This window comes from Carcharhinus amblyrhynchos, chromosome 1 (assembly GCF_965287045.1).
Source record: "Carcharhinus amblyrhynchos chromosome 1, sCarAmb.v2.hapA, whole genome shotgun sequence".
NCBI classification, from domain to species: Eukaryota; Metazoa; Chordata; class Chondrichthyes; order Carcharhiniformes; family Carcharhinidae; genus Carcharhinus; species Carcharhinus amblyrhynchos.
The window spans coordinates 155,532,772-155,676,950 of NC_137324.1; the positions used below are offsets into that span (position 1 = coordinate 155,532,772).

The 144,179-nt window shown below is 41.0% G+C and overlaps 1 protein-coding gene across 2 annotated transcripts; it reads left to right on the forward strand.

The window, feature by feature from the left end:
• The first annotated feature begins 6,110 nt into the window (after positions 1-6,110).
• rnf150a (ring finger protein 150a) lies at positions 6,111-111,333 on the forward strand. 2 transcript variants are annotated; one of them, XM_080194059.1, is made up of 8 exons: positions 6,111-9,510; positions 54,270-54,520; positions 74,349-74,420; positions 78,127-78,209; positions 85,580-85,676; positions 91,195-91,408; positions 93,428-93,620; positions 104,455-104,562. In XM_080194059.1, the coding sequence occupies exons 1-8, from the start codon at positions 9,060-9,062 to the stop codon at positions 104,456-104,458; spliced, it is 1,365 nt and encodes a 454-aa protein (XP_080050185.1). In that variant the 5' UTR covers positions 6,111-9,059; the 3' UTR covers positions 104,459-104,562. The 2 variants fall into 2 exon arrangements, with proteins under 2 accessions (XP_080050185.1, XP_080050194.1); XM_080194068.1 differs by lacking the exon at positions 93,428-93,620 and having other exon boundaries at positions 6,112-9,510; positions 104,455-111,333.
• The last annotated feature ends 32,846 nt before the right edge of the window (positions 111,334-144,179 follow it).

The window sequence follows — 144,179 nt, forward strand, 5'->3', positions numbered from 1 at the left end:
ACCAATGGACACTGTATGCTCTCGGTCCAGGTACACCCAGCTGCAAATATAGCCATGGTAGAGGGACAGACAGTTGGGTTGGATGACCCCTTGATCTCCTGTTGCCTGGACCTGTTCTGTCCATTAAAAATTTGGGCCCATTTACGAGACCTGCTGCCTATTTTCCCACTTGTGGGTGGCTCATAAAATTCAGTCCAAAGATTCTCTATTAGGTTACTTGCCCTACTTAAGAAATCTGCTGAGGCAGCTCTCACAGCTCCTTATTCTTTCTTTTGGGAAGCTTGATGTAGCTGTCTAAATAGCATACAGGTAGCTGGGTTTGCATTGCTTAACTCCCATGAGATTAATTAACTAAGAACTTTTGTATTGAAATTGCTATATTTAGAATGTGTGCAAATGTCACAAAATCAACTGCAAATAACTCATCCCTGCGCACACAGAGGGGATATCTATTAAAAATTAGAATAATGTTAATGCCTATTAATTCATTGCTTGAGAGAATTGCAATTCTACCACGTACTCAAATAGACCTTCAAGTTTTCTAAAGGCTAAAAGTTGGTACTTGCAGTGAACAATTATGTTACCAGCTCTGTTTGGATGTCTACCTGGAGGGCTTCACCACGTGACATTCTGCCTCCAAATGCTCTATCCACATTCCCGTTATGGATTATCTTAGAATTATGCAGTATAAAGGTTTGGCATATATAGGGTTAATAGAGGACTAAGTACAGCCCCTCCCATAAATTGATGTAAGAGACTTGAACCTTGGGATCAGTCTAGTGTTGAACAGAGGCATATGGGTGAACCTGTTGTAACCTGTTGAAATTGAGCCTTGGACTCAATATATGGTAAGGGGATATTAATATGTTAATATATTAAAATGTATTGAAATCAGAATGGCCATGAATCCATTTACCTGCCGTTAAATGGGGTGGCGAAAATCGGAAAGTGCGATCTTGCTGATGAGAGTTGTGACTTCTGGGTTTCACCGGATCTTGAGCCCCTGCTGCCATTCCTGCAGATGGCGAGTGTAGGCTCAACATTGTCCCCTTTTATTTTACAGCTTCCATTGCGGTGGGGGCAGGACTGGAAAATGCAGCAAGCCATTCAAAGATTGATTGATTTTGGTGAGAAAATCCCACCGGTGGAGGAGCTGTAAAATTCCACCTATAGTAACCAAAGTAGAGGTCTCTTGACTGCCAGTCAAACATTGTGTTTGCTGTCTCTAATATTCTAATAACTAATAAGTAAGAGTGCTCAAAAGAAAATTTTAACATCACACAAGTTTGAATGTCCATGCAATTTTTCATCTGAGCTGATTGCAGCAGTACCTGGAAGTTTAACTTTTAGTTTCTGTACTGTCTGGGATAATTCCAGAGGATTGACTACCCAATATACATTTCACATTGAAGTTGTTGCCCTAGTAATGGTTTCCTGCTCATTTCTGTGAAAACTTCAGTCTCCCAGCGGAAATGATGAAAACAGAAGATAACACCAGACAAGAAGAAATGGTGATTACCACGAAACAAGCACTATGTTCTAACTATAACTTCTCAATAGGGGGCTATATTGCCCTGAAATTTTAGCAGTTCAACATCAAAGTAGTAATACTTAAGGTATTTTAACCAAGTTTACGCAGTAGGCTGAGTGTGGAGAAAGTGGAGGGGAGGAAGAAGTAGGATTGAGATTAGGAAATCCTGAAGAATGGATTTCCCTCAGGTTTTGCCAAATTAAATGGCAGGTCATGACCAGGTTGTTTTTTTTTCTCTATTATATGTGAGGTGTAGCCCATTTAAGAGGAAGCGTTAGGTGACACAGGTCATGGGGTGACCTGCTGGGACAAACCACCCCTACAGTACCTGAGGGCTGGAGTACAAGAAGCACAGTTCTTCGATAAAGCCTATTGCCGCTGTGGCCTGTCTGTCCGTGTGACTCCTTTCGGAGCTACCTCCCCAGTAGTCTCAGACTTAACAATTTCTTGCCTACAGCCAGCCAGATTGAGCAGCAACCAGGCAGCAGAGAGGGTTGAATCAGAGGCTGGGAGGTGGGAATAGTCTGAGACCAGTGCCTGGGGTAGATGAGAGGCAGGGTATGTAAAGGTAAGCATGGCGGAAAATTGTAGACACAGGATGTGGGGGCATTGGGAGGTCAGAGGGGTTTGGTTGGATAATGGTGAGGGAGCACATTGAAGGAGACTGGAGATTTTGTAGCAATTGGGCAGAGTGTTGGTGAGGCCTCAACTACAATACTGCATAGTTTTGGTCCCCTTACCTATATAAAAAAATGACATTAGAGACAGTCCAAAGGAGACTCACCAGACTAATTCCTTGGGTGAGAGGATTGTTCCATCAAAAGAGACTAAGACAATTTGGGTCTGTATCCCTTGGAATTTAGAAGTGTGCGGGGTGACGTTATTCTTACATACAAGATCCTGAGGCAACTTGCTAGGATAGATGGTGAGATGTTTTCACTAGTGGGAGAGTCTCAAACAAGGGGACATTTACAAGATAAAGGGCTGGTCATTTAAAATTGAGGTGCATAGAAATTTCTTCTTGCAGGAGGTGGTGAATCTCTGGAATTTACTGCCCTAAAGGGTGGTGGAGACTGGATCATTAGAAGTTTAGAAGTATTCAAAATGGAGAGGAAAATTAATTGATATATTGAGGAATAGAGGGAAAGGCACAGAAAACTAGTTAAGGCTGGCATAGATCAGCCATGATCATATTGAACAGCAGGACACGCTTAATGGGCCTGGTGGCCTATCCTGCTTCTATTACTTGTGTGTTCCTGTGATCAAAGGCCTCGAGGATGAGATCATTGGCATTAGGGTGAGAACAGAGCCCTAATGTGGGAGATCAAAGGGTAGAAAGGGCTGTCTGGTAAGGGGGCATGCTGAGGCAGGGAAGCTGGATTCTGGAGGTAAGTACAAAAGCAATCATCTCCTCAACTAAGCAGTTCTCACCTTCTTTTAGCTGACATGTTTCCTGAGGCACAGGAAACCTGGCCAGCCAGCATTAAGTTTTAAACTGTGGATCAAAATTGTGGATCAAAATGTGCAGCCGGCTACAGAGGATTATAACATTTAAATTGTCAACATCCTGAGTGGGTTGGAGTTGGAATTTATATTTTTTAACACTTCAACCTCCCACTGTACCAAACTTCACCCATTTTCTGGGGTTAAAATTCCACCCATTCTTGTGAGTAGTAATTGAAGGCTGATGAATGTAATTTGTCAAGAAATATTGAACAAAAATAGGAATTTCTTGAAGTAGTCAGTTTGCAAAGCCTTGTGCCACAATCTACTTAATTGACCATTCAGCAACAAATCAGCAAAAACAGTTGATAATTACATATCTAATAAATAATTAAACTTCTAAAATTTGCTGCTTGCATTCAAAATATATTTTGCTGTGAATCTGCATATCAAGGCTTGTGTTTTCCTCCTGCTGTGTGCCAAGCCAAAAACAAGCAGAGAACAAAAGTGTAAATGACCTTGCGCATCTCCCTGCAGAGGGGAAATACTGATGTAACAAAAATGTAGAGCTTGAAAATGCACTTGATTATTCATTTAAGCAGTGCACGTAAGAGGAATGAATGCATGAGTCCCACATTATGGGATAAGCATCATTCTCTCGATCTATTTTTCCATGCAGCAGTTAAAATACAGGAATAGGCATCATGTATCCCTTTGCAGGCATTTAGTTAGAAAAGGTCATCCTGTCATAGTTCTATAATTCTCCTGTCACAATCTTAAAGCCTTGACACCTATGTTACACAATGTAGGAAAACTGGAAACCTCAGTAACAAGGAAGGTTGGTAACTAATTCATAGAAACCAGTTTAACAGAATGTTTATGCTTGGGTCAGGATTTTGCATTTAAATGCTTAGAGGATGAATTTCAGAAGGATATTTCACGTGGCAACTCAAGGAGCTGTCCATTCATGATCAGAACATCCATGCTTGGCATGTCAGTTTTTTATTAACTTCCATGTTAAGAATCTTGTTTTGCAATTAATTCTCATTATTCATCAAAGGCAACCCGCCAAGACTCTGGTGTAAGCGTGGGTGATGTTGCTTCTCGACTCTTGTACGTCAGCCGTGCAATCTTGACATTAGCCATAACTGTGGTGGATATCTTTGGTCTCCCATAGTTATTCCTTACCTTATAACTGCTTAAGTATGAAGAAATCAAGGGAATTGTCATTATTATGGGCTTTTCTGTACACAATTCTGTCCCTGTGGTGAAAGACCATTCACATTCAGAGGAGCAACCTCCTGCACATGATTAGCGTGGCAAGTAGGACCATGTGTGTACCACTGGATGGCCTGCTGTATAATAAAAGTGAGGGCTTTTAACTGCTTCTGGCAACTTTACAAAGGAAATTTAATGAAATTATTGACCCTGAAAAATAATGTATTGGTAACTGTGGCAGGTGGAGTTCGATCTTTGGATCTCAGTAATCAAAAAGGCTAATGCGATTTTTTTTTAATCTCAAGGGAGCTGGAGGAAGTGATGCTTGATCAGACTCCATCTAAATCACTGCATTCAGGCATACTGGTCTTAGAAGCCGTACAGCGTAGATGCACCAGAATTAAACAAGAGCTTAATGGATAAAATCTTGGGGCATAAACCTGGCTTGCATTCCCCTGAATTTAGAATTTTGAGAGGTGTTCTAATGAAATATCTGAGGGTTTCAATTGGGTAAAAAAGATAAACTGTTTTATTTGGTGTGAAATCCAGAATAAGGGCATAATCTTAAATATTACTCACAGGCTGTTTGGAAGTGAAATCAAGTAGTAGTTTCTTCACACAAAAAGCAATGGACATATGGAATACAAACAGAAAATACTCACCGTATCAGACAACATCCATGAAGAAACAAATACTTAATGTTTCAGACCAATAATCTTTCATCAGAATTATAACAGGTTTTAGTTAAGAGATAGGAAAGGGCACGGGGAAAAGTATTGAGGCATTGATTAATAATAGCAATATGACTTTACTTAGACAAATACAGCTGAGTTTATTCCTGATAAGTTATCAATTAGGCGATATTTTAAAAATTGAATTGACAACACTTGTCAGATTATGCAACCACACTAAATGAATGAGATTTGCCCTTTCAAAACCAGAGGAATGAGAGAAAATCTGCACTTTAAAGCATAGCTGTATCATCCCAAAATTGTGTATCTCATTGATGTGAAGGAGTGCAACCTGTGAAGGGGAGCATTACCCTCATTGTGATATCCTTGTACAGGGATCAGCAACCTTTTAACAATTTAGACAGGTTTTGCAACTACTTGGGAGTCAAAGGGAGGGTAGGCAGAAGAGTGGAGTTAAGGCCAAAATCAGATCTACCATGATCTCATTGGAGACAAAGAGGGTACAATTGGCCCATACTCCTGCTCTTCCATCTGATTTAAATTTCTAAAAAAGTCAAAAGTACAATTCCTTTAGGGAAGATAAAAGCAAAATACCACAGATGCTGGAATCCAACATAAACAGAAAATGCTGGGAAAAATCTCAACAGGTTTGACAGCACCTGTAGAGAGGGAACAGAGCTAACGTTTGGAGTCTGAATGACCCTTCATTAGAGTTAAGAGAAGATTATTGCTCTATCACTCAATGTTGGGCCGAAGGGGTCTCTGTGCTGCAAAACTCAATCGGGGAACACGTTAAAATCTTATTTTCTGGGCAAGAGAAAGTTGTGAATTGAATGATTACATTGCACTCTTGTGAGGAAGTAAGAAAAGGCAACACAAGCCTTTTTTTTGTTTAGTTAGCATCAAAAGGGATTGTTTGAATCCAGGAAGCTGTAGATGAATGAATAAGCCACTGTCTGCACATTCCTTTTTAAAATTTTAATACATATTTTATTGAAAACGTCATCCACTGGCCATCAGAACAATCAGCTAGATTTAAATCCACTCCAAAGATAATTTTATACAAGCATTGAAAACATTGCAAGAGTGCTCTGATAAAAGAGGAACTAGGAAATGTCTCCAAGTCACTCGACAGAGTTCCACCATAGAAGGTATGATCCTAGATTGGCTTTCCCAGGCCAGCGTACATCGAAGTGAGATTATTGAAATTACTTTAAAAATAAACCCTTCCCGCCACTTCCCCTGAATACTGTTGAGATAAAAAAAGATTTTTCTATGAAATCACATTTTCAGAAGTCCAGTGTCTTTCCAGTCACATCCTCCAAACATTCTACAGTTTGGGTGGTGGAGATAGCACATTGTTGGCACTGCTGTCTCACAGCACCAGGAATCTGGGTTCAGTTACAGCCTTGGGTGACTGTGAAGTTTGCATGTTCTCCCCATGTCTGCATGGGTTTCTTCTGGGTGCTCCAGTTTCCTCCCACAGTCCAAAGATGTGCAGCTTAGGTGGATTAATCGTGCTAAATTGCCCCTTAGTGTGTAGGTTAGGAAGATTAGTGGGGAAATACATGAGGTTATGGGAATAGGGTCTAGATGGGCTGCTGTATTTCAGAGTTGGTTCAGACTCGATGGGCCAAACAGCCTCCACTGCAGTGTAGTGATTCTATGAATTAATTAATTGGAGATTTAAAAAAAAACTTTTTCACTTTATCTTTAAAGTTACAAAATCAATCCACACTAGAATAGACCAGGTAGATCCAAAATGATTTCCTTGCTTGCTCCAAAAAATAAAATTCAAATTGAATACAATTCATGGTCCTCACAAGAGAGACAAATAAGATCCAAGCTGACGAGATAAGGCATTGTAGCACACATTGCTTTGATTTATTGTCAGATGTATTGGTATACAGTGAAAAGTATTGTTCCTTGCATACTATAAAAAGTATACTGTTCATAGAGTACATAGGGGAGAAGGAATGGAAAGGCGGCAGAATGTAGTGTTAAAGTCATAGCTAGAGTATAGAGAAAGATCAACTAACATAAGGTAGGTCCATTCAAAAATCTGATGGCAGCAACAAAAGCTGTTCTTGAGTCAGTGTTGGATTTTGTTCACTGTTGACTGCTGTTTGTGCTGTGTTGGGTTTTGTTCACTGTTGACTGATGTTGGGTTGAGTTGTGTTCACTGTTGACTGATGCAGTGTTGAGTTGCGTTCACTGTTGACTGATGCTGTGTTGAGTTGTGTTCACTGTTGACTGATGCTGTGTTGAGTTGGGTTCACTGTTGACTGATGTTGTGTTGAGTTGGGTTCACTGTTGATTGATGCTGTGTTGAGTTGGGTTCACTGTTGACTGATGTGTTGAATTGTGTTCACTGTTGACTGATGTTGTGTTGAGTTGTGTTTATTGTTGACTGATGTTGTGTTGTGTTCACTGTTGAGTGATGTTGTGTTGAGTTGGGTTCACTGACTGATGTTGTGTTGAGTTGGGTTCACTGTTGACTGATGTTGTGTTGAGTTGTGTTTACTGTTGACTGATGTTGAGTTGGGTTGTGTTTATTGTTGACTGATGTTGGGTCGTGTTCACTGTTGACTGATGTTGGGTCGTGTTCACTGTTGACTGATGTTGGGTCGAGTTCACGGTTGACTGATGTTGGGTCGTGCTCACGGTTGACTGATGTTGGGTCGTGCTCACGGTTGACTGATGTTGGGTCGTGCTCACGGTTGACTGATGTTGGATCGTGCTCACGGTTGACTGATGTTTGGCTGATATTGGGTTTTGTTCACTATTTGATGTTGTGGTGTTGGGTTGTGTTCAATGACACTTGGTTGTGTTGTTGGGCTGTATTCACTATTTGCTGTTGTGATGTTGGGTTGTGTTCACTGATGTTGGTTTGTGTTCAGTGATATTAGGTTGTTCTGGGTTGGTGTTGTGATGTTGGGTTGCGTTCAGTGACATTGTGTTATGTTTACTGTTTGATGTTGGGTTGTGTTCAGTGATAATGGGTTGTCTTCACTGGTTGATGTTGTGGTGTTGGGTTGTGTTCAGTGATATTGGGTTGTGTTCATGGTTTGATATTGGATTGTGTTCAGTAATACTGGGTTGTTCAGGGTTGTGTTCACTTTGATGTTGGATTGTGTTCAGTGATACTGGGTTGTTTTTACTGTTTGATGTTGTGGTGTTGGGTTGTGTTCACTGTTTAATGTTGGGTTGTGTTCAGTGATATTGGGTTGTGTTCAGTGTTTGATGCTGGGTTGTGTTCAATGATACTGGATTGTTTTCACAGTTTGATGTTGTGGTGTTGGGTTGTGTTCAGGGTGATATTGGGTTGTGTTCACTGTTTAATGTTGGGTTGTGTTCAGTGAGATTGGATTGCGTCCAGTGTTTGATGTTGGGTGGTGTTCAATGATACTGGGTTGTTTTTACTGTTTGATGTTGTGGTGTTGGGTTGTGTTCAGTGTTTGATGTTGGATTGTGTTCAAACGACACTGGATTGTTCTGGGTTGTTTTCACTGTTCGATGTTGCGGTGTCAGGTTGTGTTCGGTAATACTGGGTTGTTGTGTTGACTCTCACACCTTTGGGCTGGCTGCGCGAATGCGTCAAGCTCCGCGTGGAGGAGCTCAGCGCGTCCGTCTGCACAGCGGCGGGAGCCGGCTGCGCGGGGACAGACAGACACACACGGGGAGAGACAGAGGCACACACAGGCAGAGGCCTCGGTGCTGGCGGGGGTGGAAATGTCTGCTGGCCGGTGGCAGCCCGCTCCCTGCTCGTTTTTAACAGAATAATCGGCGGGGGTTGTACACTGCTATCGGAGAGGGACATCCCCCTCCTCCCCCTCCTTCTTCCCCCCTCCACTTCTTTTCCCTCTCCTCCGGCACTCAGGCGGCGGTTGGAGCGACCATGAGCCGCCTCCTGCAGCGGGGAGCCGGGCAGCAGCTGGACGGGCCCGGACAACTGTAAATATTAACCGTTTAACACACCGAGTGTGCGTCCGGGGAGTACAACAAAAGTGAGGAGGAGGAGGAGGACGTCGTTTGGTCCGGGTTGGCATCCTTCAGCGGGGAAGGGATTTTCTTTTTTTTTAAAAAAAATATATATATAATTTTGAAAGTGTATTTATGTGTGTCCCGCTGCTGTGGAAGGCGATAGTGATCGAGTGAGGGGCCGTGAGCCGCCGATGGTGTCAGTGATGCCGGTGTGTGTGGTGCAGACCTGCCGCAGTCTGGCCCTCTCAACATGGCTGCTGTCCTTCTGCTTCGTGCATCTGCTGTGCCTGGACTTCACGGTGGCGGAGAAGGAGGAATGGTACACGGCCTTCGTCAACATCACCTACGAGCGGCGCTCCGAGAGGAGCGAGTGCGGCCGCTACGGGCAGCACTCCCTCAAGCAGGACGCCCGCGGCTGGCTGGCGGCGCCCGCCCCGCACGACCGGCTGGCCTGCGACCCCCAGGCCCGCTTCCAGCTGCCCCCCGACCCCGGCGCCCGCGGCTGGATCGCCCTCATCCCCAAGGGGAACTGCAGCTACAGGGACAAGATCCTGCACGCCGCCCGCCAGAACGCATCGGCCGTGGTCATCTACAACGTGGGGGCCAGCAATGTCAACGAGACCATCACCATGCCACATCCAGGTGAGCTGGTCTTGACAGGCTTTCTCGATGATCATGCATTAAATGTAGGGATTGAGTGTAGGATTAAATGTAGGATTCAGTGATTAAAAATGTAGAAAATAGCTGCAGGAGGAAAGTCATTCGGCCCTTCGAACCTGTAGCACCATTTATAGTCATAGGACCCCCTACAGTGTAGGAACCATTCGACCCATCGAGTCTGCACCCACCACAGTCCCACCCAGGCCCTATCTCCACAACCCCTTGCATTTATGCCAGCTAGTCCCTCTGACTCTAAGGGTCAGTTTTGCATGGCCAGTCCACCTCACCTGCACATCTTTGGACTGTGGGAGGAAATCCATGCGCAACGTACAAACTCCACACAGATAGTGACCCAAGCTGGGAATTGAACCCTGGTCCCTGGCGTTGTGAGGTAGCAGTGCTAACCACTGTTCTACTAACCACCATGCAATATGATCGTGGCTGAACATGCACTTCCAGTATCGCACTCAGGCTTTCTTTGCATACCCCTTGATCCCTTCAGTCGTAAGGGCGACGTCCAGCTTCCTGTGGAACAAATCTAACGAACTGGACCCAGCAGCTTTTTGTGGGAGAAAATTCCATAGCTTCACAACTCTGAGTTGTGAAGTTTTTCCTCATCTCAGTTTGAATGGCTTACCCCTGGACTTCCCCAACATCAGGAACATTCTTTCTACATCTAGCCTGTCCAGTCCCACAATTCTATGTTTCAATGAGATTCCCTCCCATTCTTTTAAATTCCAGTGAGTACAAGCCCTGTCAATCCAGTCTTTCTTCATAAGTCAGTCCTGCCATTCTTGTTAAAAATTTGATTTATTATTGCCACATGTATTGGGATATAGTGAAAAGTATTGTTTCTTGTGCGCTATGCAGACAAAGCATACTGTTCATGGAGAAGGAAAGGAGAGGGTGCAGAATGTAGTGTTACAGTCATAATTAGGGTTCATAGAAAGATCAACTTGTTCTATTATGGTCACTTGTATTGGTATAGTGAAAAGTATTGTTTCTTGCACACTATGCAGACAAAACATACCATTCATGGAGAAGGAAAGGAGAGGGTGCAGAAGGTGGTGTTGCAGTCATAGTTAAGGTTTGGAGAAGGATCAAATTAATATAAGATAGGTCCAATCAAAAGTCTGATGTCAGCTGCAGGATTTGAGGATGGGGATGGGTTTATCTCTTGGGTACATCTAGCAGGCACACATAAGTAGCTCGCAACACTTGCTACATGCTGCTTCCCAACATTAGAGAGAATTTCAAACATCAGTTTGGAACAATTTTGTTTGATGTTGCATAATATATTCTGTCTCTCATTTCCCCATTCAATTTTGGTGATGCAGAAAAAGGAATTTGTAGTGGTGGTACTTCCATGCTTTCTATAGTTCTGGTCGTATTGCAAACCCCCTGTTGTGCCACCTCTCTAACCTTAACATTGTTTGCTGTAATCCCGTTCTGATCCTAATCCTAAAGTAAATACCATCCATAATCATTGAATTCATTTGGTTCTGTTATAATAGTATTGGAGTAATAGGATTGCAGTTAGCCTGACGTTTGTTGCTGCCGAATTTATAGTCGTAGAGCAAAATTTTTCAGTGCCATTTCAATGGAAATGTTGTATTTTAATTTTATGATCAGATTGGCACTGGTGGGTGGTGTCACTTTTAATTATGCAGTGCTTTTAGCATTAAGTTGGATTGCATAGTCATTAATTTTTTAACTGATTTAAAGACCAGATTAAATTTTGTGATTTAAAATATTGGTCAGAATGCTGTCACTGGTAATGCAAGGCATTAATTAATTTAAGATTCTCAGAACAAATTTTAATTTACCTCTTGAGATATTGTGCTCACAAAGCTTTAAATCCTTGTGTGAATAAGGGAAGTAAGGAAAATCAAATAATGTTTATGGAGTGGAATTCCCCCCGATATCTCTTCTAGAAAGTTTATGAGACAACCTTGTTTGCATTAGATTTACATGTTACACAATCCTTCTGCATTTCATTTTTGCATAATGTTTTCTTTATTCCTACTTAGTGTTCCATTATTCCTGTGTTGAGGGCAATACTGCACCCACTATTTGTATAAAACCTAAATTTGGGGACTTTCTGTCCAATTTCTGTTAGGACTAGTAGGCCCTTCCGTTTTGGTTCAGATTAGTTGTCCCACTCTAATGCATATGTATTCTTCCTGATTGGATAGTTATACTCTCATGCATTTTTGATTTTTATCATGATTGTGTTCTCTGATTTTAAATTAATATCTGTCTGTTCAGGGAACTTTATATGGCTTAATTATAATGTGGCAACAATTGTTTGCAATATTTTAGTTGCCAATTGATCCTTGGAGTCATGAATTAATGCAACATATTTGACATAATAAATCTTTTTGGTTCCTATGCATATTTTTGCTGAATGTTGTTGAAAAATGTAATCACTTGACTCTTGCCATGACACTGCAATCCATTTCCAATCAAACCATCGCTAAAATGTACCTTGATTTACCAAGCTGGAGCTTCAAAGAATATTTTGAAGGAAAAATATTAGACTTTTGGAAAGGTGTTCTGCAATAATTGAGATGTGTGCATTTGACCCTGAGGTGAATTGACTGCTTTGGGGAGCAAAATAGAACTTTTTTTTGTGCAGATATAGTTATCATAGAATCATAGAATTCCTAGAGTGCAGAAGAAACAATTTGGCCCATTGAATATGCACTGATTCTACGACACAGCATTTTACCTTAGCTCACCCACCACTTTATCGTTGTAACTGTACGCATATAATCCCACTAATCCCCTAACCTACACATTTTGGGATACTAAGGGGAGGAAACTGGAGCACCCAGAGGAAACCCACTCAGACATGGGGAGAACGTGCGAAGTCCACACAGTCATCCAAGGCTGGAATTGAACTCAAATCTGTGGCGCTGTGAGGCAGCAGTGCCAACCACTGTGCTGCCCAGTTAAACGTACTTGCAAAATAAGATCTGGTTAGGTACTGCGTAAGTAAAATCTTATATCTATGGTTCAACACAAAAAGGAGTATTATGTATTTGTTTTAAAACAATGTGTGGAGATATTGATTGACACAAAGTTAGGTGGGAAAATAAGCAGTGAGGAGGACACGGAGAGTCTGTAAAGAGATATTCACGGGATCTAGGGTGAGGTGTCTAAATGGATACAAAATTGGCTTCTTGACAGAAGCCAGAGGGTGGTTGTAGAGAGTTGTTTTTCAAACTGGAAGCTTGTGACCAGCATTTTGCACAGTAAGAAGTCTCACAACACCAGGTTAAAGTCCAACCAATTTATTTGCTAGTAAACCCACAAGCTTTCGGAAACACTGCTCCTTCGTCAGGTGTGTGGAAAGTTCTGATCAGAGAAGGGATCTGGACTTTAATCTAGTGTTGTGAGACTTCTTACTGTGTTTACCCCAGTCCAACGCCGGCATCTCCACATCATCACCAGCAGTGTGCCTCAGGGATCAGTCCTGGGTTCACTGTCATTTGTCATTTATATTAATGATTTGGTTGAGAATATAGAAGGCATGGTTAGTAAGTTTGCAGATGACACCAAGATTGGTGGCATAGTGAATATTGAAGAAAGTTATCTCCAATTGCAATGGCATCTTGGTCAATTGGGCCAGTGGGCTGACGAATGGCAGATGGAGTTTAATTTAGACAAATGCCATGTGATGCATTTTGGTAGATTGAACCAAGGCAGGACCTACTCAGTTAATGGCAGGGCTTTGGGGAGAGTTACAAAACAAAGAGATCTAGGGGTACATATTCATAGCTCTTTGAAAGTGGAGTCACAGGTAGACAAGAGTTGTGAAGAAGGCTTTTGGCATGCTTGGGTGCATCGGTCAGAACACTGAATACAGGAGTTGGAATGTTTTGTTGAAGTTGTATAAGACATTGGTAAGGCCACACTTGGAATACTGTGTGCAATCCTGGTCACCCTGTTATAGAAAGGATATTATTAAACTAGAAAGAGTGCAGAAAAGATTTATTAGGATGCTACCGGAACTTGATGGATTGAATTATAAGGAGAGACTGGATAGACTGGGACTTTTTTCTCTGGAGTGTAGGAGGCTGAGGGGTGATCTTATAGAGGCCTATAAAATAATGAGGGGCACAGATCAGCTAGATAGTCGATATCTTTTCCCAAAGGTAGGGGAATCTAAAATTAGAGGGCATAGGTTTAAGGTAAGAGGGGAGAGATACAAAAGTGTCCAGAGGGACAATTTTTTCCACACACAGGGTGGTGAGAATCTGGAACAGAGGTAGTAGTAGAGGCAGATCCAATTTTTTGTCTTTTAGAAAGCATTTAGATAGTTACAGGGGTAAAATGGGTATAGAGGGATATGGGTCAAATGCGGGCAATTCGGATTAGCTTAGGGGTTTTTTTAAAAAAAGGTGGCATGGACAAGTTGGGCCAAAGGGCCTGTTTCCATGCTGTAAACCTCTATCACTCTATATAGACAAGTTAAGTAAGTGGGCAAGAGAATGGCAGAAGCAATATAAATGTGGGAGAGTTCACCTTGGAGTATAAGAGTAAAAAAGTCTCACTACAATTTTAAAGGAGTTGCTGAGATCACACCTAGAGCTTTGGTCTCCTTCCCTATGAAAAGGTGTTTTTGCCTTGGAGGAAGTGCACCACAGTGCATCAGATAGTTCCTGGGATGAAGTAATTGATGTATGAGGAGAGATTGAGTATTCCCCAGAATTTAGAAGAATGAGAGATGATCTCATTGAAGCATCCAAGACTCTTAAGGAGCTTGCCGGTATAGATGTTGAGAGACTGTTTCCCCGGCTAGCGAATCTAGAATTAGAGGATGCAAGAATAAGGGGTCCTTAATAGGATTGCAATGAGAAGAAATTTGTTAACTCAGAGGGTTGTTTATCTTTGGAATTCTCTACTTTTAGAGATTTGTTGCTGCTCGGTTGTTGAATATTTCCTTTACGATCAGGTAAGGCAAGGTGAATGATTCTTGCTTTCCCCGCTCCTTGTCTGACCACAGCAGATTATTTTTACAAAAGGATGTTGTTGCCAATTCAGTTGAGTATTTAACTGTTCGCAATGACAGTAATGACTGTCAAATACACAAATGTACTGGGTATTTTGAAAAGGGAAAAGGATAGTACTTAACCTGATGTGAGAAAAATAATATAACGCTTCAATGTGAGTATATGCACAGATACACATTCAGATTCATACGTGCAAAAAATAGTCCACAAAGTGGAAGGATGGTTTAGAGATCATTTCAAAGTCTAAAATTGATTAAAGTGATACGATTCTCGTAGATTGATGACTTGGGTTGACCCAGGCTGTGCTTGGTGGCCCTATTGATTATTCTGTAAATATTGTATAATGCAATTCCGTTCTATTACATAATATTCTAGGATCTTAGGAACTTGAAACAATGCTAAGACTGAAAGACATAAGCAAGTGCACATGTCACCATTTGTGATGCCCTCTATTTTTTTTCCCTCTACCACTGAAGGTTGGTGGAGGTGGTGTTCTTGTCCTGTTTTCTTATCCGTTTGTCTGTAAACAATATATCTCAGAAAAACAAATAGATCAATTTCAATGAAACTTAGTATGGAAATACAGTAATTCCCAAGCTAGTCAAAATGCGAATCCAGATCCTGGAATTTTTTAAAAGAATCCATTAACATTGGGAAATAATGCAAGTTGACATTCTTTTAGAATATTGTGGGTTATTTGATTTAGAATATTGTGATTGTCACCGCTCTTGTGATGGAATTTGTCATAGTTGTCAAAATGTGAGCAGAGCTTTCAGAGCAGGTTGTTGGATGTGGATTGGCCTGAAGCCTCCTCAGTGAGATGGCAACTCTTAATAAAAATATTTTCTCAGCTTTAGTTAGAGCATCAACCGGGCAAAGAAAAGCCTCATGGGAGAGCTGCATAATGTTGAGTTATTGTAATGTGGTGCAGATATGTGCACTACCAAGTGCCTTCTTCAGTTCTTAAATCTTGTTTGTCTCCCTTTTCTAATTTCTCCAGTTCATGCAGTCCCTATAGATGACCTGCTTTCACCCTTTTAAAATCAGATGCTAGAAAACATGTGAGAACATGTATCAATGATATTGACTACACACTGTGTAAGAACAAGATATATAAAAAGAATTCCCTGATAACACAACTAAAATTGGTTGCAAATAATGGTATATTTATTCCATCAATTCTTGATTTTGTCATTTTGTTTAAAGCAACTGACCCCATCTAGCTGTGTACCAACTTGACTGATAGGCCAATATACTGTTTATCATGTATATGATTATTAATGAAACCCCTAACTGAAGTCTACTCAGCATATCCTTTTCAAAGATAGCAGCCCAGAAATGTAAGAGTAATACTCTACTGTTGGAAACGCTGTTAATCTTCAGCCTGAATAATGATGCCTATGAAAAATTATGGACTGTTATGTTCTTGGAAGGTACTAGGTTTTTGATTTGTGAGTGTCTCTGGAAAGACCAGCTTTTATTGCCCGTCTTTAATTGCACTTGAGAAAGTGATGGTGAACTCCTTGCCTGATCTGTTGCAAGCCATGTGGTGTCGATACAACCTCAGTGCTGTTCGGAACAGAGTTCTAGGCTTTTGATCCAGTGACAATGAAGGAACAATTATATAATTCCAAGTCAGGGTGGTGTGTGTAGCTTTAGGGAGGGACTGGCAGATTGAACATAAGAACTAGGAGCAGGAGTAGGCAATTCAGCCCCTTTAGCCTGTTCCACCATTCAATACGATCGTGGTTGATCTTGTCTCAGCCTCAACTCCACTTTCCTGCCCATTCTCCGTAACTGTTCAACTAATGAATAATCTGTCTATCTGCTCAAATGTACTTTAATGTCCTGGCACCCACCACACTCTGGGGTAGTGAATTCCACAGATTCACAACCCTTTGAGAGAAGTAGATTCTCCTTAAAATGTGTTTTAATTCTGCTAGCCCTAAAACTATGACCTCTTGTCCCAGATTGCCCCACAATTGAAAGCATCCATTCTATACCTACTTTGTTAATACCTTTTATCATCTTATATACCTCAGTTAGATCTGCTCTCATTCTTCGAAACTCTAGAGCCTAAACTTCTCAATCTGTTAAGTTAAACCCCTTATCTCTGGAATCAATCCAGTGAACATCCTGTAAACTGCTTTAATGCCACTACGTCCTTCCTTAAATAAGGGGACCAAAACCATACATGGTACTCCAGGTATAGTCACACCAATGCCTTGCACAGTTGCAGCAACACTTCCTTACTTTAATACTCAACTCCTTTAGTTATAAATGCCAAAATTCCATTCGCCTTCCTTATTACCTGCTGAACCTCCATACAGGTTTTCTGAGACTCATGCACGAGAACACCCAGGTCCCTGTGCACCCTAGCACCCCAAAGTCTCTCTTCGTTTAAATAATAAGTTGCCTTTCCATTTTTCTGATCAAAAAGGATAACTTCTCCTTATTTACGTTAAACTCCATCTGTCACATTTGATCCATTTGCCTAATCTATCTATATTCATTTGTAAGTTTCTTATTTCCTCATTGCAACTTACTATCCTACTGATTTTAGTGTCTTCTATTTCTGTATACAATTCATTAATATAGATTGTAAATATTTGGAACCCAAGGACCAAACCCTGGGCTCCTCACTTGTTACATTTTGCCAACCAGAAAAAGACCCATTTACCCTGACTCTGCCTTCTGTCAGTCAGCCAGTCATTCTGTCTAAGCTAATAAATTACCCAAGGTTTGTTCCCATGTGCCAATTGCCTTTGTTTATCCAGATGGTAGAAATTGCCGAGTTGGATGATGATACAAAGGAGGCTGAGTGAGTTTCTGCAGTGTAGATTGCACATGTTGCTGCCATTTTGCTGTGGTGGTAGAGGGAGTGAAGTTTAAGGGAGTGAATGAGGTGCTGAACAAACAGGCTACTTTGTCTTTAATGGTGTCAAACTTTGATTTTATTACTGCACTCATCAAGGCAAGTTGAGAACATTCTGTCACACTCCAAACTTTTGCTTTGTAGATGGTGGACAGGCTTTGCAGAATCAGAAGATGAGTTACTTGCCTCAGACTTTCTAGCTTGTGACCTGCTTTGTAACCACAGTTATGTTGGTCTTTTTCAGTTTCTAGTCAATGGTAAACACCAGGATGTTGATGATGGGGATTCAGTAATGATAATACTGTTGAATGTCAGGAGGTGGTGAGATTCTTGCTTCTTGGAGATTATCAAAGCCTGACACTTGTGTGGTGAATATGTTATTTGTCACTTTTCATCCCAAGCTTGAATATCATCCAGGTTTTTCAGCACACAAGGATGGATTGCTTCAGTACATGAGAAGTTGTGAATGGTATTGAACGCTGTGTAATCAACAGCGAACATCACTAACTAGAATCTTAGAATCATAAAGGTTTACAGCCCTTCAGCCCAACTTGTCCATGCTGCCCTTTTTTAAAAAAACCCTAAGCTAATCCCAATTGCCTGCATTTGGCCCATATCCCTGTATACCCATCGTACCCATGTAACTACCTAATTGCTTTTTAAAAGACAAAATTGGACCCGCCTCTACAGCTACCTCCAGCAGCTTGTTCCAGATACTCACCACCCTGTGTGAGAAAAAATTGCCCCTCTGGACACTTCTGACCTTATAATTGTCGGAAGGTCATTGATAATGCAGCTGAAGCTTTCAGGCCTTGGGGACTATCATGAGGAACTCCTGTAGCGATATTCTGGGGCCAAGATGATTGGACTCCAAAGAATACAATCACTTTACTCTTGTAATAGTTGTAACTCCAATCACTAGATTTTTTTTCCCCCGATACCTATTGATTTCAATTTTGCTAGGGCCCCTTGATCAAATGCTGCAGAAATGTCAAGGGCATCATCTCTGGAACTCAGCGCTTTTGCCCACATTTGAACCAAGGCTTTAAAGAGATCTGGAACTGGGTGGCTCTGGTGGCATGCAAACTGAACGTTAGTGACATACAAACTGAACATTGGTGAGCAGGTTATTACTTTGCAACTGCAGCTTGACAACACTTTGCTGATTATTGAGAATGCGGATTTTGAAAATGTTATGCTTAGAATTAACATGATTGTAAATTGTGAATGAAGTAATGCATAATGTCAAAAACTGAACAGACAAAAGAAAGCAAGGTTACAGAAGCATTGTATGTTGTGCTAAACAATAAGTATTTCCTGTTGCATATTCTTGAAGTGATCAGTGTGAATCAAGGAGTTTATTTAGCCTAAAGGCAAGCCATTTTGCTAATTGTACCCTTGTGGACTTTTGTTTACCCTTATGCCCTTTTAAATTTTATATCTATAGATATTCAACCACTTTAGCCTTCTAATTTCTAATGAAAATAGCTCAAACTTCTCTCCTCTGCTAAAGCCTCATCCACGACAACCTTTTTGTACTCCTTCTGTGGAGTTAAAGGAGACTGCAAGATGTGGATACAATATTTTAATGAGACCTAAGGCATTAACATTATTTGTTTCCTTTCGTACTACTTTATGTCCCTATTTATAGAACTTAAAATCATAAATGCTTTTTACAAGTTTATTTCTCCCACTTTTGATAATTTATGTCTGATCCCAAATCGTTCACCTTTTTTAAAATTTTAATTTTAGTGGAAATTTCCTCTCTTCCCAAAATATATCATTTTATATTTCTCATTTAAAAAAACTGAAATCTGTCTGCTTCACTTCCTAACCTATGTTGAAGACATTTATAGTGCTCTTCAGTTGTTCCCTTTTTCATTTACAAATGTTGAATTTGTGCTAATGTATCCAAATCATATTTATTGAGAAGACTAATAATCTTGATACTGATTCATAGTAAATAGCTTTCCTCCAATGTGTGCACTTCTACTAAGCGTTATTTGTATCTTGTTATTTATCCAGTTTCCTTTAGATGTTGCCACATTCCCTTCAATGCCAAATACTGTAATTTTATAAGCAGTTCTTCCTTGTGGCATCTTAATGAGCGCCTTTTAATCCGCATGCAGCAAGCTTTGGACATCATCAAGGCTTGTGCTGATAAAAAGTAAGTTAAATTTGTGCCTCACAAGTGCCAGGGTATGATTATCCCCAAGAAAGAGGCTAAGCATCCCCTTTTGACATCCAGTGGCACCAGCATCGTAAGATTCCCCCATCATTAACATTATTAATGGTCACCGTTGACCAACAACCCAACTGAGGTTGCCATGTAAATGCTGTGATGGCAAGTGTAGACCAGAGACTGTGTAGTCTTTGGCAAGCAACTCCTCAAAGCCTATCCACTACCTACAAGGCAAAAATCAGTAGTTTGGTGGAATACTATCCATCTGCCTGAGTAGGTAATGCTGCAACATTAAAGAAAGTCAGCACTATCCGGGGCTTGGCAGTGGGCTTGATTGGTACCCAGCCACCAGCTTAAAAAAACCACTCTCTCCATCACCGACATACAGTGGCTGCAATATGTACTATCCAAGCGTGCACTGCAGCAACTTGTCAAAATTAATGAAAAGCAGCCGTTACCTAGGAATACCATTAAATTCGAGTTCCTGCCAAAATTACGACTAATTTGACTTGGACATATAACAGCATTTATTTGTTAAAACTTGAACTGGCCTACCTAACAACACTATATGGATACAAGGATTGCAGTGGTTTGAGAGGAGGGCCCACCACCATCCCTCATAGGCAACAAGGGATAGGAAGTACATGCCAGCCTTGTCAGTGGTGTTCATATTCCAAAAATTAAAAAAATTTATTTCCTTTATCAATCCACACTGCAGTCCCTCACCGAGCTATACTGAATTTTTCAGTTGTGGTTGACTTTTACAAATTGATATTCTTAATTAACCCACATCTCCTTGGGGAAGTATTAGATATATACTGTGTTATTGCCTCTGGAAACTTGCTCTGATAAACTGAGTGCTTCGTAGTTCCAAAAGATCCCATTTTCTTTTGAACAAATGCTTTGGCACAACATCCTCATTTCAGCATGTTTAAAAGATTGTGGTCAGAGCAACTCCTATATCCTCTTTGACCTCTCAGCATTCTGGAAGTTCTTGCTTTTTGCACTTCCAGTTCAGTCAATCATTTTCAGTACTATTTCCTATTTACAATTATCCCAAGTAATTTCTAACCTGTCCACCTTCATCTCATAATAACAAGGTTCCGGCTTCAAGTCCTACTGCAGGGCTGAGCACAAAAATCAAGGCTGATACTCCAGTGCAGTCAGAGAGTTGTCTTTCAAATGAACCATTAAACCAAGTCATATAAGAACTAGGAATAGGAGTAGGTCATCTGGCCCCTCAAGCCTGCTCCACCGTTCAATAAGATCATGGCTGATCTTTCTGTGAACTCAGCTCCATTTACCTGCTAGCTCACCGTAACCCTTAATTCCTTTACTGTTCAAAAATTTATCTATCCTTGCCTTAAAAACATTCAATCAGGTAGCCTCAACTGCTTCACTGGGCAGGGAATTCCACAGGTTCACAACCCTTTGTGTGAAAAAGTTTCTCCTCAACTCAGTCCTAAATATCTGCCTCCTTGGGTAGACGTAAAAGATTCCATGCTGCTACTTAGTAGAAGAATAGGGGATTCGCCCCAGTGTCCTAGCCAATATTTATCCCTCAATCAACATTGCAGAAAACTGTATTTCTGGTCATTATTACATTGCTGTTTGCTGAGAGAATATTAGCTACTGCATTTCCTACGTTACAACAATGTCCAATGTATTTCATTGGCTGTAAACTGTTTCGCGCCAGATAAATGCAAGTCATTTTTTTCTGTTCTGTTTCTTTAGTACCCATATATTTCCATGACCACCTTCTTAGGTGAGAAACCAAGGCAAAGTATTCATTTAGTATCTCCCTCATTTCTTCAGCACTTTTATGAAATTTCCTTCCTTCCAAGGGAAACAACCAGGGTGGGAGAATGTAAGAGTTTCGCTGGGACCAAGGGCATGACAAATGGAGGTGAGGATCTGACTAAGCAGATCAGTAATTACAGAAGTATTGTGGTGAGCCAAAGGCTGGATAGTTGGAATCACTGTTAACATTTCTCTTAGTTTTATGAGACTATGTGATGCTACACCTCCCCCTTGGAAATTTATAGCTGTAGCTCACAAATTTCATTCACAATGCTTTGTGTACTTGTGTACATACACTCTAAACCTATCTCTGGTACTTTAATTCCATTCTCCTGTTAAGTTCTTCAAATTTTCTTTTTTACCAGTATCTTTCCTACACTCTTTGTCCCTTTGCTTTGCTTTTTGAATACTCATCTTATTTTCCTGTTCCTATACCATATTAAAGTTTAAATCTTATTTATTAGTCACAAGTAGGCTTACATTCACGCTCAATGGAGTTACTGTGAAAATCCCCTAGTTGCCACACTCAGGCATCTATTTAGGTACACTGAGGGTGAATTTAGCATGGCCAATGCACCCAAGTATCACGTCTTTGGACTGTGGGAGGAAACTGGAGCATCCAGAGGAGACCCATGCAGACAGTGACCCAAGCTGGGAATCGAATCCAGGTCCTTGGCACTGTGAGGCAGCAGTGCTAACTACTGTGCACCGTGCCGTCCATATAAGTTTAAACCCTCACCCCACAGTACCAGTTATTCTCACAGCAAGGACTGATTCTAGCTTAATTTAGATGAAATGCCCCCATCCTTTGCTTGGCACTCCAGATCCTGAGCTGGCCCTATGCCTCAGAAATATGAACTATTTCCACTAACACTACCTTCCCAGCCAAACATTTACCTTGCTTATATTGCCATTTTTCTACTAATTAGAGAGAGTGTGGCTCTGGGAATAACCCTGACATTACTGAGTAGTTCTTTAATCTATCTCCAAATTGCTGAAACTTCTTTTGCAGAATCTCAATTATATTGCTCCCTTTGAACCACGACTCCTGGGAGTTTCCCTTCCCTTTCCAAAGGCTTTTGCACCTGCTGCATAATATTCTTTATTCTGACGTTTGGGAGGCCACAAACCGTGCAGTGTTTGCTGCTACCTGTCTATTTGTTCACTGAAATCCCCAAATGTTATTGCCTTTCTACATTTCATTGCCTCCTCTTTGACAACCACCTGTTCCAACTTGCTGTAATTTAGTCAGATTGTCATTCTCACAAGTGTTCAAGTAGGATTGCCAATTCAACTGAAGGTGAATTTTCTTTCCTCTTATCAGGATTAAAACTTGAAAAATTGATGTGTCACTTTGTTCTTTGCTGTCCATTTTATTTTCTAGGCAATCTGGAACATAAGAACATAATAAGAAGTAGGAGCAGGAGTAGGCCATCTAGCCCTTCGAGCCTGCCCTGCCATTCAATAAGATCATGGCTGATCTGAAGTGGCTCAGTTCCACTTACCCGCTTTCTCCCCATAACCCTTAATTCCCTTGCCTACCAAAAACCTATCTACCCGTGACTTAAATATATTTAGCGAGGTAGCCTCCACCACATCAACGGGCAGAGAATTCCAGAGATTCACCACCCTTTGAGTGAAGAAGTTCCTCCTCAACTCTGTTCTAAACTGCACCCCCCTTATCTTGAGGCTGTGCCCTCTAGTCCTGCTGTCCTTTCTGAGTGGGAAGAATCTCTCTACCTCTACCCTATCCATCCCCTTCATTATCTTGTACGTTGTAGAAGATACATTGGAATTACTTAGTTAAAATAAAACCTTCCAATAGATTTTGCACTGTCTGCCAGATTTACTAGATTCTAGTCAGACCAATAATTCAATCATCATTTAAATAAAAAAGACTAGTTTAGACTTCACCAGGTTGATGACACAGAAGTGCGGCATCTTTTTCACAAGTGCTGTTTGGTAGTTATTTTGGAGCAATGAATTAACTTACACAACTAAAGATGTGTTGAATTTGGAAGTGATGATGGATTGCCACAGAGTTACTTTTTTGCATTACTTCAGTTTCCAACTGAGCGGGGTGTAACAGCAACCAGTGCACCTAGGGTTATTGGGCAAACTGCAATTTTTTAAGCTTAGTAGTTTTAGCATGACGATTCCAGTGACTCTTCATTAACGTTTGAGAATTGATATCCATAATTGGAACTCTGCACACATGTGCATGCATGAACAGAACTCAGTTTGCTTAACCAGAACGTAATTAATCACAAAGTCATGCAACTCATTTTTCCTTGTAATACAGCAATGCCGTCAGAGAGCCTGTTTTCTTCAATTAGACTCTGAATTCATAGAAGGAAAATGCCCTAACTTTGCACCATGCCAAATGGCAAGATCAAGTTAAACTGACACATCAATACTAAAATGGCACAAATACATTTTGTTTCCCTTAAAGTATAACTTAAATTTGAGAGGAGTTGAGTTCTTCACTGTATGTTAGTGAAAGTGGAATGTTGACTGGAAATCTCCATTGTAGTCTTTTACTTTGGAGTTAAGTTTTCCCTTTAGTGTTTAAAAAGATTTGATGCCAGTTGAATAAACAATCCCTATTTTATGGCTTCTGTGCAGTCATTTTCTCCATTCGTGGGATGTTGGCATTGCTGGGTGGCCAGCATTTAATGAACCAGGCCTAATTGCCCTTGTTCAGAGGGACAGTTGAGAGTCAACCGCATTGCTATAGCTTTTAAATCACATGTAGGCCAGACCAGGTAAAGAAGACAGATTTTCTTCCTTAACTGTATTTAAACTAGGAATTTTATTTTTGTAAGAGAATGTAGCTTATTTGGAACTGAAAAAGTGATAAGTAAGAAACTAAAATTGTTTTCTTCATTTTTTAATGATTGTTCAACCGTAAACAGTTAAGCTGCCTTGTTTGTTGGAGTTATATTTAAACTGTGTTATTAAATAATGTCTGTTTTACCATAAAAGATTCCTAATTTGTCAGTGGAATTACTCCTGGAGTGAAACATCTTATCCTCGTATTTATACCAAAATAGAAAAAGATGTTGGGATCTCATCTGGCTTCCTGATGTAATTTGCGATTCTGGACCAAGACCCTTACAGATAGAAATTTCAGTATCCCAGAACCTATGAATAGATCCCTGAATGGAAATAAAGAGAATGAAAGGGTATGTCTCCTCACAGACAAGGCAGCATCTCTGATACACAGCAGCAGCAGTTCATTTGTTGACAGGAAACAAAACATCCTTGATTGAGAATATGCAAAGGTTTTATACAAGCTTCTTAGTTCTTTCCTGTAGGCAAGCAGGATGACAGACTAGCAATACTTTAATTATAGTACTAGAAGGCTGTTTCAACTTCTTGCAACTGCCTGTAGACAAATAATTTCCAGTCACACGCACAAATGTAATTACATTCAAATCCATAATGTGCCTGCACATTAGTATGATTTAAGGTTACTTGGAACATCTCAACAATCATGTTTTCTAAATGGTGAGAAGCTAGAGGGAGCGGCGGAGCAGAAACACTTCAGTTCCAACCACAGAAAGCACTAACAGCTCGTGGACAGCTACAAAATACAGTTAGAAAGGCTAATGGAATGTTGGGCCCTATTTCAAAAGGACTGGAATGGAAAGATATGTTACAGTTGCTCCGTAACACAGTTGTGTTTAGCCTCAAACTGGAGTACCAAAACACTGGAAAAATATATGCGCTTTGGAGGGGATGCAGTGCAGATTTGTCACAGTGATTAAAAGTGTTAAATTATGAGGCAGGTTTAATAATTGAGGTTTGCGTTCACTTGAATATGAAACCAACACAGGTATATGAAGTTAAAATAAAGATCGCTCATGATCTAATTGAATGGCAGAAGAGGTTGAATGGCAGAAGAGGTTGAATGCCTCCTGTTGTTTCTATTTTCCTAAGTAGATATTAAAGAAATATATTGGCTTTATAAACTCAAAATGTGATAATATTTTCTTTTTGTTGCATTCATAATAATGTAGAAATATTGTTAAAAGTTGATGGTAAAGGATGTTAACGTTGAAAACTTATTTTGCAAAAAATGGTATTTTTAGAATCTGAGGAGAAATTAAGTTTAGCCTAAATGGGTTACTCTGGAGCAGATATCAACAATTGAATAATATTTTTCGTAAATAGTTGGAACAGCTTGCAACATATTTGCATTTCTGATGTTCCTGAAACAAAACGGGAAAGCTATTTGCTAAAAGGTGATGCATATGTTACTGAAAAATGTTAAGTAGCTCGGGTTCTATCAATATATAATGCTGAGAATTTGGATTAAAGACTAATCTTATGGCCGGTATATCATGTCAATTAACTTGTTTAGTTTGAATAAATATTTTTATATTTGTATTTTGATATATTTGAGAATATGTTGATAAATTTGGTCCTTTAACATGTGAAAAGGATTTTTAAAATCCAGTTTGATTTTTCTACTCGATCTTTGACATACAAGCTGTAGATTCATAATTGAATAGACTACTTAGAGAAAGGTCAGCTCTGTCACTGATGAAAGAATTCCATTTTTCAATGTAGTTTAAAGAAAACCGTCAATGTTTATTATAGCCAGCAAATGTCAGTACAGTAATGTGAAAGTGCCTATTGCTTACTGTTAGTAACAGAATCTTCTTGAACAAATAATGCTTTTATTTAAGCTGAATAAAAAGACAGACATTACTAATGCCCCAAAGCTGTACCTGTCTTCCCCGGGGGCAAACTGTATTGCTGACTGCTACTTGGGTAGTCTTCTGTGTTGATTTTGGCGCATCCAGCTGTGATGCCTGTGTGTGACTTCTTGATGTCCTTATTCGATGGATCTACCCCGTTTGCATGCCTCATCATTTCCTTTTTGTTTAACCATTTATCTGACCTTTCCCTAAATGTTGACAATGTTGCTAACTCACTAAAGCCAATGGACAGAGCACAGCCTAGCACCTTTATATATGAAACAAATAGTTTCTTCAGGTCTTTGTCCTGAATTTCTCATATTTGATATTTTTTCTGTAGATTTTCTGGAAGGAAGTAAAATGTGCTCAATGCTTTTTTTTCAACCTTTCTTTCCTTTACGATTTCAAATATATGAGTGGAAGGAACAAAGACATGAGGATGATGGACAATAAGGAATGTTAAGTATTGTGCGTTGTATGAATAGGGGAGTGCTTTAATACTACAAGCTGTCTAAACTATGGAGAGTGTTAATGTTTAATGCTGTCTAATTTGGGGAGTGTTTTGGTGCTATATGCTGTCTGAATGGAAGAGTGTTAGTGAGTCATTCTGTCAAATTGGGAAGAGTTTCAGTGCTGCGTGCTGTCTAAGCTGGAAGAGTTTTAGTTCACCCTGCTGTCTAAATTGGAGAAAGTGTTAGGGCTTCATGCTATCTAAACTAGGGAGGGTGTCAGTGATTCATTCTATTGCAACAGCTTCATTCTGTCAAACTGGGCTGAGTAAGATACTCTGTCAAAGAGCCAGTGCAGACTCAATGGGCCAAATGGACTCTTCTACACTGTAGCGATTCTATGAATGTTAGTGCTACATGATGTCTAAACTGGGGAGAGTGTTAGTGCCTTATGCTATCTAAACTGGGAAAATATTAATGCACATGCTGTCTCAGCAGGAGAGAGTATTAGTGTGTCATGGTCTTTAAACTAAGGAGAGTGTTAGTACTCCATTCTCTCTAAACTGGGAGACTATTAGTGCGACAAACTGGGGAGAGTGTTAGCGCCTTATGCTATCTAAACTGGGAGAATATTGGTGCTCATGCTGTCTGATCCAAAGAGTGTTAGTGCTTGCTGTCTAAACTAGGAAGTGTGTCAGTGCTTCATGTTGTCTAACCTGGGGACAGTGTTAGTGCAACACGCTGCTTGGACTGGAGAGCATGTGTGTTGTGTGTTGTGCATTGTCTTTGCTGGAGAGTGCTACTCTTTTATGCATTGCCTTTACTGGGATGTGTTACTCCTGGGCATTGTCTGGACTCAGAAATGTAAAGAGCTTCAAACATAATTGCTTGGCTGCATATGACTGAATCCAGTTTTACATTCCAGGGCAGAGTGCTGGGTGAGTGGTGTCCAATTACACCTACAACTTCTCTGCATTGTCAGTACAGTTCTTCATGAGATGAAATGTCATGGTCAGTCTAGCTACAGAAAGATAGATGTAATGGATTTAAGGTGATAGGTTGGTGTGGGAGATAGATTTTAACTGTATGGGTTTGGGCATGCATGGTCAATTAATAATAGAAAATAATAGCAAAAACTTGAGTACAGCAAGGAGCTGAGTCCAACTCACTGGCTTCTATGTTTGACTTGAACATGAAGGCTTGTTGCATATAACCCCTTTGGAAAAGACATGTTGCCAATTAACATATGGTAACTGTGCCATTGAAATGATATTGAATACAGCTTTAAATTTAATTTTGCATGTATAGATTTCCAACGTTTCTTGACTGTGGACAGTGTGGCAAGAACAAAGGAAGTTAAGGGGGCTGAGTAAAACTCATGAAAATGCTGCAATAAATATTCTATTCCTTTTTGCTATTGTGAAAGGGTTTATTCACAGTACTGTTACTGAATTAGAAAGTGTAGAAATTACAGTAATAGTATTGTGAATAAACCCTTTCACAATAGCAAGAAAACTCTTACAAGGTAAGAAAGTTTCAATTTATTGTTATAAAGATGATATTTTACTTACTGTTGAAATTAAGTTCATGTGACAGACTGATATATGATGTGACACAATGGTTTTTAGTTATGTCACAATGGTTTTTAGTTATGTCACCAGGTAGCTGGGGGTGGGGGGTGGTCCTCATCTCAAATGGCTGAAGACACTGGAATTCTACTGATCTCCAGTTTTTTTTGACTGTGTGGTGTATGGAGGACCACCTGTCTGGTTCTTTCCACTCCTTAGCTTTCTGTGCATTTTCTCTGCAACAGGGGAACTGACTAATGAGTGAAAGTAATGGCATGTGCTCACCCAAAAGATGGAGTGCATTTGATGAGGTTGATTATCTGAGAAAAGTGTAATGATGAGAGTGTGTGACAGAGTTGGGTAGATAGATGAAGATGTAAGTGCATAGAAAGAAAAAGCTGGGGGTGTTTGCAAGTTATGGTGTAGGATTGACAGGTCAGATACGAATGGGATGATGAATACAGTAGGACAAAAGGGAACATACATCTAATCTTTCCCCACCTGCTTAGGTCATTGAAGTGCTTCTTGCATTGAACCCAAGGGCATGGCCTAATGTTTTTGGAGCTGATTTTGTGAGTCACCTTTAGCTATGTCTTCTTTGTGGCAGCAGCTAAATTCTTCTGTCTATTGTTGGAAGAGTATTTCTCCCTGGCTCCACACGTTCCTAGCAGCATATCAAGGGTGATGTAATTGAATCGGAACACAATCTTTCACTCTCCTGAATCCGTTATCAAGACCTTCCTGTCTTACTGGCAATTCCAATCTTTCAAATTTCATCATTGGATTGGGCGTTTAATTACTGGAATTGTGATCATGCTGTGTGGGTCCCAAAGTAATCTCAGGTAACTGCATTAAAATATTACGCACAGACATCTGGATGTATACAGACATCTGGTAGGTTGTATTGCCTTTTACATATACAATGCTCCATAGGATCAACAAGCTAAATTCACCATAACTGCAAAGATGAACAAAGTCTGTTAAATAAATTGCATTAATATTTCGGCTATATTTTAAAGTCGTTTCTAAAATTCTGGATGTTAAATCTGATCGCAGACTTCATGCACTTAGTGCAATAGATGAACCTCTGTGTGAAATACATCGAGCTGGAAACCAAGGTGTCTGATTTGCTCATACTGAGTCTCAGTTGTGCACTGATAACAAGGGAGAGCTTCAGATCAAGCCCAAGATAGGGTTAACATAAGAAATAGGAGCAGGAGTAGGCCATCTAGCCCCTCGAACCTGCCCCGCCATTCAGTAAGATCATGGCTGATCTGAAGTGGCTCAGTTCCACTGAGCCACTTCAATGCTTTATCTTGTCAGCTTGGATCTTGTTTGAGAAACACATTGTGTAGCTGGTGGATACCAAGCCTCCCTGGTCCTCCTGACCTACTGTACTTGGCTGCCGCCAGTCCTCCATCCTCTGGCTCCTCCTCGGCCACATCATCCACTTCCTCATCAGAGCAAGTGGCATGTTCCTTCTCCTCCAGAATGTTGTCCCAGGTTGTGGAGGACACAGCAGACTAACACAATGCGGAGGACCCTTTGGCTGCCAGAGTGGTCCAAGCAGCAGAGTCGCATCTTCAGCAGCCTTATGCACACCTCAATAACTGTCTAGGTGGCTCTACGAGCCTCATTTTAACAGGACTCCACTTTGATTTTGGGCCTCAGCACTGATGTCATCAGCCATGAGTTCAACAGGCATTCCTTGTCTCTCCACAGGCATCTTGGTTGAAGTGGATGTAATCAGAGGCCTGGCCATACGAGCATCTGTGACACCTTGGATACTCTTGTGGGCTGAGGACTGAGATATGCCACTCAAGTCCCAACTGGATATCTGAAAATGATCCAGTTGTGAAAAAAGGCTGTTGTGTCTTTTATGACTACAAGGTGCCAGATCTGCAAGAAGGTGACATAGATGCCACAGTGTCTCCTTGGTTGACTGGAGTTTTGGCACAGTGTCCTGCAGCTTGTTAAAGGACAAGTGGGTCCTGTATACTTGGGGTCTCCTTCTCTGCTGTGTTATGGCCCCATATTTGGCTTGATGGGTGGAGAGCATGATCTGTGACACAAAGTCCCCTGTGGGTGGTACCCTTGTTTCCTCCCCTTACACCTCCCATGAACATTACTCTGGGTGACACGCAGCCTGCCTCTTAGGAAGGGAAGCTTCAGTCTTATTACTCCCTTCTCCCCAAATCAGGAGCCCTGATCTCCTAGGCCATTGGTGGTGAAATTGGTGGCTGCAAGATGGTCACCATTTACAAACCCATACATTCTAATGTCTGAGTGAAAAACAAAAACATTTTCCTCCCATGTAAGGCACAGAGTTCTGTTAAAATTGAGAGTGGAAAAATAATCATTGAAAAAAAACTGATTTGAGCCAGGCACCAGGTGTGCAATCGAGGAATGTTTTGAGTGAACAGGGCATGAAATATTGCGCATGCATTCAAACTCAATAGGTTCTTTGAAACAAGCAACACGCGCCTAAACTGCGGAAGCATATAAAAGGTAAAGGTGAAATAGAGTGCAAACTTGTAATCGCCAAGTCTTTCATGCTGGCAGACAGCAAGAGTTAAACTTCAGTGTCTTTTGAAACTTCAAGGGATTTGACGTATTTCTCAAAGAGACAAGCAGCTGAAAGGCTTTGTCCTTTCAGAGGATTTTAGGACAGACAGACAGCAGCTGTGCTATGGGCTGTAAAGGGTTGTTAAGCCTGAAATAATGGTGGCTTCAAGGCCCCCCCCCCAAGGGTGCCACTACCCTCAACATGTGGCCAGTGACTGCTGTGTCCTTGTGCATCTGGAGGAAAATAGAGAGGGGTACTCACCTCCTTCTTCCCTCACAGAGACCACGCTGTCTAGTCCCCACTTTTAAGGACCAGTAGTAATTGGCACCCACATGGTATCCTGCTGGTGGGTGGGAAAATTCAGTGAGGCTGGAACATCTAACTTTAAACTTGTTAATGATATTGCAATGTTTTCAAATACATGGTAATCAGATTCTTGCCCTTTCAGGGTGAGATCTGGTTCATGCCAGAGGGAAAGACCCAGGAAGATAGCAAACTGTTTTAAGTTTGACACAAACCCTGTTTTTGGCCTCCTGCCAAATTTTTCCAACGTAACCAGATTTACCCCATGTGTAACATGGTTGGAAAATCACCCCCACTGTTTTAGTAGTCCATCTGTTAGTAATGGGTGAGTTAGTAATGGAAAGTTTAAGTAGGTAGTTTTAACTAAGATTTTTGGGCAACTGAATCCAATAGCTTAAGGTGAAAAAATAATTTTGTTTATTGATACAAAAGAGAAGTTTCACATTGAAGAAATGTGATTATTCTTATAAAACTTCAATGTTTTGACAACTAATGGTTATATGTGTGCTTGATTTTAGTTGCACTTGAAAATACTAGCTGAATTACTGGACCAACCAAAAGGGCAGTTGTTACTTTGTCTTAGACGTACCACATGAAGAGGAATGCAGAACAAGTTTCCAAATCCATCATGTACACTTCTGTTCAAAAAATGTCATGGCCAGAACCCAGATTTTGGGTGTTATGAATCAGAATATAAATTTGTGATCTGTATTTGTGCCTGTGTGAGTTTTAAGGATTGAATTATGCATTCATTAATTGAACTTAAAATCATAATTTTTATGTAGGTGTTAATATTTTAAGAGTATTAGATTTTATCTTTAATTTATTATTTCTATGTTCTTGCTGGGTTCTCTCTAACGTATCTCTTTTTTTGTCTTTCTGTTTTCCATTTTTCTTTTTATCTTTTTCATATTTCTATGCACTAGATTCCAGAATAATTTTCTGCTTTTGTGACTCATTTGTCAGTATTAGATATTTAAGAGTAGGCGCAGAATGAGCCAAATGAAAATTAAAAGCTTAATCTTTTCCAATAATGTGGATTAATCCCTCTCAAAAATATTCATCATTATACTGAGTGTGATTCTCAATTCTCATGCAGGTGACTCTAGGTCATTGTGGGTGGTGCCTCCATAATTGATGGTTAACTAAAAGAGATTAGTCTATTCAATTAAAATAATTGTTTTAAAGCTTTCTCTTTGTATAGATTGACATTAATACAATACATTTTTTGAATCTCTGCAATGCATTTTATGCCTCTAGCGCAAAGTCTCCCTAACCAAAGGTCCAAAAGACAGTCTTTACATTTATGCATTGCTTTTCTCTTCCTTGATCTCTGCAGCCTTTAACACCTTTGACCAACCATCTTCCTCGAATGCTTCATCTCCACTGTCCGGCTCAGTTAGACTAATTTATCTGGCTCCTTTCTTATCTTCTAATAATAGTCAGTGTATCATCAGCAATGGCCCCTTTTCTATCCCTGCACTATTATCTCTGGAATCCCCTTCCTTTTACTCACCTCCATGCTGTCCCAACATGACATCTTCCACAAATGTAGGATCGGTTTCCAAATATACATTGATAACATATAGCTCCATCTCTCCACCATCTTTCTTGACCCTTGTCTGTGATATCAGAAAGTATGTCTAACATCAGTCTTTATCTCGAAGAACTGCAGTTTCCTCCACCTCAAGATTGGGAAGATTGAAGTCAAAATCTTTGGCCCATGTCACAAATCCTGCATGCTTGCCACTTGCTCCATCTATTTTCTCTGTTACTGACGGGCAGAATTAGACTGTTCACGAGTTCAATAACCTATCCTGAACAGAATTTTAGACCCCATATTTTTCTTGATCACAAAAACAACTTATTTCTACATGTGTAACTCAAAGCCTTGTCCATGCTTTTGTCACCTACAGACTCGACTATTCTGATGGACTCCTGGCTAGTGTCCCATCCACCATTAGTTTCAGTTCATCCAAAACTCCCGCATCCATCTTTATCATAGAGTCCTTACAGTGCAGAAGGAGGCCATTTGGCCTACTAAGTCAGCACCAACAACAATCCCACCCAGGCCCTAACCCCATAACATTGGGGTTCATATCCACAGATCTCTGAAGGTTGCCACTCAAGTGGATAGAGCCGTGAAGAAGTATAGTGTGTTAGCGTTTATTAACAGGGGATTTGAGTTTAAGAGCTGTGGAGTTATGCTGCAATTATACCAGACATTGGTGAGACCACATTTAGAATATTGTGTTCAGTTCTGGTCACCTCACTATAATAAAGATGTGGAAGCATTGGAGAGAGTGCAGAGGAGATTTACCAGGATGCTGCCTGGTTTGGAGCGTAGGTCTTATGAGGAAAGGTTGAGGGAGCTGGGGCTTTTCTCTTTGGAGTGGAGAAGGATGAGAGGCAACTTAATAGAGGTTTATGAGATGTTGAGAAGGATTGATAGAGTGGATGTGCAGAGACTGTTTCCTCAGCTGGATGCAGCTGTTACCAGGGGGCATAACTATAAGGTTCGTGGTGGGAGATATAGGAGGGATGTCCGAAGTGGATTCTTCACTCAGAGAGTGGTTGGGGTGTGGAATAGACGGCCTGCTGTGATAGTGGAGTCAGACACTTTAGGAACTTTCAGGCGGTTATTGGATAGGAACATGGAGCACACCAGAATTATAGGGAGTGGGATAGCTTAACCTTGGGATTGGACATAGCTCGGCACAACATTGAGGGCTGAAGGGCCTACTGTGCTGTAATGTTCTATGTTTCTATCACATATTTATCCCACTAATCCCTCTGACCTATGGATTCCAGGACACTAAGGGGCAATTTAGCATGGCCACTGCACCTAACCTGCATATTTTTGGACTGCGGGAAGAAACCAGAGCACCCGGAGGAAACCCACGCAGACACACAGAGAACATGCAAACTCCACAAAGGCAGTGACCCTGGTATTGTGCAACAAGATAGGATTAATTGTTGACTTCATAGTGAAGGTGGCCTTAGGTAGCAGAGATCATAATATGATTGAATTTTGCATTAAATTTGAAGGAGAGAAGAGTGCATTGAAGACTAGTATTTTAAGCTTAAGTACAGACAGATATGAGGGCATGAAAATGGAGATGGCTAAGTGAATGGGCAAATGAGATTGAGATAGATCAATGGAGGTAAAGTGGCAAACATTTAGAGGGATATTTCAGAACATGCAGAGCAAACATTCCAAGGGAAGGGCCTACTATTTATGGTTAACTAAAAATGCTAAAAATAATATTAAACTTAAAAGAAAAAGGAAATATAATTGCACAACGACAAGTCAGAAGGTTGATCAGTGCAAAGAAAAGCAAAGGAAGATAAAAACATTAGTAAGGAGGGAAATATTAGAATTTGAGAGAAAGGTGGCTAGAAATAAAAGGTCTTGTGTCAAGTGAAAGCTCATGGTGTAGGGGGTAACATATTGGCATGGATTGAAGATTGGCTAGCTAACAGGAAACAGGCATAAATTGAACTTTTTCTAGGTGGATGTGGTCTTTCTGGATTTTCAGAAGGCGTTTGACAAGGTACCTCACAAGAGGTTATTGCAGAAGGTCAGGGGACATGGAGTTGGGGGTAGGGTGTTAGCGTGGATAGAGGATTGGTTGTCAAATAGGAGGCAGAGAGTGGGGGTCAATGGGTGCTATTCGGATTGGCGGTTGGTGACTAGTGGGGTGCCCCAGGGGTCGGTGCTGGGGCCTCAGCTATTTACCATTTATATAGATGATCTGGAGGAGGGAACCGAGTGCAGGGTGTCGAAATTTGCTGATGACACCAAGATTGGGGGAAAGGCAAATTGTGCGGAGGGTGTGGAGAGTCTGCAGAAGGATCTAGATAGGCTGGGCGAATGGGCCAGGAAATGGCAAATGGAATTTAATGTTGGCAAGTGTGAGGTGGTCCACTTTGGTAGGAAGAATGGTAGGAAGGACTATTACTTACGTGGCGAAAAACTGCAGCATGCGACGGTGCAGAGGGACCTCGGGGTCCTTGTGCATGAGTCGCAAAAACCCAGCTTGCAGGTGCAGCAGGTGGTCAGGAAGGCAAATGGGATGCTGGCCTTCATAGCGAGGGGGATTGAATATAAAAGTAGGGAGGTCTTGCTGCAGCTGTATAGGGCATTGGTGAGGCCGCAGCTGGAGTACTGTGTGCAGTTTTGGGCGCCGCACCTGCGCAAGGATATTTTGGCCCTGGAGGGAGTGCAGAGGAGGTTTACTAGGCTGATACCGGAGTTGAGGGGATTGAGCTATGAGGAGAGGCTGAATAAACTAGGCTTGTACTCGTTAGAGTTTAGAAGAATGAGGGGAGATCTCATTGAGACGTATAAGATGATGAATGGGATGGATAGGATAGAGGTGGAGAGACTCTTCCCGCTCAAAAAAGACAGTAGGACTAGGGGGCACAGCCTCAAGATAAAGGGGAGGCGGTTTAGAACGGAGTTGAGGAGGAACTTCTTCACTCAAAGGGTGGTGAATCTCTGGAATTCTCTGCCCGTTGAAGTGGTGGAGGCTGCCTCGCTAAATATTTTTAAGAAGCGGGTTGATGGGTTCTTGATAAGAGAGGGGATTAAGGGTTATGGGGAGAGGGCGGGAAAGTGGAACTGAGCCACAACAGATCAGCCATGATCTTATTGAATGGCGGGGCAGGCTCGAAGGGCTAGATGGCCTACTCCTGCTCCTATTTCTTATGTTCTTATGTAATGAACAGTATGTCACAGTGATCAGTGCTTGGGTCTCAACCTTTACAATTTATATAAACGACTTGAATAAAGGGACCAACAGTATAGCTAATGACACAAAGAAAGTATATTGTGAAGATGATGGAAGGTGGCTACAAAGGTTATAAACATAGGTTATGTGAGTAGGCAAAGATCTGGCAAATGGAGCATAATGTTGGAAAATGTGAAATAGTCCTTTTCGACAGGAAGGAAAAAAACTTAATGCAGAGCTCTTGAGATTCAGCAGAATCTGGATGTCCTGGTGCATGATTCACAAGGTATGTACAGGTACATCAATTCATTGTGAAAGTTAAGAGAATGTAATAATTTATTGTGCGAAGAATTGATTACAAGCATAGGGAGGTTATTCTTAAGTTATACAGGGCATTGGTGAGACGACATTTGGATAACAGTGTATTGGGCTCCTTAATTAAAGACAGAAGCAGGTCAGAGGTATATTAGACTAATACCTGGAATGGGCAGGTTATGAGAAACAGTTGGAGAGCTTATGCTTAAATTTTTAAGAGTTAGAGGCAACTTGATTGAAATCCTTAAGATCCTGAGGGATGTTTCCATGATCTTATTGAATGGCGGGGCAGGCTCGAAGGGCTAGATGGCCTACTCCTGCTCCTATTTCTTATGTTCTTATGTTTCCTCTTGAACTAGAGGTCACTGTTATGGTTACTCATTTAGTACAAAGGTGACGAAATTTTTCACTTGGAGGGTTGCGAATCTTTGGAACACTGTTCCTCAAAAGGCGGTGGAAGCAGAGTCTTTGAATATTTTTAAGGCAGGGCTACATAGATTCTTGATTAACAAGAGACTGAAAGGTTATTGGGGTAAATAGAATGTGAGGTTGAGGTTACAGTCAGATCAGCCATGACATCATTGAGTAGCATAGAAGGCTCAATGGCCTATCCCTCCTAATTCATATGTTTGTACTTTCCAAAGTGACTTCCAGAGAGTTGGAAATCATCTGCAAGGTGATGAAAACACTTTGAAATGCTGTAAGCACAACCATTCCCACTGGCAGACCAGTAGCTATGCAGTTTCATTGTTTAAAGAATTTCACATCTGTCAATTTCTGTACTAAATGACCCCTCACTGTACACTCACCTTGTTAAAGTTGGCGAGTTCCACAGACCTCAGAAAATCTGTTTGTTGGTGCTTAAGGACTGATTTAATTGATTATTTAAATACATGACTTGACAGCTCCGCAGGCGTTTCCTGTTTCTGTCCAAATGCATCCCAGATAAACTTGGAAACTTGCAAGCTAATGTCTGCATTCCCATCCACTAGAATTTTTTAGGGATTGAATGCTCCTTCCACACCCAAACCTGCCTCCCCTTGGCAGTTAAAATTCTGCCCAATGTTTCTGTAAAAAAATGTTTATTCATTGATGCATTTTGTCTTTTATGTTTAATAAAATGAGGAAATTGAAGTAGCAGTGTGATCCTTTTATGGAGTTGGAGTTGGGCATACGTAGCAAAGCCATTGGGAATGAATCCTGACAACATGCTCCCTAACAATATTTCTCAAGCTTTTTTCCCCTCTGAATTTTACCAAACTTTTCACATTGCCCATGTATTTTTTTACTTGACTTTCAGAAGTCTAAAATAAACTCTACAGATTCTGGGAAGGTTTCCTTTCCTGCCTCAGAAGTGAAAACTCAGTATACTGAGTCACAAGTATTTTCTTCTTTTTCTCCCCGAAGGTTATTTTCAACGTAGACTGTAATGTTCTAGAATAGTTGTTTTTAAAAGAAAATGCTTCACTATGCCACTCTTTAAGATTTTATTCTCAGTGCTGTTTTCCCCAGTCTGCTCCCTCCAAACTATTTCAGTAACTTATAATTTATAGCATGTCCTGGATGTTGACTAATGGCAGTGGCAGTTGACAGATTAATGAAAAAATTGGATATTGAACAGTGGCAAAAAAGGGCAAACAGAAGAAGAAACTTATAACCAGCGATAAACTCCTGGTTGAAGAGAGAGGTTTTGGAAACATGGAAGGAGGTAGCAAGAGGAAATGCCCAAAAGCAATGAAATAGTGGCTAATGGAACAGAGGAACAGGAGGCCATTCAACCCATCTGTCTGTTCTGCTATTAGTTCATGGCTAATTTGTGGCTGAACTCCATTTGTCTGCATATCCCTTGATACCTTTACTACTGGTAGTTAAGAAGACAGTGAGGAACATAGAATAAGCAGGTATCAGAGGATGCACAGAGAGACATTTGGCTAGAGAAGATTGCAGAGGTTAGTTAAGGGCTTGGAAAGGGACTGAAAAACTAGCCTAAAGATCATTAAATCAATTTGTTAGGGAGTGGTGAGTCAGTGCAGTATGGAAAGGTTAAGAACTATGGGAACCTGGGACTATGTGGGGATGACTACTTGGCCACAGCAGCATTTTGAATCCTGATTTTTAAATTTTAATAATTTGATAACTTTTGAGAGGATTAGTATACTTAACAGATTTGGGAGCTGATGTCACTGTCACTAAGCGCACCATTAGCATAGGATCAGTAAGTTTATGAATTTGTGCAGAATTTGATTGTCATGCTGTTTGCTGAAGATACTAAACTATATAAATGACTGAAAGCCAAAAAGATGATGGCAGTATTTAAAAAGATGTATAGCCCAAAACAGGATGCACTTTGTCATATTTATGTTTGGAAATATAATATCTGTTGGAACAAGAAATGTTAAATACATTTGCAATAAAAGATATTTGCTAGTATAGGTAAGAAATGTTTTGGGTGTAATATTGATCAATTATAAAGCTGTTAAAAAAAAACTGACTAAATGCTATGATACACCTTGAGCAAATTTGGCAAGTTGAATACAGTTATTCTAACATTGTGTAGATCAACGTGCAGTTTGGGTTATCCTACAGGTAGAGCTTTAATTCTGAACAGAAAGTTGCATCACTCCTGCACCTGCTTTTTTTTAGTTTGTATGATGATGGTGAAGAGGCATATTGACATTCTTAAAGCCTGAGAACCATACATTGTGTAGATATAAGCAGCTTGCTGGAATACAATAATGAGATTAGAACTAGAGGACGCGCATTCAGAGTTAACACACCATACTCCCACATGGAGCAAGAAGAGCAGCTCACAGCTTGGAGCTTCCTTGCCATCCTTACCCCTTTAAGTTAAATTAATCCTTTTAATATCAAAGAAGATCAACTAGGGCACTTCTTCTCTACTGTATTATTATACAATATATTTCTTCCAAACAATGAATCTCACAATGATATCTTAACAATTATAACCAGTAGTAATAGTAAGTTCCTATCCAACTGTACTCACCCAGTTAGCTATTTAGATTTCCTTAGGCAATGTAAACTTACTTTTTGCTCTTTCTTATAGTCTCTTAACCATCTGGTTCTACTTTTAAATTCACTTTTTCTTTATTTCTTTATCCTCCTGCTTTGCTTCCTAACTGTTATTTTGTTCAGTTATTTAAGTTTCAGCTATTTAAAGTCAGTCCTTAATATCAGTTACTCACCAAAGCTTACCGCTTTCTTGTGATGACGCTGTTGGATTTTCTAAACTGAGTGCACTATTTGACAGCTGTTCCTTGCAGGTCCCCGAGCCTCCCAGCCTCGTGTTCCCTTTACCCTCCGCTTCCAGAAGAGTGTCCCTCGTAGGTTCGGTGCTTCATTCCAAAGGTATGTGAGGGCTGTGAGCCTCGCACTTCCTTTACTCTCCACTCCCAGAAGAATGTCCCTTGCATGTCTGGTGTATTCTTGAAGGTAAATGAGGACCCAGAGCTTGAAGCTCTCTTTATTCTCTGCGCTCAGAAGAGTGTCCCTTGTAGGTCTACTGTTCCACTCCCAAAAGTATGTGAGGGCCCTGAGCTTCACACTTCCTTTACTCTCCCAGAAGAGTGTGTCTCACAGGTCCAGTGTTACCTGCTCCCTCATGTTCCCTTTATCCTCTGCTTCCAGATTGCTCCTCTTGTGCATGTGGGAGTGTGGTGTGTAAACTTTGCGCGTCCTCTAGTTCTAATCTCGCTATTCTATTCCAGCAAGCTGCTTATATCTACACAATGTATGGTTCTCAGGATTTAAGAATGTCAACATGCCTCTTCATCATCATACAAACTAGAAAAGCAAATGCAGGAGTGATGCAACTTTCTCTTCAAAATTAAAGCTCTACCTGTAGTATAATCCAAACTACACACTGATCTACAGAATGTTAGAATAAGTGCATTCAACTTGCCAAATTTGTCCAGGATGTATCATAACATTTAATCAGTTTTGGAAGATAAGTAAAGGCCCCGAGCCTTGTGCTCCCTTTATCTTTCACTCCGTGAAAGTTTGTTTATTTATTTATTAGTGTCACAAGTAGGCTTACATTAACATTGCAATGAAGTTACTGTGAAAACTCTCTTGTCACCACACTCCAACGTCAGTTCGGGTACACTGAGAATTTAGCATGGCCAGTGCACCTAGCCAGCACATCATGAGTGAGAGGAAACCAGAGTACTTGGAGGAAACCCATGCAGACACGGGGAGAATGTACAGACTTCAAACAGACAATGACCCAAGCTGGGAATCGAACCGAGGTCCCTGGCGCTGTGAGGCTGCAGTGCTAACCACTGTGCCACCCTCGCAAGTCGAGTGCTGTTAGCTCCCTGAAGGTAGGTAAGAAATAAGAACTAAAGATGCCTAAACTGACACAAGAGATCAGGATGCCATCGTTCTATAATACTCGAATTCTTCAAATTTTCAAGAAACCAAAAAGCCCTTCCATTATAAGGAATTTGCTATGAGATTGAGAATAACACTTCAGTTTTAGTCACCTGTATGTGAGGCAATTTAAAGGACCATCTTGTGCAGGGACCAGCTGTTTATAGGAACACTGGTTACCAGTGATCCTTAGTTAGCAGCTGCTTTAGAATATGTGCTTTTCAGATGATTATTCGTGCTGTGCTCTTTAAACCTGATCAAGTTACCCCAGGGATCCTCTGTCTGTAGTTTTGTTCTTTGAAGGTGACATTGCCTTGATGTATTTGAGCAAGAGCACGTTTTGGGAGGAGATGAGATGCCCTCATGGGCTCTTCACAGCATATTGTAAAATGGTTTTGAGAATATAGACTATCATTAAAAAGTTGTTTGAGGAAAGCTAGATAAATCTCTTATGAATGTTGTATATTACTCCTGCTGAATTAGTATCAGGTAACTTTTGCAATTTCCAAAGAATAAAGATCTCTGCTATGTGCAAATATAGAAACTGTCTAATCATGTATTTGTGATATAATGAGCCGACCTTGTGCATCTCGTTATGAGATCAGTGAATAACTACCAGATTGGTGTTTTGTATGATACACCATCTTCCTTTAATGTTTTATGCAATTTTAAGTGACATGATGTGTATGTGATTTTTTTTCTGAACATAGTGCAAGAACTGTGATTAAAATAACATTTATATTGCAGAAGCCTCAGGAATAGGATGAGACTTGACTATTATATACGTCAGTATGAGTCCAGAAATTACTGTCCAATATCAACAGATGAATAAAAACAGAAGAAAGATTTGCATTTATATAATGCCTTTCTTGACCTCGGATAATGACCCAAAGCACTTTTCAGCTCTTTTTAAGTCACGATTGTCATGTTATACTTAAACCTTCATATACTTCATTGCTTATATCCATGAAACAAAAAGGTGGGTAATCTATTTAAAATAAATATATTAAATCCTTTTTTAAAATGGTGAATTAAAGTAATTTCTAATCTGTAATATACAGAGAATAATTGGTGTCCTCCCCATGGGAGAACCCAGAACCAAAATAACCAAATTTACTGAATGGCCACTTGATATTGGATTTGCCTGGATAACAGCAGGACCTAGAATTAATAAAGAGAATAGTAGACTGTAATGTAGCCAGCAACAGGAGATTATATGCCTGGCAGCAGCAGTAGTCAGTATTCAAAGGGGACAATGAGATGCATTCTTTTTCTGCAGTAATGAGTTTAACAGACATCTAGATAAGATGTTAATAGCTCTATCATCAGGAAGCAGTTAACCTAGACAACTAAGATATCAGTGGAGGCATACAGATACTAGTTTTCGAGAGTCAAGGAATTTGTGAGAGAGACAGACTCCCAACATACAGTAGGCAGAATTAAAGAGAGAACCAGGGCATGTTTGCAACTCCCGCAGAGGCGGAGGTCGGTTTCACAGCAAGCCAGCGAACAGCAGAGGACACTTTTTAAAGTCTTGCAGCCAAGTTAGCGCAGAACCCTTCATAAAGACAGTTTAAAATATCTCCACTGAACCAGGCAAAGGTGCTTCCAAGACGGGAGCATTCTCCTTGTATTGTGTGGTAATGATAAGCTGGATTTGACTTTTAGATTACCTTTGGATGTTGCGTGGGAACAGAGAAGTCTTAGAGTTTGGGTATTATAGACACGTTTTGGAACAAACGTAATTTCTAAATAAAACTGCGTGTATGTTTATTACTTCCAGTGTTTAGTTGTCTTGTATTATTATAGTCCTGTACTTGTGTATTTGTCTTTTAATTTAATAAATAGTCTTAACTAATTGTTATACTATGACTGGGCTGCTTATTCTCATGGATGGTTTCATGTGACTCCTCACACCATTCCAAATGACCCAGTGTCTCATGTTGTAACGCCTTCGCAGATAACATCAACGTGTTTCATGACATCTCTAAGAGAAGAAATTACCAACAAGATTTAACTTTTTGTAACTTTGATTCTGAATCAGATCAATGTAAATTAAAGATAAATTAACAGGTGAATGATGCTTCAAATACAAATGTACATTTAGCTTTGAATAGGCAGTACAACAAAGATGTGCCTGACAATACCACAAGCATCAGCATTACTCTCTGCAAACATGTGACATCATGTACAGCTCCAAAGTTCTCTAACCTACCCTCTGGTAAGTAGGATATCTCACTTTCCCACTGAATCAATTTTGGTCTCAAGTTGCATTTAGAACAAAGAACAGCACAGGAACAGGCCCTTTGGCCCACCAAGTCTGTGCTGACACAAATCTTGCTCTAATCTAATATTTTCTTGCCTTTATGTGGTCCATATTCCTCTATTCCCTGCCTATTCATGTATCCATCTAGCTGCTTCTTGAACATTGTTACAGAATCTACTTCCACTACCTCTAGCAGCATGTTCCAGGTGGCCACCAGCCTCTGTGTGAAAAACTTGCCCCTTACATCTTTTTTAAACTTTTCCCCTCTCACATATAACCTATGCCCCCAGTAATTGACCCTTTGACCCTGGGAAAAAGAGTCTGACTGTCCACCCTATCCAAGCCTGTCATAATCTTGTAAACCTCAATCAGGTCCCACCTCATCCTCTGATGCTCCAATGAAAACAATCCAAGTGTATTCAATCCTTCTTTGTAGTCTATATCGTTTAAACCAGGCAACATCTTGGTAAATCTCTTTAGCACTCTTTCCAATGCATCAACATCCTTCTGGTAGTGTGGTGATCAGAATGGTACAGAAAGCTCCAAATGTGGCCTAACGAAAGTCTTCTACAGCTGCAACATGATTTTCCAATTCCTACACTCAGTGCCCTGACCAATGAAGGTCAGCATGCCATATGCCTTCTTGACTACCTTGTCCACTTGCCTAGATCCCTCTGTATGCCAATATTTCTAAGAGCTCTGCCATTTACTGTGTACTTTCCTTCTGCATTAGACCTTTCAAATCACATCACCTCACGTTTGTCTGGGTTAAATCCCATGTGCCATCTTTCGGCCCAGGTCTTCAGCCAATTTATATCCTGCGAGATCCTCTGACGATCCTCCTCATTATCTGTTACTCCCCCAGTTTTTTGTATCATCTGCAAATTTACTAAACAGACCACCGACATTTCCTCCAAATTACAAACAACGGAGGTCCCAGCATTGAGCACCCTTCTACCGCTACTCTCTGCTTTCTATGCCTAAGCCAGTTTTGCATTCATTTTACCAGCTCACCTTGGTTCCCATATGACTCACCTTTGATATCAGCCTACCATGAGGAACCTTATCGAAGGTTTTACTAAAGTCCGTGTATACAACATCCACTTCCCTGCCCTAGTCAATTTTTCTTGTCACTTTCTCAAAGAACTCAATCAAGTTTGTAAGACACAATCTCCCCTTCACAAAATCATGTTGCCAATCACTGATAAGCCTATTCTGTTCCAGATGTGAGTACATTCTATCCTTACGAATCTTCTCCAATAATTACCCCACCACTGATGTAAGGCTCACAGGTCTATAATTTGCCAAATTGTCTCCTGTGCCCTTCTTAAACAGAGGAACCAATATTAGCTACTCTCCATTCCTCTGGTACTTCGCCTGTTTACCAGCAGCCATATTCCGACCATGAATGTATGACAGTCTTGATCTGTCAGATTCCCAGAGACTATTTTATCCTCACTCGTAAAGCCCAATAAATGGTCTTGTGAGCTCTGGCAAAATGGAAACCACAATAGTAAAATTGCCCAATTCACAATCCCATCTCTAACCGTCTTCAGCCTTTTCTGCTTGTAACTATCATGTATGCACATGCGCACTTCCCCCTTCCCCGGCCGTTGGTGCCGATTCTACATCTTCCAACATTGAGATATTCAAGAGCCATCATTTCTTCTTGCACCCAACTTGGCTCCTGCTGTAATTCAAAGTCAGAGGCAGGTCAACAATAATCATAGGTATGGGAGTTTCAAAATCAGCAGGTTGAGATCTGGCGGGAGCTTGTTTTGTGAAAAAGTAGCATCCTGAGGGGCAAATCAACAACTGTGCTCTGATGAAAGATCTCGGAGCTGAAGTATTCTCTCCACAAATGTTTTTGGATCTACAGAGAATTTTCAACATTTTCTGTTTTAAGTTCAAATATCCAGCACCCACAGTACTTTGCTTCTGTGCTCTTATAGTTTATGGGAAAGTACTGATTAAAATAAGGAGTAGACTTAAGGCTAGAATTTTCCAGTCATTTGCACTGGTTGGATCTTCCAATCCTGCAGGCAGTGCACCCCTGCTGCTGGTTTCCTAGTAGCGAGGGAGCCCCTGCTGACAGCAGTGGGACCAGAAGATCTCATTGCAAACCAATGGCCACCATCTGTCACAACAGGTTATGTGGAAAATCCTGCCCAAGATGTTTATGAATCCTGTTGACACAAAGCTGCGTCTTGTGGTGGATTTAAAACTTCACAGTGTTGACCCTTGTTTGTTTGTGAGGGACTTAGATTTTTGGAGCGGATTGTTTTGAACCTTGTTTGGAGTTTGAATTTTGAATGGTGGATAAACATTTTTCACCTCTGAATGGTTTTACCTTGAATAGTATTTTGTTCTCTCATGTTTGGTATCCTGTGGTGAAAGCTTTTCAACTTGATCAGCACCTCTGGTTTAACCTGGGGAAATTCTAAAATCAGTCGGGCTTTATTTCTTTTCTTCTCTTTTCCCTGTTTTCCCCTGCACTTTCCAGAGAAGTCATTGAGTGATCCCACTTGGGAAGTAAGCATAATGGGACCATTAGTCAAAGCACTGAAACAAATTACACTTTATAGATGAGTCACTGTACTGAAGGATTCATGAATCGGTATTCTGCAACTCTTGAAGTAATACAGGATGACATATGTTCTGAAGCAGAATCTCTCCTTCAGTAAGCATATGGCATATCGTTAAGACCTTTAACAAGGTCTGAGTCAGTCGAGTATAGTTAGTCTATTTCACATCGCTCCTAAGCATACACAGAACCCTTTTTCCATGATGTCTGCACTCACTGCATTTAGTAGATATACTGCTGGTGACAGGCTTCCAATCACAAAAGCAGCCCTCACCATCACCCTTTGCCTCCAATTGATAAGCCATTGTTGGATCCAATTTGCCAACTTGCCTTGGACCTCATGGGCTCTAACCTTTTGGATCGCCTTTCTATGTGGGACCTTGTCAAAGGCCTTATAAAACACCAACTGTGCATGAGTGTTCAGGGCTAATGGCTTATTCTAAGAGTGAAGAGAACTCTGGATGTCAAGGGATAAAAAAAGAAGCATATGATAGATATAGAACACTAAAAACGGTGGGGATCTTTCAGCAGTGAGAGTGTAGGGTGTGCTTAAAAAGGATTTAGGAGGGAAAAGAGGGGCCACGAAATATCATTGGCAGATAAGATTAGAGAAAACCCCAAGGCATTGTGTAAGTACATTAAGTGCAAGAGAATGACAAAGGAATGAGTGGGGCCCATTCAAGACTAAAGAGACAATCTGTGCATGGAGCCAGAGGTCATGAGCAAGGTCTTAAATGAATATTTTCATCTATATTCACTGAGAAATACATTATAGTTGGAGATTTCAGTTGGGACGGTGAAGTTCCTGAGCATGTTAAGATTAATAAGGAGAAAGCATTAGATGTCTTAGTGGGCATAAAGGTACATAAGTCTCCAGGGCTGATGAGATGTATACCAGGCTGTCATGGAAGGCAAGGGAGGAAATTGAAGGGGCCCTGACAGAGATATTTAAATCTTTGCTGGCCTCAGGTGAAGTGCCTGGATGATTGGAGGATAGCCAATGTGGTCCCTTTATTAAAGAAGAGAGGCAGGGAGGAAGGTAATTACAGGCCAGTCAGTCTGTCAGTGGTTGGGAAATCATTAGAAAAAATTCTGAGGGACAGGATTAATCAAAAGCTGGAAAGGCAAGGATTGATCAGAGGTAATCAGCATGGACCTGTTGATGGGAGATCCTGACTAACTAATTTAATTGAGTTTTGTTTTAAAAAGGTAACAAAATATATTGATGAAAGTAGCACAGTTGATGTTTGCCAGAGCCTTAGTCTTTCCCCAGTTCAGATTCTGCACTATCCTTATGCTTTTTCATAATGACTTTGAAACTTAGAGTTACAGTCACTATCCTCAAAATGCTCACCCACTAACGCTTCAACCACTTACCCAGCTTCATTCCTTAGGATTAGGTCTAACACTATCCCATCTCTAGTAGGATTATCAAGGTACTAGCACAAAAAATCTCTTCTGGATGCACTTTAAAAACTCCATCTTGTCTAATTCTTTCACACAAACAAGATTCCAGTTAATATTGGTGAAGTTGAAGTCTCTTTTACTACTTTAACCCTAATCCTCTCACCCTCTCTGTAATTGGCTTGCATATTTGCACCTCTATCTGCCTTTGACTGTTTGGAGGCCTATAGCATAATCCCAGCAAAGTGATCACGCCTTTTTTATTTGTGCACAATTATGCTAAATGTGTGCAATAATGCTACTTGAGTGAGTTTTCCAAAACACAGGATTTGTGGCTGTTGTGATTCATTTGTTTTTGCAATTTGAGCAAAAAAAAATACTGCTGTGCAAATCTCACCTGGGACAGTACTATTTTGTTGATTTACATACAATGTTAAATTTAAGTCTGTGACATGCTTTTGATATTTGTTGCATCACCAATTTGGGTAAATAACGAGTAAATTGGTCTTTGGTTCAAATTTAGTTACCTTCACCTGCCTTCAATGCTGAATTTTTACTCAGCCAGGTAAGCTCTCCTGGACCTCCATGTAGCTCAATACGAACTCTTGCATATAGAACAGTACAGCACAGGAACAGGTCATTTGGTCCACGATGTTGTGCTGAACATGACTCCAAATTAAACTAATCCCTTCTGCTTGCCTTGGGTCCACATCTTTCTATCCCTTGCATATTCATATGTTTATCTAAAAGCCCCTTAGATACCCCTATTGTATCTGCCTCTGCCTCCTTCCCTGGCAGCGTGTTTCAGGCACCCACCACTCGCTGTAGAAAAAAACTTGCCCCTCGTGTCTCCTTTGAACCTCCCCCCAATGATAAAACATACGCTTAACTGCACATAGTGTGAACAGTTGAGCAAACGTCAAATTAATGACTGAGAATGAATATACTTAATTAGTTTTCATTAAAAGCTAGTAATAGTCACAGATTTTATATTAATACCTGCATTTTGAAGTATTTTTCAATCTGGAATATTTTATCCAAATATGCCTGTCTTTTCCTCATGTTTGTACAAATGGTTTTAAGGCAACATTTTTCATTAGCTGATGAAGTGTATAGATTTGGAACTGCATGTAGGTGGTATTTAAATATTTAATATCACTATTTATATTTTTAGTCTTGAAAATCTGTGCTCTCTGCATGTTTAACTGTGCAAAGGATACAGAGTTGCATTTATTGCTGCCTACCTGTTGAGATAATGGATCACGTTGCTATTTTAGTACATCTTTTTTATACTCCCCATCTTGCACATTTTGTAAAGTAATCCACAGACCTTGTGGATTCTCTACTCCCCAGTATACACTGAATCTTTCATATTGTTTCCAAAAGCAATTTTTCTCCCACTCCTCTCCTTGTAGCTAGAACGCTTTTAGATGAATTTGGAATTGAATTTCTATCAACTATTTTGGGTGTTTCCCTTGTTCCTCCCCCAATATTTGACTACTTGCTCAAAAGAAATATTTGCAAACTAATATATCACTGAATTGGTTACTGTGCTTAGAAAAAAATGTTATTTACACATTTTGGTTGTATTTTCGCTGCCTGTAACAGGTTGAAGAGCATTCAGCTAATTTGTACTCAAGACTTGATTCAACTCCCAAGCACTGTCCACATCGGTGCAAGGATCAACCGTGATCTTGTAAAGTTTAATGGATTCATCATAATTTTGTGCTTAACTATCAATTGGTGATGTTGAACATGGATCAGAACCTTTGCAAAGCAATTAATATTTATTTATAACTTAAAAATAATGAGCAAATAATGAGTAGAGCAGCAATAAATTATTGAATTTACATCCAATGGGAATGTCTCTGATGGACCAATTATTCGTAAACATACTTTCCAAAGAAATTTAATGATGATGGTTCACACGCAATGTCCTGTTTCCTTTCTGGACAAATTCAATTGGTTTTAAGGCCTACTTAGTGTTAATATATTGTAGTTGCATGTTTTAAAGCAGAGTGAAATATTGGTGTATTTGTGTGTTTCAAACATAATCCTATCTAACCTGTTGGAAATCATGCCTTTCCTCATTACAGTTTTAAAAGATCAGTGCAATACATTCAATGGAGACAGTTCTTGGTGCAGGGCGCAATTTGTGGCTCAGATCTTCTTGGCTTTTCTTAGGAGCCACTGCAAAACCCCCTTACTATTCTTAGCATGTTTGATGCATCAGATACCGAAGGATGAAAGGTTTAATGTGAACATCAACCAGCTCCTCTTCTGATTTAGTCAGTGAGCTTTTCGGCTCGGGGAATATTAGAGAACTGAGGAGCAGCACTGTGGCCAGATTGAGAATTAACTCTGTTGATCTGATTTATTATTGTTACGTCTATTGGTATACAGTGAAAAGTATTGTTTCTTGCATGCTATACAGACAAAGCATACTGTATATAGAGAATGAAAGGAGAGGGTACTTCCTAGACATGCTCTGTTCCACCTTCTTCTGTTGGGTAAAAGATACTAAAGTCTGAGGGCAGGTACCAACTGACTCAATGACATCTTTCCTGCTGCCATCAGACTTTTGAATGGACCTACCCTGCATTAAGTTGATCGTTCTCTACACTCTAGCTATGACTATAACACTGCATTCTGCAACTTTTTCTTTCCTTCTCTGTGCATGATATGTTTTGTCTGTGTAGCACGCAAGAAACAATACTTTTTACTGTGTATCAATAAATGTGACAATAAGTCGAATCAATGGAATTGACATGAGGAACTACATTATAAAAATATGGCACTAGTTGGAATTCGCACCAAGCAGGAAATGTACTTCAGTTGGAAGCCTGAACACCATTACCAGCCCCCATCAATCAATGAAACAAACTACTTTCAATCAAAAGACACCATCTGTTGTTTGATTAAAATTGTAGTAAGCCATTCGAAAATCTGTGGAAGTTGATTGAAGTCATTCCAAGCAGGTGACTTTGTGTTTTCACTGAATAGTTAATGTAGTCTCAGTTCCGGTGAATCTAACATGAATATGTGTTAACTATCTAGCAGATGTCTATTTTTGATGATTGAATGATTTCCTTGCTTGCAATGCCTATATCCTGTTTTTGTTGCCTATCCCCTACTTGACAGACTGAGGAAACATGGTATCAAGTTGCACGCTAACTAAACAGTTTATCTTGTAGTCTATCTCTTATGAAACTTGGGTGAATGGCCCAGAATGTTCTGCAAGTTCTTGATATACAGCATGCCCCACAATTTCTGGTGAGGAAACAAAGTGCTGAGATACAAATCTTCACAAATTGCTGATCTATTTGTGCCACTCTGCTATTAGACCCTCAAATACTGGAATTTATCATTAACCTTCCCATGTGTGTCAAAAGCTTGCTTCATATGTGCTATAAAAACAAATTAGATTCACAGCAGAGGGTTACAGTTGTTATTTTGTGACTTAAGGACCTTGCCAGTACTCCAACATATGATTTCACTGACCTTTCAGTTCAAAATTGATTATCAGTAGATGATTGTTTTGCACATGCTATATAATCTCACAAATTAGATACTTTAGGGAATGCAACAAAGCGATAGAACTGAAAGAAAATAACTAGAACACAATGAAAAGTGCTTGATGGAGGTTAATGCTATGAAATGCCAGTAATTTTTTTTTAAAATGATCAGATATCCATGCTAATCAATTCAGAGCTTTGCCAACTGTTCATTGGCTAAGGAGACAAAACAACTGTCCCCGCCTGTTACCAAAGTTGTGAATCCCCAATTGGCAGTGTTAGCAATCATATTTCCAGCAATCATGGCACAAGACTAACTGCAACCCCCCACCCATTTTGGCCCATTATGTAAAAGAGCCTGACAAGCTTTACCCACAGCATTTCAGAATCAGTATACATGCAATACTGTGGTGAAGTGTGAAATATCATTGAAGCAGTGTTACTAAAAGCACAGTTCTGCTTACAACAAATTTGAACCATGACTTAATTGTCAGCACTCTGGCCTACCAATATTCTGGGTACCAGTGCCACTCCAGGACTTGAACACAAAAATCAAGACAGACATTCTAGTGCAGTACTGAGGGATTGCTACACTGATGGAGGTGTCAGCTTTCTGATGAATCCATAAACTGATGTCCCATCTACCTCCCATGGTGCTATTTTGAAGAGGAGCAGAGGAATTACCCCTATGTCTTAGCCAATATTTATCCTTCAATCAACATTACAAAAATAGATGTTCTGGTCATGATCACATTGCTTTTTGTAACAGTAATTAGTTGGCACATTTCCTACATTAGAACAGTGACTACAATTTATAAGTACTTCATTGGCTGTAAAGTGCTAATTGGCTATAAAATGCTTTGACAAGTCTAGTGGCTGTGAAAAGTACTATATTAATGCAAGTACTGGATAATATGACTTCCCAAGTATGTCTTGTGTGGTGAGCTCGATTTTGGCATATTTTGGGGGTGAACTACCATATACCTAAGCATGTGTGTCGCAGCGTTACCTGAATCATTTGGTGCACAAAACTGGGAGACATTTATAGCAGGTTGACCAAGTTGATCTCCAACAGATTAGCAGGATAAATATGTGGGGTTGTGAGAATAGTGCCTGGGTGGGATTGTGGTTGGTTCAGATTTGATGGGCCAAATGGCCGCCTTCTGAACTGTAGGGATTCTATGATGATGATGATTATAACACTGTGGACAATTTTGAACGCTGCACCATCAGCAACAAAAGGAAAAGTGGTCAGTATGGAAATTGCACAAGATGGAGGAACAATGGTGCCGATGCAGACACACAACAAGAATTTCCTTGTTTCATGAATTGATCTGCACAAGTATGATAAGGTCTGTAGAAATTCAATAATTCTTAACCAGTTGCCATTCTGAATTGGAAGGTAACATACCATGACGTGACTCTAGAAGTTATTTTCTCTTTGTCATGTGATTTAATTTATTAATACATTTTACACTATTAAGAAAGGCTATGTACATAACAGCACTCTGCCTTCTATTCAGAGCTAGTTTATTTTTATAATGCAAGAAAAATGTAGCTACAATTGCACTGATCTCAATAATTATTTTAGCAGGATTTCTGTGTTTGACATAATATTACATAATTGTGTATTTGAGTTGGATTTGTAGGCATGAACAGCTTTCAATTAAAAGCGAGTGTTTAAAGATCAATTGCAGTAAAAAATAAATAGCTTGAGAAATATTTTCTGGTTATCCATTTTCATATTTTCATGGAGTAAATATGTTAACATTGAGCAAAATATGTTTATACCATTTAAGGTGAGCACCTCTCCATTTCAACTGTTTTGGATGTTTTATTTTGGCAGATTAACATGGTAGACAATGTGTATTTTGTGGCAATGTCTCAGCTACTTTCATGTGCTTATGTGTATATTCTATATACATAACAAGGATCTGCTTTAGTCAGTTTAAGTGTGGCATATTTAACCTTTTTGCAGCACAGAAAATATGACCATCGACACTGTCAACTCAGTAGCTTTTGAACATGATAACTTGAACAGTAACAACAATTTTTATTTATGTAATGCCTTTACGTAGTCAAATATCTTGAGGCAATTTGCAGTAATGATTATCAAACAAAATTTGACATGGAGCCACTTAGCGATATTGTGGTGTCCCAAAGTTTGGGAGGTTTTAAGGAGTGTCTTAAAGGATGAAAGAGATATAGAGAGGCAGAGAATGAATTTCAAGGCTTAAGATCATTGCACTAAAAGGCATGGTTGCCAATAGTGGAGCAAAGGAAATTAGAAATATACAAGAAGCCATAATTAGAGGAGTGCAGACATCTTGGGTGGTTTTATGGCTGGTGGCATTTATGGAGATGGGAAGGATGAAGGATAAATTGAGACATTGCTGAACCAGGAACCTAATTAGGTGAGTGAATGTGGGCAGTGGGCTACTGGACTTGGCACAAGTTATGGTGCATACAGCAGAAGTTTGGATGAGCTCATGTTTACAGAGGGCAATCAAACAGTTGTGTCTAGAGGAAACAAAGACATGGCTGAAGGGCTTAGCAGTGGATGAGCTGAGGAAAGCATGGAGACGGTGATATTATGGAGAAGGAAGCAGCTGATTGCCAATTATGATCAGTTTGTTGTTGATTAGGATACTAAGGTTGAGAATAGTGAGGTTCAACCTCAGAAATTGGCCAGGGAAAGGCATGGAGTCAGTGCTAGGGAAGGAGTTTGTGGCATTGGTCTGCTCCACATTTAATGGGAGGAAATTTCTGCTGATGTTGGACAAGTCAAGATATTATTATAATCAGAGAAGAGGAATGCCATTTTCCTCAATATTTTATTTGGCTCAGTGTTGACACCCTTACCTTTTGAGTGAATAGCTTACAAGATATTCCCAACTTCAGTGATTTGCGCACATAATCTAGGCTCAAATACCAGTGTAGTACTGAGGGAGTGCCAAATGGTTGGATGCTCTGAGATTTGGTGGAGAATCTTTTTTCCCTGTTGGAACAACGTAGTGGTTTAAATGAAAGTATTTGAAGAAGAGCAGGAGAATTCTAGTGGTTAGTCAGTGTTCATCCCTAGGTCTATTTGATCATCTATCTAATGTGGAACCATGCTTACCTGTAGACTGATTTTGCTAGACACGTCTTTGGGTAATGACCAAAAAAAACTTACCTTGAATCAATCTAAATGGGATTGGAGTTGGCTCCGAGTTAACATGTCAGGGGCGGAAGATCGAAACTTGATCAACCCTCCATGATGTACTCAGTAATCCAGTCTCTGAGTCAGATAGATCTTCAATACTCCAGAGTGTTGTTGTTTTATTGGTGAGATCTTGAAGTGTAATTCAGTTACTAGGATCCGCTGTTTTACTTATTACTGATTTATGTACTCCTGTAAATCATGGTCTGTTAAGATAACCACAATTAGGGCCAACTAAAATCGGCAACAGCTTGCAGAGATATTGGTGTGGGGACAAAAAGAGAAACCAAAATCTTGCAGTTTGCCATTGCCTTATGTTAGTAAGTTGCCGAATTTTAGTTTTTAAGCTTCACCAGTACTCTGATCCATACTGGGAAAGAAGAAACATTTTTGCTAACCTGAGAGGCAAATCATGTGTGTCACAACAGAGATCGTATGTTCATTCCAGCTCTGAAAAACACGTGATTTCCCAGTAATTTGGTTTAGTGATTGGGAAGCCTATTTCTATGCATACCAGATCCCTTACTGACCAAAAAATATTGGTTTTATAACTGAAAATTGAGGAAAGCCCAATGATTACAACTTTTAGCACCATGATTATCACTTTTAAGAGCCACAGTTGCAACCTTCATAAATCCTGCTTCAAAACATGAGGATACTGACCAATTTAACAAGTAAATTGCTAGCTGTTCTAACATGTTAATGTTACAGACATTGTGGTGAATTTTGAAAATCAGAATGATAATTGCCATTATCTAGACTTCAAAATGACTGTTCATTGTGTCACCTAGAAAGAAAAAAGCAATTCTGTAAATTGCATTCGCAATTTAATTTTAGTAATTTTTTTCTCATTTTCTGTTTTGCAGATACAGGAGACATTGTAGCTATTATGATTCCTGAACTGAAAGGTCGTGAGATTATGAGCCTACTTGAAAGGAATATCACCATAATGATGTACATAACAATTGGAACACGTAATTTACAAAAATATGTCAGCCGTACCTCCGTTGTATTTGTATCGATCTCGTTCATTGTGTTAATGATCATTTCGCTGGCCTGGTTAGTTTTCTACTATATCCAGAGATTCAGATATGCAAATGCTCGCGACCGAAACCAGGTAAGACTATTTTTAATCCTTTGATTTTAACAGAATTGTTGACTATTTGTTTTATTTTGACAACTTTACATATTGAAAATTGATCTTTGAACATGTGTGTCATTTGTCCTCAGGATGATAATAGTAACAGCAGCTTGGCATTTGTAGTTGTCTGCATTTGTAGTTGTCTTTAAAAGAGATGTTGTGATCTGAATGCACTGCTTGAAAGAGTGATGGAAGTGAATTCAATAGTAACCATTCAAGAAGAATTGGATATCCATTTTAAAATAGAGGAAAAGTTCCATGTTGCAGGGAAAAAAAGCATTTATTAAAGTTCATTTATTAGTCACAAATAGGCTTACATTAACACTGCAATGAAGTTACGTGAAAATCTCCTAGTCCTCACACTCCGGTGCCTATTCGGGCATACTGAAGGGGAATTTAGCATGGCCGATCCACCTAACCTGCACTCCTTTGGACTGAGGAAACCCACGCAGACACGGGCGAAAGAGCAAGGTCATGGGATTGATCAAAGGATCCAGCATGTATGGCCCTCTATATGATTATATTAACCAAACTGGAGGCATTAAATGTGGTAGCCAAAAGTTTTGGTCAAGGAGATGGAGTTTTAAGCAAGAAATTAAGAGAAGGGAGGGAGGTAGTTTGATCTTTAAGGAAGAAATTAACAGAGCATGAAGTCCAGTAATTTGAAGTCACTGCTGTCAGTATTGAGGTAAGCAGGATGGGGGGAGGCATTGTGTTTTGTGAATACAATTTACAGATTGACTTCTCTTGAATGCAGAAACATTGAAGATACTTAAAATAGATTATAGATTTTTTTTAAATGTAGAATTCATTACGAGAAATCCTCAAAAGCACCCCAGATTAGGATTTCAAAGTCATTGATTTTCTTATAAGTTTTGGACTGCATCCAAGAGAAAGTTACTTACAATGCACGGTTTAATGTCTAATTGTAACTCGACCTATGCATATTTACCATGACTGACTGCATGGCATTACAAGGGAACCTGTTTTTCAATTCGCCATGGGAAATGTTAGTTAAAAATAGACACCTTGTGCACTATATAAATAGATGTGGAGATTACTCAGTGTGGATGAAGGAAATCACTGAATTTGCAGCTCATGAACACTAAAATAATATTACCATCTAGAGATTTTTCAGTTAGATTTTCTCAGTTTTGTTGTTTGATTGATGTTAAGATTTTTGCTGGCTCCTTCTGAATGTCTTAGCAGCTTCCTTATTACACATGGTTCCTGTATTCTAATTCAAAATGCATTGAATGCTCAACCCATCTCAGAACATTTATCATAAAGTGAGCCACCTCTATCTGCATTACGCATAATGCATGTTGGTGGTGCAATGATGTTGTTACAAGGTTATATAATGTTAAATTACAGAAGATTCTTGCTGCTGTGTGTTGGCTTTGTCAGCATGCATTGCCACATCGTAGCCACTAGACTACGTAGTATCGTGTTGTCACGGTGTGGACAATGACTTAAATTTGGGAGTGTTATAATGTATGGAATAATGAAATGGAAAGTACGGTCCAAAAAAAATCTTTCTCTTACCCGCTCCCCTCTCCCCGCTCTCCTGATGTGGAGTCTGTCTTGTATGAGCATTAGTGAAGACTTTGCCCTTCTGACTTGGTTCACCCCAAATCAGGTGTGTCTGAAATAGCCCTTTTCCTCTGAGTTTCTGCACATGTGGGAAATATTTTTCCGTCAATAGCTGTTGTGATTATTTGCAGTGGACCAGTCGGGTTAGCCTTGTGCTATCCCAGTTACACCCTCCCTGAATTGCTGCTTTGAAACCTCCTTGGTATGCCCATCATTTGCTTTTAAAAAAATCAAACAACAGGAGAATGAATAACCTTCTATTTCTCTGAACCCTGTGTGGTTGAAATATTCCAGCCATCTTCTGGCTATGGATACTTGTGTGTTCATCCACAGCTCCTAGGTGGAGGCAACTTTGTTTTATGTAATGGTAGTCTTTTATTCGGCTGTCATGCACTGTTTCTGTTGAGTAGCCAGTTTATCTCTTACCGTTTATGTGTGCCTCATTCATCTTGATTCAGTGAAGTTAATACATCAACCTATCTCTATCAGTGCTCACAGTTGAAGTGACCACCAGATTTGCACTGCAAAATTTGAAAGGAGACCAGTGGTGAATATTCTTATGGTCCACTTCACTACATTGAAAACCCATGATCTGATGGTTTTCACATTTTTTACTTTTAAGAAATGACCTCTTCGCTTGCCTTTTCAGGAGGGCTGAGTAGCTGGCTCACTGAGCAGTTTGTACATAAGACAGCATGAGGCATCAAGTCTCTTAATGGTTTGGTGGCTTGCTTGTGCTCATGAGGTTATGAAATGATCGAAGTGAGTACCTATTTGAATGTATTTCTAGGAATCTATCCATTAATTTTAAATGGCAGTGTTTGTAGTCTATTATAGCTTTGCTTTCCAGATACATTTGTTATGTGTCTTTGAGTTGGGAATCTATTTCCTAAATTATTTCATAGTCTGTGATCGTTTCAGAGTTCAGATAGTAGGCTGCAAGGGTAGTACATTTTACCATATTATCATCTTTGCGACCTACCATACTGATATGAGAAAACAGTATATATTTTTCAATGTAAAACTCAATATCATCTCCTGTTTTAAAATTTGGAACAAAAGTTGATTTAATTAAATGATGATACCCATATTCAGAAGGTTTAAGACACAGCATTAGAATTGGATATTTTTGAGGTGCCTTGGCACATTGAAAATGGTTTTGTTAAAGCACAAAAGGTAGTGCATTAGTCCCCATTTGAACCTTCATCTGTACTATTCACATTGGTTAGGCAGGGCTCAAATTGAGGCTTCTGCCTTTTATCAGAGCTGATTTATGGCACCCTGTATGCAATTGTAACATAGCAAAACATGAGGATGTGACAATTAACATTACCTGCAAATTTGATCATTGAGATTTTACCATTTTACTTTAATTTTTATAATGTTCAAAAGTTCAAATAGGCTGCAGTAATAAACTTTTATCAATTTTCAATGTCAGTAATTTAGACAGAGATTCAAGTATAAACATCTTGGGAATCTAGTTTATTAATTAATATAATCAAGGTTCTGCTATAATCTCCAGAAAGGTGGTTAACTTTTCAGGATTAACTTTTCAAAAGATTAAAAATTTTGTATCTATGCAAATTGATCAACCCTACTTCTGAACTAATGTACCATCTATAATTAGGCTTCAACAGCTCGGTGAAGTAGACTCAATTTTCTTTTCCTTTTAATGATACTGTACTTTGAAAGTTGATGATTTTTTAAATGTTCACAACACTAAAAATAATTCTGAGTCTCAACAATTAGAAATGTGAAATGTGAACATTCTGCCAAATTGCCATGCCAATCACCTTATTGAACTAATCAGGAAGGAGAGCTATAAATAATCTGCACAATTAACATGTATTATTGTCTCCAATGTAGTTTAATCAGGAATTTTAAATATTCAGCAGTTAAAACCCTGGCAGGGTTACCGTTTGACAGTGAGTTCGAAAAGTTTTTTTAAACTGCTCGTTATCAAACTGATTAGAAGTGATGATTTTTTTAAAAAAGGCCCAGAAGAGCTTCGTCTTCACATTTTTCTCTTGTGTAGCATACTCAGACTAATGACAAACTGCTGATAGATTGCATTGGGCTATTGAGCTCAACTGAAGTAAGTTGTATGTTTACATCTTGTATCTCAAGTTGTCACATGGTGCAGAGTTGGGCAAAAGGTGTGGGTTTCCAGAATCCTGCGAATTTTTGTACCACAATAACAGTTATAAATGGAGGGGACTTGTATTTTCCCAGTAAAATGGCTGAAATTATGAAATAAGATCTCAAACATGCTGGTTACATTTTTTTTATATTCTTTCATGGGAAGTGGGCATTGGTGGCAAGGCCAGCGTTTTCTGCCCATCCCCAGTTGTCCTTGAAAATGTGTTGGTGAACCTCTGCAGTCTGTGGCATAGACATGCCCACAGTGTTTTTTAATTGTTTTTATTCCAATTCAATCAAATCAAGTCCAATTCAGAGTCTCAACAAGTTGAGACATTCCCGATCCAAGTTGACAAGACAAGGCTCTCTACATGATCCAAGCCTAACTTAACTTTGACCCAGTGACAGTGAAGGAATAGTAATAAAGCTTCAAGTCAGGAAGGTGTGCAGTTGGAAAGGAACTCAAAGCTGGTGGTGTTCCCATTGCAAGTGCTGTCCTTGCCCTTCAAGGTATCTGAGGTTGTGGGTTTGGAAGATGCTGTAGAATGAGAATTGGTGAGTGTTTGCAGTGTGTTTTATATGTAGTGCACACTGCTGCCACTGTGTATTGATGTTAGAGGGAGTGAATGTTCACGTTAGTGCTGGTCAGGTGGACTGCTTTGTCTTTTGATATTGTTTGAGTGTTATAGTTGCACTCATCCAGGCAAATGGAGAATTGTCACCACACTCCTGACTTGTGTCTTGTGGCTGGTGGACAGGAGGTGAGTTATCTGCTTCAAAATTCCCAGTCAATGACCTGTTCTTGCACATGCAGTTCTTAGGTCGCTTGTTCAGTTTCTGGTTAATAGTAACCCCAGAACGATGTTAGTGGGGGATTCAACAATAGTAATGCCATTGAATGTCAAGGGGAGATGGGTTAGAATTTCTCTTGTTGGAGATGGTCATTGTGCGGCGCAAACATTATTTGCCACTTATCAGTCCAAGCTTGAATATCGCTGAGTCTTGCTGCATATGGAATGCTTCAGTATCTGGGCAGTTGCAAATGATGCCGAACATTGTGCAGTTATCTGCAGTGAGGTCCTGGGACTGAGATAATTGGCCTCCAACAACCATGAGAGATTTTTCCCCCTGACACATTGACTCTAGTTTTGCTAAGAGTGTTTGATGCCACACTCGCTCAGATGCAGCTTTGATATCAAAGACAGTCACTCACCTACCCTTTTGAGTTCAGCTCTTTTGGTCATATTGGGTCATCAGACCTAATATCTTCTACGTGGTTTTGTCATAGTCATCGAGTCATACAGCACAGAAAGAAGTTCTTTGGCCCATTGTGTCTTTGCTAGCCATTAAGCACCTATCATTTCTAATCCCATTTTTCATTTGTCCGTAGTCTTATATGCTATGGCATTTCGTGTGCTCATCCAAATGCTTCTCAAGTGTTATGACAGTTCCCTCCTCTACCCCTTCGTAAGAATAGGATAAGGCACTTGACTCATCCATTGACAGTTCCGACGTGCCACAGTGAAAAATCGCACCGACCTCTTCAGACAACAAGTATGGGACACGACCAACATCCAGTTCTTCCCCGGAGAGGAGAAGCTACGACATCATCTTCAGAGCCTTCACATTGTCATCGATGAAGACGAACATCTCGCCAAGGCCATCCCCACACCCCCACCACTTGCCTTCAAACAACCGCAGAACCTCAAACAAACCATTGTCTGCAGCAAACTATCCAGCCTTCAGGAGAACAGTGACCACGACACCACACAACCCTACCACAGCAACCTCTGCAGTTCATGCCAAATCATTGACACGGATGCCATCATCTCACATGAGAACACCATCCACCAGGTACACAGCACATACTCATGCGACTTGGAAAATGTTGTCTATCTGTTATGCTGCAGGAAAGGAACATGGTATGTTCTCATCAATGAGACTATGCAGATGCTACGACAAAGGATGAGTGGACACCGTTCAACAGTCACCAGGCAAGAGTGTTCCCTTCTTGTCGGGGAACACTTCAGCAGTCAAGGGCATTCAGCTTCTGATCTTTGGGTAAGCGTTCTCCAAGGCGGCCTTCACGATATACGACAACACAGAATCACCGAGCAGAAACTGATAGCCAAGTTCTGCACACATGAGGACGGTCCCAACCAGGATCTTGGGTTCATGTCACACTACCTGCAACCCTCACGATTTGCCGGGACTTGCAAAATCTTCCTATCTGTCCTGGCTTGAGACAATTCAACCTTTGCTTAACCCCACCCCCCTCTTTCCACTCGCATTGTCTGTACTTCATTGTAAAGACTCGCATTCCAACCATTCTCTTGCAGTTTAGTCTGTATCTATATATGCCTTGTTTGTGAACCTAATTCTCCACTCACCTGATGAAGGAGCAGCACTCGGAAAGCTTGTGCTACCAAATAAACCTGCTGGACTTTATCCTGGTTTTGTGAGACTTCTCACTGTGACCACCCTTTTAGGGAATGAGTTCCAGATTCCCACCATCCTCTGGGTGAAAAAGATTTTCCTATAATTCCTGCCCATTTCTGTAAACCTATGCCCCCCTGGTTATTGACCTCTCTCCTTATCTACTCTATGTCCTTCATAATTTTATACACCTCAATCTGGAGCTCCATTGTTTTACAATGCTGGAGTGAGTGCTTGGGATGATTTGTTACGTTAAATGCACTTTGTAAAATAAATTGAATAATTATCACTGATCAGGTCATTAAAAGGATACTTGAAATAACTTGGCATAACTTTCTATGGTGTGTATAGTCAGGATTAAAGATGGGAATGCAGAATACTTGGAAGTGCATGATAAAGTAGGACCTTGTCAGCATGGCTTTGTCAAGGGGAGGTCATGCCTGACAGATCTGTTAAGAGTTCTTTGAGGAGGTAACGAGGAAGTCAGATAAAAGAGAACCAGTGGATGTGATTTATTTAGATTTCCAGAAGACCTTTGACAAGGCGCTGCATAGGATATAGTTAAATAAGTTAAGTGCCCATTGTGTTAAGGATAAGATCCTAGCATGGATAGAGGATTGGCTGACTGGCAGAAGGCAGAGAGTGAGGATAAAGGGGTCTTTTTCAGGATGGCAGCTGGTGACTAGTGGTGTGCCTCAGGGATCAGTGCTGGGACCACAACTTTTCACAACATACATTAACGATTTGGAGGAAGAAACTGAAGGCACTGTTGCAAAGTTTGCAGATGAAAAGATCTGTAGAAGGGCAGTTGGTATTGAGGAAGCAGCGGGGGCTGCAGAAGGACTTGGACAGGTTAGGAGAGTGGGCAAAGCAGTGGCAGATGGAATACAATGTGGAAAAGAGTGAGGTTATGCACTTTGGAAGGAGGAATGGAGGCATAGATTATTTTCTAAATGGGAAAATGCTTAGGAAATCAGAAAGGGACTCGGGAGTCATTGTTCAAGATGCTGTTAAGGTTAACATGCAGGTTCAGTAGATAGTTAGGAAGGCAAATGCAATGTTAGCATTCATGTCGAGAGGGCTAAAATACAAGAGTGCGGATGTATTTCTGAGGCGGTATAAGGCTCTGGTCAGACTCCATTTGGGGTATTGTGAGAAGTTTTGGGTTCCATGAGATGTGCTGGCCTTGGGAAGGATCCAAAGGAGATTCACAAGAACGATCCCTGGAATGAAGAGCTTGTCAGTTGAGGACTCTGGGTCTATACTCGGAGTTTAGAAGGATGAGGGGGAATCTTATTGAAACTTACATGATACTGCAAGGCCTGGATAGAATGGATGTGGAGAGGATGTTTCCACTAGTAGGAAAAACCAGAACCAGAGGGCACAACTTCAGGCTAAAAGAGATGATCCTTTAAAATGGAGACGAGGAGGAATTTCTTCAGCCAGAGAGTAGTGAATCTATGGAACTCTTTGCTGCAGAAGGTTGTGGAGGCCAGGTCATGGAGTGTCTTTAAGACAGAGATAGATATGTACTTGACTAATAAGGGGATCAGGGGTTATGGGGAAAAGGCAGGAAAATGAGGATGAGAAAAATATCAGTCACAATTGAATGGTGGAGCAGACTCTGGGCTGAGTGGCCTAATTCTGCTCCTGTATCTTATGGTCTTATGGTATACTTTATTGGGAAGCCTGAGATGAGATACCATGTTCACAAGTGCAGAGTGGAACTCCACCAGCAACTATTCTTTTTCTGTATTTAATCATGCATCTGCTTTTGCGAAGCTGCTGTGGTATTTGCAAATAAATGGTAGTCAGTGTTTTTAGCCACACCATTACTTTGACAGTATCTCTTGGGTTAATGTATTGTTGGTACATTAGTTGTATTTCACCATGTTTCTATTGCTTGGGGCAACACGGTGTCACAGTGATTAGCACTGCTAGCTCACAGCACCAAGGACACGGGTTCAATTCCCAGCTTGGGTCACTGTCTGTGTGGAATTTGCATGTTCTCCCTATGTCTGCCTGGGTTTTCTCTCAGGGTCTGGTTTCCCCCCACAGTCCAAGGACGTGCTGGTTAGGTGGATTGGCCATGCTAAATTCTCCCTCAGTGTACCCAAACAGGCGCCGGAGTGTGGCAACTAGGGGATTTTCACAGAAACTTCACTGCATTGTTAATGTAAACCTCCTTGGACAAATAAATTAACTTCAACCTTTTTTTCCCTAGTGGTCACAAGGTTAATAATTGTTGACCCTCCCACTAAATTATAGAGAGGCTTTAAGGACAGAAGAGCGAGATCCAGCATGTCAGTTTCTGCTGCCTCTCTTTTTCACGAGGTTCTTCACTGAATCTCCTATATCACAGCACAAAATTAGTAACAATTAGACGTACATTGGTTGCACAGAGAGTGCAGTGTTCTAAGTCAGCAAAAACATATAATCTTCAGAATCTCTTTGCCAATTTGTGCACCACAATGATAATTATATGTAGAGGGTGGAGGTTGAGCAAATAATGCCAATGTTAGTTCACCCAACGTAGGTGTAGTTTTCCCATTATTTGAAAAAATTCAGCCCAAGACCAAGAGGATGGTAATGTGTGGAATGGAACAAAATTCTTCTGATGTTGGCGTTCTTCCAAAGCACATTATAAAGGGCTCCAGTCCTCAGTACTAATATTCTCCATTGCCTATAATGAGCCTGCCAAGTATTAAAACTAGCATAAAAGAGGCCCCAAACCTCAAGATGGGGCAACACGTCGAGACTTAAATTTAGTGCAGTATGCAGCAAGAACTGGAGAACAAAACCCACAACATGTTTTTGAAAAAAGTGGCCAGTGAACAGATAAAGGAAATACAATAAATAGTAATTAAGATGGCTTTTCATAAGTTATCTCAAAAGGCTTGCAAGTTAAGTATACAACAACTTATATTTATCTCATATCTTTAATGAATAAAATGCCTCAAGTCATTTCACATGGGCATTGCAAAACAAAATTAGACATGCCACATATGGTAATATTAGTGCAGATGGCCAAAAGCAAGGTTGAAGAGGATGGTTTTAAGCAGTGTCTTAAAGGAAGGGAGAGAGGCAGTGAGGCATGTGGAAGGGATTCCTTAGCTTAGGGTTTAGGCAGTTGAAAGCAAAGCCCTTCCCCTTCCCCTCCTTTTTGTGCTGTGATGTAGGAGATTCAGTGAAGAACCTCGTGAAAAAGAGAGGCGGCAGAAACTGACATGCTGGACCTTGCTCTTCTGTCCTTAAAGCCTCTCTATAATTTAATGGGAGGGGCAACAATTATTAACCTTGTAACCACGAGGGAAAAAAAAGGTTAAAGTTAATTTATTTGTCCAAGGAGGTTTCAAAGCCAGGATGAGAATTTTAAAATCAAGGTATTGCTTGATCGTAAGCCAATGTAGACCAACAAACACAGATATGATGGGCAGCAGGACTTGATGCAAGTAAGAACATGGGTTTATAAATCAATTTTTACAGGTTGTGCTAATCCAGCATTTATTGCCCACCCCTAATTGTGTTGGACAAAGTGGTAGAAAGATGCTTTCTTGAATTGCTGCATCCCATACACCCACGGTGCTATTAGGGAGGGAGTTCTGGATTTTGACCCAATGACAGTGAAGGAATAATGATACATATCCAAGTCAGGATGTTTGGTAGGTGCTGCCTAAAGAGTCTTAGTAAGTTCCTGTAGTGCATTTCATAGAGCACATTGCTGCCACTGTTTGTTGGTGGGCACTGTTCATTAGTGTGGAAGGGATGCCAATCAAATGGACTGCTTTGTCCTAGACAGTGTCGACCTTCATGAGTGTTTTTAGAACTGCCCTTTTCTAGGCAAGTGGTGAGTATTCCATTACATCTGAACTGTGCTTTGCAGGCTTTGGAGAGTCAGGAAATGAGTTACTCATTATTGGACTCCCAGCCTGTGACCTGCTCTTTTGGCCACAGTATTTATATGGCTAGCCTAGTACACTTCCTGGCTAATGGTAAATCCCAAAATGTTGATAGTGGAGGATTCAGCAATGGCAATGTCATTAGGTGATGGTTAGATTCTCTCTTGGGGCTGGTCATTCATTACCTGGCACTTTCATGGCATGGATGTTACTTGCCACTTGTCGGTCCAAGCCCGGATAATATTGAGGTCATGTTGCATTTGGATATGGTATCTGAGGAGTCACGAATTGTGCTGAACATTGTGCAATTATTAGCAAACATCCCAATTTCTGACCTTACAATGTGAGGAAGGCCATGGATGAAGCAGCTAAAGATGGTTGGGACTAGCAGTGTTGGATGACCTCAAGTTTACAGAAATTTGAATGTGGGACCTCACTCAGGCCTATTTTAGAATTGTCAAATGTAGAAGTAACAAAGCATGAATGGGTTTCTGCAGCAGCTGAACTGAGACAGAGGAAAGTTGGGTGATGTTACAAAGGTGGAAATCACCACTGTTAGTGCAGAAATGTGGTTTGATATTTATCTCGGTCAGATATAACATCAGGGTTAGGAACAGTCTGTTTTAGTCTCAGATGGTTATATAAGCAAAAAGATTGGGTGAATGAGAGAAAGGTTGCAAGTGTGTATTCTGTAGATCAGTGTGAGGTACATTACTGATCTTGTATTTAGTTGATTTAGACTTCGCTATAGGGCAACATAATTTGTCAGTGAGTGCAAAAACAGGCTTGGCAAACAATGAAGGGTCTCTAAAGTCTTTATGAGGGTATAGATATATTAGAGGAATAGGTAAATAGTTAATGGATGCAATTTAATAAACATGCTTATGGTGTAGTGCATTTTCAAAGATAAAACAAACGTTAGTATATATTTGAAAGATGTGATGAACAGAGACAGCAAATTGGTTACTCAATCCATGAAAGTTTACCTACAGGGAAATAAAGCTATTTAAAAACCAGTAACACCTTTGGCTTTTATAAATAGGGACAGAATGTACAAGAATAAAAAGGTTATTTATTTTTTACAAAATATTTAGAACACAAAGTACTCTACTGCATGCCATTTAAGATAGGCTATTAAACGTCATATAGTCTAGCATTCAATAGGATTATGTCATTGATAGAAAATGTTAATTATAAGGGAACTTGCAAAATTGGGACCAGCTTCAGTAGAGTGAAAATGTTTGAGAGAAATGAATTTAAAACAATGGTTTGATTTCTATTTTAGGGTTGATGGTGAACCAGGGAAGGCAGTAATAAAGGTCTAATTTAAAATTCTCATTAGGATTTTGAAAAGGGAGGTTAGCAGAGATGTCTTTATGCATATAGTCAGTGAGTCATACATTGCTTTGTTTTAGGAACTGGTTGAGCAGGGACCGTTTCTATCTTTTAAGGGAAAACGTGGTAAATATTTGAAGCTCGTGGGCTTCGGAGATAAATATTAAATATTTCCAGTAAGGATCTTTGCATTGTCACAACATTTCTTGTGCTATATACTTCTGCGGTTCAATCAGTGGAACACTCTAGTCAAGTAAGGAGCTCAGCATGCAGAATTGAGCAGAAGGATAGGGAAAGGACAAAAAAAACCTAGTGAAACAGCCAATTATAATCCTGTTCTTTCATTCTTGGGATGTTCCCCCTGCAACATTCAGAACCATAGCCACCTGGTGAGACTAATGGCTCATGTCCTTATTTATCTGTGCATTTTACATCGGCTCCATGTGAGGGGCTGGTGCACATTTAAGATCAAATATCCAGAGGTTGCTGAGTGAGTTGTGCTGCTTGGCCATTAGCTTTGTGAAAATAGTGCTTGTCTGCCTGAAATACATTGACTGCATGAAGTTGTTATATTTGCTCAGTTATTACAAACTAAACTTGCCTTTGAAGTTAAGACTTATTCATTCCAGTCTAAATATCTCATTAACAGTGTGATAAATGTCAACTATTGCAAATCAGTTTCTAGCACTCAAAGAAATCCTAACTTGCCTTAAAAGCAAATCCTTTTGATAAGAAATCTGCTGTAACTTCACAAAAAATGCAAAAATCTTACTAGTTGGCTGCCTCATTCTCTTTTGAAAGCAGAAATGTTGCTAATCTAATCAACAATCTTTCATAACAGAAGAAATTCCAACCTGACCTCGAATATGTTAATAGCACAGCTGGTTACGCTGTTAAGTAGCTGCCTTCCCACCACCAACTATTCCAAATTCTGCGGTACAGCTCTGCACAATTGTCCCATCCATATGGAGAGAATCATGTTGATCATAGTAGGAGACCCAAGCAATGTCCCATTATCGTGCCTTGATAGGCCACCAACTAACTTGACACACTCCAAGCAGGCAGCCTGCTGAGTCCATGTGTCGCAACAATCTATGCTTTGTATGAAGTCATGTGTGCTGTCACAGTGCCCTTCACATTTAAAAGAAAATTGCTAAACTATTTAAGCTATAATATATTGAGTAAAATACACTTCACTTGCTGACATATATTCACTTGGGATAATTGCACCTTCCACAATTTAATCTGTATTAAATTTGAAACCTGTATAACTTGAAAGCATAAAACCGTGTTAATGAGAAACATCACACTGTTACCTCCAAAGGTGAATGACTTGTTGCAATTATTTTGCTTGAGTAAAATTTGATTTTAAGTGTGTAACAATTTTAAAGTCACTTAACTTCTGAGTACAATTTTTGGATCAATCCTTTTCTCCCTCTAGTCTGGCCAAACCAAACTTCGAAACCAAACTTCCTAAATTGACTGCTTGGCTGTAAATTTATGAAATAGCTATAAAAAACAAAGGAATGACTGGGAACTGAACATTACTGTTCAGTGCTGGGGCCTCAGCTATTTACCATTTATATAGATGATCTGGAGGAGGGAACCGAGTGTATGGTGTCGAAATTTGCTGATGACACCAAGATTGGTGGAACGGCAAATTGCACGGAGGGTGTGGAGAGTCTGCAGAAGGATCTAGATAGGCTGGGCGAATGGGCCAGGAACTGGCAAATGGAATTTAATGTTGGCAAGTGCGAGGTGGTCCACTTTGGTAGGAATAATGGTAGGAAGGATTATTACTTGCGTGGAGAAAAACTGCAGCAGGCGACAGTGCAGAGGGACCTCGGGGTCCTTGTGCATGAGTCGCAAAAACCCAGCTTGCAGGTACAGCAGGTGGTCAGGAAGGTGAATGGAATGCTGGCCTTCATAGCGAGGGGGATTGAATATAAAAGTAGGGAGGTCTTGCTGCGGCTGTATAGGGCATTGGTGAGACCGCAGCTGGAGTACTGTGTGCAGTTTTGGGCGCCGTACTTACGCAAGGATATTTTGGCCTTGGAGGGAGTGCAGAGGAGGTTTACTAGGTTGATGCCGGAGTTGAGGGGGTTGAGCTATGAGGAGAGGCTGAATAAACTAGGCTTGTACTCGTTAGAGTTTAGAAGAATGAGGGGAGATCTCATTGAGACGTATAAGATGATGAATGGGATGGATAGGATAGAGGTGGAGAGGCTCTTCCCGCTCAGAAAGGACAGTAGGACTAGGGGGCACAGCCTCAAGATAAAGGGGGGGGGGGCGGTTTAGAACGGAGTTGAGGAGGAACTTCTTCACTCAAAGGGTGGTGAATCTCTGGAATTCTCTGCCCATTGGGGTGGTGGAGGCTGCCTCGCTAAATATTTTTAAGATGCGGGTTGATGGGTTTTTGATAAGAGAGGGGATTAAGGGTTATGGGGAGAGGGCGGGAATGTGGAACTGAGCCACGACAGATCAGCCATGATCTTATTGAATGGCGGGGCAGGCTCGAAGGGCCAGATGGCCTACTCCTGCTCCTATTTCTTATGTTCTTATGTATTACTGCATTAGATAAGATTGATTTTTATGTGGTGCGATTTAATCAGTTTTTGTAACTTTGGCCATCTGATCAAAACAGACATTTTGTTTACAGAGAATACATTTATATTGCTCATTTTTTCTTTGTATCCTCTATGACTGCCTCTTCAACTGTTTGCCATGTTTATATCTCGTTAACCTCACACAGGACCCTTACCAGCAGACTGAACAAACCCTGCAGCAACATTAACAATATTAGATAGGATAAAAAATGATAAAGGACAGGTACATAAGCTGGCAGTACTTAAAAGTAAAATACTATCTGCTATGTATACCAATATTTATATATATTTTTTCAAAAGTTATTATTTTAACTGCATTCTAAAGAACTTAATAGTAGCTGTGTATAGAGCAATTAGAACAAATCTCTTTTCAGTTGGTCCAGAAATTGGCCTTCAAATGACACATCAGCCTCCAAAAAGTTAATTGTGTCATTTATTCACTGTTTGACATGCAACCAACCTGGGAAAGTGCGCATTAGCACTGTGTATTAATTCTTTGTTCTAGCAAACATTGGATTATCCGCAGAGGAAATGGTCACTCCTTTCATAACTTGAATGAAAAAGATATTAGATGAGCAGAAAATGTGAAATAAATGTCTTCTCTTGTATTTGGAGAATGCATTATGTTGCATGTGATTGTGAAAGTTGGCACTTAAGATCCAAAAATTCTATGAAGCAAAGCAAGAAGGAAATGCACTCCACTATAGAATTATGTTACCTGCTCTCATGTTTCCTTTGTCCCTTTCTTCCTTTATTACACGTAGGAAATTTCCCTGTTCCATGACCGAGCTGATCTTTTCCTGTCCATCGTTTTCAAATAGATTAATTAATCAAATAGATAACTAAAAAAGCTAAATAAATAGGATTCATTTCTACAGATATTGCGGCATGGTTAGCACTGCTGCCTCACAGTGCCAGGGACCTGGGTTTGAACCCAGTTTGGGTCACTGTCTGTGTTGGACTTTGCACATTCTCCCCGTGTCCATAGGGGTTTCCTCCAGGTGCTCCAGTTTCCTTTCACAGTCCAAGGATGTGTGGGTTAGGTGGATTGGCCATTTAAATTGCCCCTTTCTGTCAGAAGGGCTAGCTAGGGTAAATGCATGGGGTTGTGGGGATAGGGTCTGGATGGGATTGTGGGAATGGGCCGAATGGCCTCTTTCTGCACTGTAGGATTTTATGATTCTATGAAATCCTGCAGTGTGAAAGAAGAAGGTATTCTTTGGGATGAATGTGCACGAGAAACATGCATTTGTTGAATGTCCAGTGACTAAATTGATAAAATTCCAAAAGGTTTTGATATTTTTTGAAGGTTTATGATATTTCAATTTCTATTTTCCTCTTTTAAGACACTCATTAAAACCTACTTTATTTTAACAAAGCTTTTGATCTCCTGCCAAATATCTCCTTATGTGGCTAGGTATCGCATTTTGTATTCTCATGTCTCTGTGACACTTTGGGATGTTTTATTACAATAATTGTGTAATGTGAATACACATTGTTGATGTGCATGTGTTTCTTAGCTAACCAACACGTGTAACATTTGGATTGCTTTAAGTTGCTGTATATGCCATCTGGACATTAAGGCACAAACCTCAGATGGTCTAACATTACAGTGAAATTGAGTGGTGTGATGTAACTAACACCAAGCTGCAATGATATAGGTTAGAGGAAACAATACCAATGTTTGCACACATTGAAACAAAAGTGTTGTACAAACCCTCTGATGTCAAATGTATTTGATTAGTATTAGATTTCAGAATGGCATATGCTTCAAATTTGTATTGGCTGTTTTACTTGCACACACTGGTGGTGTGTAAACATTTGGCAGAGTTTTGAAAATACTTAATGTCTCAGATAAATGCGGCTGTAGAAATATACTTGGTTAATATTAATACTAATTAATGACCAAATAAATACTAACATGTGATGAGTAGTTAGTCTTCTATAAATATTTTTTGTTTTTGGCAGCAAATTCTTCACTTTGGGCATCAAGTGCCAATATATAACAACAATAGAAGCCCAAAATGAAACCTCTACTATCTAACCACAATGAAGTATTTTCTCACTAGCTGCTGCAAAAGTATTTCTCTGCCTCCTGGATTACCCACCTGTCCAGCTTTTTGGGATAATATTGACAATTTAGCTCATTTCAGTTCATAACTAGCAAAAAGAGGAAACAAAAATACTGCTTTCATAGGTAAAACAAAATCTGAGCATATCAAATTGTTTGATTTTGTGATGTTGAATAGACCTGTTAGTCATAAAGCCAACATCCTTTTTTTAACCTTACTAGCCTGCATAAAAATGAGTTTGTGTGGTCCATGTCTTTCTCAAAGTAAATTAGGTTTTTTAGGTACATAGCCCTAATCTTTTGCTTTTTAAAATTTAGCTTCATTCAGAATGATAACATGCAACTAAAGAGGAAGCCTAATCTAAAAAGTATAAATCACATTTTTATGCTGTTCACGTAAGCACAGTTGCATATGGTGGAGGATTTGGAGAATGCAGACAACTGGGGTATATGGTACAGACACGGACCACTTGGCCCACCATTACGTGCTAATGTGTATATGGCACTCCAAATCCCCCCACCCCCACTTTCCCTAATCTAAATCATAACCCTCGATTTCTTTCTCAATCATATGCTTGCCTAAGCTCCCTAAAATGCATATTGTATGACTCACTTCAGATATTCCAGTAGCAATGAGTTCCACATTCTCATGACTTTAGGCAAAGAGGTTTCTTCTGAAATCTGTATTGTATTTTTTATTGACAATCGTACATTGATGGCCTTTGGTTGTGCTGTTCAGCACATGTTGGACATCCTTTCTGTATCCACTCAATTGAAATTTTCTATAATTTTAAAAGATCTCTGTTAGGTCACCCCACTAGCACTTAGCAAGAAAAAAGAGACACAACCTGTTCATCTTTTCCTGAAATACATTTCTGGTATCATCCTTTTAAATTCACTTTGCACCTTCTCCAGTATCTCTATATCTTTGTTACAGTAAGGCGATTATGCCCAAGATTTAATCCAAGTTTAGTACAGCTTCCCTTCCTTTCAATGATATATCCTTCTAAAAACAAAGCACAACTTGGTTTCCTTTTCTCATGGCATTACTAACATGTGGCACAACTTTTATTGGCTGGTAAACTTGTATTCCAGGATTCCTTTATTCCTCTACCCCAGCTTATTGTGAGGAATAGCAGCAAGTGGAAAAATCTCTGTACCTCAGTTTTATTCTGCCAACATTAGCAAACAAAGTAAACCAATGACTTAATTGAGGGAGGTTTTATTACTGCTGGGAGACTGACGCAGGACCTCTCCCACAGTTAAATGGGCCCAGCTGATTTGGTTCCCACTGTAACAAGCTGCAATAGATCCAGCTCCTAGTCTGCTTTACAGATGTCTCAGAGGCATCCCTGTTCTACTAAAGCAGATGCCACAGGACAGCCAGTGACAGTTTTCTATTCCATAACACACTGAGCTCTGACACAGACACAATAACTTTGGCAGACTTATGGCAAAATTCCTAATTATGCTGATCTGGAAAATGCCACTTTGGCTTTCCTCTAAAGTAGAAAATATTGGCTTGAGTTTTGTATCCTGTGTGCCCCTTGTTAAGACATTTATTAGAGTTTTACTGTGTTTTATTCACCTTGTATTTATAACTGCTCCATTATATTATAATCCCCATAGTGACAGAGAACTTTTGAAAAAAAAGGAACCCCTCCCCCTCACCAAATGCCAACACAAAAAAAACTGGTGGACAAGATTTTAGTTTTTAAAACTTTTACTGTAACATGCCAACTAAAGTTTACATAATTCAAGCTTTAGTAGGTGAAGGATATTCCAAATAAAGATATAAATTTTATTTTTAATGATTGATACAACACAGATATGCCTCAGGTAGTTACAAGTATTCGTATTGCTACCTACTTGGCCTCTGTTTAGGATGTCTTGCATTCTACCCAATTGTTTCAATCCTTGCGTTGCATTCAACAGTATCTACATTCCACCCAAAGCCCCTGGTCATGGTTAACAACGACAAGACACATGTCTACAAACCTTCTCATTCAGGTCTTGACAGTTCTGATGGCACAAAATCCCCAAAGATTCCCTTCTCTAGCAACACTGAGGCAAGAGGAATCCACAATCTCTTGTCCTTACTGTCTGCCACTGTTTGTTACAGCTGGATAACATGCATGGTAACACAAATTCTGGTCTGTTCTCAGAGATCTGCTTTAACACCAGGATCTGTTTTAAGACTGTCAAACAGAAAACTTCTGTTTAGAGGGAACATTGCTTATTTCCTCTCTATACAATTTCTCAGTGTTCTGAACTGTGAAACAGAAAGCACTGGCTGATCCACCCCAGTTGCAATTAGCTTACTGTTTATCCTTTGCTTGTTCACTTTGCATCCCCATGGCAGCCTTATGTTAAATGGGTGTTTCTCGTAACTTAATTATGTCATAATCAGGAAAGCAATTGATTGTGTTTCAGAATATTCCCCAGCTCACTTTGGACTAAAAGCAACATTGCACAAAAAGAAAATAATGCTTCTGAAGGCACTTGAGTCATCACAATCATACGAGATTATGTAATTGTATAAGGAATGAATTCAGGCTTGCACACACAATTAATGATGGATTGACATATAAAACACCCCTTATCAAACTAGCAAGTCAAATGATGCAACATACTGTACTGTATGTTACATACCTGAACAAGGAGACTGTCCATGGGAATGTTGTAAATGTTTTTGCAGTAGAACAGCTAAGAAAACATTGGAGCCAAGGAAAAGTAAGGTTTTGAAGGTTTTTACAATTCTGTGGGTTTATCTCCCTGCAGCTATGAGCCATGCAGCACATTTTCTGTTGTTTCCATTGTAGAAGCCAGGAAGTCTGTCTCCAATATGATAATGTCCCCAGAGCCCAAATTGCAGCTGGGGTTGGGTGGGCCATCTCATGGCCAGACAAAAGCACACGTCTGCCTGACTTCCCCTAGCTGAGCAAGACCATGGAATTTAAGTTTGCGTTCTCATTTAACTTGCCTTTATCTCGATCTACTGATATATACCTATTCTGTTGTCTGATTATGAATTTCTCCATCAAAATAGCGGTAACTTTTGAAATCTTCAAGCCACATATATGACAAACAAGAAAGCATAAAATGAAAGAGTAAACAGAATCAAGTTGTTTGAAAATTATGGCTATGTTTCCAGGATTCAGAGGCTGCATCTGACTTCAGGTAGAATCTTGGGATTCCTTAAAGTGAAAAATACGACGGCCCTGTGGCCGTTGTCCTCAGTAAAATCAGATTATTTGATTCCAAACTAAATCAAACCACAGATTATGACAACACATCTTGCATTTTTGTTGATGCTAGAAAAGGTCCTAAGTCACTTGGTGTAGGTGGAAGGAATAAGCAACTTTGAATCAAAACACAATATTAGAAGTTATCAAAGGCTTGCTCAAAGATATTTTTTTCAGAAGGGTGTTAAAGAAAGGAAAGGAGGCAGTGAGGCTCATGGAGGGAATTCCAGAATGTGGATCCTGGGCAACTAAAACCTGGCTTCCCAACGGTGGGCAAAAGAAGCAAGAGAAATGCATTAGAGAACAGAATTAGAGCAATGAGGAGTAAGGTCAGGAAGAGGGAGAAGGATGCAGGGTTCACTGTACTGTATTGGTTTTATAAATTTGTCTATCCAGTTTTATGAATATTGAACCACAGTGTATATTGGTGGTTACTTGATACATGAGTAATGAATGGTATATTTTATTCTATTTTTCTAGCGTCGTCTTGGAGATGCTGCTAAAAAGGCAATTGGAAAACTTCAAATTAGAACAATCAAGAAAGGCGATAAGGTAATTTTATTTTAAATCAGCCCTCTCAATTTTGTCTGCTTTTCTGCTTGCTAAAACAGGCATCTTGTATTACAATTGACATTGCTAACATTATTAACCAGCTCTACCTTTCCAAATAATAAGTGTTAACCTTGTCAGTGATGCTCACGTTCTACAAACACACAGTTATAAAAATACCTCAAATAATAACAGCTGCCACATCTCTCCATGTTATTCTTTCCATGGATTATTGCAACAATATTTTTCACTGTATGTTAATATATGTGACAAAAATAAATCAAATCAAACATTGCCAGTCTAATGGCCTAAATCAGTTTCCCAAACCTTTACAGCCACGGAACCTTTTTGACCTCTAAAGATTGCAGAAGCATTCTTATTGAGTTGAACCACAAAAAATGATTGTTTCCGTGCAATATGTACAAACGTCCAAAACCTCATTTATAAAAGTCTTTTCTATTTTTTATGTACACATTTACTATAATTAGGAAGTTCTCTGATTAGAAAACTACTTAGATTTTATCTTTTTGTCATTATTAATGGAAGAATGCTGCTGGAATGCTGGAATCATTGGGCACACACGCATTCATGTCTCTGTCACATACACTTTCATCTCTCTCACTCGCACGCTCTCACGCACACACTCCCATCTCTCATACACACTCGCATCTCTCTCTCACACACATCTCTCACTTACACACCATCTCAGGCACTCACATACTCACCTTGCATATGCACATACTCTCATCTCTCATGCACGCTCAGTCACTCACTCAATCTCATCTCTCTGTCACGCGCACACTCTCATCTCACATGCACAAATGATCTCATCTCACATTCACACTTGACCTCATCCCACCCATACTCACACTCCCATCTCTCTCACACACACTCTCATCTCCCTCACACACACTAGCATATCCCTCCCTTACCACTCTCTCACTCACTTCCTCTCACGCACTCTCTCGCCTCTCTCACGCACTCTCTCGCCTCTCTCACGCACTCTCTCGCCTCTCTCACGCACTCTCTCGCCTCTCTCACGCACTCTCTCGCCTCTCTCACGCACTCTCTCGCCTCTCTCACGCACTCTCTCGCCTCTCTCACGCACTCTCTCGCCTCTCTCACGCACTCTCTCGCCTCTCTCACGCACTCTCTCGCCTCTCTCACGCACTCTCTCGCCTCTCTCACGCACTCTCTCGCCTCTCTCACGCACTCTCTCGCCTCTCTCACGCACTCTCTCGCCTCTCTCACGCACTCTCTCGCCTCTCTCACGCACTCTCTCGCCTCTCTCACGCACTCTCTCGCCTCTCTCACGCACTCTCTCGCCTCTCTCACGCACTCTCTCGCCTCTCTCACGCACTCTCTCGCCTCTCTCACGCACTCTCTCGCCTCTCTCACGCACTCTCTCGCCTCTCTCACGCACTCTCTCGCCTCTCTCACGCACTCTCTCGCCTCTCTCACGCACTCTCTCGCCTCTCTCACGCACTCTCTCGCCTCTCTCACGCACTCTCTCGCCTCTCTCACGCACTCTCTCGCCTCTCTCACGCACTCTCTCGCCTCTCTCACGCACTCTCTCGCCTCTCTCACGCACTCTCCCGCCTCTCTCTCGCACTCTCCCGCCTCTCTCACGCACTCTCCCGCCTCTCTCACGCACTCTCCCGCCTCTCTCACGCACTCTCCCGCCTCTCTCACGCACTCTCCCGCCTCTCTCACGCACTCTCCCGCCTCTCTCACGCACTCTCCCGCCTCTCTCACGCACTCTCCCGCCTCTCTCACGCACTCTCCCGCCTCTCTCACGCACTCTCCCGCCTCTCTCACGCACTCTCCCGCCTCTCTCACGCACTCTCCCGCCTCTCTCACGCACTCTCCCGCCTCTCTCACGCACTCTCCCGCCTCTCTCACGCACTCTCCCGCCTCTCTCACGCACTCTCCCGCCTCTCTCACGCACTCTCCCGCCTCTCTCACGCACTCTCCCGCCTCTCTCACGCACTCTCCCGCCTCTCTCACGCACTCTCCCGCCTCTCTCACGCACTCTCCCGCCTCTCTCACGCACTCTCCCGCCTCTCTCACGCACTCTCCCGCCTCTCTCACGCACTCTCCCGCCTCTCTCACGCACTCTCCCGCCTCTCTCACGCACTCTCCCGCCTCTCTCACGCACTCTCCCGCCTCTCTCACGCACTCTCCCGCCTCTCTCACGCACTCTCCCGCCTCTCTCACGCACTCTCCCGCCTCTCTCACGCACTCTCCCGCCTCTCTCACGCACTCTCCCGCCTCTCTCACGCACTCCCCCGCCTCTCTCACGCACTCCCCCGCCTCTCTCACGCACTCCCCCGCCTCTCGCCTCGCCCTCCCCCGCCTCTCGCCTCGCCCTCCCCCTCTCTCGCCTCGCCCTCCCCCTCTCTCGCCTCGCCCTCCCCCTCTCTCGCCTCGCCCTCCCCCTCTCTCGCCTCGCAGTTCCTGACTAGCGCTGACACCAAGCTTGGGAGAGGGAATGGGATGGGAATTCATGCCATCAGAAACTCCTCAGCTGGACTATCTGCTGCACTTGAAAACCTACCGAAGATTTCTGTGTTGCGAGATGTGCCTCAGTTACAATTTTTTTCAATGACTTGCATTTATATAGTGCCTTTAATGTAGTAAAATGCCCCAAGGTTCTTCACGGCAGCATTACAAAGTGTAATTAGACACTGAGCCACATGAGGGCAAATGGCTAAAAATTTGGTCAAAGGAGTTTTTGAGGTGCATCTTAAAGGTAGAATGGTAACTAGAGGGTAAGAGTGTTTAAGTAGGGAATTCTAGAGCTTGTGACTCAGTTAGCTGAAAGTATTGTGAACATTGTTGTAGGAATTAAAATTGTTGAAAATCAAGAGGCCAGAATTAGATGAGCACAGATATCTCGGAAAAGCAAGTAGCTGGAGGAGCAGGAGGGAGGGATGAGATCGTAGAGGATTTTGGAAACAAGGATGAGAATTTTTTGCTTAACTGGAAGCCAATATAGATTACCAAGCACTGGACTTGGTGCAAGTAAGGGTGCCAGCGGAAGAGTTCTGGATGACCTCAAGGTTACAGAGTGTAAAATGTGGGAGATTAATCAAAAGTGCATTGAACGCATATTCAGGGCCAGGGCAGGACTAATTTTGGAGCATGTATGGCCTGTTAGACTAATGGGAGGAAAGGATGTGGTAGCGGCAACTGTTAGAATGCTCTCGACATCAATACAAAGAATTCCATGAATTGCTTGCACTTATTGTTGGAGGTGAGGGTGGAGGGGACTGGGGGAGGATGAAGGTACTTAAGAAGGCAGTTTTCAGTAATGAAAAGAAGCTGGGAGTGATACTTGCATTTCAGGATGATTCTGGAATGATAAACAGTTAGTTCTAACAGATCAGAACAGGATCTGAGGGCGCTGCTTCATGTTCTCTTTGTGCTATGGGGCAGTGATCTGCTGACCCAAATTTCTAATATGTTAAGACTCAGTAGAATTTCAGTTGGGCTCAAAGGATGCTATTCAAATGAAGCACTTCTGAGATTTTAACTTTTCTGTTAATTATATTTCAGGTTTCCTTAAATTGTGTTCTGTTTTATATTCGTGTGTTTTTTAACAATAGTAGACAGCCCTAGTAGATCACGTACGTGGATTACTTAGAATAATATGGTTGTGCATATTTTTAATTCTGTCTCTTTAATGATATTTTCCCCCCCCCCATAGGAAACTGAATCAGACTTTGATAATTGTGCTGTTTGTATTGAAGGCTACAAGCCAAATGATGTTGTGCGAATTTTACCATGTCGGTAAGTTGCCTTCATTTGCACCGTTTCTCCATGTGAGGTAGTATGAAATATTGCGATTTTGCAAAAGCAGTGCTTATTTAATTGCCCACAGAGAGTTGCATCATCAAAAATGATTGCATAAAAAACTGCTCCATATCACATAATAGGGGACCAAAATCTCAGAATTTCACTGGGAGAATATCCAATATTTTTTGATTTCCCCTAACTCGAGCCAATTCTGCTAACCTCACCCTCAAAAAATTGGATCTATTGAATGACTACATCCACTAATTTAGTTTTCATTTCAGGGAGTTCCAATTGATTTATGATGCATAAATGTTTTATTGTTTGCAGATCCATGGTATCTAAAGTGTACAATATCTGTACACTAGAAGACATTGGTTCCATCTCATAAAATATTCGTGGATATTTCCTTCACTACATACGTTAAGCTAATTAGTACCGGCTTTGTATTTGTATTTTTAAACTATTTGAGATGGCAAATCATTAAGTACTTGGCAATAAGTCCTGTATTTGTGAAACTCCCATTATATTAACACCGACATCATCCATTTTTTTCCACTTAATTCCATAAAAGTTGTGGAATGTATCCCAGCTGTTCCAGGTGGCTTGCAGATGTTATATTCTTTTTTTTTAAATAATGCACACTTTAGTGATGTCTACATATGGTATGGTTTGCTGTGCCTGGACCTGAAAGTTATCTACAAATTGATTCGAAGGACTTGCTGGATTTACAAAAGAAGCTGAATTTAGGCCTCCTTTTGCAGCAGGCATTCAAATTTACATAGTATGTAGACTGAGAAAAAAGGGATGGCAAATTATGGTTTGTGTGAGGGCAATTTTAGGCTACAATTAAAATATAGAAAAATTGAATGCTTTGGACATTGTGCAGCTGGTAGGAAACTAGTAACATTACACCTGGAAACAGCATTTCTTGTATATTTGTCACATTTTGGGAATGTTTCAAATTAGTGTGATAATTCCATGTGACGTGCAGTTTGGCTGCCAAACTTTTCACAGACAAAATTGCTTTTTTATTCAAAGAGCACATTTTTCAACCAAAACACAAATGGTTTAGTCTTAATGCTATCAATCTATTGCAAATGTGTAACTAGTTTTACATTAAAGTATGAAACTTATTTTTCCGGATTTCTGGTTGTGTATTATAAATGCTTTACTTGTTTCTTCGCATGTTACCCAATTCTAGATTATCGATACATCCTCTATATTTTTTCCTTTCCTCTAATAATTTGCATGTAAAACTAAAGTTACGAATTTGCAATAGATTGAGAGCATTGTGTACAAACCACTAATATTTTGCTTTGAAAAATGTGCCCTTTAAAAAGGAATCCTGTCTGAAAAGTCTGACAACAAAACTGACATGAAATCATCACACTCGTGTGAAGTATTTCCAAAATGTGTACTCAGGAAGTTAATCTTCTATAGAATTCATTTCAGAGACATGGATAGAGCAGGGTCAGGAATGGTTGTTGCAGGTCCCGGGGTTCAAATGCTTTAGTCGGAGTAGAGAAGGAGGTAGAAGGGGGGGAGGGGTAGCATTATTAGTCAAGGACTGTATCACAGTGTCAGAGAGGAAGTTTGATGAGGACTTGTCTGTTGAGGTAGTATGGACAGAGATTAGAAATAGGAGAGGAGAGGTCACCCTGTTGGGAGTCTTTTATAGACCTCCTAAAAGTTCTAGAGAGGTTGAGGAAAGGATTGTGGAGACGATCCTGGTTAGGAGTGAAAGTAATAGGGTAATTGTTATGGGGGACTTTAACTTTACTAATATTGATTGGAATTGCTATAGCTCTAGCTCGTTAGAGGGGTCAGTTTTTGTACAAAGCGTGCAGTAAGGTTTTTTGACTCAGTATGTAGATAGGCCAACTAGAGGTGAGGCTATATTGGATTTGGTGCTGGGAAATGAGCCAGACCAGGTGCTAGACTTGGAAGTTGGTGTGCATTTTGGTGATAGTGACCACAATTCGGTTACGTTCACCTTAGTGATGGAAAGGGATAGGCATGAACCTCGGGTCAGTAGTTTTAGCTGGGGGAAGGGTAATTATGAGGCTATTAGGAGAGAATTAGGAAGCATAGGTTGGACTAGGAGATTACAGGGACTGGGAACGTCCGAAATGTGGAGTTTTTTCAAGGAGCAGCTACTGTGAGTCCGTGATAGGTATGTCCCTGTCAGGCAAGGAGGAATTGGTAGGGCTAGGGAACCGTGGTGCACTAAAAAAGTTGATTCGTTGGTTAAAAAGAAAAAGGAGGCTTATGTTCGGATGAGACTTGAGGGCTCAGGTAGTGCACTAGAAAGCTTTAGATTGGCTAGGAGGGAGTTGAAGAGTGAGTTAAGAAGGGCTAAAAGAGGACATGAGAAGACTTTGGCTGATAGGATTAAGGAGAATCCTAAGGCGTTCTATAAGTATGTCAAGAGCAGAAGGTTGGTTAGGGCAAGATTAGGGCCAGTTACAGACAGCAGAGGGAAGTTTTGTGTGGAACCGGAAGAGATTGGAGAGGCATTGAACCAATATTTCTCTTCGGTGTTCACGCAGGGGGACATGAATATAGCTGAGGAGGACACTGGGTTGCAGGGGTGTAAAATAGACAGTATTGCAGTTGATAAGGGGGATGTGCTGGATATTCTTGAGGGTTTGAAAATAGATAAGTCCCCTGGTCCGGATGGGATTTACCCTAGGATTCTCTGGGAGGCAGGAGAGGTGATTGCAGAGCCTCTGGCTCTGATCTTCAGGTCGTCGTTGGACTCTGGTATAGTACCGGAAGACTGGAGGATAGCGAATGTTGTCCCATTGTTTAAGAAGGGGAACAGAGACTTCCCCGGGAATTATAGACTGGTGAGTCTTACTTCTGTTGTGGGCAAGGTTTTAGAAAAAATTATTAGGGATAGGATTTATAGTTATTTGGAGAGTAATGAATTGATTGGAGATAGCATGGTTTTGTAGCGGGTACGTCATGCCTTACTAACCTTATTGAGTTTTTTGAGAAAGTGACCAAAGAGGTGGATGGGGGTAAGGCAGTTGACGTGGTATATATGGATTTTAGTAAGGCGTTTGATAAGGTTCACCATGGTAGGCTTCTGCAGAAAATGCAGATGTATGGGATTGAGGGTAATCTAGGAAATTGGATCAGGAATTGGCTAGCAGATAGGAGACAGAGGGTGGTGGTTGATGGTAAATATTCGTCATGGAGTTCGGTTACGAGTGGTGTGCCTCAGGGATCTGTTTTGGGGCCACTGCTGTTTGTAATTTTTATTAATGATCTGGATGAGGGTATAGTTGGGTGGATTAGTAAATTTGCTGATGACACCAAAGTCGGAGGTGTGGTAGATTGTGAGGAAGGGTGTCGTAGTTTGCAGGGAGACTTAGGTTGCAGAGCTGGGCCGAGAGGTGGCGGATGGAGTTTAATGCGGAGAAGTGTGAGGTAATTCACTTTGGTAGGAATAACAGATGTGTCGAGTATAGGGCTAACGGGAGGACTTTGAATAGTGTGGATGAACAGAGGGATCTAGGTGTATGTGTACATAGATCCCTGAAAGTTGGGAATCAAGTAGATAAGGTTGTTAAGAAGGCATATGGTGTCTTGGCGTTTATTGGTAGGGGGATTGAATTTAGGAGTCGCAGCGTCATGTTGCAACTGTACACAACTCTGGTGCGGCCGCACTTGGAGTACTGTGTGCAGTTCTGGTCCCCACATTACAGGAAGGATGTGGAGGCTTTGGAGAGGGTGCAGAGGAGGTTTACCAGGATGTTGCCTGGTATGGAGGGGAGGTCCTATGAGGAGAGACTGAGGGATTTGGGGTTGTTTTCGCTGGAAAGAAGGCGGCTAAGAGGGGATCTTATTGAAACATATAAGATGATTAGAGGTTTAGATAGGGTGGATAGTGATAGCCTTTTTCCTCGGATGGAGAAAGCTAGCACGAGGGGGCATGGCTTTAAATTAAGTGGGGGGTAGTTATAGGACGGATGTCAGGGGTAGGTTCTTTACCCAGAGGGTGGTGAGGGATTGGAATGCCCTGCCTGCTGCAGTTGTAAATGCGCCTAGTTTGGGGGCGTTTAAGAGATCCGTGGATAGGTTTATGGACGAAAAGGGATTGGTTTAGGTTAGTGGGTCATTGTTTTTTAACTGGTCGGCGCAACATCGTGGGCCAAAGGGCCTGTTCTGCGCTGTAGTGTTCTATGTTCTATAGCAAACTAAAAGGTTTGTTGCCAACTTATTAGATAAATATGCAGTGAATCAGAAGATATGCAGGGTTGAGAAATAAAAGACACAGATGGGAATAATTAGTTAGATCTCAAATCAGCCATCATCTCATAGTGGAGCACAATGGGGAAGTGGGAAGCTCAGTGGAGAGGGCAGGAAAGGGGGGGGAATGCGTGGTAGTTTTGGAAGGTGAGCTCAGCCCAGCTCCACTTCTGGACATGTGATGTATAATGCCCTCCACCGCCCCCTCCATATCCAACCTCCAATGACCAACCCACCTCTCTACCTCTGATATCCGACTTAAATCTGCTGCACCCCAGCACTGCTGCCTCACAGTGTCAGGGATCAGGGTTTAATCGTGGGTCATTATTGTGTGCAGTTTGCACGTTCTCCCCATACCTGCATCGATTTCCACTGGGTGCTCTAGTTTCCTCCCACGCCCAAAAGATGTGGTGGCCAGGTACATTGGCCATGCTAAATTGTCCCTCATGTACCCGAACAGGTGCTGGAGTTTGGCGACTAGGGGATTTTCACAGTAACTTCATTTCAGTGTTAATGTAAGTCTATCTCTGACACACATAATTAAATTTTAAACTTTATAGCTGACTCACTTGTGCTCCACTGCTTGGCTGCCTACCTGCTTAACAGTTAGACAATGTCAGAATCTGTCCAAGAAACAAAATCAAAGAGTTTAAATTGGGCTGTGTTTTTATACTTAGCAGGACCTCCAAGAATCCATACTTGTGGGTTTCCCGCCTGCTAAACATCAACCTCATCCTGTCCAATGCTTTGCTTAATACTTTTTAAATTGAATTGTAACCTATTAAGCCATTGTGATTTTTCTTTGGCGGTGTAACCGGTGGAGGAAGAGGTTCACATTTGTCTGGAATGTTCTAAGAAATGTACTTCAAACATTTAAAAAAAGTCAAAGTTTCACTGACCTGAATAGAGGTTTCAGCATGTGTTAACCTGATGCTAACAAATTTTAATATGAATGTATGCAATTTATTTCAACTGATAACTCTTAGTGGTCCTGAATTTATAATCTTCATATGAAAGAGTGTCCAGCAGACAACTTGCAGAGTACACCTCTAGAAATTAAGTTGTTGAAAAGGTACATCAAATTTACACCATGTCTTCCAGTCTGCAGATCATTAGAGATGGGAGGCAAATTGGAAGATGCACATCAGGAAGTCCTGATCTGTGCGCACATATGTGGAAATTTCCCAGGATGTTTAATTCTGCAGTGAACATGTTTGCCTGGTTTGGCAAAAGCCTCTGACACTAAACTTGGTGGGAATCTTAGCAAGATCCATGGGACATATTTGCATTACTTACTCAGGAGATGTTACACAGTTTAATAACTCACCTAACTTTGTGATTAGCTCAAGTGAGCTTCACAACTGACAACCCCAATCACCCAATTACCCCCCCTCCCCTTTCCCCAGCTTGACTTTACTACCCAAAGACGAGGGCTGACCACCCCCACTCCACATAACGACCAGAGCCTCCCCACCCAGAACTGCTCTCCCCTCAACCAGACCCAACTATTCCAACCTCCCCCACCCTAATCAGGTTCATCTACTCTACCATACCAAACTATTCCTCACATCTATCCCCTCCGATTACCCCCTCCCAGTCTAACACCCCCACACTAATATCCACACATTGACCCAGCACACTACTCATTAACCTCCTTGTCCATTCACTAACTCCATCACACATTCACTAACCCTTCACCCATTCACTAAAATCTTCACACATTACTTACCCATGCCCTTGCCTCCACGCTCCCCACCCTCGTCCCCGTGCCTTCATTTCACCCTCTCACTCACCAACACTCGTTCATTACAAGACTTGAGACCTTAAACATCTATCAGCTACAGTCGTAAAATGGGGTGTGTCATCTCCCTTGACTCTCCTCTGGTCACTGGCCTTCGCTGGGCTGAATTCTCTGATCTATTTCTGCTTCATTTGGGATTGGAAGATATGGCTGAAAGTGGGTAGTATTGTCGAGTTGGAGAAGACTTGCAGGCAGCGCTGACTGGATGGTCTGGGCCACAATCTACTTTTGCATTTTCCCTTGTGTGTGGAGTGGGGGTGGGTGGTGCTGGTGGTCGTGGTGTGGTGGGAGGGAGGTGTTTGGTGTAAGTACTGATGATACCATAAAAACCGGCATTGAATCTAGTTCTTTACAAAAATCACATTTTCCTTTTAAGTGGATTTGCCAAGTGCACAATGCAAACTTTCTTCTATGCATTGTGATTTGTTTGGTAAAATTGCCTCAATGTTAAGGACTGCCCTAGTTTTGCTTTGTGACAAATCTAAGGCTTCTTGTCTGCACAAAAACACATTTAGGTTCAAATGATTTTTCTTTATTAAATGAATAAGAACAGTTAGTGTTTTCTCTATTGTTAGTGGCAGCTGAGACAGCAAAATGAAAGCTTCTACTGAGTTTTAGCATCATGCAGCCTATGCAGGTAATTCATTTTCCTTAAGAGGGAAGGGATAGGGAATAAAAATAAATTTCAGTTGTATGCCATCTGGGAGATATATTGTCACTGATGGAAATACCGTTCAGCTAGGATTCCTTAAATCCCTATAATATAGAATCCCTCATAGAATCCCTGTAATACAGAAGGAAGGCATTCGGCCCATCGAGTCTGCATCAACTCTCTGAAAGAGCATCTTACCTGCGCCTATCCTCCTCCCATTCTCGTAACGCCACGCATTTACCATGGCTAATCCACCTACCCTGCACATCTTTGGACTGGAGGAAACCCACTCAGACACGAGGAGAATGCACAAATTTCACACAGACAGACCAAGGCTGGAATCAAACCCATGTCCTTGGCGCTGAAGCAGCTGTGCTAACTATTGTGTCACCTTGTTGCCCTTATCTTGTTATCTTCTATTTCATCAATGACAAACTACAACTAGAACGAATTAAGGTAGAAAATTAGCAATAATGTTGATGTAATCACTTTGAGCTTATTAGCTGCAAATAAGCTATTCTGAATACATGCAGAAGTCACTTGTTTTCAGTCTGCAACCTTTATCCTGAGCTTGATTATTGCTTTTTTTTTACTTAATGAGTCACTTAAAATTCTGTGATGGTTGATTGAAATTTGTGATATTGTGTGTTGCAGACACCTTTTCCATAAGACGTGTGTGGATCCATGGCTACTAGATCACCGCACATGTCCAATGTGCAAAATGAATATTCTGAAAGCATTAGGAATTCCGGTAGGGATGCACAAACATTATTAGTTAAATTACTGATGTTGTACAGATCAGAATTTCCTCCTTCGTTTCTGTCTGTGGGCCTTTTTAAATCATGTACATGTATGAGTGTATGTTTTATATAAAACACAAGCACAAACACCCAAATAAATGGTGTGTGTCTTGACTATTTGTGCTTATACAATAAGTAACTGCGTTTTAACAGTGGTCACAAGATGGGCATTCTAGTGGAGTCAGTTGACTTTTTGATTTCTCTGTTTAGATTGTGTTCAAAAGTTAAAATATTTTCTATTTTAGCAAGTTTCTTCAAAATGTGTGAGGCTCCAATTGGAAATCACAAGTATTTCTTACAAGGCATAACATATTTGGTATTTACTGGGTTTCAACATTCTTATTTCACCATATCTGCTAAATATAACATTGCTGTGAAGAAACCAAAAGAATGTGATGTGGATTCCTAAAATTTTAAGAAATAAGTACTCGTATTCTGCACTGTTCCAGATATAACTTTGGTAATTTGGATTTATAAATACCATTTTTACAGATTTGTGATTGCACTGTCTGCACCACCACTTAATATTCTGTGTTTTCAATATTGGTTTTCAGTATTCAAGGAAAGGTGGGGGAAATCTTCCCAAAAAATGGCAGAATGTTTCTCTCCAGATTCTACCATGTATAAATGAAACCACCCCGCCCCTCCAATCAGGGGTCTGTCCTGGCATAGGTTGACATAGGCATGTTGCTGACATGGGCATGTTGCCAACCTGTGCCAGTGGGCAATGTTAGGGCACTGCCTGGCCACGTCCCCCTCGCTTGGGTGTTTTATTTACCTTTAGACCTTTAGCCTCGACAGGTTCATGACTGGGTGAACCTGTTGTATGTCACATCAGCATGGTTTGGAAATAAGGGGGCAGACGTTTTTAATCATTTGGAAATGTATTTAAATATATATAAATTGGGTTCACTCTCTTGTGGGCATGAATTTGATCATATTGACAGCAAAGATTGAAAGTCGCCTTCTCACCGGTGAGATTCGCAACTTCTGGGTTTCGGTGGATATTGACCCCCGCTGCCGATTCTGCAAACAGTGACAGTGGATCAAGAGCCCGTCCAGCGATTTTGGGTGAAATTTTCAGTTTTTTTTGCCAACTCAGATGGAAAAAGCAATGTGTAGCCCACCAGCTCCACTGCTAGCTTTTCCCACCACGTTTTGACACTTGATCAGACAAAATCCTGGAGGCAGATCCCCTGACATGAGCCTGCCTTGCCAGCATTTTCGTGCTTCAAGAGATCAAAGGTGCCCTGAAAAACAAAAATAATAAAAAGGCTCCTTTCCCACCGCTGAGAATCTCCCATTGCTCCAACAACAACAACCCCCCCTTCCGGTAAACCCTACCAACATCACAACACATCAGCCGGGGGTGAGGGGGCACTCCTAATGTGAGGGAAGAATGATAGAGTGAGGAAGCCCACTGATGATATTGGCAGGAGGCCCATTATGTCATTGGCTGGAAGCAGGGAGATCCTGTTGACGTAAAAGCTGTTTGGGGGCTCCTGTTGGATTCTTTGACCCCTTTCGCCATTCCTGCCTGCTGAAAACAGGGATGGAAGTTTGTATCTAAGTACGAGCCATTTCCGATCTTCTTTTAATAGTTCTGATGATCTAAGGGTGATGATTTCTTTGGTTCCTCCTAATTTGTCATGACAGTACTTATATAGGGGCTAATATTGAATGCTGCCACTCCAGAATAGACTGATCTCCTGTGCCTTCAGGAGAACAAACAGGAAATGAAGACAGTTCCAAAATACTGCTGGTGCTGGAAATCTGAAATAAAGCCGAAAATGCTTGAAATGCTCGGCAGGTTAGGGAACGTTTCTGGAGAATAAAGCAAAGTTAATGTTTCTGATGATAGATCATTGACCATACTGTACCTGCTTTTAACCTGACTCTCCCTTAATGGTCTGGGGATGCGTTTGCTTATTTTGTTTATGCAGCCTTACTTAATGCCATCACACTTGCCTGAGAATGCAAGGACTTAAGAGTTTTCATTATGATATTTTACAGATTCATAGCTGGTCCGAGGCTATTAGTGCTCCAGGCATTTTGGATGCTGGATACTGTGACTTCTTACTCAAGAAGTACAATTTGCACACATACAGTACTTTAACATTTAAAAATAAATTGACAAGATATTTCACAAACTGACACAATGAAAGGAAGAGATTATACAAGTTACTGGAGTTTTCGTTAATGGCGATACAAGTGCAGACATGGACATCCAAAGGCAGCACTGGTATTCAAAAAAGGGAGAGGGATAAACCAGCAACTATTGACTCATCAACCCAATGTCTGTTGAGGGAAAATTCCAGACCCCACAACCCAGGATAAAATGAATTGCTACTTTGAAGAACATAGGTTAATTAATATCAATTTTCAGACTTGTTAGAGGCAAACCATGTCTGACAAACTTGATTGAGTTCTTCAATGAAATAACATTAAATGTTTGATATATGGACTTGCAAAAGCATTTGACAAAGTACCATGAATTGGCATTTTATGTGCAACCATAGAAAGTACAACACCTGCCCCTTCATCTCCTCCCAGCTCACTATCCCAGGGCTCAAACACTCTTCTCAGGTGAAGCATCGCTTCACATACACCTCCCTTAATATGGTCTAGTGCATTCGCTGTTCCCAATGCAGTCTACCCTGCATCGGAAAGACCAAACACAGTGACTGCTTTGCAGAATACCTTTGGTCTGTCAGCAAGCAGGACCCAGACCTTCCTGTCACTTGCCATTTCAATACACCACCCTGCTGCCCTGTCCACATGTCCATCTTTAGTCTTTTGCAATGTTCAAGTGAAGCCCAATCTAAACTGGAGGAACAGCACCTCATCATCTGATTTGGCACTTTACAGCCTCCCTCTTGTGCAGCTCCTGCTTCTCCACTTCCTCTAGGTGCTCATTAGCAGTTCAGAACCAACTAAAGTGCACTCAGTGTTTAAGATGTGGCAACATATAGGCTAATCCAAAAAAATGCCTCATAAAACTCTTATACCCCCTCACTTGAAAGCAACCGAGGACTCCTTTAAAAGCTGCTGGAAATATCTGTATACTGACTTGTTCTGCCCTGATTGAAAGTGGTGAATTCATTTAAGATTAAAGTTGAAAACTTTAGCCTCCTGCTCTGAAAAGTTCAACTCCACATCAAGTGCAGTATCCAATGACCGATGCCACTACTAATCCAACAACCGTGCCTGACTTTCAACCCCAGCGAAAGAAGTGGGAAATTATGACCAAGCCTAGAAAAATGTAATGGTTGGTTGTATCTTTATGTACTTCACATATTCATGTATGATGTACATTCCTGTAAACTAACACATCATGATTCCAAGTATATTCATGAACAGCTCAAATCCATGTTCTTGTGGTTCAATATTACCTCAACCCTTGTACCGCAGTTTTATACAGTTGTTTAAAAATGCATTAATTTCTGGTATTTTAAACAAAAAGCCAATAGTATTATTGCAACAATGGTAATGATGTGTAAGAGCTGAGCCTAATCATTAGATAAATCTAAACTCCAGTGAAATTATAAGAGATAGGATTTATAATCATCTAGAGAGAAATAATTTGATTAGGGATAGTCAACACAGTTTTGTGAAGGATAGGTCGTGCCTCACAAACCTTATCGAGTTTTTTGAGAAGATGACCAAAGAGGGGGATAAGGGTAAAGCAGTTGACGTGATATATATGGAATTTAGCAAAGCGTTTGATAAGGTTCCCCATGGTAAGCTACTGCAGAAAATACGGATGCATGGGATTGAGGGTGATTTAGCGGTTTGGATCAGGAATTGGCTAGCTGATAGAAGACAGAGGGTGGTGGTTGATGGGAAATATTCAACCTGGAGTTCAGATACTAGTGGTGTACCGCAGGGATCTGTTCTGGGGCCACTGCTGTTTGTCATTTTTATAAATGACCTAGATGAGGGTGCAGAAGGATGAGTTAGTAAATTTGCGGATGACACTAAAGTCGGAGGAGTTGTAGACAGTAAGGATGGATGTTACAGTTTGCAGAGGGACATAGATAAGCTGCAGAACTGGGCTGAGACGTGGCAAACGGAGTTTAATGCGGAAAAGTGTGAGGTGATTCACTTTGGAAAGAGTAACAGGATTACAGAATATTGGACTAATGGAAGGACTCTTGGTAGTGTCGATGAGCAGAGAGATCTCGGTGTACGTGTGCATAGCTCCCTGAAAGTTGGCACCCAGGTTGATAAGGTTGTTAAGAAGGTGTACGATATATTAGCTTTTATTGGTAGAGGGATTGAATTTCGGAGCCGTGAGATCATGTTTCAGCTGTACAAAACTCTGGTGCGGCTGCACTTGGAGTATTGCGTACAGTTCTGGTCGCTGCATTATAAGAAGGATGTGGAAGCATTGGAAAGGGTGCAGAGGAGGTTTACCAGGATGTTGCCTGGTATGGTGGGAAGGTCTTATGAGGAAAGGCTGTTTTCGTTAGAGAGAAGAAGGTTAAGAGGTGACCTAATTGAGGCATACAAGATGATTAGAGGATTAGATAGGGTGGACAGTGAGAGCCTTTTTCCTCGGATGGTGATGGCTAACACGAGGGGACTTAGCTTTAAATTGAGGGGTGATAATTATCGGACGGATGTCAGAGGTAGGTTCTTTACTCAGAGGGTAGTAAGGGCGCGTAATGCCCTGCCTGCAGCAATTGTGGACTTTAAGGGCATTCAAATGGTCATTGGATAGGCATATGGATAATATTGGAATAGTTTAGGTTAGAGGGTCATTAGATTGGTTCCACTGGTCGGCACAACATCGAGGGCCGAAGGACCTGTACTGCGCTGTTATGTTCTATGAAACTGTTGCATCTTCTGTTTGGCAATGAGTAGAAATAAAGACAAACACCATCATTTGCAGCATGTCAGGGTGTTGATGAAAGTAAGATATATTTAACACAATTTACGTAATGAGCTTGAATAAGTGAGATTTTTTGCAAATAGAGTGGGGGTGAGTGGGGTGGGATTAAAATTTAATATGCAGTGATCATAGCTGTGAATGTATTTATTTAAATGGGTAAAATTGTGATTTCTGGTGATTGGTAGCATCGTAATTGCTAAAGAAAGATTTGAGGCAGGACTTAAAAGAGAAACATCTGTCAAGTTTAACATGTAGTCTGGTCTGTTGCATCCGAATAAGGAATGGAAATGTTTGCAAAACTTGTTCCTGATTGGCGTTATCTGCTGGATTGAAAAATGTAACCACATAGTGTAAAATCTGTTTCATTTATTTTGCTCTGGATTTATCATATCCATTAACACTTTTGTATGTGTGGCCCTCTAAAAGCCATGAAACTTTCCAATTGCCCACTTCAATCAATTGCTAATCCATAAAATGTGAAATCACAATCAGACAATCTATAGCTGTATGTTTTATTTATAAGGAAATGAGAGAACTTCTTGTTTTACTTGTAACTCATGTCCTTTCTCTTATAGCCAAATGCAGATTGTGCAGACGATGTGACAACTGATTTTGAAGGATCCATAGGAGGGCCACCCACTAATCAAATTACAGGTGCCAGTGATGTGACAGTGAACGAAAGTTCTGTTGGACTTGACCCTCCTGTTCGAACTATTGGCCTTTCACAGATCATTCAGGACAATGACACCGTTCAGCAAGTTGAAGAGGTTAATATTACTACTAGCAACAGTAAGTTTGACTTGGAATTATATTGCCTTTCTTGTTTCATGCTGCAATTTGTTTAGAGATAGGCAAAGAAATGAATTATACCACTGGGTTGGTCTTACCTCCAAAATTTAAGAATGTGATATTGATTTGTTTTGCCTAGTTAATGTATTTTCAGTTTCCCTGTATTTAGAATCAGCACAATTCTAATGCTTATCTCAGTCCCCCATACACCATTGCAAAGGACTAGCATACATTCACATTTCCTGGGGAACTATCGCCAAAGGAATTGTTAGACAGAAAAAGACCAAGGTGCAGCAGTGTTGCCATCAACCACCCCTGTAATTGTAAGGTAAAATTACAGTTCAGTCAGTTGAACTACAGTGGCAAGAAAGCTTCGAGAAACAGTTATTCGGAATAGAATTAGTAGTCATATGGAAAAATGTGGGTTGATCAGGAAGTGTCAGCTTGGATTTCTAAAGGGGAAATTATGGTTAACTAACTTGTTGGAGTCTTTAGAAGAGGTAAAATAAAATGGTCAGTGAGGGTAATGCTATTGATGTATACATTGACTTTCAAAAGGATATTATAGTGCCACACAACAGACTGAAGAAAAGTTATAATAAATGGGACAATAACAATGTTGTTACAAAATAGGTTAAATTACGGTAAACAGAGAGTAATGTTTAATGGATTTAATGGATATTTCTGGGGCTGGAGGAAAGTTTGTAGTGGAGTTTTCCAGGGGTCAGTATTTGAACTCTTGCTTTTCCTGAAAAACGTTAATGATCTGGATCTTAGTGTTCAGGGGACAGTTTCAAAGTTTGTAGATGAAACAAAACTTGAAAGCATTGTAAATAGTGTGGAGGACTGTATGGAACCTCAAAAGGACATAGACACGTTGGTGGAGTGGGCAGATAGATGGTAAATAAAGTTCAATGTGGAGAAGTGTGAGACAATGCATTTTGGTAGGAAGAACAAAAAACATAAAATAAAGGTACAATTCTTAAGTGGCTGCAGGAGCATCTGTGCATAGATCATTGAAGGTGGTAGGACAGTTGGAGAGAGTAGTTATTAAGGCATATGTATCCTGGGCTTGATTAATAGGGGCATAGTGTACAAGAACAAGGACGTTATGCTGAACTTCTGTAGTGAGACATCAGCTAGAGCAGTGTGTAAAGTTCTGGGTGCCGTACTATAAGAAGGATGTGAATGCATTGGCGAGAGTGCATAAGAAATTTGCAAGAATGGTTCCAGGAATAAGAAACTTCAGTTATGAGAATAGATTGGAGAGATTGGGGTTGTTTTTGATGCAGAAAAGAATGCGAAGAGGAAGTTTGATAGAGATGCTCAAAATCATGAGAGGGCTGGACAGAATAGATAGCAAGAGACTATTCTTGCTTGTAGAAGGATTGAGAACAAGAAGGCACAGATTTAAAGTGATTTGCAAAGAAGCAAGTGTGATGTGAGAAGAACCTACAATGAGTGATTTGGGTCTGGAATGCCCTGACTGGAAGTATGTTAGAAGCAGGTTCAATCAAAGTTTCAAATGAATGATTATTTGAATATAAACGATATTTAGGGGTACCCAATAAAGGCAAAAGAATGGCACAAAATCATAATTCTCATTTGGAGACCCGGTGTGGACGTCATGGGCCAAATGGCCACTTTCTGCACAGTAACACTTTTGTCAGTTGTTAACTAATCAAAGTATCAGTTTCAATCAGTAAACTCTACAGCATGTGGAAAAACTTATGGAGAGTTGCAGGAATCATAGGTCCAAAGTCAACTTTTTTCTCCCAAGTATTAACATATGGTATGACTGAAATTATTCGTATACTGCACCCCAAAATGTTATTTTCTGAAGGAAATGTATTTGCAACTCTTCCTTCATGATGTTTTGAAACTTCAAGATACACCCCATGTTACCAACCCAGTTCCTGAACGGTATAAAAGGATATGGCCAATGCTAGAGTGTTAGTTATTTTTCCAAAGTGTATCTCTAGGGGAAAGAAAGAATTTCCCTATTTGTACTCTGCACAGGTTTGGAGGGGTTGGATGGATATGAGCACAGTGAGTGGAGGGTGCTCAGAAGAATGGAAGAGACTCCACAAAACCTTTCTTCTCCAAGTTACATCTCTCACACACCGTTGGAGACTGATCAGGAGGAGGAGGGCTGGTCCTTGTGGGGAAATGAAGAGGTTGTTACTCTCAACCATTTGGGAGAAACGATTAGGTATGCAGCAATACATTATATAGTGTGACATCTCTCCTGTCTGTGTATTGAAATCGGCACAGTAACCCAGTAACACCATTAGTCAAAAATAATCCACTTGGGAAACAAAGACATTTTCAAGCACCACCTGGAACATTTATTATTATTTCATACTTTCTTTTCTAATATTTTTGCTTTGCTTCAGCAGGAGATTCATTCTGGACCATAGTTGATTTAAAACATAAATGCATTGAATTGTTTTGATTCTTCTCTGTGGCTTAACATTGCTGGTGTTTAGATGTATAAATTACTATTTCTCATGAAATAAGGTAATCGTTTGTAATAACTTTATTTTTCTAACTCATTTTGTGCATTGCGTCAAGTGCAGCCTTATGCATGATGTAAAATAGCTTGTTATGTCTAAACTCTAATACCAGAAAGTCTCAAACCCTATCACTGGGAATTTCCTTGGAGAGGTTCTCCCCACACAACATTAGTAGAAACACCAGGTAGATGCACAAGCAAATAGTTGGTCTTGCTGCTTTAGCCCCAATTCTACAGGGCTCAAGTCAGGAATGGAGCAGAACAGTGGGTGACACGATGGTTAGCACTGCTGCCTCACAGTGCCATGGACCCAGGTTCTATTCACGGCTTGGGTCACTGTCTGTGTGGAGTTTCCACGTTCTCCCCGTGTCTACGTGGGTTTCCTCCTACAGTCTGAAAGATGTGCTGGTTAGGTGCATTGACCCGAACAGGCGCCAGACTGTAGTGACTAGGAGAATTTCACAGTAACTTCATTGCAGTGTTAATGTAAGGCTTACTTGTGACTAATAAATAAACTTTTTTTACTTTAAGCCTCATCTTTTTTTGGGTACAGCTGCAATTACATAAATTGTACACATCAAGAACAAAGCACTTCACTGAATTGGTGCCTATGCCACTGGACTAAACATCTCCCCCTCCACCACTGGTACACCTGCAATGTATACAATCTGCAGAATGCACTACAACAACTCACCAAAGTTATTTTAATAGCACCTCATCCTCTGCAGCCTCTATCAATAATGTGGAGATGCTGGCGTTGGACTGGGGTAAGCATAGTAAGAAGTCACACAACACCAGGTTAAAGTCCAACAGGTTTATTTGGTAGCACAGCCACAAGTTTTCGGAGTGCTGTTCCTTCAGGTGAATGGGATTCTGTTAACAAAGGGCATATAAAGACACAAACTCAATTTACAAAATAATGGTTGGAATGGGAGTCTTTACAGGTAATCGAGTCTTAAGGGTACAGACAATGTGAGTGGAGAGAGGGTTAAGCACAGTTTAAAGAGATGTGTATTGTCTCCAGCCAGGACAGTTAGTGAGACTTTGTAAGCCCAGGCAAGTCGTGGGGGTTACAGATAGTGGGACATGAACCCAAGATCCTGCTTGAAGTCATCCTCATGTGTGCGGAACTTGGCTATCAGTTTCTGCTCAGCGACTCTGCACTGTCGTATGTCATGAAGGCTGCCTTGGAGAATGCTTACCCGAAGATCAGAGGTAAGCGTTCTCCAAGGTGGCCTTCACGACACACGACAATGCAGAGTCACTGAGCAGAAACTGATAGCCAAGTTCTGCACACATGAGGACGACTTCAAGCGGGATCTTGGGTTCATGTCCCAGTATCTGTAACCCCCACGACTTGCCCGGTCTTGCAAAATCTCACTAACTGTCCTGGCTGGAGACAATACACATCTCTTCAACCTGCGCTTAACGCTCTCTCCAGTCACATTGTCTGTACCTTTAAGACTTGATTACCTGTAAAGACTCTCATTCCAACCATTATTTTGTAAATTGAGTTTGTGTCTTTATATGCCCTATTTGTGAACAGAACTCCCACTCACTTGATGGAGGAACAGCACTCTGAAAGCTTATGGCTTGTGCTACCAAATAAACCTGTTGAACTTTAACCTGGTGTTGTGAGACTTCTTACTAAGCCTCTACCAATGGACAGAAGAGCAGCAGTGTCATGGAGAAGGTGTGACACCACCTTTTCAGGTAGCAGTGTATATTTTAGGAACATTCCAAATGTGGAAAGGTGACACAAAGTAAATTATTGAAATTCAAAATAAAAAAGAAAATGCTGGAAGTAATTAGCAGGTTAGGCACCAGTCTGTAGAGAGAGGACGTGTTTGAACCAGAGTTCATTACTATACATTTGAGTATTTAATGATATAAAAGAAAAGGTTAAAATAAAGTTCTTCAAAAAATCCGTGTTTTTATCCCAAAACCAAAAAAGAGAAGTAAGGGAAGAAAAGTTTTCATTGTGACTTGGCTGTGATCCGGCATGGTTTATTTCAGGCCCAAGCATTCCATGTACCGGCCTAAAGTGGTACTACTAAAGATGCCCTAGGTCCAGGTAAGCAGAGCTGTGGCATCAGTTTGTACTAATTTAAGTGCTGCTGATCGTATGTTCAGCAGAATAATAGGGTAGGTTGTTTACAGTAGATGTAACCTTCATTGTTCTAGCAATGAAATTTGTTGTTTTAAGACTGAGGATCAGGAAGGCAACCTCTCTTATCAATGGCATTCTGAATGTCTGTCTGTGCAGTGAAATGGCTCTGAGTTAAATATTTCAGTTCTTCTTGTTATGATATTGGCTAGGTTAGGAACTTGGTGCCTTGGAAGTAGCTAACTTTGATGTAATAAACTAAGGTTAAAGAGCAATATTCTTTAGGCCTCAATTCTGCAGAAAGGCTTTGTAAGCTGACTTCTTGAATTTTTAATAATTACAAAATTCACTACAATATGTTTTATATTCAGAAATCCAGTTGCAAAATACTGCATGGAGGGAATAGGAGAAGAGGAGGAGGGAGAGAGATAGAGGGGCAAAAAAATGACCGAAAAGTCTTGTGACTGACCCAAAAATTCACAATTGCGTTCAGCACTTAATCTTAATAGGCCTGTGTCATGGGTTTAAATTGCAGCAGATGCACTCTATGGCTTGTTGACTGGAAAATCATCTCTAAATTGCTTTATTATCTAACAGAGATACTAGTCCGTTTTTGGCAATTTTTCTTTAGCTTGGATCTAATTTGAATATAGAACCTGGATTCTAATGAAAGATCTGTTTTTTCCAAAGTATTCTTCGAATTATGAAAAAATGCTTACTTGACATAACACAATTATCCAAAGTTGAAATATAAGCTTGAAAATCCACTCATTGTCTAAATAAAATGCAGATGTAGCATTTGTAAAATATTGTTATGTTAACTGTCTTTATTTTGACGTTTTTGCTTGCTGCTTTGCTGTAAGTAAGGAGTTTAGATACATTGGGATTGATATAGGGGCATGTAAGCAAACAGATGCTGATCCTGTGGACCACATTGAAACTAAGGATCATTACTGGCTGCTATTTGTGGAGCCAGACCTTTTTGTAGCCTGTGTTTGAGTGGAGTTTCTGTCTAGTTGAAGGGAGATGATAATGAGTAGGACAATAAGTGTGTCATGCGTAACAAAAGTAACCTTATGTCTTATGTTCAGGCAATCTGTAAAGAAAGATTTAAATTCGCAATGCAGAGATGAAATAAAACAATTATTGTACAAGTGCAGGTCAAATTAAGACTTCTAAACAGATTTCCCTGGAACTGCTGCCTATTCCCTAAACAAAGGTGTGGTCTTTCTAATACTTAGTCACCAGTACAAATCTGTCACAGGAGGTACATCATCATAGGCATGGTGTTGCACGTGGGAGTGATGCAAGTCCAGTCTTAATGTAAAATAGGGGGAATACCTAGACCAAGGGGATTGGGGAAAGGGAGAGGAGTGGGGAGAGGTTATCAAAGGAAGGAGGAGGCCAGTATTCTTTTTCAGTAGGGGAAGTATTAGTACAATCTCAGAGGGTGAGAAGAGGGATCAAACCAAGAATTTAGAGTCACAAAAATCTTTAAGCATGGAGTCAGGTTCATTCACTATAGTTGAGTTATACAATCACATTTGCCACTCTGGCAGGACAGATACTGCAAATCCATTGATATTTGGGGATTTCATCACCCTCAGCAAGGGAAAATGCTGCAGATGTCAGCTCTGATTATTGGCCAGTAAATTGAAGAATTGATAGATTCAAATAAGTTCTTTACATTTATGCATTGCATAAAGTTTTGTGAAAGGTCAGAGCCATTGCTGCAGAGCGAGCATGTAGTGGATGTGTGGAATAGAGTTTAGAATCCAGTAAATCACAACTTATCTCTCTCTCTCTCTCATGCTCTTTTTCCATAAAGCATCCTCATTGTCCTAGAATTGCTACCCAAGACTTAAACCATGCTATCATTATGGAGAAAGCTGGAGAGGCAGATGCCAAATACTTACCTTAGCTAGTATAGGAATTAAACACATGCCATTGATATTATCAAGCACCGCACTCTTACCATCAACCTAACTGAGCTAGTTAGACTTCTGGTTACATATTTGTAGATTTAAATAGGTAATAGATGGATTAACATGGCTTTAATTAAGTAAGAAATTACCTCAACTTCAGAAATTTCATAAAACTGTTTTGTGCACTATATTGCCTCAGAACTTACCTTTTGTCTTATAATGTTAATATCTGTAAGTGTGAAATTTATACTTCACGTTTATTGATTTGATTTATTAGTATGTATTAGTATACAGTGAAAAATATTGTTTCTTGCATGCCATACAGACCGTTCCAGTGAAGGAAAGGAGAGAATGCAGAATGTAGTGTTACAGTATTAGCTAGGGTATAGAGAAAGATAAACTTAGTGCAAAGTAGGTCCATTCAAAAGTCTAATGGCAGCAAAAAAGAAGTTGTTCTCGAATCAGTTGGAACATTTCTTCAGAGTTATGTATCTTTTTCCTGATGAGAGAAGTTGGGGTGCAAGAGGTCCTTAGGGAAATGTAGATAGTGCCAATAGATGGAAGGCTGGTCTGAGTGATGGAATGGGCTTCGTTCATGACCCTTTATAGTTTTTTGCAGTCTTTGAGAAAGCAGGGGCCACACCAAGCTGCGATACAACCAGAAAGAATACTTTCTATGGTGCATCTGTAAAGGTTGGTGAGAGTCGTAGTTAACATGCCAAATTTCCTTAGTCTTTTGAGAAAGTAGAGACATTGGTGGGCTTTCTTATTAATAGAGCCGGCAAGGAGGGACCAGGACAGGTTGTTGGTGATCTGGACACCAAAAAAACATGAAGCTCTCAACCATTTCTACTTTGTCCCCATTGATGTAAACAGGGGCATGTCCTCCACTCTGCTTCCTGAAGTAAATGACAATCTCCTTCATTTTGTTGACATTAGGGAGGGATTATTGTCGTCATACGAGTTCACCAGATTTTCTGTCTCTTTCCTGTACTCTGTCACGTCATTGTTTGAGATCTGACCTACTACAGTGGTGTCATCAGTAAACTTGAAAATCGAGTTGGAGGGGAATTTGGCTACACGGTCATAGATGTATAAAGAGTGTAGTAAGAGGCTAAGGACATAGCATGTGGGACACTGGCATTGAGGATGATTGTGGAGGAAATGTTGTTGCCTGTCCTTACTGATTGCGGTCTGTGGGTTAGGAAGTTCAGGATTCAGTCCAGGAACCGAGCCCCTGGCCACGGTGTTCCAGGGTTGAGTGCAAGGCCAGGGAGATGGCATCTGCTGTGGACCTGTTGCGGTGGTAGCGACCTGTAGTGGATCCAGATTGACCGGAATTGATTCATGCTATGACCAATCTTTCGAAGCACTTCATAATGATGGATGCCAGAACCACCAGATGGTAGTCATTAAGGCACGCTGCTTGATTTTTCTTTGATACTGTGATGATGGTTGTCTTCTTGAAGCAGATAGGGACTTCAAATTGGTGTAAAGAGAGGCTGATGATGTCTGTGAATATCCTTGCTGGCTGGTCCACGCAGGATCTGAGTGCTCGTCCAAGTACCCCATCTGGGTCAGTCGCTTTTCATGGGTCAACCTTCGAGAAGGCTGCTCTGACATCTGAAAAGATGACCTTGGACGCAGGTTCGTCTGAGGCTTTCGAGGTAGAGGGCTTGGTCTCGCTGACCTCTTGCTCAAAACAGGCATAGAATGCATTGAGTTCAAGGAGCCTGTTATATGTTGCAGTCCTTGCCATAGTTGGCAGGAGTCTGTGGCTAGCCTGGGATTCTAGCTTGGCCCAGTAAAGTCTTTTGACATCTTTGATGGATCTCCTTTGATCATCTCTGGCTTTCTTGTATAGGTCAGTGTTGCCTGACTTGAACGACTCAGACCTGGATTTCAGCAAGCAGTGGATATTCCTGTTCGTCCATGGCATCCTGTTGGAAAACACACGGATTTGCTTTTTTGGCACACAGTCTACTACACACTTAGTAACGAAATCAGTTACTGTAGTGGCATACTCGTTCAGGCTGGTCATGGAGTTTTTAAATACCAGCCTCTGGTATTTAAAAAGCCCCATGGGAGATCATCTGATTCCTCAACCAACATTGCCTGACTTTCTTTGACAGATTCTCCCATTTCATTTATGACAATCACTTAAATTACATCGCAATGACAATCTCTTATTCAGATGGCAGCAGGGACTCAGCAAGTCTGGCAGCATCTGTAGAGAGAAAGAGACAGAATTAATAATTCGAGTCAGTGGAATATAAAAGCCCTAGGTCAATTAGAGGCAAACAGGCTTCTTGGAAATTCTACTCTGACTCAGCACAAACTGAGTTGCAAAAGACGACAGTGCCCATGAGGCATATCATCTAGCTTCCATGTTGTCTTTCATGCAAGTGATATCATCATTAGCCAGGAACATGCCCAGCTCCATGTGTGAAGTTCTTATTCCATGGAAAATTAAAAAGTTTGAAAGAAAATGTGCCAGTTTGCATGTTTGAACCTCATGTCGTTCATGCTGATTTCAAGCAGCTGCCTATATTGGACAAGTAATGCAAACCAATTCTCTGTTCTATAAGTCAGTGGCCAGATGGGATCTACGTTGTGGAAGTTCATTGGTTGTATTCAAATAAGTCTATTTTATTGCTGTAATCTATTGCAGTTTTGCCATTCAACATTGCATTAACAGTAACACTATAACTGGTGGAGATTGTACTTGCATTGTACTGTATATATGCGAAAGTCAAAAACACAAGCCTTTTAATTACATCTGAACACTTGCCAGTGGATGGAGGGTACCAATATATTTGGTGCATAAGTTGGGTGATTGTGAATGCATTAGTTCTGTGGTGCTCCTGATAGATAGATAGCAAGTGGATACCTGGCTTTGATATCAGTGATGTTTGATAGCCGCAGGATGACTATTTCAGTTCAGTCCGTGTTATAAGACGTTAATAGCTGTAGACTGCTATCCTTTACAATTGAATACTGTGAATATTGCTGAGAGTTAGTTCCAGTCAAAGTAAATATCAGTGTAAATTGAAGTGATGTAAATTGATTCTTGTGGCTAACAACAACCAAATTTCAAAGGGTGATGAAGACAAAGAGTGCTTTTGAAATTTATCCTGAAGTATAATCATGTGATATTTGGTGGGCAAAATATGCTAATACTTCTCATCTGTAACTTCAGTATGATCCATAACTGTTTAACTGTTGAATGTGCTTCCTTATGCTTGGGTCCGGATATTGACATTTTATGGAATATTCACTAGTTACCCCCAAAACCTGTGCAGAAGGCCAAAAGCAACTAAAGCAATCTGATATTGTAGAACAATTCATTCAGCGATGATACAGTGCAATTCTAGGTCCACCATGCTAGCTACCTCGCTAAATATATTTAAGTCACGGGTAGATAGGTTTTTGACAGACAAGGGAATTAAGGGTTATGGGGAGAAAGCGGGAAAGTGGAACTGATCCACTTCAGATCAGCCATGATCTTATTGAATGGCGGGGCAGGCTCAAAGGGCTAGAGGCCTACTCCTGCTCCTATTTCTTATGTTCTTACGTTGCCAGATGGTACTTTAGCTGCAATGGACAATGTTTGGCTGTAATTTCATAGATTCTGGACTTCTAATTAAGAACAACAGTTGCCATTTCAGTCAGTTTTGGGCAGAACCAGAAATAATTTTTCAGATTTTTCTGTTTCTGTGTCAAAACCGACATCATATATGTTAGTTTGACATTTTTTGGAGGATACTTAAAATATCTATAAATCATTCCATCGTCACAAAATTTGGTCCAGTAGGGTGAAGAGTTTTGATGCTGGAGAATCAATCACTTTGGGTACTTCAAGCCTGGAACAAACTAGTCAGCTAAAGCACAAGCTTGATGATTAGGGAGGCTTCCTGCACTCTGGCCATACAAAATATTTAAACCCATGCTGGGTTTCATTCTCAGATCCAATGAGAAGAAAACAACATGCTAGTTCTCAACTCCATTCTGCCCTTTTTAAAATTGCTTTATAACAGATATGGATACAATGGAGAGAGCTTTCCAGATGCATGGGGGAAATTAAAACCCTTAAAAATGACATCTGGTCAAGAGCCTGACATTGTCCCACCCTCTTCTGGGTTGGAAGGCAAATTGGGGAATGCACACATAAATGGGTTAATCAGTGAAACTGAAGAGCTCACAGCACCCCTTCTCTTGGAATTCTTTCAGTGCTTAATGAGTGACTGTCAGCTTAGAATCATAGAATCCCTGCAGTGCAGAAGGAGGTCATTCAGCCCATTAAGTCTGTACCAACCACAATTCCACCCAGACCCTATTTCTGCAACCCCACACATCCACCCAGCTAACCCTCCAACACTTGAGTCAATTTACCACGGCCAGTCAGCCTAACACACATCTCTGAACTATGGGAAGAAACCTGAGCACCTGGAGGAAACCCATGCAGACTTGGGGAGAATGTGCAAACACCTCAGAGGCCAGAATTGAACCCGGGTCCCTTGCACTGTGAGGCATCAGTGTTAACCACTGTGCCACCGTGCCGCCCAGCTTCTTGGAAGTCATTTCACGTCTCACATTTACTCACCCTCAGCTGCACTTCCCTGTTGCTAGCTTTCAGCATGGTATGGCATTGCTAATACAACTCTATTTTGCGTTTCTGATGAAGAGCAAGTAGCAGGACCAGCAGCTTTCTCCTTAGCCTGTTGCTGCTCAGTTGAGCAGTTGGTCGATACAAGAAATGCGGCTCCAAGGAGGCAAGATCCCAACACAGGACCCAAGTGCAGAGGATCAACTCTCTCAACTTGTCTCAGAAGACTCAGGTTTTCCCGGCAAGTCGCTGCTGACATTTGCAGTATCCTGGAATAAGGCCTCCAGAGTTAGCCAGGTGCACATACAATGGCAGTGGCCATCTGCTGGCTGTCACTGGAGGACTACCCAGCCCCCAAAAGCCAGGTCTTTGCAGTTCCCCAAGTTGTGTGCTGTCTTCTCCTGCAGGGAGAGAAAGCAGAGTGTTAGTAATAGCTTGTGTGGCTAGCAAGAGTATTTGTGGACGATGTCTGCCATAGGTGTGAGAGGTAGTAGGTTGAAAGGTGTGAGTGTTGAATGTTAGGTGGTGTCTGGAGAGAGGAATGAATGCAGCCACAAGAAGTGTTGTTCTAAGGAGTGCTGTGCAGGAGAGTGCTGAGAAAACCAGGGTGTATGTTACCTTATTGAAACATATAAGATGATTAGAGGTTTAGACAGGGTGGATAGTGATAGCCTTTTTCCTAGGATGGAGAAAGCTACCACGAGGGGGCACGGCTTTAAATTAAGGGGGGGTAGTTATAGGACTGATGTCAGGGGTAGGTTCTTTACCCAGAGGGTGGTGAGGGACTGGAATGCCCTGCCAGCTGCAGTTGTAAATGCGCCTAGTTTGGGGGCGTTTAAGAGATCTGTGGATAGGTTTATGGACGAAATGGGATTGGTTTAGATTAGTGGGTTAGTCTTTTTTTAAAAGCTGGTCGGCGCAACATCGTGGGCCGAAGGGCCTGTTCTGCGCTGTAATGTTCTATGTTCTATGTTCTATGTACACGGGGAAGGGTGCAGGATGAAGATCCTGCCTCCCTCTGATCAAGTCTGGATTAAAAAGGCTGTAAGAAGTCTCACAACACCAGGTTAAAATCCAACAGGTTTATTTGGTAGCAAAAGCCACAAGCTTTCGGAGCGCTGCTCCTTTGTGAGGTGACCTGACTCACCTGATGAAGGAGCAGCAAGCGCTCTGAAAGCTAGTGGCTTTTGCTACCAAATAAGCCTGTTGGACTTTAACTTGGTGTTGTGAGACTTCTTACTGTGTTTACACCAGTCCAACGCCGGTATCTCCACATTTAGGCTGCCAAGAGACCAATTGAGCCATTTAGTAGCCTCTTCCAGGCCTTATCCTAGTGGCAGATGGCGCTCACTATCCAGGAAGGTCATCCAGCAAACCCTGACTCTATGCTCAATCAAGGAACTTCGCATCAGGAACGGGGTGCCCCACAGGCAATCACTTCCTGCCTTCCAGTTTTCCGAGATACGGGGAATCAGATGGAGGGTGTCAATGGTGCAAGGTTATAGGAACTGTCTTCAACTGCCATCTGTAATGAGAGTTCAGTAATGATGGAGAAGTGTTTTGAATAATGGCAGTCCTGACACTTGAACCAACAATATTATTCTAGCCTATATGGCTCATGGAATTGCTGGTTTTAATAATGAAAGTTTTTTCATGGTTGACTTTTTTCTAAGTTTTTAAAATCTTTTATGTTGACTAAAGACCAGGATTTCTATTCCAAGTTGGGACTTTGCAGCTCTATTTGTAGCAGTCTACACAGTACAATTTCAACCATGATTGTGGCAAAATTTGAGTATTTACGAACATGAAGCTTTTGTTGAAGTTTATTACAAATATTAGATGTAGAATAAAGCACACTTGATAATTATGTTTTTTGTTTCTCCATTCTTGAAGATGATGAAGGACCTGTTGTGAGCAGCGACTCAGACACTTCATTGATTCTGGCTGTTGAAGTTGGACTTTCAGACATAGAGCTCTCCACTGACCAGGACTGTGAGGAGGTGAAATCCTGAGAAGGGTTAATTCTATCTCTGGATATGGATCAGGCAAGCCCACAGAGTGACTGAAACAAATGTCCAGTGCACTCAGAACTGGGATGATTGTGAGAGCAATAGCGACAATCGTTTACTCTTCCTTATACACAGATTCTTTAGCATTGGATGTCTTTCTCTTCACAAGGATGCTGCAAGCTTATCTCTTGCCCTCATTCCTATATTTAAAAAAGCTGTTAACACAACTCAGTGACTGAGATGAAGAAAATAACAATTTTATGTTGTTTACTTTTTGTTTTATACTGTCAATGATGGTCAACAGTTTGTGTTTTTAAGTTTCTTTTTGCGACTGACTCCAGCTTTTCCAGAGTTTGATCCAAAAATATTTTTATTAGAAGGATTGATCCTGGAATCACTGCCTCAACACTAAAACATTCAGTCGGTGCTTTTAAGTTATGAACTGAATTTTAAAGTTGGTTCCAAGTCCTGCACTCCTGTGAATCATAGTTTTTTTTGTGTGGTCAGCTTTAAGTAAAGTTTGTTTTGCTCAGTAAATATTCAAAGCAGTGGCTTGCAGGTATGAAAAGACTGCTAGAAATTCATTTGCCATCTCTTAACATATCTTTGCCAATAGTTAGAAGTGTTAGCATTGATATTGTGCAGGCATGTTGTATGTGTGTATATATATTACGTATATATAATATATATAAAATATATACACACATACTGCTGTATTGGTAATTTAGACGGAGTGAATGTTCCAGCAAAAGCCTGCTTGCACTCTAAGGATTCATGATAGACTGGGTTGTGTGAATGGTTCACATCTGACATTCCCCCAAGTTTTTTGGCATTGTGGCTATTAACACACACCAGCTGAGAAAGTGGCCAAATAGGTTAAACCACAAGCTGTAATGGCGTTTAGGGGATTGAAATGTAAGTTAATTTTATTCTTTAGAGACATGCTTTACATCAACCCACCTCAGCCAGAATATAATTTACATTATAATGTGCTTCAAAAGAATTTCTAATATTTTAAGGAATTTGAATTTTAGTTGCTTACATCATCTTTCCTAGCAATAGCTTATTGTGCAGTGAAAACATATGAAAATGTATTAGAATTTCAGAATCAATATACTGAGTCCAAATAAACGACTCTCAAATCATGAGATTCTACTACAGCCATTTTATAGATAGATCCTTCCTTTCCATAAAAGGAGCCAATAATGTAATAATAATGTTGGAAAAAAATATATAAATTCTCTCTAGATGGAAAGAAAAATAACACAAAGTAGCAGACGTTGTATATTTTTGAAATTATTGTACTGTTTTTGTCCTAACTGTAGATTGTTGACTGTTTAGACATTAGTATTTGAAAAGCAGCAATCTTTTACAATTTTTTTTTTGATAAAGAACAAATGAAAACCTTAGGTTATCCCAAGGACCGTAATGAGTGTTTATCACGTGGTGTGCAGACCTTGTAGTCACTCCAGTGCATTTTTGTCCTAGAACAGCACAGCCGGAGGCAATGTTGTTGGAGCATTGTTCTGAAGATTTTCAAATATTTTTGAGATTGCATTCTGGTGGGTTGATAATGAAAGGAAACATGTTAATGTATATAGATCCAGAATTGGACCGGATAGGAGATAGAGCACAGCAGACGTTTTAGCAGCAATCTATTTGCTGCTTGAGTTAGATGATAAATGTTAAAAATGCAAACATGAAATGTGTCTGACATGAGCTTTCGGAAATATTATTTTTTTTTAAACTCCAACAGAAGATTAGGGTTGCTTACATTACTGATGGAAAAATGTATGGGCGCAGTTAAAGAATCTTAGTCCAAATAGATAGGGTTACAAATTGGTGTCATTCGTAATGTTAAATAAGCCACTTTCGTCCTCATTCATTCACGTTTCTTGTACCATAGGAAAATCATTTAACCCATTTCCTCTTTAAGAAAAATAATACTTCAAACAGTCATGTGCTTTGATCCTTATGGGGCCTTGCTGAAGAGCTGCACTTCAGTTAACTTTTCACCTGTCAGGAGTAAATCTCCAAATTGTTTTCTGCACCAGAAAGAGTTTGAATTGCTGCCCAAGTGTTTCTTATTGCTATAAACAGTTTCAGCTGTTCTCCTCCAGTTGTATGGCTTTTAGAGAAATGTTTGCGTGATTGCACTTTAATTTTACTTAGGTTTTAGTCTGCAAAATATTTGCATCATTTTCCAGCAGTGCCATTTTATGTTGCATCCCATGAAGCTGTGCCACAAATGGATAAATCCTGAGGATTAGGTGCTAGCTGGAGTTGTACGGGGATCAGTGTTTGGACCTCTGCTGTTTCTAATTTACATAGATTTGCTGGGGTGTGATACCAACTGCAAGATTGTAAAATTTTTGGATGATACAAAAGCAGGAAAGTTAGTAAAAACTGAAGTTGCAGCTAAGATATGCAGAATCATAGAATAGTTTGCAGTTGATACAAATTTTCCCCATGTCGATGATTGTGATGGAAAAAATATGTAGTCTGCGGGCAGATATCAATGGACAGAAAAATGACTAATGAGAATTTGTGCGGTAGTGCATTTGAGGAGGTCAAGCGAGGGAAGGGAATTAACAATGAATGGTAGGATCCTGAGGAGTGCAAAGAGACAATGCAGTCTGTGTCTATGATTAGTGAAAGTGGCAAGGCAAGCAAATATTGTGGCCAAGAAGGCATGCAGGAAGCTTTTCTGTATTGGACAAGGTCTGGCTACAAGAGTGGGGAGGTTTTATTAGAATGGTATAAAACTAAGCTAGCATTGTGCCTATAGTTCTGCAGGAAGGATATGAGCACAATCAAAAGGGTATAGAGAAGTTTTACATGGTTATTACCATGAATGGAGAACTCTAGCTATGAGGAATGATTAGATAGGCAGGAATTGTTTCCTTTGTACTGAGGAGACTGAGGAGAGATTTAGTTGAGAGGTACAGATGAAGTAGATAGGCAGTGTCTATTTCCATGACTAGAGAGATTAATTACCAGGAGACAAATATTTAAAGTAATTGACAGATGATTGGGAGTAATATTTTCACCCAGTTTATGTTGGATGTCTGGAACTCTTTCCTTGAAAGAGTAGTTGAGACAGAAATCTTGCATCTCATCTTCTTTGGCTGACATGGGCATGATGGGATGAATTGACTCCTATGCGGTAAATCCATCCTTTTTCCTATGATTTTTCCTATCTCCACACTTATTCCTGTCTTAGCAAATGGATTTTGCTTGATCATTAGAAGTTGATGGCCACCACAATGGTAAAAATGAAGTTTTCTTGGTGTTGAGTCACTTTGGGTACCAAAATTAAAACAAACAGGAATAGTTCCACAGCAACATTCCCTTAGAACAATGTCTTGCACCAAGCCTTAAAGAAGGTACTGGGGGAAGAAATATTCTCTAGCATTGGTCATAGGTTGAGCTTGCCTTCAGGATTAGCTGCCATGCCAAAACTGGCATTAATACATTGACCAGAGTATCCTAATGTAGCAGTATTAGTTACTTGTCCACAGGCCATTATCTCAACTTCAAACGAGTGTCAATCCACATTGACTCTTAGCACTAAGCCCTAATAAAATGCAACCCCACCCATAGCACTACATTGTCCCACTTACATTATTCTCGGACAAGAAAAGACATTATTCTAGGACAAGGAAAGACAAATCGTTTTAACAAGAGTGCACACACAACCATTTTTTGGTTTAGGAATTTCCACAAGGGTTCTTTTACATCAATCTCAACAGTCAATAAAGTCTGTGTGGCTATCGTGGCTAAATTAGTTGGGAACACTTTTTCACTGCCTATCCACTTAGACTTCTATGAAGCACTTGTATGCTCCAATGTGGCACCTTTGCCAGTGGATGCCAGGACAGCACCAGTTTTGCCTCAGACATTCCGACCATGCCTTTTGCTAAGTGATGTTAAGACAGCATTATTTGTTGCTGCACTTTTATCATTTTCTTAAAATGAGGAACAGGCAGCTGTGAGGAAGGAAAAAGAGGGTGATGAACTCAGAATTACACACCACTTACAAGCCTTGATAGGAATACTTACTCATTCAAGGACTTCATTGCCTGAATTTCCTTACAACTGGCAATTCAAACCTAGGTGCACTTCAGTATTAGCAAAGAAACCATGCTGGACCCACGAAGTATGGCCACCCAACACAAACAGACTACTGTGACCAATCACCCGTCCCTTTTTGACAGTTTCTTTGACTTATTTACCAATGATTTTCTAGGTTGAGACACAAAGTTCAGCAACTTATTTACTCAAGTTTCAGTTTCTCCTAAGAAGGAATTGAAACAAATGGATAACTTTACTTGCTTTGCTGGCCTTCTACCAGGATCATTGGGTAAAGTTTCGGTTCCTAAGAAGCTTGTGCTGCAGATGACTTTTTTCATTTTGAATGAGAGTCCATGTTCTGTAGTATCAGTTCATTTTGCTAGGAAGAACGAGGAGAGGCAATATAAAACATACAATTCCATTGAAGCACTGAAGCAGAACAATCTGGAGTATATCTGCACAAATCATTAAAGGTGGCAGGGCAGATTGAGAATGTGTTTAATAAAGCATACATGATCTTGGCCTTTATAAGTAGGGACACAGAATATAAAAACAAGGAAATTATGATAAACCTGTATCAAACACTGGCTTGGCCTCAAGTAGAGCCCAACGGTGTTCTGGGCACCACACTTTAGGAAGGATGTGAAAGCATTAGAGAGGGTACAGAAAGAATCTACAAAAAATAGTTCCAGGTGTGAGAACTTTAGTTATGTAGCTAGATTGAAGAGATTTGGGCTGTTCTTCGAGAAAATGAGAGATCTGATGGAGGTGTTCAAAACCATGAGGGAGCTGGATGGAGTAAAAATGAGAAACTGTTTCTGTTGACAGAAGAATGTTGAATCAAGGGATGCCAATTTAGAGTGATTGGCAAAGAAAACAATGGCGATATATAAAAAAAAGTTTAACACAGCGAGTGGTATGCACAACCTGAGAGTGTGGTGGGACAGGTTCATTTATAGCTTCAAAAAGAATTATCTGATGAATAAAAATTTACAATGCTATGGGAAAAGGCAAGGGGTTTGGGACAAGGTGAGCCACTCCTATGCTCTAACTATTCTAGTTCTAGCCTACGATCAATGTTGATTTTTTTTGTCTCAGAATGAGGAAAAACGTTTTGAGGAATTGTATTCAATCCTTCAACTTTGTAACAGTCTTTATCTTCTGATAATCTGTCTTTGCACAATGGTCAATCTTAAACAGAGTTTACGTTTATTTTATTTCAAAAAGTCTTTTGTTTAAGTAGGTGTTTAAAAAAAGTTAAATGTTTTCAAATATTTGAGCACTTGTAGATTTGACTTTAATTCTGAATTGTCCGATCCTAACTAAAAACTTATTATGTTTTAAAACCCCTGAAAATCAGATTCTCCCAAACATTGAGGCTGATCTGTTTAAATGCAAATTGGAGTCACTGTGGTTCGAAATAGTACTAAATATGTTGTGGCTAAAGTGGAATTATGTTTAATCATATATTTTGCATGTGACTTTTTAAGAGCATCAGCTGCTTCTTTTCCAAATTGATCATATCAAATTGTTGAACATAATGCTGAAACTCTTCTTTCACCAAATCTTAGTCAGCAGCCTGTGTACCAATCATAATCTCTTGTAATTGTCCAGTCAAATTAAATTCAAGATTTCTCATCAGAAAGCTTATTTTAGGTAAATATATAGGTAGATTTTTGAATATTGTATGTGTGCTTTACCAGAAAAATCCTGTTTCCTGTAAAGGGCCAGATAAAACCTAATTACATTCAGAATGTTAAATGACAGTACTCGTAAGCTTATTATTTTCTTAACTATCCAGGTAACCATACTGAAGTTTTATATTTTTTTATCATCAAAGCCTATTTACCTAGTAGTATGGTGTGTCAGTATTCAGTGCTATTAAGAAGATAGATGTAGGTTGATAATTTTAATTCATTGATAACAAGTAGCCTTGGTAGAAATCTGGGGATACTTTGCTGGACCGATTGAACTTGGGTCTGCAGTGAGAGATGAAAGATGAGGGGTGGATAAGAGTTATGTCAAGGTTTAGAAAGAAGTTGAGCATGATTCACGTAAACATAACGTTACATTTTCTTGTGACTATACTTCAAACTCTTGATTATTCAAGCATGCCTCTAGTAGGCCACTTGTTTCATAATAGTCCCTGAGGATTATGGTTCACTTCAAACTGTGGTTTGCATTTTGAACCATGTTGTCATATTCTATATTGCCCACATTGCAAAATGTTCTAATAGCTTAATGTGGAAACAAATGAACACAAAATGTACATTTGCAGCTTGGTCAATTCTGCAATGTATTGCAGGTCGAGTATCCTTTATCTGTAAATCTGAAAGCCAAACACACTCAAAACCACACTTTTTTAACTTCAGCGTGAAAAGTTTAGTTTGTCTGCACTGTTTCCTTTGCAATTTTTGTGGTGAACATGTCAAAATGAAACTTTTTTAGGCACTCTACATTTGTTATTCAGTGATACATACTTTTCTAGCCATTTTGTTTACTTTAGATTATTGCTAGGCTATGCTTAAGCTATTGCGACGTAAATTTATCAAAATTATCTGGAATCCAAAATGCAATTGGTTCAGAGGATTTCAGATAAAGCATACGTGACCTGTACTTATAAAAAATGCAGATATTCTTGTGTATTAATTTTGAATTGCTCTTTTGTATGAACATTTCTACAACCATTTAATGGCACTTCTAAATTCCTAAGACAAGAAGAGTATTCCTGTGAACGTAGAAGAATTGAGTACATTATACATGGTTAATAATACAATCACTTTGTAGCTGTTTATTGCAATGTCATTTACATAGCAAACCCATTTCAATCCACACTTGACAAATATTTTTAAAATAAATATACATGATACACGCATTCTACTTGAATATGTCAGGATAGTATTTTTCCATAGGTCATTTAAATGATTTTTAATTATATTGTATGTTACAAATGATATTTCCAGAAATGATTTTTTAAACACATTTCAAAAGTAATTTGTTTTTCCATGGCGGGTGTAAGAATGTGAGATCTGCATTCACCAAAGAATCACCAGTTTGTCTTCATAACTATTGAGGAAGATAACTTGTAAATAGATTTTCTTATTGGTTTCTTTTAAATAAATTTAGTTTGGTCAACTATAACTTTGTTCCAAAAACATTTCAACCTATATCCTCATAGTGCTTTGCAAAGGTGCCAAGAAATTTTTTGTTTGAAAAAAATTACAAGCAGCAGGCACTTGGCTTCTGTTTCTTGTACTGACAGAAAATATTTCGGTTTAGTGTTCTCTTAAGTGCGTTATTTGTGTATGGGAGTCACTAAAACTGACCAACATTTCAGTAAGTTTTAATCTTTGCATAGAATTTTACAGCCAAGAAGAGGGAATTTAGCTTCACAGGTCTATAGTTTATTACCACTTGAACGATGCCACCAACTTAACTATCAGTCAAAGAAACATCTTTCAATTGAAACAGTACTTCGAATTTCCTCTAAGTCTGACCACAGTAATAGGAGAACCTTATATAATTTCTTTGTTTGCCTGTTCAAAACAAGGTTTCAAATGTGTTTGCAAAAACCATGGCTAGTAGCTATAAAATGTTATTGGCTTTCTGGAAATGCCATTATAAAACTCCAAAAGCAGCACTTGTTGTGTAATACATTAAAGAAGTTAAATAAGCTTATTTTGTGTCCGACTTTGGTGCATTAAGCTTGGGTCATGTCACAGTTTATGGGTAAATTCGATCAGTTCACATTTCCCATTATTTGATTTGTTAACAAACATAATGGTCTTGGTCTAACACACTGCCACCTGCAGCCGTGTCCGGGTGTTACTTAATTTGATTTCATCCAACATATAAATATTAAAGTAGGATTTCTAACACATGGAATGGACAGATTTATAATTTAGATCCATATCTTGCAAAACATTAGCTGCTTAGGTGCAGAATGCCTTCTGTTGTCTGAGAGCAATTACTTGAAGCATTTTTATATCGATACAGGCGACAATTTAAATGTTGAAGTTGTTCCTTGAATACTACTGATGTATGATAAAGAACCATACTTAACATTAACATTTCACTTTCCCCTTGCTGCTAAAACCACTGTTACTCGTGCAAGCCTGTTTTACCATCTGGTCAGGAAATGCAGCAGCCAGAAATTATGGATACAACCAGATTGACTAGCTGATCCTGTCTTCTCTGCCCGTACCAGTAATTCAGTTTCATTTAGACTTGGCCATCTTCCAGTATAGTGGTTCTCCATTGTTGTTTACAGGTGTGCATTTTGCTGAACAAAAATACAATTTTCTTTCCCTCCACCAACTCAGTTGTGCATTGCCTGGGAAACACCATCTCATATTATTTTTTGGACTGTTTCAGCCAGTAAAATTGACTATAGCCCAAGTTCTCAATTTCCAAAGCCCTCACTTTCACCGACATTAGTCTTTACTGTAGGGTAAAGGTGAAAACTAGAAGTATGGTGCTCCTATCTTCTGGAAACCCATTAAAAAGAAAGTTACAAGTGGAATTTAGTTACCATTCAATGCCAGATTGCTGCTATAAGTGGGATGTTAATGATCCATAAATGAGGGGAGATTGGTCCAGATTTGCTATTTTTGAAAGTGCCACGTCTGACCTTTCTTTTCAGTGTGCTTGGTTTCTATGTATATGGTTCATTTTTTTTTATTCTTTCATCAGGTTCCCTCCCATTTACTTAGTTTTTTTCCCCCCCAGTCTCTTATTTAACAAAGGATGTTAAATTGACTCCATATAATCCAAGTTTAGCAGAATGTGGTAGGTCATTGGTTATGTAATGCAACACGAGTCATTGATTGCCTTAAGTTTAACTGATTAGAAGATGTGGGTTTATTTGTGTTGATGCAGCTCACTGTATTGTTTGGTAAAGCTGCTTTTGTACTCCAAAACATCATTCTAATTTAGAAATATCGGTTTTGCTTTCTCAGTGCTATTTTATTTCAAATAAATACTTAGTTTGGTAAAGAGTTAAGCCAAAGTGGCAAATGGATTGCATGATGATAACAGTAGAAATTATTTTTATTTGGCATTTTTCATATGCTGAAGCCTGCAAGATAATAGGCAAAATATTGTGTAGTTGTATTATCAGTTATAATACATTTTCCTCTAGACTTTTTACGTATTGTGTAGGAATTATTTTCTATTTGAAGCGAGTCATTGCTGAAGTATAATGTGTTTCTTCCCCCATATTGCACTTTATATCTCGCAAAAAAAAAGCTGGCATCCAAGGATGTTACTGGGGAAAAAGGGATTTGCCTGATACAATCAATGATAAAGCATATTTCTTTTTCGGTTTGCAGTACTTAAAATTGCTTGAACCTGGACTTGATGTTTGTATAAAGGGGGAGGGATTCAATTCAAATGTGGAAACATCCAGTAGCCTATTACTACTATTTTGTTACATAGCAGACAATAAAATGTAAATATGTGCAGCGGTGTTGATATATGTACTAGGTAAGATGTTGCAACTATACAAAATTTAAAAAATTGATGAATCCCAATAAATTTTAATTGAACGGTTTTCTTAACAAGTGCGTTCCATGTTTGTGTTTTGTTTTAATCATATTAGTGACTCTTAGGATTGCTTCAATATGTAACCTTAATCTTCAAATTATAGGTTATTTATTCATTGGGCACAGTGTCCTATTGTCTTTCCTTTTGACTTGCAGCCCACTTCAATTGATGCAACTGGTTCCTCCAACACCTTGCTTTAGCATTTCGATTCAGTGCCAAAGATTCTTTACAACAATGGGCTCTGCAAATCGTTATGTTCGCTGCCTTCTATTTTTCATTATGAACTGAGGTTTGATGTATATACTCAACACACAAGCTCTTATGACTAAAGATCTAAGCACGATCAGATCCTAGTTATCAGAATCTCAAAACTAGCTGCTTGGTGCACAGAGATATTCTCTGCACAGAAGCTTTTGTCTCTTTTATTGGCTAGGGAATGGAAAGTTAGCAGAGAACATTGATGTTATACAAGTGTTAACTTGGCTCAGTGATAGCATTTTTGCCTCTTGAGCCAAAAGATTATGGGTTAAAGCCATGCTCCAGAACTTGAATAAATACTTGTGTGGCTTCATTTGTCATTCTTCACAGACCTCTTGTCTAAAACAATAGCATTTAGACAAGTAGTACTTCAGCCTTTGGCAAGTAGTAACTTTGGAATTGCTAAACAATTAAAAAGAAACAAAACACATCTTGTTCAACTTCTACCATTCTGATTGGAACGCATCACAAAGATAATGGCGTTGGTAATCAATTATGGCAATCAATCTCCAAAGCTCTCCGTGACTTGATGTTGTTTTGTGTCAATTCTGTGTTCGTTGTACACTAATTACTCTTAATTAGTGTACAACGAACACAGAATTGACACAAAACAATATCAAGTCACGGAGAGCTTTGGAAGCCAAAGGTTCAAGGTCACCCTCTTCCATCTAAGCATTGTACACTCAGCATGTCATGTCTCAAAATAGTTGTATACTGTGTTGTGTTATTATAATGATATAATACTTTGGGCTCATTTACTGTGCAATACACGAGGCACTAATCACTCATGGGATTGAGTAAACGTACTGTAGGTTCATTTACTAAGACATGTGAACAGTTATACATTTGTATAAAGCTTGAAAACATCAGCTGCATATGTACTGTGCTTAAAGCAAAAGTGAAACTAAGGACCCAATTTTGCCATTACGTTGTGCCCATTTTCAGGGCAAAAACTTGGTAAAGTTGGGCATAAGGCAATTAGCACCATCCATGCCCACCTCCACACCGGTTCCACTTTTACCAAGGCCCGAAAATGGCTGCAATCAGGACCATGCCTGAAATGGGTTAGACGGCCATTTAGGTGCATTTGTATGCACTTAAATTGACTCAATGGGCTGCGCACCCAACTTTACCGGCATTTCCATCTTTACTACCACAATCGAGGCAAAACAGACATGCTGCATATAAGTCTGATTCAGGCGTTCTATCACTGAGAGTTAGGAGGAAATGCTGAGCGTCTGATGGCTCTTTGCTTGAGATCATTGGGGGGCGGGTGGGGGAGTGGGTGCAATGGCTCTGTGCTTGAGATTGGTGTGGGAGTGTTAAGGGGGTGGGGCGGTCCAGTGCCAATCTGCTTGTGATCAGTGGGGGTGAAAAGGAATCATAGAAGAAATTATAGAAACCCTACAGTGCAGAAAGAGGCCATTCGGCCCATCAAGTCTGCACTGACTACAATCCTACCCAGGCCCTACCCCCATATCCCTACATATTTTACCCGCTAATCCCTCTAACCTAGGCATCTCAGGACAATTTATCATGGTCAATCAACCTAAACCGCACATTTTTAGACTGTGGGAGGAAACCCATGCAGACACGAGGAGAATGTACAAACTCCACATGGACAGTGACCCAAGCCTGGAATCGAACCCAGGTCCCTGAAGCTGTGAAGCAACACTGCTAGCCACTGTGCTGCCAGTCTGCCTGATATCGGTGGATGAAAGCGGGGGTCTGCAGCCACTCTGCCTGAGATCGGGAGGGTGAAAGGGGAGGTTCGATGTCTCTCTGCTTGAGATCGGGGGGGGGAGGAAGGGAGACGGTGGATTACTCTGCCTGAGATTGGTGGGGGTGAAAGGGGGTCCACTACCACTCTGCCTGAGATCAGTGTGGGGGGTTAAAGGAAGGTCCACTACCACTGCCTGAAATCAGTGTGGGGGGATGGGAGGGGGGTCTGCTGCCAGTCTGCCTGAGATCGGTGGGGGGGGCGGGGGGAGAGTGGGTAGACCACTCTGCTTGAGATTGGTGGAGAGGAAGAGGGTCCGCTGCAACTCTGCCTGAGAGATCAGTGAGGGAATGGAGGGAGGGAGTCGCAATTGGTCTGGGTGGTGGGTGAATGAGGTGGTCAGTAATGTTGGGGTGTTGGGTAAATGTCTGTGGGGACCAATGGAGGTATTATCCAGCCAGGAGGAATGTGGCAGGGGAACAGCAGTCTCATTTTGTTCCTGCGCATGTGCAGTTGGAGGCACTAATTGGAGTTGCAGGATTTCAGCTGTACTAAGCCCCATCCATAGGCTTCTGCAGCACAATTTGTAATCGCTGATATTTTTTCAGGCAGATTGCTTATGGGGCGTCTGAGAACGGGTCTGAAAGTCGGATCTGAAACACTCCCAGTTTCAAGTCCACCCAGCACTTAGAATCAAAATGATAAAATAGGACCCTAAAAGTGGATCGCATGACACATTTCCCTTCTGGTGATGTTGGGGGAGTCCTGCAGAGAGGTGTTGAGGCAGGTCCAATGGGAGGTGGGAGAGTTCTGTGGGGGGATTTCCCTGGGGGTTCAGGATTGTTGGGTGGAGCCCCATGGCAGTGTAGGACTGTACAATGGTTACCTAGAAGTTGGAAATGATTCTAATTTTTGTAACATTTTCTGGGTTAATCATTGAGGAAGTACAGTCAGAACCATGCAAAGTTTGCAATTTAAATTGCAATTTTTGGATTGTTCTCAGTACAGAGCAATGACTGGGGGTGGGGGGATGTGCTCAGTGCATCTTTGCGATACCCTGCCCAGAAGTACCTCCCAACAATTCTAGAGATTAATTTTGAATTTACCCCCTTGAAGCACAGGCCATGTCTTCTGGTTCTACTATTCCAGAAAACATGTGAAGGAAAGTGTTAAATTAAAAGCGGAGGCGTTTAGGGTAGCTAAGAGTAGTGGGCGAGAAAAGGATTGGGAGAGGTTTAAATGTTGACAAAGAAGTTGATAAGGGTAGGAGAAACTATGAAGCTGGGCTAGCGCTTAATATAAAAAAGGATAGCAAGAGTTTTTATAAATATATAAAAAGGAAGAGGCTGGCTAGGGTGAACGTTGGACCCTTAGAGGATGAGAGGGGGGACTTAGTGGTAGGGGATGGGGAAATGGCTGAGGTCTTGAATAACTTTTTTGTTTCGGTCTTCACAGAGGAAGACGTGAATAATTTGCCGGGTGTTCGCGATGGAAAGGTGGTAGGACTGGAGGGTCTCAATGACATTATTGTTACTAGAGAGGCGGTGCTCGATAGACTGGAGGGACTGATTGTGGACAAGTCCCCAGGACCGGATGGAATGTATCCGAGGGTTCTGAAAGAAATGGCGGAGGTGATAGTGGATGTCTTGGTGGTTATTTTCCAAACGTCGCTGGATTCCGGGGAAGTGCCGGAAGATTGGAAAGCGGCTAATGTTACGCCGTTGTTTAAGAAGGGTGCCAGGCAAAAGGCAGGGAATTATAGGCCGGTTAGTTTAACGTTTGTTGTGGGTAAAATGTTAGAATCCATCATCAAGGAGAAAATAGCGAGGCATCTTGAGGGGAATTGCTTGATAGAGCAGACGCAGCACGGTTTCGTTAAGGGGAAGTCGTGTCTGACAAATTTATTGGAGTTCTATGAGGATGTGTCTAGGGCGGTGGATAGAGGAGAGCCGGTGGATGTGGTCTTTCTTGATTTTCAGAAGGCGTTTGACAAGGTACCTCACAAGAGGTTATTGCAGAAGGTAAGGGGGCATGGAGTTGGGGGTAGGGTGTTAGCGTGGATAGAGGATTGGTTGTCAAATAGGAGGCAGAGAGTGGGGGTTAATGAGTGCTATTCGGATTGGCGGTTGGTGACTAGTGGAGTGCCCCAGGGGTCGGTGCTGGGGCCTCAGCTATTTACCATTTATATAGATGATCTGGAGGAGGGAACCGAGTGTACGGTGTCGAAATTTGCTGATGACACCAAGATTGGTGGAACGGCAAATTGTGCGGAGGGTGTGGAGAGTCTGCAGAAGGATCTAGATAGGCTGGGCGAATGGGCCAGGAACTGGCAAATGGAATTTAATGTTGGCAAGTGCGAGGTGGTCCACTTTGGTAGGAATAATGGTAGGAAGGACTATTACTTACGTGGCAAAAAACTGCAGCAGGCGACGGTGCAGAGGGACCTCGGGGTCCTTGTGCATGAGTCGCAAAAACCCAGCTTGCAGGTGCAGCAGGTGGTCAGGAAGGCGAATGGGATGCTGGCCTTCATAGCGAGGGGGATTGAATACAAAAGTAGGGAGGTCTTGCTGCAGCTGTATAGGGCATTGGTGAGGCCGCAGCTGGAGTACTGTGTGCAGTTTTGGGCGCCGTACTTATGCAAGGATATTTTGGCCTTGGAGGGAGTGCAGAGGAGGTTTATTAGGCTGATACCGGAGTTGAGGGGGTTGAGCTATGAGGAGAGGCTGAATAAACTAGGCTTGTACTCGTTAGAGTTTAGAAGAATGAGGGGAGATCTCATTGAGACGTATAAGATGTTGAATGGGATGGATAGGATAGAGGTGGAGAGACTCTTCCCGCTCAGAAAGGACAGTAGGACTAGGGGGCACAGCCTCAAGATAAAGGGGGTGCGGTTTAGAACGGAGTTGAGGAGGAACTTCTTCACTCAAAGGGTGGTGAATCTCTGGAATTCTCTGCCCGTTGAGGTGGTGGAGGCTGCCTCGCTAAATATTTTTAAGACGCGGGTTGATGGGTTTTTGATAAGCGAGGGGATTAAGGGTTATGGGGAGAGGGCGGGAATGTGGAACTGAGCCACGACAGATCAGCCTTGATCTTATTGAATGGCGGGGCAGGCTCGAAGGGCTAGATGGCCTACTCCTGCTCCTATTTCTTATGTTCTTATGAAGTAGCTTGTCAGCTACATTAGCTAAATCCTAAAAAAAGTCAGCTAGTGCATGATTTTCTTTACTTGTGAGAACATGTCCAATTTACATATTTGCTCATCACCCAATTGACAGCATGTGCAATTTACATAATCATCCAGTCATCTCAATCATTCTAGTTTCTATTGCTTCAATAGCTGCCAAATCTTCTTTGAATTGTGTCAACCAGAACTGTACACAGTATTCCAGGTTCCATTGTACTAATGACTCAACGTGGCAGGATTACCCTTTTTGACTCACTGTTAACATTTTAATACCTCTCAGATTCGATTTGTTTTAGTCTGCTGCATATTATTACTGTAGCTTCAATTGCTAATCAGGATTCCAGATCTTTTTCATTAAGGCAGAAACAGAAGTCTCAGATGGCAGCAATATTGATGCTTGAAGCAGTGGTGGGTCACGAGAGATTCTACAACAAGAACCGTGTGGTCACGATACTGCCCCAGCCGGCCTATAGAGCACCTTTACCAAAGCCAAAATGTTGCCTATCGTGCTGAACTCCTTGCCTATGTAGACAGGCTCCTCGGTATCGAATTCAAAGCCACCGCAAAGGTGTTTTTTAATGCCATCTGAAGACTTCCAGAAAATATTCCAATTTTATTTTCCATCGAAGGACAGTGGATAAAGCAAATCAAATGTTGAGATGTGTTAAAAAGTTTGGTGCTTGAGCTGAAATTGAGGTAGTTTTACCACTTGATAAATCATTGGAATGAAGGACATTTACCAAACCCAGTTAATTACATCCTTTAATCCTTAGCTACACCCCCCAAAAAAAACAAATAGCCTCTTGAACCTATTTGAACATGTCATTAATTTTCCAGAATAATATATTTTACATATATTAACTAGAATAATAGAATCAACTGTGGGACCTTTTTTGTTAAATGGTGTTGGAACCATCCAGTTTACACAGAAGGTTTAGTTGCTGCTATCATGCTCTTGGAATTAGATGAAAGTGTCTGGCAGTTTCAAGTGAGAGCCCTCTTTTAACATGCAAATACATGTTTTTGCTTTTTGGCATCAATGTGCAGAAAGAGTAGTGGCTGAGATCTTGGAGCTGGAATGTACAGTGTGATACCAGACAACAAGAAATTTTGCATTAACCCAGCCACTGGCAATGAAGAGAAATATTCCAGCCATTATCAGTGTACCGAGACTGACCTTTGGTGCAAAACAAGTACCAAATTTAATGAAAGAACATTGGATACCAGATATTAAGGTATCTGGTATTGTGGTAGGACACCTCAAAATTGTTATTGTGTACCTAGGCTTCCAGAAAGCTGTTGACAAAATGCTTTATGAAAGATAATTAATCAGGATTAATTATTACAGATTCAGGATGAAGAAACTTGGAAATAATTAGTAGCCATCAAAGGTCAAGTTAGATGTAAATATTCAGCAAAGTACACATAGATTTGGTATTGTGAGCACTACTGCTTTTCATTTACATCAATGACCTGATTGTAGAAATGTGATGTAAAGTGGTCAGGTTTTCTGCTGATAACTAACGAGGAGATAACTCTGAAAGTTGAAGGAAGCAGCTCAGCAATTAAAGAATAAGTAAGACAAAATAAGTGATGAGATTACAGACATGAAATTTACTGCAGTCAAGCACAAAATACTGCAGATATGATGGAAAAGTAAGCTATATGTTGAAAGGTGCTGCATGAATGGTGCTGAAATAACTCAAGGGTGAAGTGGAAATGGGCTATGACTCTTAATGGACTTGACACTTCAAGATGTCTAACCAAGAAATCAAAGTCAATAAAATGTTAAAGATATACAATTAAAATTTATACAATCATCTTCCTTCAAGATGAAATTTCCACACATAACAATAATGCCCAAGCAAGGAATTAACTTTGTGGAGGAAGTTGTATAGTGCTTTTCCAATCCTTCTTACTTGGTATTGGTCACAATGTGCTGACACTCATGACACAGGCAGTTATTTTTGATGAAAAGGAAGGCAATGAGGAGGTGTTCTCAGAAGCTGTTACTCAACGTAACATGCACATTAAAATCTGAGCCATCTTTAAAATATAAGCAAAATACTGTGGACGCTGGAAATCTGAAATAAAAGCAAAATGCGAGATAAATTCAGTACATCTGGCAGTAATCATGGAGAGAGAAGCAGTGTTAACACTTTGAGCCCCTTTCACTGTTCAGGGGTAGAAATGTGATGGTTTATATAACAGGAGAGGGGGATGGGGAAAGTTGAGCAGAATGGAAGGTCGGGATTAAGTCAGAGTTTGGAGAGATTGACAAAGATGTCATGGTCACAAGACAAAGGGATTGTTAATGGTAGCATTAAAGAAAATACTGGTAGTGGCATGAAGGTAAGAGCAAAATGTATTAATAGGAGAACAAAGGTCAATGTTCAGTGAAAGCAAAATTAAAGAACAAGCAACAAATGGCCTTGGGGTGGGGGGGGGGGGGTGGTGGCAGGTGGTGGAGGGATGTTGGAGGTGGGGCTGCATAGGGACAAACAGAAAATAAAAAAGGGTCAAGTTGGAGGAAAAAGGTTACAGTCTGAAGTTGTTATACTCCATGTTGAGTCCAGAAGATTGTAACTTGCCTAATCAAAGATGACATGTTTGCATTGGGCATCACTGGAACATTGCAGCAGCTAATTTGTTGAAATAGCAGCCACAGGAAGGCTGGTGTCATGCGTGCAGGCTGAGTAAATGTTCTGCAAAGCAGTTACACAGTCTGCATTTAGTCTCCCGAATGTACAGGACACCTCATTGGGAGCAGTGAATACAATGGACCAAATTGAAGGAAATGCAAGTGAATTGCAGCTTCACCTGAAAGGTGTGTTTAGGGCCTTGGACGGTGCGGAGGGGGAGGCAGAGAGACAGGTGTTGCACCTCCTATGATTGGGTGAGAAGGTGCCGTGGAAAGAGCATGAAGGGTTTGGGGTTATAAAGGAGGGGGCTAGGGTGCCACGGAGGAAGTGGTCCCTGTGGCATGCTGATGGGTGCGTGGGGGTAGAGTGGTGGATGTTGAAGTGGGGGGAAGATGTGGTGGCACCAAGCTGGAGTTGGCAGAAATGGTGGAGAATGATCCTTTGACCTGACAGACCTGCTGAGTTTTTCTAGCATTTTCTGTTTTTATTTCAGATTTTCAGAGTCTCCGTTTTGCTTTTATTCTAGTGTTTAATTCACTACCAGTTCTCTCCCAGGAATGTTTACCTTGAAGAAGTACTGCTCTTCTCTCTTACTGGATTTCAATCTTTCTCTTTTATTACCATGCCTGCCTTTGTTGCTTTCCATTTGCCTCCTGATGTTTGACAAGGTGTTTACCAGAACTCGCTTCCACAGCCACCTTGACTGCCTCAGTCTCCAACTCGCCTCGTGTGGATTCTGACTAAAGTTTCATTCCTTATCTTTTGATTCCATCCAGAATTACATGTGAATTTGGAATATGCAACATGCCTCAGATTGATATTTCCCCACAACCTGAGATCCACTCTCAGTACTGTGCATCACTATATGTACACGCTCAATCTCTTCTCATCCGAAGCCTTAATAAGAATCTTATTCTCTCCCTTTCAGTTGTGAAGTAATGCAAAATGCAGCAAATTATTGACGCCAACATTCATTTGGGACCATTCACGCCTTCCCATCCCTCTGACCCCATTCTTCCTTCCAATCCCAGCCCTTGCCGTGTATTCATAAGAACATAAGAAATAGGAGCAGGAGTAGGCCATCCAGCCCCTCGAGCCTGCCCCGCCATTCAATAAGATCACGGCTGATCTGATAGTGGTTCAGTTCCACTTACCTGCCTGCTCCCATAACCCTTAATTCCCTAATTTTTCAGAAATCTATCTACCTGTGACTTAAACGTATTCAACGAGGTAGCCTCCGCTGCTTCAATGAATTCCAAAGATTCACTACCCTCTAAGAGAAGAAGTTCCTCCTCAACTCTGTTTTAAATTGACTCCCCTTTATTTTAAGGCTGTGCCCTCTACTTCTTGTTTCCTTTCTAAGTGGAAATAATCTCTCTGCCTCTACCCTGTCTAGCCCCTTCATTATCTTATATGTGTCTATAAGATCTCCCCTCAGCCTTCTAAAGTCCAATGAGTACAGGCCCAATCTACTCAATCTCTCCTCATAAGCTAACCCCCTCATCTCCGGAATCAACCTGGTGAACCTTCTCTGCACTCCCTCCAAGGCCAGTATATCCTTTTGCAAATAAAGGAACCGAAATTGCACACAGTACTCTAGTTGCGGCCTCACCAGTACCTTGTACAATTGCAGTAAGACCTCCCTGTTTTTATACTCCATCTCCCTCGTGATAAAGGTCAACGTTCCATTTGCCTTCTTGATCACCTACAAACTGAGTTTTTGCAATTTATGCACAAGGACCCCCAGGTCCCTCTGCACAGCAGCATGTTGTAATTTTTCACCATTTAAATAATAGTCCATTTTACTATTATTCCTTCCAAAGTGGATAACCTCACACTTGCCAATGTTATACTCCCATCTGCCAGATCCTCACCCACTCACTCAGCCTATCCAAATCTCCCTGCAGACTTTCTGTATCCTCCTTGCAATTTGCTTTCCCACTCATCTTTGTGTCATCAGTAAACTTTGTTACCCTACACTCGGTCCCCTCCTCCAGATCGTCTATGTATATAGTAAACAGTTGAAGCCCCAGGACCAATCCCTGCAGCACGCCACTAGTCACTAACTGCCAATCGGAAAAGCACCCATTTATTCCAACTCTCTGCTTCCTGTTAGATAGCCAATCCTCAATCCACACTAACACTTTACCTCCAACTCTGTGTACCTTCATCTTTTGCAGCAACCTTTTGTAAGGCACCTTATCAAACACCATCAGGAAATCTAAAAACACTACATCCACCGGTTCCCCTCTGCCAACCGCACCCATTACGTCTTCATAAAAATCCAGTAAATTTGTCAAACACGACTTTCCCTTCATGAATCCATGCTGCGTCTGCTTGATTGAAACATTCTTTTCCAGGTGTCCTGCTATTTCTTCTTTAATGATGGATTCCAAGCATTTTCCCAACTACGGACGTTAAGCTAATCTGCTTGTAGTTACCCACCTTTTGTCTACCTCCTTTTTTAAACAGTGGTGTCACATTAACTGTTTTCCAATCAGCTGGCACCGCCCCAGAGTCCAGCGAATTTTGATAAATTACAACTAACACAGTTTGCTATTACTTCTGCCATTTCTTTTAGTACCCTGGGATGCATTCCATCCAGGCCCGGGGACTTGTCTAACTTTAGTCCCATTAGCCTACCAAGCAGTACTTCTTTAGTAATAGTAATCGTTTGTAAGGACCTCACCCCCTACAGTCCCTCGACCGCCTATTTTCAGTAAGCTATTTGTGTCCTCTACCGTGAAGACCGACAAAAAACTTGTTTAAGGTCTCAGCCATTTCCTCGTTTCATAAGAACATAAGAACATAAGAAATAGGAGCAGGAGTAGGCCATCTAGCCCTTAGAGCCTGCCCCGCCATTCAATAAGATCATGGCTGATCTGTTGTGGCTCAGTTCCACTTTCCCGCCCTCTCCCCATAACCCTTAATCCCCTCTCTTATCAAGAACCCATCAACCCGCTTCTTAAAAATATTTAGTGAGGCAGCCTCCACCACTTCAACGGGCAGAGAATTCCAGAGATTCACCACCCTTTGAGTGAAGAAGTTCCTCCTCAACTCCGTTCTAAACCGCCTCCCCTTTATCTTGAGGCTGTGCCCCCTAGTCCTACTGTCTTTTTTGAGCGGGAAGAGTCTCTCCACCTCTATCCTATCCATCCCATTCATCATCTTTATTAAATCCCATTATTAAATCCCCCTTCTCGTCTTCAAAGGCTCCAACACTTACTTTAGCCACTCTTTTCCTTTTTATATATTGGTAAAAACTTTTACTATCAGTTTTTATACTTTGTGCTAATTTAGTTTCATTATCTATCTTTCCTTTCTTTATTGCTTTCTTAGTCGTTCTTTGTTGTTTTTTAAAGCTTTCCCAATCTTCTAATTCCCCACTAGTTTTGGCCACTCTGTATGCATTGGTTTTTAATTTAATACTCTTCTTTATTTCCTTAGTTACCCAAGGCTGGTTATCCCTCTTATGTTCCTTCTTTATCACCGGAATATATTTTTGCTGAGTACTGAGAAAAATCTCCTTAAAAATCCTCCACAGTTCTTCAGCTGTCCTACCAGCTAGTCTGTGTTCCCAGTCTACATTAGCCAATTCTGCTCTCATCCTATCATACTCCCCTCTGTTCAAGCAGAGGACACTGGTTTGGGATCCTACTTTCTCACCCTCCATCTGTATTAGAAATTCAACCATATTGTGATCACCCATTCCAAGAGGATCCCTCACAAGAAGATCTTTAATTTGTCCTGTCTCATTACACAGGACCAGATCTAAGATAACTCGCTCCCTCGTAGGTTCTGTAACATACTGTTCGAGGAAACTATCCCGACCGCATTCTAAGAACTCTTCCTCAAGTCCACCGGGTCCGACTTGAATCAACCAATCAATATGCAGGTAAAAATCCCCCATGATTATTGCTGTTCCGCTTTTGCACGCATCCATTATTTGCTTATTTCCAGCCTGCTCCACCTCAAAGTTATTATTTGGGGGCCTATAGACCACACTGACCAGTGACTTTCTCCCCTTACTATTCCTTATCTCCACCCACATCGATTCCACATTTTTTCCTAAGAGCCTATATTGTCTCTCACTACCACCCTGATGTTATCCTTAATTAACAGAGCTACCCCGCCTCCTTTTCCTTCCTGCCTATCCTTCCGAAATGTCTGATACCTCTGGATATTCAGTTCCTAGTCCCGGTCACCCTGCAAGCACGTTTCTGTAATGGCCACTAGATCATACCCATTTGTACTGATTTGTGCTGTCAACTCATTCTCTTTGTTTTGAATGCTATGTGCAGTCAGGTAAAGTGTCTTTATGCTAGCCTTTATCTGGACCCGATTTGTTAGCGCATTCTTTTGATTGCATGCTCTGTCCCTATCTGTCGCAAACTGGTTAAGCTTCCCCAGACCATCTCCCTGCACTGCATTGACCACATCCCTTCTCGCGCTTGTCACCTTTTTTACTCTGCCTGAGGTTAGATTCCTGCCACCTTCTATACTCTCTGTCCTCCTATTACATGGTCTGGAATTGTTACTAACCTCTCCTGAGCCCTCGACTCCTCTTACCAGTTGAATGTCCTCATCATTAACCTGCACTTGTACCCTCTCCTTTACCTTTGATTTTGTAATTCCCCATACCCCGAAATCCTCCCCCCAACTATTTAGTTTAAAGCCCTATCTACAGCCCTGGTTATATGATTCGCCAGGACTCTGGTTCCAGCACAATTCAGATGAAGTTCATCCCATCTGAACAGGTCCCATCTTCCTCAATACCGATGCCAATGTCCCATGAATTCAAACCCATTCCTCCCACACCAATCTTTGAGTCACACGTTTACCTCCTTAATCTTATTGACTCTGCACCAATTTGCATGTGGGTCAGGTAGTAATCCAGAGATTACCACCTTGTTGGTTCTGCTTTTCAATTTAACTCCTAGCTTTTCATATTCCCTTTGCAGAACCTTTGTTCCTGTTCTACCTATGTCATTGGCACCTACGCGGACCACAACAACTGGATTCTTACCCTCCCAATCCAAGTTCCTCTGCAGCCCAGATGAGATATCCTGGATCCGGGAAGCCTGGGAACTACAGGTTGGTGTGCCAAATGTCTGTAGTGAGTAAGTTGTTAGAAGGTATTCTGAGAGACAGGATCTACAGGCATTTAGAAAGGCAAGAACTGATTAGAGACAGTAAGCATGGCTGTGTGAGTGGAAAACTGTCTCTCGAATTTGATTGAATTTTTTGAAGGGGTAACCAAGAAGGTAGATGAGGGCAACGCAGTCGATGTTATTAACATGAACTTTAGCAAGGCCTTTGACAAAGTACTGCATAGTAGGTTCCCAACCCAATGAGAGAAAATGCTGGAAAATCTCAGCAAGTCTGACAGCATCTGTAAGGAAAGAAAGACCTGAAGTGTCGAGTCCAGATGACTCAAGATTTTCCAGCATTTTCTCTTTTGGTTTCAGATTTCAGCATCCGCCGTAATTTGCTTATTACCATATGGTGGATTGTTGCATGAGGTTAAATATCACGGGATGCAGGGTGAGGTAGCCAATTGGATACAAAATTGGCTTGATGACAGAAGACAGTGGGTGGTTGTAGAGGGTTGAATTTCAAACCGCAAGTCTGGTACCAGTGATGTGCCTCAGGGATCAGTGCTAAGTCCATTGTTATTTGTCATTTATATTAATGGTTTGAATGAGAATTTAGGAGGCTTGGTTAGTAAGTTTGCAGATGATACCAAGATTGGTGGCATAGTGGACAGTGAAAAAAGTTATCTAAGATTGCAAAGGGATCTTGATCAATTGGACAGTGGGCTGCTGAATGGCAGATGGAGTTTAATTTAGGCAAATGCAAGGTGATGCACTTTTGCAGATTGAACGAGGAATAGCCTTACTCAGTTAATGGTAGGGTGTTGGGGAGAGTTATAGAACAAAGAGATCTTGGGGCACAGGTTCATATCTCCTTGAAAGTGGAGTCACAGGTTTTGAGTTGATTTGATTTATTGTCACATGTATTGACATACAGTGAAAAATATTGTTTCTTATGTCTGTACAAAGCATACTGTTCATAGAGAAGGAAATGATAGAATGCAGAATGTAGTGTTAGTGTAGTCATAGCTAGGGTGTAGAGAAAGAGCAACTTAATGCAAGGTAAGTCCATTCAGAAGTCTGACAGCAGCAGGGAAAAAGCTGTTCTTGAGTTGGTTGGTAGGTGACCTCAGACTTCTGTATCTTTTTCCCGATAGAAGAAGGCGGAAGAGAGAATGTCTGGGGTGCATGGGGGTCCTTAATTATGCTGGCTGCTCTGCCCAGGCAGTGGGAAGTGTAGACAGAGTCAATGGATGGGAGGCTGTTTTGTGTGATTGAGCTACACTCACGACCTTTTGTAGTTACTTGCGGGCTTGTGCAGAGCAGGAGCCATACATACCAAGCTGTGAAACAACCGGAAAGAATGCTTTCTATGTTGCATTTGTAAAAGTTGGTGAGAGTTTTAGCTGACATGCCAAACTTCCTTAATCTTCTGAGAAAGTAGAAGCGTTGGTGGGCTTTCTTAACTTTAGTGTCGGCATGTAGGGACCAGGACAGGTTGTTAGTGGTCTGACACCTAGAAAGTTGAAGCTCTCGACCCGTTCTACTTTGTCTTCATTGATGTAAACAAGGGCATGTTCTCCTTTACACTTCCTGAAGTCAATGATAATCTCCTTTGTTTTGTTGACATTGAAGGAGAGATTATTGTTGCCGCATCAATTCAACAGATTCCCTATGTCATTCCTGTACTCTGTCTCATCATGTTTGAGATCCGACCCACTGTGGTGGCGTCATCAGCAAACTTGAAAATTGAATTGGAGGGGAATTTAGCCACACAGTCATACGTGTAAAAGGAGTACAGTAGGGGGCTGAGCACCCAGAGAAAACGCATGCACACACAGGGAGACTCACCCAAGTCCGGAATTAAACCTGGGTCCCTGGCGCTGTGCTATCGTGTCACAAAACACATCTTCCCCTCGCCCTCTTCCCCCTGTCAGCATTCCACAGGGAACATTCCCTACATGACATCCTGGTCCGCTCCTCCATCACCCCCAACATTCATCCCTTTCTCACGGCAGCTTCCCATACAATTGCAGGAGATGGAGCACCTGCCCTCTTACAGCCTCCCTTCTCACTATCCAAGTGCCCAAACATGCCTTTCAGGTGAAGCAGCATTTCACTTGCACCTCCTTCAATCTGGCCTACTGTATTCACTGATCTGAATGCAGTCTCCCCTAAACTGAGCGCAAACTGTCCGCAAGCATGACTCCAATCTTCCTGTGGCTGCCATTTCAACTCTTGTTAACCGACTGCAATGTTTCAGTGAAGCGCAATGCCATCAAGAGGAAGAATATCTCATCTTTTGGTTAGGCATGTTACAGACCTGGGCTCAATCTTGAGTTCAACAACTTTAGACTGTAGCTCCTCTCCTCCATCTTGACCATTTTTTTTGTTTTCTTGGTTTGCCACAATGTAACTTGCCCTCCCACCCCTCCTCCTCCCTTCCCCATAGGACCATCAGTTACGTGCTCTTTAATTTTGCTTTCACTGAGCACTGAACTTTTATAATTATTTCAAAGGCTTCAATTATAAAAGGTTTATTACAAATGATATTTATAAAAAACAAGGGTCTGACAACTGTAATACATGTCTACTCGCTTCTCCTGTCAACACATACTAAATTTATAAATCAAATGATGCTATGTTGCATACACACATCAACCAATCCGTTGTGCATTCCCTAAGGGCCTGTCTTCAATGTGCCTTTACCTGTCCCAGTGCCTCCAGGCATTAAGTGTGGTGGGAGTGTGAATGTTGCCTTCTGACAGGAGACATGCTCTATGGAACCATCAGCATTTCTCCAGGGTTCACGTTCTGTAATCTTAGTAATATATTGCAGACAGATTACTCTGTCACCCTGCAAACCCTTTGGACCATCCAGCCATATCTATGATGGCAGCAGTCCCGAGTTTAAATGACAGCAGTCTGAGCTCCCACTGCCACACTCAAGACATTGGACAGCTTTTTGCTTGTGCTGTAGTGGAAGCTGCAACATTGGCTATCGAATACTGCATCATTAGTCAGGATCGCAAGAATGCGAGTAGAGTTGGCTACCACCTTCACACTGGGAAAGATGAGCTTCAAGCTCTGAGCAAAACCTCTGTTCCAAATTAGTGCTAGATTCCTCCTTCATGCTCCTTGACATTGGCGGCAGGCTTTCAAGTAGGATTGCCAATGCACAAAGCGTTTAGTTATGCATAACAATCAACATTCTTCTGTAGGTTGCCCATTGAGTCCTCTGCAGCAGGACCCATGTGGAAATTAGCACCTGTGCTATCCAATCCCACATTTTTAGCTGCAGTACATTCATGCCTGGTGTCCTGCCCTTGCAAACCTTGCCCCTAATCTACTCTTATGTGTCCAGTGTCACCATCTAAGCTGATTGCTGTGGTTGCAAAATCACATGAGGGTGTTGTGTCACCTCCAGCACTCTTCATGTTCCTCCTCAACATGGTCAGCTGGCAACACTTGGGTATCTGAAAGGAAAAAAAGCACAAGGGTCACATGCAGGCCAATGCAGGTAAAGACAGCAGATTTGCTTCTCTAAAGGATATTCGTGAACCAGCTCAGTTTTTTTCCATAATTTCACATTAATGAAATAAATCTAAATTCCGCCAGCTGCCATGATGGGATTTGAATCTGTGTGCTCAGGACATTAGCCTGGGCCTCTGAATTACTAGTTCAGTGACATTATCATTATGCCACCATTGCCCCACAACGCAGTGCCATTGTTCACTGTTTTCCAGGTCAGCCTGACTGGTTGAATGGCTGCCAGTATCCGTTGCAGTCACAATGCACCTCTCTGTGAAGAGATGGAAACTAGCTTTAAGTATGGTGCTTGCAATTTGATTTTGCACTGCTCGCTGAAACAACCAATGGCATAGTTAGTGTTGACTACACCCAGAAACCATTCAGATAAGCACAAGGATGTCATTCTCTCTGCATCACATTGAATCAGCTCAAGTTAACTGCATATTAATTTGTGGTGCCTATTTTCCCTAATAATATTTTGACGTAACGTGTGTTCCTTCTCCCTGATCAATGACGGTGCAGTAATATTCTTATATCTGACAAGTCTATCTGTTGCTGATTAGAAGAAGGGTGACAACCTGAAGCAAAAAGATGTAAATGCTATGTATTAGCTCCTTACCCTCTATATTTCCACGTCACTATACTCACAAATTTTCAGCTATGGTATGGTGACTTTAATGATGTGGAGATGCCGGCGTTGGACTAGGGTAACCACAGTAAGACGTCTCAACGCCACGAAAAAGTCCAACAGGTTTATTTGACAGCACAAGCCACTAGCTTTTGGAGCACTGCCCCTTCGTCAGGTAAGTGGGAGTTCTGTTCACAAACAGGGCATATAAAGACACAAGATCAATTTACAAAATAATCGTTGGAATGCAAGTCTTTACAGCTAATCAAGTCTTAAAGGTACAGACAATGTGAGTGGAGAGAGGGTTAAGCACAGGTTAAAGAGATGTGTATTGTCTCCAGACAGGATAGTGAGATTTTGCAAGCCCAGGCAAGTCACACAGACAGTGTGACATAGAAGCATAGAAACCCTACAGTTCAGAAACAGGCCATTTGGCCCATTGAATCTGCACTGACAACAATCCCACCCAGGCCCTATCCCGATATCCCTAAATATTTTACCTGCTAATCCCTCTAACGCTCATATTTACCCTCTTATCCCTCTAATCTATGCATCCTGGGACACTAAGGGGCAATTTAGCTTGGTCAATCAATCTAACCTGCACATCTTTGGACATGAACCCAAGATCCCAGTTGAGGCTGTCCTCATGTGTGCGGAACTTGGCTATCAGTCTCTGCTCAGTGACTTTATGCTGTCGTGTGTCGTGAAGGCTGCCTTGGAGAACGCTTACCCGAAGATCAGAGGCCAAATGCCCGTGACCGCTGAAGTACTCCCCAAGAGGAAGAGAACACTCTTGCCTGGTAATTGTTGAGCGGTGTTCATTCATCCATTGTCATAGCATCTGCATGGTCTCCCAAATGTACCATGCCTCTTGCAGCGTATCAGGTAAACAACATTGGCTAAGTTGCAAATGTGTGTACCGTGTACCTGGTGGATGGTGTTCTCACGTAAGATGATGGCATCTGTGTCGATGATCCGGCATGTCTTGCAGAGGTTGTTGTGGCAGGGTTGTGTGTGTCATGGTCACTGTTCTCCTGAAGGCTGGGTAGTTTACTGTGGACAATGGTCTGTTTGAGGTTGTGCGGTTGTTTGAAGGCAAGAAGTGGGGGTGTAGGGATGGCCTTGGCAAGATGTTCATCTTCAACAATGACATGTTGAAGGCTCCAGAGAAGATGTCGTAGCTGTAAAGATTACCTGTAAAGACTTGCATCCCAACCATTATTTTGTAAATTGAGTTTGTGTTTTCATTTGCCCTGTTTGTGAACAGAACTCCCACTTACCTGATGAAGGGGCAGCACTCCAACAGCTTGTGGCTTGTGCTACCAAATAAACCTGTTGGACTTTGACCTGGTTTTGTAAGACTTCTTACTGATGATTTTACATCTTTCAACTCCGAGATCAATATCAATACAGGCATCATTGAGCACTTTAGGGGATAATTAATCAGCAAACATTATTTAGTTACTCGGCTATGAAGAATGCTCTGGAGTCTCCATTTCCAGTTAGAACAATCTTTAAGCAGCAAGTGTTCAGATACAAGTAGTTTTACAGTTTTACCACTAGAGGGAAACCCATAACCATAGAAGAAATCAGATCAATAGGGAAATAGGCTCCCCCTACAGTTAACAAACCTTCTTAAGTGAAATTCAGAAATGTACAATGGCTTCGTTAGCATTGTTAGCTGACTGCAGTGAAGGTGCATTACAGGTTTCGTAAATATTAAACATCATTATCATCTTCAAAAAGCTATACATTTCAGGTGCTGGAAATTTGTATTCAGAAATATCAGAATGAGAATACGGAAACAATCTATATAAATGGCTAGGATCAAGGAACCAAGGTGTATTGTAGCCAAATTTACTGAGAATATGAAAAAAGGTAAGTAATCTGTGAGAAAGACAGAAAAGCTGGATTTTTTTTCAATATTGTGTCATTCCTGGTGTCTGATCTGGAACTGCGCACACTTCCAATTCCTTTTTGCCCTTTCCCAAGCAGCTTTAATTCAAAATCTAATTGCCAATAGTGTGTATGGAAAATGTGTAATTTAATGATGGAAAAGCATTTCATTGGGGAAACCTGCTGCCAGCTGACAAGGCTACATTTATGGGTGGCCAATTACACAATCTCTCCTGTTCAAACAGAGAGGCTGTGTGGCCAATTACACAATCTCTCCTGTTCAAACAGAGAGGCTGTGTATCCACTGCTTTAGAGTACCATAGTCCTTTGAGAGATGAGGGATCATCAAAGCAGACCAACCCACATTTCAGCGGTGCCTCCCTCCATGTCTCCTCTAGGCTGTCTTTCCTGAAGATGGCATAAGAAGAAGGCCTGCTCACCAGACCAAGGCGGCCTGGGGTAGAAGAGGATGTGACCAGCCATGGAGCCACCTGCCAAGCCTGGTTTTGGCGCAAGAAACAGGTCAATGACCTACTCCAATCCACAAGGGTAAGAGCTTGTGGCACAACTTCAAAAGGAGAATCTTGCATGGTCATCGATAATGTATATCAGCAAGTTGACAGCTGTCAGAAGAGTGAATATGTGATCAGCCTTAGTGCCACATGGAAATTGAGGCCCATTACAATCAGGTGAACTGGCTCGCCTCCATTCGACCTCTTTGGTTGGTCATAACAAAACTTCCAGTTATTTTTCATGAGGATATGCCTTTTCCACATCAGAATGTGTTTAACTATTTAAACTGTGACCAATAAGGAGCCAATCAAACAAGTCAAAGAAACAGCAAATTTATTAACTTCAAAAGCTGAGAAAAATAATAAACAGCACACACATGCGCACATGCACAGCTTTCAGAAATAAAGGGAGTTAAAGTTCAGAAAAAAGAGGAAAGGAATATATGGTTAAACATCCTGTGATTCTCCTTGAGGTGTATATTTTCAAAAGTGTGGCCAATTTAGGTTATCTAATTTCTTGGATGTGGTCAGATATAGAAGATGTTGCAATTATTATGAGATCTCAGTTTGTTGTGGGTTTCTGGTAGAGTTGAATTCTTGAACTGGATGATGCTCTTATTCCAAAAGAGGGAGTCCGAGCAGCTTGATTTCTCTGCTGAAGACTTTCTTGACACTGTTTGTCACTTATAATCTCTCGCCAGTGGTTGGGCAACCTTGCCTTGCAATATTTCACTGTGTAGTTCTAAGAGGTTTCAGGTATCTGTCTGAGGAAACCATTGTTTCAATATTCACTACTTTGCATTGTCTAATATCACTTCCTCAGACAGTTGTGAATTTCAATGGGTGGCTGGATTACAGGAAATGTCTCTCTCTTCACACACCTGAGGGCTGATTTGTTTGTTTCTTACCTTCACTGTGGGAGTGTGGTTAAGTAGTTTGTTCTGAAAACTACTTGTATCTGAATACTTGTTGCTTAAAGATTGTTCTAACTGGAAATGGAGACTCCAGAGCATTCTTGATAATTAAACAATTAAATTGTTTAAATCCGAGTAATTAAACAATGTCAAACTGCAAAATTTCAATTGAAAGTTGAAAAATTTTCAAAAATATAACAGGCTTAAGCATCGGGAAGTTCGCCTTTTGTATGTGCTTGGATGTAACATTTGAATACCAGGCCCATAAGTGTGATGGGACTGCATGCAGATAAAGAGGTGAAGTGTCACTTGACATGTCACTAACTCTGCAATTTGTCACGTAGGACAAATAGACCCACAGGGAGGGAGTTTCCGGTTGTGCCCACTCCGAGACTCAAAGTTCCCATCTGAGATCAACAGACCTTTCAATGGTCTATCAAATTTTCTGTCCCATGCACATCAATTCCCACAGAAGGTGGGACTGGAAAATTTGCCCCACATACAGGAGACACAGGCGAGTTTATTTATTTATTTTTAATGAGTTCTAGATCTGAGGCTCCTTACAGTTGCCAGGGAGGAAGTATTGCAAAGCTCTGGTGAGGCGGGAGCGCAATCACTGGCAAATGGCATGATTGGACTGGCCATGAGGAAGAAGCAACTATCTCGCTGATGGTAAATGGGCACAGAGAAGGATGTGAAGGAGCATTCAAACTGTGGTAATTCTTCATCAGAGGTTTTTGATTTTCATTCCAGATCATTACCATTCAAGGACCAGATTGCAGCTAAGACAGGAGGCAGACCACTCCACCACTGGGGCTGAAGCAGCCGGTGCCCCAGAGGATGCATCTTCAACTGTCTTATCGTCCACCTCCACAGCACAGTTACGCACACAGACTGTGTGGAGGGTTTGTGTAAAGATTCAGGAATACAATCTGGTGAGCACATCACAAACCATCCTGGAGCTGAAGGAGGACGTGATAGCCAGGTCCCCAGACGATGAGAGACCTCCTGGGTACCGGGCCCCTGCTGAACCCTTCTGGTTACAGCCACAAGAAATCTGCTGGACATGATGCAGAGGTTAGGGGGAAAATATGGCGGCGATGCCAGGGATCATGTACAGCTTTGTATAGGGTATAGAGGAGTCCATGCAGGCCATGAGTTCTGCCAGATCCCAGGTATCTAAGCACATGGCTTCATCTGGGGAGAGACTGACAACTGCCATGGACAGCCAGATTGACCACTCAATCCATATTGAGAGTACTAAATTTTTACTATCCTTTCCTGATTTTATCCTGAACAGCCTGGTTCTAATTTTAAGATTGTGCTCTCTTGTTCTTCCTTCCCTCATGAGAAGGAATAGATCATTACTGACCCTATCAAACCTTCCTAGTGTTTTGATCAGATGACCCGATAATCTCCTAGGCTCAGAAGAATACAAACCAAATTTATGCTGATCGAATGCACCCTCTTAAAACCAAAGCCTCAGATTCAAATGATGTGAAGTACTGAGTCTTTTTAAAAGCTTAAGAGAGACATTTGTTAAAGGATTCTAAAATACAAAATATGTGTCAGAGGGTTTGCTTTGTTCTCTGAATTACTTTACAAGGTGGTAGCGGGTGGGGGAGAATGGCCCTTTTTGGTGAGGAGTTGGCAGTGCTCCTGTGATCAGTGGGCAAGTGGGGATACTCATGAATTTTTTTTTGGGTGGGGGGTGTGGGTGAGGGGGTGGGTGGGGGGTGCGGGTGAGGGGGTGGGTGGGGGGGTGGGGGGTGGGCTATCTCTGAGCCTGGAGATCAGGGCACATTTTAAAAGCAGCGGCCCGGACTCGGAACAGCGGGGTTGGCTGGCGGCTTGCTTGAAATGAGCTTATTAATAAGAACATAAGAAATAGGAGCAGGAGTAGGCCATCTAGCCCCTCGAGGCTGCCCCGCCATTCAATAAGATCATGGCTGATCTGTCGTGTCTCAGTTTCACATTCCCGCCCTCTCCCCATAACCCTTAATCCCCTTGCCTATCAAAAACCTATCAACCCGCGTCTTAAAAATATTTAGCGAGGCAGCCTCCACCACTTCAACGGGCAGAGAATTCCAGAGATTCACCACCCTTTAAGTGTGGGGTGGGGCATCTTTTGGGTGGGTGAATCCCACCTGACACACCCTGGCCATTTTCCCACTGGCCTGGGCACTTAGTCCCAAAATAGAAGAAATCAGTCTAGAAACACTTACTTGAAGTTAAATTAGTGTCGGAGCAGTGGGAAGTATTTGGGCAGGAGACTGCAACTGTACAGAACAAATAACTTTCCTCTAAGAGAAAGGGTGCAACTCTCAAATCTAGGTCACTCTGGATATCAAGGAACACACAGACTAGGAAAGGACAATCCACGCTTATGTCAAATACTGAGAGCTCAATACTGCAAATAGCTGCAGGGTAGTGCAAAAAAATTGGTGGTGAAATTAAAAGAGATATTAGGAAAGCAAAGAAAAGGCATGAAAAAATATTGAAATGCACAATCAAGGAAATCAAAGATGTTTTATAAATACATACAGAGCAAGCAAGTAACTGAGGAAAGAGTGAGGGCTGAAAAGAGACGAAAAAGTGAATCTGCTTGTGGAGTGAGAAGACATGATTCTTTATAAATTCTTGGATTTATATTTGCAGGAGAGTGGACAATGTAAACCATTGTTGAGGAAGCCTGTGAAATATTGGGATAATTTAGTAATAGAGGAATTCTGAAAGAGTCAGCATCTTAAGACAGTTGGTCTTTAAATGGTCTGCCAAATTTTCAGGCCTCATTTATTAAGGGCAGGTGAACTTGATTGATAATTTTGAGGAGATAAATAGGAGGATCAATGAGGTTAGGACATTTGACAAATGTTAGAAATTTCCCATCCCGCCCACCCTGGAAACCGTAGCGGGCAGGACAGAAAATTTGGCAGACCTTTTAATGGTTCATTAACCTTGATGGGAATTTCCAGCCTTGGGGTACACGTGGCCAGAAATTCCCCAGAATAATCTACATTTAGGTCCCACAATACAGGCAGGTTGCAAATGTAAAAGCTCATTGGATAAATAGGAAAACATCAAGTTGAATACAAAATTATCTCAGTGGCAGGAGTAATGGTGTATGGTATTTAATGGTGAGTAATGGTGAATGGGTGTTTTGCAACTAGAAGGCTGTTTTCATTAGGATTTATGAGGGCTCAGTGCTGGCTTCCTTGCCTTGTATGGTATATAGCACTGATTCCGATGAGGGGGAAGCATAGTCTAGTGAAGAAGATATTAATGTTCTAGATCAACTGAACAGAAAAGTAGTAAATGGAGTTCATGCTGGAGAAATATGAGGTAATGCATTTGGGGAAGGCAAACAAGGTAAGGGAATGAACAGCATATGGTAGGACACTGAGAAGGAGGGAAGTTGGAATATATGTTCACAGATCCTTGAAGGTAACAGAACAGATAGATAAGGTGATTAAATGGCATAAAAGATACTTTCCTTCATTAGCTGAAGCATAAAATATAAGAGGTTGTGCAGAACTGTATAAAATGCTAGTTAGGTCACGGATAAAAGTTTATATATGGTTCCAGTCACCATTTTACAGGATGTAATCACACAGATGAAATTTACACAAATGTTGCCAGCCTTGGCGAATTATAACTTTGAGGAAAGATTGGATAGGATGAACTTGTCTTTAGAACAAAGAAGATTTTAGGGAGATTGAATAGAGGTGTGTAATGTTATGAGGGACCCAGATAGAGTTGCTAGAAATGACCTATTTCCCTTGGCAGAGAGATCAATGACCAGAAGCTATAGATTTAAAACATATGGAGAAGGATTAGAGGAGTGATGATGAAGATTTTTTTCATTAAGAGGAAAGTGACGAGGTGGTTTAGGAACTCATTGCCTGAAAAGGTTGTTGAAGCCAGACATCCTCACCACATTTAAAGAGTATTTGGATATCCACTTAAAGCGCCACAAACTACAAAGCTACAGACCAAGAGCTAGAACATGGGATTAAGTTGGAGAGCTCTTTATTATCTGACACAGACATGATGGGCTGAATGGCCACCTACCGTGTCATATATTTCTACAATTCAAAGATTTCCCCTTTCAGTACTACAATCCCTGTCATAAGAACATAAGAAATAGGAGCAGGAGTAGGCCATCTAGCCCTTCAAGCCTGCCCCGCCATTCAGTAAGATCATGGCTGATCTGAAGTGGATCAGTTCCACTTTCCCGCTTTCTCCCCATAACCCTTAATTCCCTTGTCTATCAGAAATCTATCTACCCGTGACTTAAATATATTTAGCGAGGTAGCCTCCACCACAACAAAGGGCAGAGAATTCCAGAGATTCACCACCCTTTGAGTGAAGAAGTTCCTCCTCAACTCCGTTCTAAACTGCTCCCCCCCCGCCACCCCCCCCCCCCCCACCAAATTTTGAGACTGTGCCCTCTAGTTTTGTTTTCCTTTCTAAGCGGAAAGAATCTCTCTACCTCTACCCTGTCACTGTGATTTGCAGAAGGGTCTGCTGTATCTAACTTTGCTGTTGACTCTTGTGCTAAATCTTCAAGCTAAATCAACTTTTAGTTCACGTAGCCAAACCTTATCTGAGGCACTGATGCTCTTTGTTACTTAATTGACAGAGGAGGAGAAATACAGGAAAACATGCACTTCCGGAACAAAAAAAAACTAGATGGACCATTTTGTCTACTTGTTTAACAGCGAACATTATAGAACTCACAAGCCTGTTAGAATTATTGTGCTGATCTTGGATTAAAGAATCGCTGCAGTGCAGAAGGAGGCCATTCAGCCCATTGAGCCTGCATCGACAGCAATCCCACCCAGGCCCAATCTCCATAACCCCATGCACTTAACTTGCGAATCCCCCTGACACTAAGGAGCAATCGAGCGTGGCCAATCCACCTAACCCACACATCTTTGGATGATGGTCGGGTGTTATTATTCCCAGGGAATGTTTTCTGGCTGAAATTCAGACTGGCATGACCCAATCTGTATAGTTTACTGCTGAGGCCCACAGTTGACATCAGCTCAGTTTGTTCTCTCCACAGATAGTGATTAACCTGACATGTACTTCCAGCATTTCCTGTCTTTGTTGAAGTTGTATTCTTCCTTTACATGCAGAATGAAGCAGCAATTTGGATTAATGTGTTAATACATACTCTAATATTTAGTAGGAGTCTAGCTTAATTCAACAACTGTCGGATGGAATGCAGGTAGGTGTATAATGTTTTGCATCTTAAAATCATCTCTGAACAGTTTTACTTTCCACTCCCACACAAAAGGCTAAAATGAGCCCTGCTGAGGTCTCAGTTAAACTCAGTAATGAAATTTGCAAACAAGCATGTTCCATGCTGTAGACGTCTGTAATTTCCGTTAGGTTAAATTGGCGGTGGATTCCACTGCCAGTGGTGACAACACAGCAGAATACAAAACCACACAAATATTTAACTGGATCACATTAAATGCCACAGTTGCCCATTGCACAAGTTGTTATAATTAGATACTGAATTCACTGATTTATGTGATTGATAATGGTTTGACCTGTACATACTTTGCCAGATAGTAGAGAACAATTGCACCTCTTTCTTGGGATTTTCATTTTTAGTCAGAAGCCTATCTAACTGACGTTTCATAAATTTAACAATAAAGAAAAAATATTTTGTTACCTCTCAACAGGCAGGCTGTCGCAATGGAAAGAGAAACCTAAATAAGGGACGGAATTATCTGAATTTAGTCTCTGGCAAAACATCAGGATCGTTTAAGGGCCAGGTACCCATCGACAGCTAAAATGGGCTTTGTCAGCGTTCTTGACCTGAACCAGCGCATTCCTCTTCTGGATTCCCTGACCAATAATGGAGGATGGGCAGCATTTCTAATTCAAAACACCCTGATGTGGGTTACAATGGCTCAGATGGATATGGATTTTTGAGGCTTCAACAGCCACAGGAATGGAGAGGAGACTTGAGAAGACTGCTTTCCCAGGGTGGGGGTGAGAGTGGTGGGTGGAGGAGGTGGATTTGAGGGGATGTGGTCCTGTCATGTGGCCATGGCTGTAGCTCTGCATTGATCAACATCTTCTCAACGTGTTTGTTTCACTGAAGAAGCGCTTGCCATTGTGCACTCGCCTTGTTTACCCCAACAAATTACTGACGAATGAGGAAATCAGTCTGCTGGCTGCTGAAACCAGATTGAGGTTAACACAATACCTAATATATTTAAATACCCTAACCAACTGCTAAAAAGCAGTTCCCCACTTGCCTTCAATCTCACCCCAGGTGAAATGCAGAAGGATGTGGGATGATGTTGTGATCTGGATCCAATGTCATTTTCGGGGATTTAACTCCCTGCACACTTTCCCTTGCCTTGATACTCTCTCACCGGCCCCCCTCCCCCATGCTCCCCCCACCCCCTATGTTTTAGCCCAATGATCTCCCTTCAGAACAGTTTTAAACATCACAAATGTATCTGTGATCTTGGCTGGCCCAGAAACACAGAAAGTGGTATTTATGATGGAATTCTTGTGAAATGTTTCAGAACCCATTGTTGAGAAATGATCTGTGGTTATGAAAGCAATGGTAGGATCAAACTCAAGATTGGAGATGGATTGCAATGTAGGCAACAGGAAATAAAGGTCATAGAAACAAATGAAAATCACATTGATGTGAACATAGAAACAAAGAAGATAGGAGCAGGAAAAGACCATTTGGCCCTTTGAGCCTGCTCCATTATTCACTACAATCGTGGCTGATCATCCAACTTAAAGCCTAATCTTGCTTTTTCCCAATAACTTTTGATCCTATTCACCCCAAGTGCTATATCTAGCCATCTCTTGAATGCATTCAATGTTTTGGCATCAACTACTTCCTGTGGCAATGAATTCCACAGGCTCATCATTGTTTGGGTGAAGAAATGACTGCTCACCTCTGTCCTAAATGGTCTACCCTGAATCTTCAGACTGTGACCCCTGATTCTGGACTCCCCCCTCCCCCGTTGGGAACATCCCTCCTGTATCTACTTTGTCCGGTCCTGTTAGAACTTAATAAGTCTCAATGAGATCCCCCTTCATTTGTCTGAACTCCAGCGAAAATAATCCTAACCTAGTCAATCTCTTCTCATACATCAGTCCTGCCATCCCAGGAATCAGCCTGGTAAACCTTCGCTGCACTCCCTCGAGAGCTAGAACATCCCTCCTCAGAAAAGAAGACCAAAAGTGCACACAGTAGTCTAGGTGTGGCCTCATCAAGGCCCTGTATAATTGCAACAACACATCTTTGTTCCTGTATTTGAAACGTCTCCCAATGAATGCCAATAAAGATCAGAACTTACTCTGGAAAAGAAATGGCAGTGGATTACAAAAAGGCAAAAACAAAATACTTTCTGATTTCCACTGTCAGCAGTATTTTATTTTTGCCTCTTGAATATAGTTTCAGTTTTCCCTTCCGAATCATTTTTGTTTTAATTTATTTGAGTGGAAGCTGGAACTTGTATCTATTTTCTCAATGTAGTCACATACAGCTAGGGCCCATTTCATGGGCCAATATCCTGCTCCCCCAAGACACCTGAAAGACCTCAGCCCAGATACCGAGCTGGACCATTTGAGGTGGTGTTCTAAAACAGACAGTTGGCTACACTAATGAGGAGTTTTACCCATTTTAAGATTCCTCTGGGAATTGGCTCTACCTACAGGCCAAAGTTGAACTTATTCCACTTGGGAATGCAACCTGGTAATGAACAGCCAACAAAACGATTCGTTCATAAAAAACAATATTTGATGTCAGCCAGAAGGAGTGGAACTCCTCTTCCCAGCTCCATTGTACTCCTGAGAACCATTGTTGGTCAATAATCATTAGCTTTTCCTTCCCAGTGGCTGCAGTGAAGCTAGTGGCAGGCTGATCACCTTATGTGGAAAGTGACTGCAGATGACCTTCCAGGGTACTCTTGAGCAGCTCTGAGCCATGAGAGCCTGGATTTGGACTGCACCACCTCGGCCTGGGCCATGACAGTCTTGGCTGGCTGACTGAGCTGCAACAAGAGCAGTGGGGGGAGATGGTAGCATAGTGGTAACATCACCAGGATAGTACACCAGACACCTGGAAAATCTTGTGGGCACGGGCTCAACAATGATTCAATTCAATTCAGTTCAATGAATACAATGTCTGACATTGTATTAGTGTAGTAAAAAGTCTGGCAACACCAGGTTTTAGTCCAACCGATTTATTTGATAGTAAACTCACAAGCTTTCAAGGGGACTCCCTCTTCATCAGGTGAATGGAGAGTTCTGGCCTCGGACAGAGCAAACTGTCTGTGCTTTATATGCTCTGTCTGAGGCCAGAACTCTCCATTCACCTGATGAAGAGGGAGTCCCCTTGAAAGCTTGTGAGTTTACTATCAAATAAATCGGTTGGACTAAAACCTGGTGTTGTCAGACTTTTTACTGTGTTTACCCCAGTCCAACACCGGCACATCCACATCATTGTATTAGTGACCATGAAACTATCATCGATTGTCATTAAAAAAAAACCCATCTGGCTCACTAATGTCCTTTAGGGAAGGAAATCTGTCACCCTCATCTGGTCTGGTCTGACCTACATACGACTCCAGAGCCACAGCAATGCATTGCTACTTAACTGTCCTACGAAAAGGCCAAGCAAGCCAGTCAGTTCATGGCCATTAGAGAAGAAAATAAGCAATTGGCACTGGTGGCAGAGAATGCTAACAGTGGGATTATCCTGCCACTCCCATTGGGTAGAACGTCTACAATCCCAGCATTCTGCTGCAGGACTGGTTGATGGGCTGCTGTGTCAGCCTGCAAGCCTCTTTGAACATTGACATCTGCAGCAATGATGGCAGCAGCCTGAGTGTGCATGACAACAAGCTGGATTTTCATGGCACCAGCCATGGATCATGACCTCAGTCTAAGCTTCCAGCTTGGCACTGAGATGTTTGTTATAATGAAAGCTTAGACTTAGCTGCTAGATGCCCCATTATTTTGGCTTTGTCTGGTAATTGTCATGGAATTGACCACCAATTCCATGCAGGAAAGGGTAGGTTCTAAGTTTTGTGTAATGCTCTTTGTTACATTGGAGATGGACTCCTTCATGCTCTTTGAGACTCTGCAGCAGTGCCGAGCATCTCCATATACACCATTATCAGTGTTGTGTACACTACACCATCAAAGTTCTTATCTGACCCCATTGCAGCAGAAGCCATGCGTGACCACACCCTCTTACCTTGTTCCCATCATCTGAGTTGTTTGATTATTTCCAGGATGTGTTAATTTAGAGAATGATGCACAAATAACATTGTGAAGTGAGGAAGTTCCATAGCAAAGTCTAAAGGCAGGAATTTTCTGATGGAAGTGTTTCCCACGCCACAACCTCAAGAATCAGTGGGGAATGCGTAGGTGTGATTGAATGATCAATCATACTAACCCATAGCCATTTAACCAGAAACAGTCTCCAGATTTTATGTCCTGGAATCCAGAACCAGGTAAGTACAGGGGAATGGGTGGGGGAGAGAGTCTTGAAGGAGAGGCTGGTGGGAGGAAGCATCTGTGGGGGACAGATCTTGGGGGCAGTGAAGTGTCCAATGTG

Coding starts and splice junctions, on each gene's coding strand:
- rnf150a (XM_080194059.1), top strand. CDS start 9,060: ATGGTGTCAGTGATGCCGGTGTGTGTGGTGCAGACCTGCCGCAGTCTG. Junction 78,210..85,579: donor GTGCGAATTTTACCATGTCG/GTAAGTTGCCTT, acceptor TGTGTGTTGCAG/ACACCTTTTCCATAAGACGT. Junction 91,409..93,427: donor TAATATTACTACTAGCAACA/GTAAGTTTGACT, acceptor TACTCTGCACAG/GTTTGGAGGGGTTGGATGGA.